The sequence below is a fragment of the Neomonachus schauinslandi genome, chromosome 7 (assembly GCF_002201575.2).
Source record: "Neomonachus schauinslandi chromosome 7, ASM220157v2, whole genome shotgun sequence".
Taxonomy (NCBI): Eukaryota; Metazoa; Chordata; class Mammalia; order Carnivora; family Phocidae; genus Neomonachus; species Neomonachus schauinslandi.
The window spans coordinates 118,678,761-118,822,939 of record NC_058409.1 but is presented as its reverse complement, the minus strand read 5'-3'; the positions used below and the strand labels follow the sequence as shown (position 1 = coordinate 118,822,939).

General features: G+C 39.2%; 2 protein-coding genes across 2 annotated transcripts in view; both read right to left on the bottom strand.

Annotated features, from left to right (window-relative positions):
* MROH2B (maestro heat like repeat family member 2B) overlaps positions 1-31,324 on the bottom strand; it is a 64,677-nt gene extending 33,353 nt beyond the window's left edge. The window contains exons 1-19 of the mRNA XM_021695299.1: positions 31,297-31,324; positions 29,734-29,795; positions 28,077-28,187; positions 26,611-26,770; positions 25,806-25,904; positions 22,969-23,123; positions 20,584-20,724; positions 20,112-20,204; positions 19,951-20,020; positions 18,161-18,274; positions 16,554-16,627; positions 14,031-14,153; positions 12,863-12,976; positions 11,216-11,372; positions 11,029-11,069; positions 10,252-10,393; positions 9,593-9,636; positions 7,240-7,347; positions 3,759-3,875 (exon numbers count right to left, since the gene is read on the bottom strand). Coding sequence (XP_021550974.1) covers positions 3,759-3,875; positions 7,240-7,347; positions 9,593-9,636; positions 10,252-10,393; positions 11,029-11,069; positions 11,216-11,372; positions 12,863-12,976; positions 14,031-14,153; positions 16,554-16,627; positions 18,161-18,274; positions 19,951-20,020; positions 20,112-20,204; positions 20,584-20,724; positions 22,969-23,123; positions 25,806-25,904; positions 26,611-26,770; positions 28,077-28,187; positions 29,734-29,795; positions 31,297-31,324 — 1,953 coding nt within the window. The remainder of the gene's footprint in view (positions 1-3,758; positions 3,876-7,239; positions 7,348-9,592; positions 9,637-10,251; positions 10,394-11,028; positions 11,070-11,215; positions 11,373-12,862; positions 12,977-14,030; positions 14,154-16,553; positions 16,628-18,160; positions 18,275-19,950; positions 20,021-20,111; positions 20,205-20,583; positions 20,725-22,968; positions 23,124-25,805; positions 25,905-26,610; positions 26,771-28,076; positions 28,188-29,733; positions 29,796-31,296) is intronic.
* A 42,355-nt stretch (positions 31,325-73,679) lies between these two features.
* C6 (complement C6) lies at positions 73,680-135,212 on the bottom strand. The gene is made up of 19 exons (XM_021696508.1): positions 135,097-135,212; positions 133,944-134,014; positions 130,383-130,545; positions 128,773-128,929; positions 127,468-127,612; positions 122,970-123,117; positions 118,922-119,060; positions 113,804-114,004; positions 108,535-108,775; positions 103,427-103,549; positions 96,541-96,707; positions 94,694-94,919; positions 93,614-93,785; positions 93,267-93,378; positions 89,792-89,924; positions 88,653-88,841; positions 82,547-82,637; positions 79,935-80,176; positions 73,680-74,743 (listed from the first exon to the last, which is right to left on the bottom strand). The coding sequence occupies exons 3-19, from the start codon at positions 130,523-130,525 to the stop codon at positions 74,568-74,570; spliced, it is 2,805 nt and encodes a 934-aa protein (XP_021552183.1). The 5' UTR covers positions 130,526-130,545; positions 133,944-134,014; positions 135,097-135,212; the 3' UTR covers positions 73,680-74,567.
* Between the last annotated feature and the right edge of the window lie 8,967 nt (positions 135,213-144,179).

Here is a 144,179-nt window from a genome sequence, read left to right as displayed (position 1 = left end):
TGGCACAAACATAGACAAATAGATCAATAGAACAGAATAGAGAGCCCAGAAATAAATCCATGATTATGTGGTCAATTAATCTTTTGACAAAGGAGGCGAGAATGGTGCTGGGTTGAAGATTATTTGACCATAGAGTTGAGGGTCCATATCTAGGCTCTCTGTTCTGTTCCATTGGTCTATATGTCTGTTTTTGTGCCAGTACCATGCTGTCTTAGTGATCACTGCTTTGTATGGTGACTAACATAACATAATTAAATTAAATTAAATTTAAAAAAAGAATGGTGCTGGGAAAACTAGACAGCTACATATAAAAGAATGAAACTGGACCACTTTCTTACACCACACACAAAAATAACCCAAAATGCATTAAGGACTTAAATGTGGGACTTGAAACTATAAAAATCGTAGAAAAGAGCAAAGGCAGTAATTTCTTGGACATTGGCCATAGCAACATTTTTTCTACATATGTCTCCTGAGGCAAGGGAAACAAATGCAAAAACAAACTATTAGGACTACATCAAAATAAAAAGCTTCTGCACAGCAAAGGAAACAATCAATAAAACTAAAAGACAACCTACAGAATGGGAGAAGATATTAGCAAATGACATAACTGATAAAGGGTGAGTTTCCAAAATATATAAGGAACTTACAGAACTCAACACCCAAAAAACAGATATCCAATTAAAAATGGGCAAAAGACATGAACAGACATTTCTCCAAAGGAGACATACAGATGGCCAACAGACACATCAAAAGATACACAACATCACTCATCAATCATCAGGGAAATGCAAATCAAAACTACAATGAGATATTACCTCACACCTGTCAAATAGCTAAAATCAAAACCACAAGAAACAAGTGTGGGCAAGGATGTGGAGAAAGGGGAACCCTCTTACACTGTTGGTGGGAATGCAAACTCGTGCAGGCACTCTGGAAAACAGTATGGAGGTTCCTCAAAAAGTTAAAAATAGAACTACCCTATGACCCAGCAATTTCAGTACTAGGTATTTACTCAAAGGATACAAAAATACAGATTTGAAGGGACACATGCACTCTGATGTTTATAGCAGCATTATCAACAGTAGCCAAATTATGGAAAGAGCCCAAATGTCTATTGACTGATGAATGGATAAAGAAGACGTGGTATACATATAATATTACTCAACCATCAGAAAGAATGAAATCTTGCCATTTGCAATGACGTGAATGGAACTAGAGAGTATTACGCTAAGTGAAATAAGTCAGTCAGAGAAAGACAAATACCCTATGATTTCACTCATATGTGGACCTTAAGAAACAAAACAGATGAACATATGGGAAGGAAAAAAAAAAGAGAGAAGGAAGCAAATCATAAGAGACTCTTAATGATAGAGAACAAACTGAGGGTTGATGGAGGGAGGTGGGTGGGGGATGGGCTAAATGGGTGATGGGTATTAAGGGGGGCACTTGTGATGAGTATTGGGTGTTATATGTAAGTGATGAATCACTAAATTCTATACCTGAAACCAATTTTACCATATATATTAACTAACTAGAATTTAAAAAATTGAAAAGGAAAAAAGAAAAAATAATATACTAATACTAAGTAAAAAGTAAGAAGTCAGAACTTCTGCTAAAATCCATCTATCAATGATATCAAAGATAACAAACAGTCCTTTTCTGAATACAGTTTCAAAGCAGCTACATTCCATTGCTCTTTTAGTAAAGAATCATTATCCAATTAGAGTTGGATACAGAAGTTGGTTCCTGGAAACTATTCACATTAACATCAAAGAGAACCCATGACTTGCTAAAAAATGTCTGGCAAGTCAAAACATTTCAACTCTTCCCAACTCCTCCCGCACCCATGTATATTCAGGTATAGAATTTGGGAAATATAAACCAAAGAACATTAATGAAATGACCAAAGTCATACAGAATCCTCCACCCAAACATAATGACTACTTAATATTTGGTATATTTCCTTCTAGTTTTTATAATTGTAAAAATTAGGATCACTCTCTTTATTCAGCTTTGTATCTTCATGTTTTTCACTTAATATTAAAAACACTTTTCCATGTTGCTAAATAGTTTTCAAAAACATGACTTCTAATGATGGTGTAGTATTTCATGGATGATACACCATACTCATTATAACCATTTCCCCACTGTCAAACATTTCCAATATAATAAATAATGTGATAAATAAATGTCTAAATCAATTAAAAAAAAAGGAAAACAGAACTACCCTACAATCCTGTAATTGTTCTACTGGAAATTTACCCAACGAATACAAAAACACTAATTTGAAAGGATATACGCACCATTATGTTTATAGCAGCATTATCTACAATAGCCAAATTGTGGAAGCAGCCCAAGTGTCCACTGGTGATGAATGGATAAAGAAGATGGGGTATATATATATATATATATATACATACATACATACATATATGTATGTATGTATGTATGTATATATATATATGTATATATATTATATATATAATGAAATATTACTCAGCCATAAAAAAGAATGAAATCTTGCCATTTACAACAACATGGAGGGAGCTAGAAAATACAATGCTAAGTGAAATAAGTCAGTCAGAGAAAGATAAATACCATACCGCTTCACTCATATGTAGAACTTAAGAAACAAAACAAATGAACAAATTAACCAAGGGACGAAAAAAAAAGAGGGAGAGAGAGAGACAAACCAAGAAACAGACTCTTAACTATAGAGAATAAACTAAAGGCTACCAGAGGGGAGGTTGGCCATCTATATGTCTTCTTTGGAAAAATGTCTATTCATGCCTTCTGCCCATTTTGTAACTGGATTATTTGTGTTTTGGGGTGTTGAGTTCTCTAAGTTCTTTATATATTTTGGATACTAAGCCTTTATCAGATATGTTATTTGCAAATATCTTCTCCCATTCTGTAGGTTGCCTTTTAGTTTTGTTGATTGTTCCCTTCACTGTGCAGAAGCTTTTTACTTTGATGAAGCCCCAATAGTTTATTTTTACATTTGTTTCCCTTGCCTCAGGAGACATATCTAGTAAGAAGCTGCTACGGTTGATGTCAAAGAGGTTACTGCCTGTGTTCTCTTCAAGAATTTTAATGGTTTCCTGTCTCATATTTAGGCCTTTAATCCATGTTGAATTTATTTGTGTACGGTGTAAGAAAGTGGTCCAGTTTTATTCTTTTGCATGTTTCTGTCCAGTTTTCCCAACACAATTTGTTGAAGAAAATGTCTTTTTTCCATTTGATATTTTTTTTCTTCTTTGTCGAAGATTAATAGACCATATAATTGTGGGTTCATTTCTGGGTTCTCTATTCTGTTCCTTAGATCTATGTGTCTATTTTTGTGCCAGTACCATACTGTCTTGATCACTGCAGCTTTATAATATAACTTGAAGTCCGGAATTGTGATGCCTCCAGCTTTGCTTTTCTTTTTCAAGATTGCTTTGGCTATTTGGGGTCTTTTGTGGTTCCATAAGTAAAGGGGTTTAAGAGTACACATCATGATGAGCACTACATTATACACTTGAAACTAATATAACACTGTATGTCAAGTATACTGGAATTAAAATAAAAAAAACTAAAGCATTGATATTTAAATAAGGAAGCATCATTTTCTGAAAAATTCTGTTGGATTATTATCAATGTATCCATGGATTCTTGGTAAGTAAGTAAGACACTGTCATAAGACCTGTCAGTGGCTTTCCAGATGGAATTAATTATCATCATCATAAGAGGAAATTGAGAGAAAGGGGTCCCACCTGTCGCTGATCTCCCAGTTGGTGGGGAGCAATCAGAAATTCCTTAATCTGTGAGCTTACAAAGTCTATATCTTGGCAGGATGCTAAGGTGGTTCCCAAGGCTTTCCAAAGGAATTTCTAGAAAACAAAAGATAAGCAACAGTATGTTAAATGTTGGAAAGAAAAACTCCAATGAAAAGTGGAAAGCATTAGAACAGTCATCCAAAGGAAGGAAATTTGGGTGATTTAATGACTACTTACTAAACATGTACTTCAAGTATTATCTCTTCCTGAAAGTGTTTTCTCCCCCTGCCTACCCTCCCCAGGCTCTGTCCTTACCTGTGCTTTTTTGTATTCCTCTATGCCTTGTGTCATGCCATTATAATACCTTTTACTTCATAGTAACGCTCAATTTTCTTATTTGTCTTTGTGCTCAGAATTTCAGTTCTCCGTAACAGAGGGTCTTATTGATTACTTTCAGCGTACAGTTCCTGGTAGCTAATAAATGCTCAATAAATGTTTTTAGAATACACATGTCAATGAAAATAAGGTTATTTGAAGATGATGTCATCAGATAGTCTCAATCTCTGAAGTATATTAACTTATTTTATAGTTTAGGAGATTTAACCTATAATAGTTTTGAGAATAATACTTTGTAAGTTCTACTATTATCTCTCTCTCAGGAGTAGAGTGCATTGTCCAGAAGTGCTATAGAATGGTGTCCAGGGTGAAGGAGAAAAGTCATACAGGAACTTTTACATACATGTTGTGTCTTTAGCAAGGGACTCTGAGTGAATTGGGGAGGAAAAACTTCCAATGAAAGAACACTGGCAAGAGAGTATGTGGGAAATCATTCCGTGGCTTCCACATCCCTTAGAGTTGGTGAGAATGTTGGATTCATTATGCTAGCCCTAACACAGATACTTCTGTAATGTCCAGATGGAGAAAAGGCAAGCAGGACAGACATGACTTCCTCTTCTCTTTCATTATGAGCTATACAAGATTTAGAAGTTAAAGCTGAGGGAGCAGGGTAGCCCAAGAGTGACTTCTGTTTGAACACCACAACACATGCCTGGATGTAAATATGTGTATGTATATGTGTGTATACACACACGTGTGTGTTACATATAGATAGATCTATATCTTGTGGAGGTAAGATACAAGGAAAATATTCACAAGAGAAGATACTTGCCATATGGCTAGAAAAATGAGGTCATGAAGTCCTAATTTGTTTTCTAAGACTCAAATCATTTGTAGCTATATAATATCAGATTGCCATCTCCTTATTTAAAATGTCCATCTTGTCACACACAGGAGAAAAAACTGGCCAGTTGCCGGTTTATTCCAAGCACTCTGCAGGGCTTGAAGGATTGTAGTGATTGAGTGATCATTATGGATCAGAAGGAATCTATGGCACAGGAGGAAAGGAAAAACTGCTAGCAACCGGAAGAGTTCAGTTAGTACACTCAGGAGAAATTGTACAGATCAGTCCAGCTAGGGGTGAGCGGGGTACCCGAGGTAACAGAACAGGAGAAACAACTGACCGAGGAAGAATCTGATGAGGCAGCACCCATTGCACCCTTGGGTTTCCGGGCAAAAGGCCCCCATGATAATGTAACTATGATGAGAAAAACTGTGTACCACACAGGAGTAAATATTAATTAGGCCTAAAGCTGCTAGAGTCCACTTAACCCCACCTTGGAGGAGGGACAAGGGAGAGCCTAGAAAAGTCCTGTGCTGCAGAAAAAAACCCCGATGTTATGAAGGGCACTTTTGTGTAATGGGTTGGCCTCCAGTGCCCCCAGTACTGTTGAGCTGTTGCCTCTTGGCTGATGTTGGTCAGATTCAGTGTCTTGTGCATTCCTCCTTTGAGACTTGGCAAGGAATCTTAGAAATCAGGAACCCTGAACTGGGAAAAAATGTGGCCAATTGCAAAAACAGCCAGAAACTTTCTATCTCACCTCTATCCATGCCTCCTTACTGTGAGAGTTTGCAGCCCCTTCTTTTACTATAGTCTATTTTGCCACTCCTCAAATCTGGGCTAGCCTGGTGACTTGCTTTGGCCCACAGAATGTGGCAGAAGTAATAGTGTGCCTCTGCTGAACCTAGACCTCAAGAGACCTTGTGTACTCCATTGCCACAACCATGAGAACAACCTTGGGCTGCCCTGCTGGGGGAGGAGAGACCACAAGGAACAGAAACAAGTTGTCCTAGTTGAGATTATAGCAGACCAGCAAATCCCAAGTATATGCCAGTGGGACTAGTTGAGCTCAAATGACTGCCCAGCTGAGTTCAGCCCACACTGTCAACCTGGAAAATTGTAAATGAAGCAGGTAGCTATTATTTTAAGCCACTAGGGGTAGTTTGCTATGCAGCTAAAACTAATTGGCACACTCTTACTTTCCTGTTGTTAAGTATAATGGTTGAGAGCCATTTAAGCAGCTCATGGCTTGAGTTGCTCTGCCCATCCATATCACCATACCTTGGACTCATCTCGTGAATCTGGAAGCTGTTGGATGGATGGTATTACATGAGATGCACAAGTCTAGTTTGTATATGTGAAGATGAGGCATTGCTCACCAAATCCTCTTGATGAGCGTGTCTGCAGGCTTGATAGACCAATTTGGAGAACCAGAACTCTACCAAATTAGGGAATCAATCAGTGAGAGGAATTTTGAATATTGAATAGGAGAGTTGAAAGTTGATAAAAAAAATAACTTGTTGGGACAGACACTTACTACTAGAACTGATGAGTTAGGAAACGTTTTTCCAGGAAAAAAATTAGAAATGTAACCATAATGATAACCTTGATCTACTTTTTATTGAGCACAAGTCTTGGGCCAGGCACTCTTTCACTAGGGACTTTATATACTTTATCTTATTGAACCCTTATATCACTACAATCCTCAGAGCTGGGTGTAATTTCCATTTTAGATGAATATACTGAGACTTCAGAGAGGTTAAGTAATTTTCCTACACTTACATATGTAGTAAGTAGCAGAAGCTGGATTCAAACCCCATTTAGAATGAATGGCTCCAACGCAGAGGGCTAGGTAGAAGCCATATGGGGATAAAGGAAGGAGAGAACTGGCTTTTGAGCATTCTTTTAGCTCTAAGTTTTTGTTACATTGTAGCAGATTGTTTCTTGTAGCCAGCCTCACAAAACTGGCCCAGTGGAAACCAAGATATAAATTGACATCAAACCAGTGCCGTGACAGGGACTACTATTTGCCTTCATTATCTATTTTTCTTCCTTCTCTAAAACAGAACGCCTGAATTTCAGCCGGGTATATGTCCATCTCAAAAGCACTAAACTACTCAGTTTTCCTTGCAGACAGGTGCCGCCCTATGAGTAATTTTTGGTCAAATGTGAGGTGAAGAGGAGGTAGCATTTTCCTAGCAATTTCTCCTTCTTTTTGGTGGTAGTACAGACAAATTGGAACTTGAGCAGCCATTTTAGGTCATAAGGTAGGATGTGAAGTCCCTTAGTTGAAAAACCAACCTTCTCAAGGGAGGTGTTGCTGTAACTGCCCATTTGCTCCTTGAAATCTCGACTCAGTTGAATGGTCCAGGCTATGTCATTGATCTTCCATAGAGATTCTTTGAGGAACTGTTGCAGGAAGTGGAAGTTAGATATGAATACAACTGTTTAGTGTGCTTTCTTAGTACTTTTTTGTTACCTTATTTTTTTTAAGTATAAATATATAATATATAATAAATGGAGTTATTCCTTTTCCCATTTAAAAAAACTGGTTATTTTGGAACCTTTCCTCTTATTTTATTAAAGTTTATTTATTTATTTATTTTTAGTAATCTCTACACCCAATGTGGGGCTCGAATTCACAACCCTGAGATCAAGAGTCACATTCTCCTCCAACTGAGCCAGCCAGTCTCCCTTCTCTTTGTTTACTTTAATAGCCATATGCTGTTATGTTCTGAATTCCCATTACGAACAAGTTACCCTGAAGGTGGAAGTAACTCCATGTAAGTGCCTTCCTTTTTCCTCTTAAATAAAAATTGCCCAAAGGCTTAACATAGAAACTAATCCATTTAGAAACTTAAATTGAAGTTAACACTTTTCAAGTTTTAAACAGATTTGGAAAAACTTCATTTGTCAATGTTAGTTTGTTTTATTACATACTAAAAGAAAAAGAAAGGGACATTTTTTGAATAAAGAAATAAAATGTCTTGAAGAACCAATTAAACGTACAAGTACATTTTGCTAACTTCAACTCTAGTAGCTAAACATTCCTGGTTTCACCAATTGTTCTGAGCCAGGGCCTCAGTCAGGCATCTGAACTTACTTCCTTCTTCACTGAACAATACAGAAAAAGGTGTTTTTGTCTTTTTGGAGGACAAAATCCATTGCAATTTCTTTTTTTTTTTTTTTTAAAGATTTTATTTATTTATTTGAGAGAGAGAATGAGATAGAGAGCATGAGAGGGGGGAGGGTCAGAGAGAGAAGCAGACTCCCCGCTGAGCAGGGAGCCCGACGTGGGACTCGATCCCGGGACTCCAGGATCATGACCTGAGCCGAAGGCAGTCGCTTAACCAACTGAGCCACCCAGGCGCCCTCCATTGCAATTTCTAAAGTCAATTATTTCTCCTGCATTTTCCCTACTTTAAGCTTAGAAAAGGACGTTTAATGTCAAAGCCCATGGAGATTTCTAGGTATTCTCTTAGTAAGAACTTGTTTGGTGAGTGGGCTCTTTGAAGAGAAGAAATTAAACAGTCTTGGAAGCCTGAGAGAAGGCAGCACATGCAAACAGTTTTGGGAGAAGGCTAAATGGAAGTATACTCAAGATTGGAAGAGGGAAAAGAACGTTCTCGAGGCTTCCCTCTGGAAAGAGAACCTTCCTTCATAGTAAGAACAGTTACTTTAAGATGGTAGCAGGGGAAAATAAGGTAGGAATTTCGAGGAAGAGAAGGCGGAAGATAAAAGCAGCATGAATACAGGAGGAGAGGTGGGTGCTAGAATTAAAGACCAGGAAAGTACAGCAGTTGCTTTCAAATCTCATCCTGGGTAAGAATCACTTGTGGGAGTCTTTAAAACATGCCAGTTCTCAGGCAGAATCTCTTAGAGATTCTGATTCTGGAAGGGGCAGGAATGGAACATGGAGGTGATGAGGACAGGTCACTAAAACTTGACATTTTTAAGAAGCCATAGTTAAATTCTATGTAAACGGCTTATGAACTGAGACCCTACTAGGTTAAAAGCTCCCTTCCTATGGGCTCCTTGACCTCCTGTAGGCTCCTGAAATAAAAATCCTCTCTGTAGAGCCAATGTCAGGCTCCTACATGCCAATTTACCATTTTGGGGATTTGGGACCTTTGCAACTGGTTGCAAACTGGTTGCAAAGGTCCAAAAAGTTTATGGATGACTTTTTTTTTTTCTGGAAAAATGGTATAATGTGGCCCTTTGGTTTTTACAAATCAGGAAAAAATACGGTGAGAAGCAGAAAGGTGAGGAAACAGAATTGTATTTAGAAGCACAGAAGTGGAAATGATGTCAATTTGTGTTTATTTAAATGGTAAAAGCATGCAATTATAAGGAAAGGAAAAAACTGGAAATTAGAGAAGATTTAAGAAAGACACAGAGAAAAATATTAGTAAATGAAATCTTCAATACTATCTTAAACTCTTAACCAGACTGAAGACTAAGGATTATTGTTCAAATTGTGGTGATGCAGAGACTGTAATTCTTGAGCGATCACTTCTAACATTCTAGTCCATTTCCTAAGGAAAGGAAATGTTGTTTACTGCCCCTGGGAATCTGGATCTTTTTTGTTAAGATGGGTGACTCTAGCTGATTTTATCACCCCATCATCAACGATTAGTCTAGAAGCTACCCTTACCTGAAGTAGCATGGCTTCCCATAGCACGATGCTAGTATTCTTTCCTAGAAATAGAAATTAAAAATAGAAAATAGAAATAGAAAATAAATCCAGGACCCTGTTTCTCCCTTGCCAGGTCCCCCGTGGATGCTGGAGCCCCACTTCAAGCTTTACAGAGGATGATTATAATAGAAAATAGAAATAGAAAATAAATTCAGGACCCTGTTTCTCCCTTGCCAGGTCCCCAGTGGATGCTGGAGCCCCACTTCAAGCTTTACAGAGGATGATTATTTCAGATGAAATTTACTATGTTGCCAACTTTAAGTGCTAGTCAGGCTGGCAAAAAGTCTTCAATCCATGATACAAATCTAGGCTTTTTGCTAAAAATAGTAGTGATTTTTTAGAATAATACCAAAAGGGAGTTTCTCTAAATATAAGAAAAAGACCAGAGCAAAAGTAAAAGTTTCTGCTAAGAATATTACCCACCAGATCCTCCTGTAATACAAGTATGTGGTAGAGAATTAGAACATAAGGAATCAAGGAAAAAATATAGTTGTCTACTTTGCACATCAAGTTCATTGTTTTAATTGCCTCAAATCAGCCTTAGGCAGAAAAGTGGTGTCTCATTTTCTTTATGTTCTTGCCTCCTTGGATAAAGACCCGCTTCTACTCCCTTGTACCTTCCAGAGGCTGCAGGAGCTCAGGAAAGCGTGTTTTCCACAGGTCTACCAATTTGGGGTGAATTATCTCAGGCAGCATCTTCAAAAGTCCTATTGCACCAGCCCCACATAATTTCCCTAAACTGGCAAGCACAGATAATACCTGAAAAATGGAAGATAAAAAGTTAATCAACTGCAGGGGTACTTAAAAGCCCCACCTGCCTTTTCCTTTTATCACTGTCCTGGATGCCCTTGATTCCTACATTAGATCATCTTTCAACCAATCATCAGTCTATTTCTTACTTATTTTAGAGCAAAGCTAACACTTAGACAATCCTCCCCAATTTTCATCTGGGGATAAAGGGGAAAACATATATAGAAACCATCAATCAAAAATAAATGGAAGGTACCAACACTTAGATATATTTATTAATTAAATAAGGGCGTGTGGAAATGGTATGATACATATGGGGGGAAAATGATGCATATGGGGGAAAGAGGAAAGAAGGAAATCTAAATAATAGATGTGGAATTTATTTGAATGGTACTTGGGGATCGAATTCAGTCTATTCTTATTTTAAAAATAATAAATTAAGTTTAACGAGCATTTCAGAGCGAGAAGATAATCTTGCCAGTAATCTTAATGAGTATCATTAGTGGAGCAGAACATTTATTATGCCATTTTAGTGTTTCTTTTGGTTTGGAGTTGCTGTGTAATTTTTATTAACATTTATTTAGAACTGAATGATCTATATTGACCTAAATTTATCCCACATTAGTTATTCATAACTCACTCACCAGAAGTCTGGCCAATAGCTGCTGTGGCGAAGGAAGTTTCACTGGAAAGAGAAAGTGATTTTCATTATTGCTGTGGGGGCTAGAGAAATTCAGACTGGGGTTGGGTATGTAATCAAAGCACTGTAGCCTTTCTGGAAATGAGCCTCTCATAAGAGAAGTGTTTTGCTTTGTTTTTGAATGCACACACCAGCTCCGGTAGAGACGACAAGTGCTGTTGACTCCTTGGTATCATTCTTCTTCCTCTCCTCCGCCATAAGCAAACGTCTGATGATATTAAACAGGTAATCCAGAGTACCTGTATATTCTGCAGGAACTACAAAAGTCAGGATTCTTGGCCATAACACCTGGGGAAAACAAAGCAAGATGCAGGGATTTTGGATTCATCCCTGATTTCTCCTTGGTTCTCACTGTGGGTTTCCCTCTGATTTAGAGCATGTTCTCTCACCTGTTATTTTTTTTCTCTTCAGGCCAAATAAAAATGAAACCATGAAATAAAATCTCTGCACTACACGTTCATTTTCAGGTGCCAGTTGCGGTGCTACGCAGGGTGTCTGCGTGGGTTTGCTGCTGGAATTTGGCGCAGGACAGTTCTTCCTTGTGAAGAAGTGTTCTAGGCAGTGCAGGAGGTCTAGCATCCCTGGGCTCCACTCACCAAGTGCTACCAAGCCCTTTGTCAGTGTGACAAGACAAAGTAAGTCATATATGTCCCCAAACCCCAAGACTGGAGAGAGAATGATTGGGAATGGATAGTGAATGGGCTGCTCCAGGTGTTGACCTTCTTGCTCCGGAGTTCTGGCACACTTGGTTTCTTTAGTCAGTCTGTTTCATATTCTCTGGAAAACTCCCTTGTCCTAATGGAAACCTAGGTGTCAACATGGACCCTTCCCTTTGTCTTGCCCTCCAGATTTAATCACCAAGCCCTGTCCTTTTTTTCATTATAAGGTCTTCCATGCCCCTCCATATTTCCTTGCTACTCTCCCTGACCCTGCTCCAGTACCTGTGAGTTACATCTGATCTCATGCTCACTCTCTTTGCTCTTAGTCTACCCCTATGTAAATCCACTGATCTCTTACAGTTATTGTTTTAAATATTTAGCACTTGCTTAACATTTTGAATGGCTCATCAATCACAAGGTAGGAATTTGGCGTTTCAGGCCCATCGGAGTCTGGCCCTAGACTTCTTTTCATCATCTATTTTTACATTGAAATGTTCCAACTTTAGGATGTATCAGAAATATTGGGATTTGTTTGCATACAGATTCATGGGCCCTATGCCCCGAATGCTGATTCAGTAGATGTGGGATGTGGCCTGGAGATCTGCGTTTTAAATAAATATCTTAGATAATCCAAGGACTGCTCCTTAAAATGCCATTCTAGATAAAGCCTCTGATCCACTTAAATTGGTCTATTGATTGTCTCTTGTCTGTGTCATGCATTTCTGGCCAGTTAATCCTTTCTCAGGTTATTTTGCTTAAGGAAAATACAGATTACAAGGCTCCTCCCATTAAGGTACAGATTATTTTTAAGCCTCAGGTGTGGCCTGAGACTGTGTACTTTCAACACCTTTCTAGATGAATGAGGAAAGTTTAGCATTCACTGAATTAGAATCTCCACTCACCACTTAATATATGTCTAGGTATGCTAAGGGAAGAAGAGACGTTTTTGAGGAACTACTCTGTGCTGGGCACTGAGCATTGCAATGTACTTCCTCTAATCAGAGCATCAAAATGCTGATGATGACACATGAAGGACAAGTTCATGTCTTTACTCCTAAATGGACAGAGCTTTAGAGGGATGATCAAAGTAACTGTCAGTGGTGATAAAAGACCCCTTACCTGGGGCATTCCAATGACCAGTGGGTCTAGAGTTTTTAAGACCTCGAGGCTTATTTCCCGGACAGATTTCTCTCCCCTTTCAATCTCATGGGAGTTAGGTTTCATCGGTTTTTCCTTCAAGAAAGATGAAACAGGTGACCTGTTAATAATCCTTCCTGTTGGTCCCCTCTGACCTTACTTGGATGTGTTCTCAGACTCTGGGGTGCAGGATGCAGTCACTCAACTTAAGGGGCTCATGGAACCCAGCAATTTTGTTCTCCAGTACTTAAGTTCTGTTTTAACGTGCTCCTTGGAGGAATTGGTTAGAAAAACACTGCTGGATAAAGCAGAAAAGCCAAAATTGTGAAGGTTCTTGAACTACAGATATTCCCTCTCTCCCTCAGGCCTTTGCTATTGTCTCAGGGGCAAGATTTTCAAAGACACTGCCTCTTAGCGGAGGGGACTGTAATTTCAGCTGTCATGGACTTGATAAGATAGACTGTTGAATCTCAGATCTGTACCTCTGAAACAAATAATGCAATATATGTTAAGAAAAAAAAAGAAGAAGAAGAAGGTAGCGGGAGGGGAAGAATGAAGCGGGGGAAATCGGAGGGGTAGACGAACCATGAGAGACGATGGACTCTGAAAAACAAACTGAGGGTTCTAGAGGGGAGGGGGGTGGGAGGATGGGTTAGCCTGGTGGTGGGTACTGAGGAGGGCACGTTCTGCCTGGAGCACTGGGTGTTATGCACAAACAATGAATCATGGAACACTTCATCTAAAACTAATGATGTAATGTATGGGGATTAACATAAGAATAAAAAAAATTTTTAAAAAGTTCTAAAAATACAAAAAAAAAAAAAGAACATACTTTTTAGGAAGTTAACCCCCATTTGGCAAATATGGATGTCTTTTGTTTCCTCTGAAGTAATCCACTTTCTCCACCCCTGTCTCAAGCCTTTGAGGACAGGTTGCCTCCTCAGGGAAAACCATGATTTCACCTACCTTGAATTTATCATAAGTTGTAAGGGATACCGTAAAAGAGAACTGAGAACGCTAGAGGCTGAAAAATTTATCAATAAAAGTGATAAGACTGAAATATAACTTCTAAATCAGTCATTGAATTGAGCCCTAGTTGAGTTAACTGCCCTTGTTACAGTGTAGCTTTCAAAACTGCACCTCTTCATACCAGGTTCTTGTTGGACATGGCAAACTGGAAGAAGATATAATCGATCAGTGGCCATCCATCCTGGGCTTCAATGAAGCATTTCTCACACATGGTTTGAATGAGGAGGAGAGTGGAATTCCTCACCTAGAATCAGAAAAATGCATTTGCAGCATTTTACTACGTTGGGTAGAACATTAATTTAGCTTCTTGTACTCTTTAACCTTCATGGATCGCTTAATGGGAACCTTTCCAAAAAGGAGTATCAATTGAATGATGCGACTATAAATAGATGGAGCAGGAAGCCAGCTATAGCTTATGATTTAAGGCTTACAGGAAAGGCTCTCTTTAACCAAAATCTTTCTCCTTTGCTCCCAAGACATACCCTCTATTACCGTAGATTATGAAATGTTGGTATTGTGGGCTAAAACACCACCTTGCTTTTAAAATCCTCAATGAAAGATAGCACGATGAACTACAGATCTACAATCCTTTATCTACAATTTCAAAACCTAAAAAACTCTGGACACTGGAATTTTGTTTCTTGAGTTTGGTGCTAACTCATTTGGTGGCAAAACACAACTCAACTGTTTTAAAACTGTAGTCTTTACTTATTCTATATAGTGTGGATCTGCATATATTTTCTTGCAGAGATATTAATGAGTTTGATTGTGGCTACTGTCACAGTAATGTTTTTCTAAAATCAGGAAGGTTGGGGCGCCTGGGTGGCTCAGTCATTAAGTGTCTGCCTTCAGCTCAGGTCACAATCCCGGGGTCCTGGGATCGAGCCCCGCATCAGGCTCCCTGCTCCGCGGGAAGCCTGCTTCTCCCTCTCCCACTCCCCCTGCTTGTGTTCCCTCTCTAGCTAGGTCTCTCTCTGTGAAATAAATAAATAAAATCCAAAAAAATAAAATAAAATCAGGAAGGTTGTGAATTCTGAAATATACCTGGCCCCAGGGATTAGAACAAGGGATTATGAACCTGTATTATAATTTTTAAATAATTAGGTTTGCGTATTGAATTGCTTCCCTGAAGGATAGAAAGCTCAGATCTAATTCTTTACTGAATGGGTCTTTTAATTGAGAGTTGGGAAGAAAGAGTCATTTTGAATAGGGAGGCAGGGCCACAAGGTAGCAATTAGCAATTAGCATAAATGCACCTGTAGTCTACCAAAATGAGGGGGAGAAAAAGTTATAAATTCTCTATTTTTGCCTGGGAAGCTGGACTTCCTTAAAGTTTCTGTCCTCTTTTATTCTACCCTAAACTCTTTTAGTCATATTTTGATTGGCTTGGCCACTTACTTTATCGATAATCACACCATTGTTTTTTAATTTTTTAAAATTTATGTTTTAGTTATTTATTTTTGTTTCAATTTTTAATTTAAATTCTAGTTAGTTAACATATAATGTAATATTAGTTTCAGGAGTAGAATTTAGTGATTCATCACTTACATATAATGCCCAGTGCTCATCACAAGTTCCCTCCTTAATGCCCATCACCCATTTAACCCATCCCCCACCCACCACCCCTCCAGCAGCCCTTCGTTTGTTCCTATCATTAAGAGTCTGTTTTATGGTTTGCCTCTCTCTCTTTTTTTCTTTTCCCTGTGTTCACCTGTTTTGTTTCTCAAATTCCACATATGAGTGAAATCATATGGTATTTGTCTTTCTCTGATGGATTTATTCCACTTAGCATAATTATTGTTATTTATTGCATAGCTTTTGTTATAGTCACTGCAGATGAAAGTCTACTAGGGGAATTTTCTTCTTTCCATTGGTTTCTGTATAGGGCTTTGATCCGAACAAAATGTAGTTTTAATAAAAAAAATATAGTAATTTCTATTTTTTAATTTGTTCCAGTACAAGTTATATATCTTATCTAATATGGAATACTTTAATCAAATAATCAGGAAATATTGTGCAATCTACTATGTGCAAAACTTGCTCTAGATGTTCCCTAGTTGGAAAATAGGATATCTAAGCTAAAACACAACAACAACAACAAACAGCCTTAGGGGTTATTATTTTTTGGAGGAAGATACATTATTTTTATAATTAACAATTTTTAAACCATTTGAAGAGCATAGCACTGTGATGCTCTGGGCAAAAATCTTTTTTTTTTCCTACTTAGAAGCCCTTGAACTGAATGTACTTTAGAACTTTACCTTGATATAGTTTATCTTTTGGGGAGAGATGGAATTGTATTAAAATTGGAATTTATCACTGAGCTCTTTATAAAGCAATCTTTTTTTTTTAAAGATTTTATTTATTTATTTGAGACAGAGAGAATGAGAGAGAGAGAGCATATGAGAGGGGGGAGGGTCAGAGGGAGAAGCAGGCTCCCCGCCGAGCAGGGAGCCCAATGCGGGACTCGATCCCGGGACTCCAGGATCCTGACCTGAGCCGAAGGCAGTCGCTTAACCAACTGAGCCACCCAGGCGCCCTCTTTATAAAGCAATCTTAAAGTAGATTCTTAAAGAATCAAAACCATTTCATTAATTCCTAAAACTACCATAAACAAAATTAAAGTCCCCATTATTTCTCTTACTTTTATATTGAGGTCACCCATGACAACTTTGACTGTTTTTTCAATTGAAGTAATGTGATCTCGCAACTTGGGCTCTGAAAGACAGGGAGAGAAATGAAGAGATCAGATTCAGTAGGAGTATAGTCTGTTCTAGGATTGATGAAAACCCATTAGAGTTATGGTATTTCAAAGTCTTTTGTCCATAACATTTCAGGCTATTCAATTTCCTCTTATCTTCTTCTCCATTTTTTTTTTTAAAGATTTTATTTATTCATTTGAGACACAGAGATACAGAGGGAGAGAGAGAGAAAGCATGAGCAGGGAGAGAGGCAGAAGCAGGCTCCTCACTGAGCCAGGAGCCCGATATGGGGCTCGATCCCAGGACCCTGGGATCATGACCTGAGCCGAAGGCAGACGCTTAACCATCTGAGCCACCCAGGCGCCCCCTTCTTCTCCATTTTTTAAAAGATTTTATTTATTTATTTGAGAGTGAGAGAGTGAATGAGAGAGAGAAAGCACGAGTGGCGGGGGAGGGAGGATGCAGAGGGAGAGGGAGAAGCAGACTCTCCCCTGAGCAGGGAGCCCAACACGGGCTTCATCCCAGAACCCTGGGATCATGACCTGAGCCGACGGCAGACCCTTAACCCCCTGAGGCACCCCTCTTCTTTTTCAATTTATGAGAGATGTTTATTGCTCTCTTTGCTCCATATTATATTTGATTTCACCTTGTTTAAAATGTTAGGTTCCAAAGTGGACTCAACACATCACGCCCAATGGATTAGCTTTAAATTCTGTGAGACTACTTCATATTTCTTGTCTTCTGATTCTTCAGTAAATCTCAGGGCTAACTGAATTTTTTGAAATATTATAATATAGGATAAAAATGAATTCTCATATTTTATTGAATTCAAGATGTCATCAATTTTATGAGATAACAGTATTTTATATTGTATCAAAAAAACCTTATAGTGGCTGATTATAATTAAAGATGCTATCAATTATGAGATAAATTCCAATATCATGAAAATATGTGCTTCTTGGAATTAATGAAATATATTCCATTAAATTCTGCTCTTTTCTAAATGTACTAATCTCTAGAATATTGTGCATTCCTCCCACCTATCCCCTATTTATTGGGCTACTTAGCCAGCTTACTAGATCTTCTAAATTTGATTTGCAAGTATTCTACTTCTTCTCAACTATGTATATCCATAAGTATCATGAAAGAAGAGAGGTAACTGAAAATGCCGTTTAAAAGTAGTAGATTATAGGGGCACCTGGGGCCTCAGTCAGTTAAGCAGCTGCCTTCAGCTCAGGTCATGATCTCAGAGTCCTGAGATCGAGTTCTGCATTGGATTCCCTGCTCAGTGGGGAGTCTGCTTCTCCCTCTCCGTCTACCCCTCCTGCCTGCTCTTGCTTTCACACCCTCTCTTTCTCTCTCTCTCTCAAATAAATAAATAAAATCTTTAAAAAAGTAGTAGATTGAAGATGACGAAGAAGACAGAGCTTTACTTGAATATGATCTTCTATAAACACCCCAAAGACATAGAATAAAGTTAGAGAATGCACAGGCTTTAGTTTGCTTCTTGGCACAAAATAAACCACTTTGGCTTCATTCCTTTGCTTACCCTCAGCATTGATAGCCGATCTTAACAAAGTCAAGATTCCCATTCGAGTGGTTTCATTATCACTTCTCATTTGTTCATCAAAAAATTCCATCAGGTCTGCAGGGTTGGAATGGGCTGCAGGTTTAAGACATACTGGAGTCATAAGAACTCATTTTCACCTTAGGTAAAATACTTGTGAATGGGAAAAGCAGAATTCCATGAAGATTGTCAAAGTCACTCTTTGGTTGGTAACTAGATTTTATTACATCGATGTATCTTTAGTATCATGGAATTAAGCAGTTTGGTCACTAAGAGAGATTTATATACCACATTTGTTCATACCTGTGAATATGACTTTATTTAGAAATTAGGTGTTTTTTTGTTTGTTTGTTTTTTACAGATGGAATCGAATTAAGGTAACATTATTAGGGTGGGCCCTAATTCAGTATGAGATGAGAAAAGGAGAGGAGATAAGGGGAGAATGCCTTATGAACATGGAGGCAGAGATTGGAATGATGCTTCCCCAGCTGTGGAGCTAGAGAGCTACAAGGGTAAGTCAGGGAGCAAGGCAGAAAGAGAAAAGGTGATTGGAGTAAAGCGGTTTGGGTTTGAAATTATTAGAGATAGAGTGAAGTAGTTAATTAGGTTGGGCATAGAACAGAGGAAAGAATAGAAACAGAGGGACCAGTTAGTGGAGAACTAGAAATAATAGAAAGGTAATGCAGTGAAGTAGTAGAAATGACATATTTGGGAGAGGGTGGAGGTATGGGATTGCTCTTGTCCTTACTTTTCAGGGTCTATGTTGGAACATAATTTATATACTGACTCTGAGAACGTGGTGCCTCCTCTACCACCTGCACCAGGTATTCTAACCAGACAACGGGTGGGACTGTGATGTAAGAGCAAGAAAGAAGGGGAAAGAGTGAAGGAGAGAGAGAGAGAAAAGGAGTAGATATTAAGAAATGACCAGGGAGAAAAAAGCATGACTTTGGGTTTGACACAGTCTCAAATAATCTCAAATACCAAGAAAAAAAGCATTTCCTATCCCTAGGATTACCAACTCACCTTGGTGTGCCTAGAAATAAATCCATCCATATGTGGCCAATTAATTTTTGACAGAGGAGCCAAAAATATATAATAGGGAAAGGATAGTCTCTTCAATAAATGGTGTTGAGAAAATGGACAGCCACATGCAAAAGAACGAAACCAGATCCCTACCTTATACCATATACAAAAATCAAATCAAAATAAAGACATGAATGTAAGACCTGAAACCATAAAACTCCTGGGAGAAAACATAGGCAGTGAGCTCCTTGACGTTGGTCTTGGCAATGATTTTGTTGGATCTGACAACAAGAGCAGAAGCAACAAAGGCCAAAATAAATAAGCGGTACTATATCAAACCAAAAATCTTCTGCTCAACAGAAAAAAACTACAAAACCATTAACAAAATGAAAAAGCAACAGATGGGATGGGAAAAATATTTGCCCACCATATATCTGATAAGGGGGTTAATTCCCAAAATATATCAGAAATTTTCTGGTTTTAAAACTGAACGTTCTACCCCTGCAAGTCCATTAATTCCAGGCAAACCAGGATGATTGGTTGCCCTACCTGTTGCGCTTCCCTTGGGAATGGGAGGATAGGGAGAGGCACAGGATACCATGAGTTGAAGGTATAGTGTGTGTGTGTGTGTGTGTGTGTGTGTGTGTGTGAAATAACTAATAGGATAGTTTGCACACCCTTCATCACTGTTGTCATCATCACTGGGAGACATTTTTATTAAAAACCCTCTGGACGCTGGATCCTACCTAGAATGAGGAAACAGCTTGAAGCTTCAATTTCATTTTCCTTTACTGGAGGCTCTGGAACTCTGCACACCTGAATGAGCAAGAAGAATCAGGTGGGAGATGTTAAAAACAGAAAACCGGTGGAGATGAAACAATCAGATCTGACAGCAGGGTTTTCTTACCTGGTGGAGTAAATTGATAAAGATGGTTTTTCTCAAGCCCTTTGGAAGGGCCGTGTCATAAAGGACCACCGCGGTCAGTATTTGTTTTAGACTCTAGAATGGAAGTTCTCAAAGGTTAGTTGGAGGCTGCCCGTGAAGCAGCAGCACAGGATGTGGAAGACAAATAATTACGTTTTTTGTGAGGAGAACAAATCCATAGCCTTCCTGCGGTTACCAGTTTTCTTTAGTGATTCTGGGCCCCCTGCCTTAGTCAGTGCCTCAGTAGTTTGAAAAGAAAATTCTTAACCCCTTTTTTGGAATTACATCCCCCAGCTGTGCCAACCTCTTCTCTACCTCATGTTTCTCAAAAAGTATTTAAGTTTAGATGCCCAAACCAGTATCTCAGTTCTTTAGGACCTCTGGAGACTTACTGTCTTCCAGGATGGTTGCAGACAGACTCTCTGAATCGGTTCCTTGAGGGTGTGGCTCTTACCTGAGTGACGTGAAAATCAATCTCTTTGTCTTTATACTGGTTCAGGAGCCAGGGTACCTGGTCCAGGGCATAGTCACAGAGGTCTTCCCGATGGAGCAGCAGGCTCACTGTGGGGCCGTGTGCCTTAACAATGGCCAAAGTCTGCAGAGGCAGCCAACAAATACCACTTCTAATACTTCACTGTGCTTTTTGTGCAGTTCTCAGAATACCTGGAGCTTTAGACACCCCAAACAACTTTCCTCACTGCTTCCAACCAAGAGAGAATTCTTTAAAAAATGTTTAGGTTAAGATCATTGCATGAGGCAGTTATACTTATGTTTGTATTTTCAGCTCTATCTACATTTATATCTATACTGATACTCATTTCAGTATTTGCCCCCTTCCTATTTCTTTAACCTTTCTCTACTAGTCGCTTTCTCTCAATATACTAATAAATTGAAAATTTCCCTCATGTTAAAAAAAATTCTTCGATTCTATATCACTTTGACCCCAATTCTGTTTGTTTCCTTTCTCCAAAAAAAGTAAATGGTGAATCACTAAATTCTCTTCATGAATTTAAATAAAAGCTTGAAATAAACAAAAAGCAAAGCTTTCTGAAAGAGAGGTCTACCTTTGCTATCTCCACTTCCCACCTCTCATTTACTCTTCAATCCACTCTGGCTTCTGTTGACATAAAAAATGAATAAGTATAAAATATAAATGTAGATAGGTTGATTGTAAAAATTTAGAAATCACAAAAGTTACAAAGAAGAAAACACAGTATTTGCATTGCTGACAGTATCTATAGATAATCACTGTTTGGTGTATTTTAATATTTTTTTAATTTATTTGACTTATTCTTTCCCATATTTCCTCTATATGTTTTAATTTTTAAAAAACTGATGCCATTCTTTAATATATAGTTCTACGTTCTGCTTTTTCTACCTAATATTATGTGATGAATTTTTTTTTTCCTGTCAGCTAAGTTTTGTTGTCTAGCAAACCATCTCAAAACTTAGTGGCTCAGAATAACAACCATTTATTTCACTCAACTGTGTGTCAGCTGGATGATTCTTCTAAGCAACTGGACATTTCCAAGCAATGGATGCCTTTCAAGATTATTCTTGGTTGAGCACTGTAACAATAGACTCCATAGATCTCCCTTTACTTCTTGAAAATTATTCTTTTCTTAGTTTCTAAGATCTCATTCTCCTTGCTCAGAACCCTTCCAAGGTTTCTTATTTCCTATTAAAAAAAGTCCAAACTCCTGTGTAGCATTCAAGGCTCTTAATTTGGCCAAGACCAAAACCTTTTCTGGTTTTATTTGTTTCTGCTTCTTTATATCTCCTTTCTCTTCTCCTCTTCCTTTTCTCCCACCGGACTCACTCAAGTGTGCATGTTATCTTGTCTCCAGCCTCTACTTCAGCAGCTTTTATTGCATCTTTAGGGAATGCCTCTTGCTTGGGTGAATGTCTTTATAGGTTGCAAGCTCAGTTTCAATGTCACAGCCTTTCCATTACACACCACAGGAGTTAAGTGCTTCTCTCTCTCTGTTCCCTCATTACTGTGTGCACCTTCTTGTCACTTGTCTAACTCTTTCTGTGGGAAACTAGGAAAGTACTTGTACTGAATTGTGTTTTTCAGGTGCTTTGAAGAAAAGACTTCTACAGGATATTTTAAAAGTTCCATGTTTGCTAATGATTTAACTACCTCAGCATGTTAAAAAAAAAATAAATGCTTTGGTAGCTTAAGCATAGAAAAGAAACTGAACTAGAGAGGGCTAAGAGTTACATCTTTTATAATATAGAAATAAAAGACCTAAATAGGATGTAATTTAGCCCCCATTTAAATATTATACCGATTAAGCAAGATAGGCATGGGATTCCATGTGCACACACTTTGTAATCTCTTCTGCACAAGGCATTATGATCTTTTGAAGCAGCCATGCACATCCTTTAGATGTTATTTTATTTCATTGTCATCTTCATAAACATGGGAAACTTTTGTGGGCTGTTGTTTTTTCTAATCAGTGACTCAACCCAAATATGGGTTATAAGACACAAAATAACAAATTTCTATATATTTTACTCATCTTCATTTAGTTATTGTTCTTTCCACACGCTGGAATGTCAGTTCCATGAGAATGGGGATTTTGGTCTGTTCAATCCTTGCTGTCTTCCCAGCATGGGGAACAGTGTCTGGCATGTCATGGGGACTCAATAAATATTAGTTCAAGAATGAATAAATAGTGATTTGAAATAGGAAAAACAAAAGCATTGATAAACCTGATAAAACACAATCATAGCTTTCCAAAACAACTGAGATTAATGATTATGTCAGAGAGTGGAGGAAGTTCAAGCAGCATGGAAGGAGAGCTAGCTTGGGCATGCTGAGGCCCCCACTCACTTGCATGGGCGAGGTAATGGGGGCCCACTTCTCCATTATATACCGGAACAGCATGAAGATCTTGTCAGATAGTCGGTTGGCATCCAATCTTGGATAGGGGAAGTCTCTCCAGTGGTTGACATACTTGTAAATGGCCTTGCTGAATTTCTCAAGGGCTGCATTTTAAAAACAACCACAGACTGAGAAAAATATAAAGATGGGAGGGACCATAAAATAATTTGAGACGAGTGTACTGATGATTAGCAAATGTGTGATAGTTTCTATAAAATGTTATGACGGTACCAAATAAACATATAAAAAGTATTCAGTCACGTTAGTGAAATGTAAATTAAAACCATAATGAGATAATACAACAAACCGTCTAGAACTGTTAAAATTTCAGACAATGTCAAACTTTGGTAAGACTAAGGTGCAGCTGGAGTTTTCATGTACTGCTGTGGGGAGCATGCATTGATACAAACACTTTAGAAAACTGATACTATTTACCAAAGTTGAATATGTGTTCTCTATGACCCAGAAATTCCACTCCTAAGTATGCAGCAGTTAGATACACAAATAGATAGGCACTAAAAAACTTGCACAAGAATGTTCATATTCACTTTCTTTTTGGGTCATAGCCTTAAACAGAAAACAGAAAATGTCTGTCAGCAGGTACAATGGACGAATTGTAGTATAGACATGTAATAGGATACAGAAGTGAACACGGACTGAGCTTCACACAACAACATGTATGAATCTCACAAATAGGTGAAACTAATCTATGGTGTTGGAAGTCAGGCTTGTGGTTATCCTTGGAAAGGATGGAGATGATGATGATTGGCCAGAAAGATGAGGTAGGATTCTGGGGTATTGGTAATGTCCCACTTCTTGACCTGGGTGGTGGTCAAATGAGAAAGTTCATTTTGTGACAACTCATCAACCTGTACACTTCTGATTTGTATGTTTTTCCATGGGTCTGTTTCAGTTCAACAAAATTAAAAAATGTTGGGCCTGCAAAAATATTTTGGACCACGAACCCATATATATTTGCATCAAATGCATTAAATAATATTATTTGTTCCTTCAGCCCTCATGTTTCACTAGATGATGAAGAAAATTCATAGTTCACTCCTCAATGATACTTCACATGCAAAGAATACTCTGGAAAGATCCCGAGTATCTTAGTGCTGGCCATGTATTGGCTCATTCACATTCCCTTTAGGCTGATAATCTCCTGCTATACTTTGTCATAATCTTGTGTGTGTGTGTGTGTTTGTCTTGCACTGGCCAAAAGCAACATGAGGGAAAGGATGTCTTATCTATTGATGGTATCTGAAGCAATGAGCACAATGTCTGCTTATTGGCTGATTGAGTCAATGAATAACTAGATGGACGGATGGACGACTATGTAATTTTATACTGTTCTTTAGTGGCAGTCAGGCAAAAGTTGCTTTAGGACCAAAGGGCACTAGATAACTTTATAACACAAAGACAGAGAATCCCTTATTCAATGCCATGATGATTTCTAATTTTATTTCCTTTCCCCTGTTGGATTGTTGATATTGCAGGTAGAAATGCTATTACAAGCACCAAAGTTTATTTGCAAGAACACAGTGTTAGCTGTGATAGTAAGTGGGGAAAATAAAAAGTATTGAAAAGTGGGCTGATCTAGTATAATTGCTCAAGTTCCTGAGCCAGACTCTCATAGTTCAAATCTTGGCTCTGCCACACACTAGCTATATGACTGCAGGCAAGCTGTTAACTTTCTAGGCCTCCATTTTCTCATCTGTAAAACGAAGGAAAAATGTTACTTACCAAATGGGGTTGCTGTGAGGTTAAAGGAAATGATAATCTTAAAATGCCCAAGGCAGTATTCAGGCACACAGTAAATTCTCAGTATATACCAGATACAGATATTGCTTCCATTGAGGACAGAAAAGAGAAAGTGACCAAAACAGAACAGAAAAGACTTGGTTGAGAGGTAAAGATGACATTCCTGACAGCATGGGCTTTTAAATATTACAAAATAGTAGTGTTGGGGGGTGTTGGGGTGGGGGAGAGGGATCCTAGCAATCACTTTATTTAATGTGTCTAGAGGTGAAAATGAGATGGAGAGAGGGCAGAATCACCTGATGGTGGATGATCACGGAGAAGAGTCGAGGTCTCCAGACTCATCCAAGAAGCCTCTCACTGTGCTGTATATGCTGTTTCCTGGAAATTCCAGGGCATTTTCTTCTCTGTAGACTCTTGATTACTCTAGATGTATTTCGGTTTGGGGGTAGAGGGAATTTGTGACCCATAGTTTGTTTACCTATTTTCCTTAATTTTATGATTGCTTGTACTTTGATTAGATTGATTACTTATCATTATTACAATATTGCATTATGAAGTGATGCCAACATTTAGCCTACTTCTAAGAGCTGGTGAGCTCCCAGAACCACTGTGGGGGAAGTGTGATCCAACTAAAGAAGGAGGCTCATAGACATGGAGGCTATTTAGGGTAATGGAAAGTGTACAGACCACAGTCACATAGACTTGAACACCACCTCTCCATTTCATTGACTGTCACCACTTTAAGGAAATTGCTTAATTTCCATGACCCTCAGTTTCTTATCTGTAAAATGGGGGGAGGGAGGTAATAGTACTTACCTTGCTTTGAGGATTGAGACAGAGAGAATTATAATTGCTTTGAGGACTGAGAGAGATAAGTCCCTGCAGAGAAACTTCCATGTGGTAGGCACTCAATAAATGGTAGTTATTATTATTAGAAAGAACAGAACTAGAGTAAAAGGAAAAATAGAACATTTGCACAATTCATAGTCTGGTCTTAACAAAGAGGAAACCATAGGGATACCCACCAATACAGAAAACTCTCTTCATCCTCTCCTCTTCGGCCAGCCTGAGCATGGTTTGCATGGTTAGCAGGGTCATCATCATGAAGGGAATACTCTGGGACACTGCCAAGAGGGGCACAAGAGAAGAAAAGCATTATCCTCACACTGGGGAGTTCTGCTCTTCTCTGCGTCAGCAAGAAGCATGTCAAGGCTGTGTCGGGGAGACAGAGGAGGTGCAGCAGGAAGATACTCTCCTCTATCCCTCTTTTGCCATAATGCCCAGCTGTAGTTTGAGAATCAAGGAGTGGTTGGTTTAAAATAAGGTGATAGCTGCAAAGTCACCCATACCTGTTGTTTGTAGCAATTGCCTATTTGGATAATTGTTTGATTAATGTCCATCTCTCTCACCAGAACTTGGCTGCATCCCCAGGGCTTAGCCCAGGTAATAGATGCTCAATAAAAATCAATCAATCAATAAATATCTGTTAAATAAACTGTAGAAAAACAATCATAACAAACTCTTACTTCATGTAAGTGTTCAGTCGTTTGCAGAACATGCCTTGTGGAAAAAGGGCTTTTGCAAACACAAAGCCAGATGGAAGGGTCAGTGAGGGTGGGAGAGTCCAGCCAAATCCAGAGCAGCATGGACTAATGGCAGGTCAGCAGGCTCATCTACGCTCAGAAAGGACTGCCTAAATCCCACTATCGATACTCTTTAGTAGGGTGGAAGGGAAGTATGGTCTCCTTTCTGCTGTCTGCACCATCTGGTTTTAGACGGTGAGTCAGGGTGGATGTTTCCCAGGCAAATGTGGAGATGCTCTCTCCATACCGTAGCTGGCTGCCAGTTCAGCCAGAGCAAGCACGACGAATTCATCTGGTAGTTCCAGGATCCTGAAGTTACTTTGTACTTCATACATCACAGAGTTGAAATCATGTGCAGCAAGAGACACCAAAACCTCACCAGCCAGCATCCTGGTTTCCCTGAGGATCTGAGGAAGAAACAACAATAACAATTAGAGGAAGAACAGGGGGAGTTTTCAGAGAGGTAATGGTCTAGATAATATTCTAAGTTCCCCTGGCTTTGGAATAGAGAGAGACCAAGCTGTTACAAGCCCAGGGGGGAAAAGCCTCTAGAGTGGGGGTCAGTAACTGCTAAGCAGAGGTAACTTTAATGAACTGTAAAACCAGGTTTTAATAAGGTTCTTGTAAACTTGAGGTTAATACACATTTTCTTGCTAATTGATTAAGCACTATGAACAGAGGATCTATGTTTTATGTGTAAGTGATGAATCACTGTGGTTGAAAGACTGAAGAGAATGGTGAAAGGGAAATGGGACCAGGAGTCTAGACTTTTGGGTTTTAATATTGTCCTGATCTAGTTATCTTTGATACTGGAGATATTTGGAGGGGCTTCTGCTTTTGGTCATGCTGAACTAGGTAAATTTGATCAACTCTCCTGCTGAGGAAAATAAAAAGACCTGGACAAGGTATTAGAAAATATACTCATAAAAACATCACAATATAGGGTGGAATGAATTACTAAGTTGAGATCTGGAAAAGATTGGGAATCCAGAGAGGTAAGTCCTATATTTGAGGCTGCTTTGCAGTATTTTGGGAGAATAGACAGAATTTAGGACCAACAAATGGTGACACTCTGGTCGTCTGACTTCTTATCTTTTGGCCTAAGACTCCAAAAGGCTGCATTTAAATGAAAGGTGCACTTGGCCCTCCATGGACTGTAGTCCAACTTGGAATCACAGAAGTGCCCCCACCCCCCCCAGATCTCAAGTCCTGAAATTAATCATAGATTGTTAGTACCCTTGGCAGGTAAAAATCCTTTCTGGAAGAAAACACCTTAAAACTCAAATTATTTCTACAAATAATTTTTTCAGATACAGTGCCTAGCATAGGTAGCTAAGTAGGCACATGAAGAGATAATAATTCATATGGAAAGCAAGAAAACTGGGTTCTAGTTACTTGTTCTGTCAATAGATAGCTGTGTTATTTTAAAAAAAATCTCTTCAAGCATCAACATGTTCATCTAAAAGTGGAATGGATAATATTATCTCTAAAGTCTTTTTTTTTTTTAGCTTTGCCTCAGTTTCCTTATCTGTGAAGGGATAAATAATTGGTACTGTAATAATATCCAAGTTATCATGAAGGAACAAATGAAAGTGATTTGCAATTCAGGCAGCAATGTAGGAAAAGCTTAAAAATGTCTACATAGTTGCATTTGGGTCACTTAAAGACCAGTTACAACCCTGACACTGATTCATCATTAAGAATCAAACTTACATTGTTGTCTCTCATGTCCTTAGAGGCATAATAAATCAACCGTTGGACGATTGCATCATCCAAGATGTCACTATTCTGAATAACAGAAGTGAGATGACTATAAATGTCTTCCTGTGAACATACAAGTTTATACGCAGAATTTGAGTTGCAAAACTAAGGAATCAAAGTGCAAATGATTAACACCTTCAAATTGAGCAATGTATTTCTACTTCACAATGGATTTTACACATCTTTTTTAAAATTTTAAATTCAATCAGCCGGCTTATATAACATGATTAGTTTCATATGTAGTGTTCAATAATTTATCAGTTTCATATTATAACACCCAGTGCTCATCACATCACATGCCATCCTTATTGGGGGATTTTATATATCTTAATTGGGGCTTCCTGAACATAATATGCAAACTTAGGAGACAAAAGCTTATATATAAAGCAAAGTTCTTTCTGAAAACTATTTTAACCTGACTACATTACTATGACAAAATCTAATTGAAGGTGGAGGCAGGCTACCTAACATATCAAAGTCTTGAAAGACACTGGAGTAGGGCACTCAGGGGAATGGAAATGCTCATTACCCAAACCATTGCTCCTACCACCGGGAAGTGACTATGGTATTAAGAAACTCACTGTGATTCCCAAAGAGGCTGATAAGCTGCAAAACTGGATCCTAAGGGAGATTTATAAGTCCTTAGCTTTATTCATGCCTTATAGAAAGAAAGTTCTGAATTCTTTTGGACAGAGCTGCAGCCTTGGAATCATGGGGCTTGACCAGGTGCTGTGTGAGAGAGCTCTTCTCAATCTCTTAGGTGGCTACATGGTCTCTGATAGATGAGAGACTGGGGTCCTGAAATGCCCAGCAGCCTCAAGCATGTTGCCTTCAAGGTACCGTGCCCATGTTGAAGGTGGGAAGTAACTCCCTCTACATAAAGGTTTCTAAACTGCAGTCAGGGTTGAGAACCACTAGATTAGGAGATAAAGGTGTAGACCCCGTCCTTCACAGGGAGGCTGCATTGGATCATGCCTAGGAGCATTGTTTTGGAGTCAGACAGGCTTGTGTTCTGGTCATGTACCTGCTCTGGGTCTCCCTCCTCTTAGCTGTGAAATGGAAACGGCCATGCCTACCTCATAAAGTTGTGAAGGGTGAATATAATACAAGTCACCATGTTTGGAAAGCATCTTGGATGCTGCTTCCTAGATAAGTGTCCCTGGAGGTAACTGCTGTTATTTTACAAAAGGTTGCTGGAGCCAGAAAAGCCTTCGCATCCCAGAAAAATAAATCTCCAATTGTGGAATAGCATCACAGATGAGTAGGGGAGACCTTTGGGGATTTTTATAGGAACTCTCAGCTTCTACAGGAGGAGACTCTCATCTGCATGGTTGTAAGTCTGGCCTCCCCCTCTTTCCACATCTGCCTATATAGAAAGGGGGTTCTTTAGCTAGCTTCCAGAATTGGATACTCTGATTCCTCAAATGCCAAATATTATTTAAACATTACAATGACTTTCCTTATAACTCTACTTCTTGAAAGATTGAATGTTGTGTATGAAGCCAGAGAGAAAAGAAAAAGTCAAGGGAAAGAAGAAGGTATATGAAATGTTGCAATAATTGCACTAGGAAAAGTAAATGCAAAAGAGATTTTTCTCTATTTTCCTTACCTTACTAATATTATCTTCCATGTTCAGCATGCCTAGAGTGAGGTTAATATCTCCAAAAGTCTCTAAAATGTACAGAAAAAAAAGAATTAAGTCTCTGCTGGAATGTTCTTCTATTAATTCTTATGCAAGAGTTATAGAAATTTTATTTCTCTTGACTTCTCTCTCTCTTTCCTTTGCCCCTGATCCCTTTTCTTCTTGACTGTCAGCTCTTTGATGACAGGAGCTGTGTTTTATTCATATTTCATTTACTTGACATACTTGCAAATAACAGATACTTAGTATTTTTTTCAAAACCTGAATTAAAGGTGAAGGGGAAGATAAAAGATGCTACATTCTGGGGCACCTGGGTGGCTCAGTCGGTAAAGCGTCTGCCTTCGGCTCAGGTCATGACTCTGGGGTCCTGGGATGGAGCCCCACATCGGGCTCCCTGCTCAGGAGGGAGTCCGTTTCTCTCTCTACCCCTGCCCCCCCCCCCCCAACTTGTGCTCTTTCTCTCTCTCAAACAAATAAATCTTTTAAAAAAAGATGCTACATTCCTATTTATCCCTCTTGTCATGTAGGTATCACCCTATATATCCTCTCTATCAAGGCACAGCTCTCAGATACCATGAGTTGAAACCCTTCCACCCTACTTGAGCACAAGAAGGCAATGGTGTGATATAGCGGTTTACTTTCATTTCCCTCTCAGCACCTCCTCCATGTCCTTTTCCACACTCTGTCTACCTCTGTTTCCTCTGTCTAACCTTCCGGCCCCAAGTTCATGGAACCTTCGTTTTCTGATAATGATCTAAATTAGTTTGACTTGCACTTTCCAGACATATCTATATTTGAATAAAGCTCATCGGAAAACTGAAAAAAAATATGTGATTCAAAAGAATAGAGCAATTCAGACCACATGGCAAATTGGTCAGAGAGAAACCTTTGGAGGTGAGTCTCCAAATCAAGCCACAGACCCCTTTAGCACACTCTTTTTTGGCAAAGCAGTTAGGCAACCATGCTTGAAAATTAGGGGAAAATATTTCCAAAGGACTCTTCCAGTATTTAAGGTTAAATAAAAGACTGTCCTTCTTTGTGTTGTAGGCACTTTCTCCTCAGGTAGACTATATATATATTTTTAAAGATTTTATTTATTTATTTACTTGAGAGAGAGAGAGAGAAACAGCATGAGAGGGGAGAGGGTCAGAGGGAGAAGCAGGCTCCCCGCTGAGCCGGAAGCCCGATGTGGGACTCGATCCCAGGACTCCGGGATCCTGACCTGAGCCGAAGGCAGTCGCTTAACCAACTGAGCCACCCAGGCGCCCTAGACTATATATTTTTTAAAGAAGGTAAGGCACCATCATCTCTCAGGCTCCTAGTCTATCATCCCCCCTTTACAATCAATGTGGTTTATTATTTTGGAATAAAAGGAGAGTAGAGAGAAATAATCTTACTTTAGTGTACTTTTCATAACACTTTTAAGTTGTACAGACCCTCCACAATGACTCACACCATCCCCCATCCCACATAAACTTATGATCGCACAGACACAAGACACTTAGCTCCTCAGGATCCCATGATGCTCACCTACAGTTTCCTCCATGTCCTGAGTCATGTCTTAGCTGTTTCAGGCTCTCTAAGAGACAGCACCTAAGTATCAGAAATAGTAAGGCTAAAAAATTGAACAAGCAAGTTGGCAAGTTTCTCACAAAAGTTTCACATAAGGTTCTCTAAAGGAAAGTCCCTCCTCCACTTGATTGGCACAATGATCTGGAAGCTTCCAGCAATGGGCTGCTACTGAGGAGGATGATGCTGTATTCTACCACTATGACATTTTCTTGCTTCTGAGCTCCTGTTGACCAACAAAATGGCTGCATCTCACCAAATATTGTCCCTTGGATGGAGACCAGAGTGTCTGGGAAGGAAGAAATTAGAGACTGGGACTCAAAGCATTTTTGTAGACCAAAGGAGTTCCTCTTCCTAAACTTGGGTCCATTGATCACAAATTTGGGAATGGTTTTCAGTGGTCACTTTACTGGCCTGGTGTTGGTAAAGCCTTTATGGTGATCTTGTTGATTGTTCTACTTGGTGAAAGTCAGTCACACAAACTGGGCATGCTCAGTGGACCGGAATGCCCACCAGGGGCAGTTGAATGGAATGTCCAACTGACAGCAGCCAAGCAAAAGCCTTCTCTGCCTCCCCTTCCTGTTCCCCACTCCCCCTCCACCATTCACTCAGTCTGGGTCTTGCCCTCACTCCAAGGTCAGGCTTTTTTCTTTGATTCCATTCTCTCTTCCTGTTTTCAAATTATTTTTTATCACACCTCTTGGCTATAATGCTTTCAGCTTTACTAGTACAGACCTAAATCTGGTCCCAATGCCCCCAACCCTAAATCTATATGACCACAATTTTCAATGTATGCCCAGACTGACTGGATATTAATGAGGCAGGTGTTAGGGAAGAGGGTGCTAGGAGTCTATAGGTCTGGATGTGAATGGGGCCATGAGAAGGGGCTCATGACAATTCTCATCTTTGACTGCTTCTCCAGTCATTTTCCCTTCATTGGTGAAGTTTATTTCAGATTCATAGGTCAAATCCTTCCAACTAAATCTTTGAATTCATCATTCTTTTTCCAGACAGATTATTTTGCATTGTGTTTCTTATAGAGGACGTCAGCAGGCTTCTGGTTAAGAATATTTTGAGCTTCCCAAGTCAGCATCACTATTTCCCAGATTGTGTCCATAAGTGCTTGGTAAAGGGAATCACCTGTCCTGGTGTCCTTATTTAAAATGTTCATCCCCAGGTCCACCTCAGGCCTCGTAAATTAGAATGAGGGGCAGAAATCTGTATTTTTAATGAGCACCCCTAGTGATTCTTGGGCTTTACTCAAGTTTGAGAAATAAAGTCTGAGAAACACTGTCTGAGCTCATTGCCCCATTACCCACTAGGGGATAATTGAAAATTTAGCAGTTATTTGAAGGGTGTTCATTGTGGTTGGGCAAGAAGAGCAGCTGCTCATCTCCAGTGCCATGACTTGCTCACCCTTGTAAAATAGGGTGAGAATTGGTGGGTCCAAGAGGTACTGAGGCAGCCTGAAATGCTTAACATCTTGTAGGGAAAAATGACATTGCAAATTACATGCTCTTAGAATCTTAAAGAACAGTGTGCAATAGAATCAATAATAAGAAAGCTAGCTATTTAGATAATTGCTATAATCAATTTCTTACTCTTTTTGTGAATGGTAACAAATGATTTTTCTAAATGTCTGTATATCAAGGTTTCCTTGATTTCATAGAGATTAGGGAGGTTAGGAGATGATTGATTTATATTGACTTTGTAATTTATTGGGGCAATGAAAACACATCTTTTTGCCAAATATTCTTTCAGATAAAGCAAATCCACCCATCGATCTCTCTTTTTATAAAGCAATATTGCAGATAGATTTTAAAAAGTCAAACTTCAAAACAACAAATTTGCTATCATTTTTATTCCATTTTCCTGGGGACATCTTATTTCATTTCCCCATTATTTCCTATTTTTCTCTCTACACTAGGTTAACACAATATGGGTTTGATGTCTCCTAAACCCTAGGAGCACTGATTCTCAAAGTTAATAGGATGGCATGTGCTAACTAATGGAATATTGTTTCTAGATATCTGTTCGCAAGGGAGTTCAAGTTCAGCTTGCTAAAGAACTGAAGAGTCTCCCTGGGTGTATGGTAACCATTCCCTTTCAATCTAACTTGACAAGTGATACTACCTAATCCCAGAACTACTGTGCTCCCAAGTGAGGTGTTATCAGATAGGAACATTAATAAGGCAGTAAAGGCAAAATATAAAGCTAGGGGGCAATAGCTATCTATCAATGTAATATCAAAATTTATAGAAATACATTTTTGTGGTTTTAGTGGTTTTAGAGTACAATTCCTTTGAATTTTGACATGAATCCTTTTATTCTTTAAATGAAGTATTAGATTCATAAAATATATTTAAAATGAAATTAGGCCCTGCTTTTTTTTTCAGTCTTTTAAGACATAAGCCTAATCCCTTACACTCTGGTGTATAAAAGGCAAGTAATAGTTGATGATAATTTTTTTTAAAGATTTTTATTTACTTATTGAGAGAGAGAGAGAGAATGATAGAGAGAGAGCATGTGAGGAAGGAGGGTCAGAGGGAGAAGCAGACTCCCCGCTGAGCAGGGAGCCCGATGCGGGACTCGATCCAGGGACTCCAGGATCATGACCTGAGCCGAAGGCAGTCGCTTAACCAACTGAGCCACCCAGGCGCCCTGGTAGATGATAATTTTACACAGAGCTAATATTCCTGTGCTGTTAGTGGCCTCTTATTTCCTCCCTTCCCTCACTTCCCCTCCTTTCTCCTTCCTGTCCACTCTCTCCTGTCCTCTTCTCTCCTCTCCTTTTCTCTGGTGTCTCTTCCCTTCTTTGCTTTCTCTACTTGTAGTAATTTTACTAAGCATGCTGCATTTTTAAATTGAGAATATGGTTTTAAAGTCATCCCTTCAAGGGGCACCTGGGTAGCTCAGTCAGTTAAGCATCTGCATTTGGCTCAGGTCATGATCTCTGGGTCCTGGGATCAGCTCCTGCTCAGCGGGGAGCCTGCTTCTCCCTCTCCCACTCTCCCTGCTTGTGTTCCCTCTCTTGCTCTCTCTCTCTCTGTGTCAAATAAATAAATAAAATCTTTTTAAAAAATAAAAAAAATAAAGTCATCCCTTCTGGAATTCAGAAGGAGTTTAAGAATTTAAGGTAGAGAGGGAATTTTCAGATAGATTTATAAAAGGGTTTCATTCTAAAGTGATAGATAATTGAAGCCCTTGCAGACAAGTAATTTTCCAGCAAAGTGTTTCCCAAATACCTCTCATGTTAGGCATTTCTAGCTTTGTTACCAACAGGGGTCGGGAGAAGAATACAGACTGGCATCATAATTTGAGTAGTGAGAGAAAAAACAGGAGCCCTTGACCTCTGAAGACCTTCCCTAGTGGTCTTGCATCCCGGGAATTAGCTTTCTGTGTTCTGGAGCTCATTCAGCCTTTCTCAGAGCTTTTGGAAGGTCTAGGTTTTAACTGTCAGTTACCTCTTAGATGCTCAGGTCATGTTACTATGAAAGTCATCTTTTTGATTGAGGAATTCAGCTTTAATGGCTGCTAGGTAATACGAAGTAGGATACATTCATTCTCTCAGCTTTTCATAATAAATTACTTGGGCCCCATAAGTGCCTAAAGAAATAAATTTTAGAAGAAATAGCCATCTGTATTATATTTTTAAGGATTAAAAGACAATTTTATTACCTCTAGGTGATTATCTTACATTTAGAAAGAAAAATTTTTTACTTTTTTTTTTTAAAGAAAGAAAGGTTTCTCTGTTGTCTTTTGATTACTCTTATGATATTAAAAATGCATTTCTAACTCATGATTTTGGTGGTTTCGATGGCCTCTAGATGTGCCATAAAAATATGAGTATTTTCATGTTAATCTTAGAAATTTTTAGAATCCTCCATGTTCAATGAGTTTTATAAAAACTGATTAAATGAAATTGTTCGAAAGCATTTTAGTCAAGAAGTGTTGGTAAAATATTAGGTGAAGTTTCAAATAATAATATTTCCGGTTACCGTAGCACTCAAATATGAACTGGGATTTTTGTTGGGAAGGAGGCAAATCATAAGACCATAATTTGGATCAAGGATTGAAAAACAAAACATGACTTTGATGATTGGTCCTAGTGTTAATGTATGTGATCCTTCATCTGCTTCCATAGTGTACAGAGGAGAGCACAGAAGTTCAAGAAGATGAAACTGGAGCCCATGCCAACATTTTGTGCTTACTACAGCAGAAAAGTAGATATAAATACTAGAGATGTTTAGCAATAAAGTTACTTCCTCTAAGCCTCAGTTCCGTCTTGCCTTCTGTAAAATGGTTAGTTGCACAGGGACATGAGAAGGAAGGTGTTGTACCAAGTTTTCACTAAATTATTGTTATCTGTTGTTTTGTTTGTATTGCTCTTGTTCTTTTTTTTTTTTTAAAGATTTTATTTATTTATTTGAGAGAGAGAGAATGAGAGAGAGCACATGAGAGGGGGGAGGGTCAGAGGGAGAAGCAGACCCCCCGCCGAGCAGGGAGCCCGACGGGGGACTCGATCCAGGGACTCCAGGATCATGACCTGAGCCGAAGGCAGTCGCTTAACCAACTGAGCCACCCAGGTGCCCTATTGCTCTTGTTCTTGTTGCATTTACAGCTTAACCAAAAAATAGACTAACTAGACCAAATTATTCCAGCAGCATCCTGTCTATCATGGTCTTAAGAGCGTGGTTTCTGGGGCACGTGGGTGGCTCAGTCGGTTAAGCATCTGACTTCGGCTCACATCATGATCCTGGGGTCTTGGGATTGAGCCTGCATCGGGCTCCCTGCTCAGCGGGGAGCCTGCTTCTCCCTCTCCCTCTGCTGCTTCCCCTGCTAGTGTTCTCTCTCTTAAATAAATGAAAAAATCTTAAAAAAAAAAAAAAGATCATGGTTTCTGATTTTAAGAGAAAGTGTTCTTCCAGGACTCTTTTTTTTTTAAGATTTTATTTATTTATTTGAGAGAGAGATTGATTGAGAGAGAGGGAGAGAGAGAAAGAAAAGGAGAGGCAGAAGGACAAGCTGAGTCCCCACTGTGTAGGGAGCTGGTCTCGGGTCTCCACCCCAGGACCCTGAGATCATGACCTGGAAGGCAGATGCTTAACCTACTGAGCCACCCAGGCGCCCCCTTCCAAGACTCTTTATGAAATAGTCATACTGATGATAATCTAATTGTTAGTTACTCAATTGTTAATTACCCACATGTTAATTACTTCTTAAGCATTTTCTCTCTTTTGTATTATATTTCATAAAATGATATTCTCTAAATCCTCTCTGCTTCTTGGTAGTATATTAATTTTGTAAAAGCAAATATACTGATTGTGTTCTTTGCTGTTCACAACCTAAAGTATGTATTTTCTAAGTCTGTTTCTATTTATTGATTCTTTCTATTCCTCTCATTGGTTGTTTTCCTGCTTCTTTGAATTTTTTTTCATTGGATGTCAGACATTGTAAATTATGTTTTGTTGGGTGTTGAATATTTTTGAGCTTTGTTCTGTGACACAGCTAAGTTACTGGGGAACAGCTCGATTCTTTCCAAGCTTTCTCTTATGTCTTGTGAAGTATAAGGACCAGACAACCTTAATGAAGGGCTACTTGGGTCCTACTACTGAGGTGAAGTTCTTCTGAGTACCATCTTCTGTCCCATGAGTTTTGGCGTTTTCTGCTCTGGCTGGTTGAAAATATTGATTATTCCTAGGCCTGGGTAGGCTTTGGGGATCATTACTTTTGTTCTTTTGCATGGTTTTGTTCCCCAGTCTCTGTTCTCCCCACATGTGTGCCTTATTCAGCGCTCAGCTGCAGACTGGAGGGGTATACTCTGCAGATCCCCAGAGCTTTTTCTATTGGCAGCTGCCGCCCCCATCCCCCGCCCTCCCGCCACCACTGCCAACCCCTCCGTGGTCTGCCATAATGACTCTATCCACGTTGCCCTGCCTGGACTCCTAGCTCTGCATCTAGAAGCTTTCTCCAGGAACTAAGGCTGGGCAATCACTGGAACTAACTTCATATTTTCCCCCTCTCTTAGAGACCAATGTGCTTCATGAACTGGTGTTCAGTGTCTGAAATCTGTTGTGTCTTATATTATGTCTGTTCTTTTACTTATTTGAGGTGGAAATGTAAATCCAATCCCTGTCACTTCATCTTTGCCAGGAGCAAAAGTCTGCCAACATTCTTACATATATTTATGTTATTTCTGTATTGTGAATGGCTGCCAGGCACTTGCTCCCAGGAACGCAAGTGTGTAAGTTAGGAATATGTTTCCTTGCAAAACAAACAAATAAACCAACAAAACAGAAACCCAGAAAACCCTCTTAACCTTAGCTTAAATATACAACATTCTGTTGTTCGTATATGGAAATCCATCTGGAGACAGGAAGCCAGAACTAAAGCAGCTGTTCAGCAATGTTCTGGGTCTAGGTTCTTTCTTTTTCCTGCTATACTATCTGTAGCATGTGTTTTTGATCTCTGAGTTGCAAGATGGCCTTGCTATACCTCTAGACCTCATGTTTGCATTCCAGGAACAAAGAAGGTAGGAGAGTACAAAGCTTTCTCAATATAAGACTTCACATTTTAAATTTGAGAAGAGAAGGCATTCACAGTGACTCCCATTCACATTTTTTTAAATTATGTTATATTAATCACCATACATACATCATTAGTTTTTGATGTGGTGTTCCATGATTCATTGTTTGCGTCTAACACCCAGTGGTCCATTCAGTACATGCCCTCTTTAATACCCATCACCAGGCTAACCCATCCCCCCACCCCCCTCCCCTCTAGAACCCTCAGTTTGTTTCTCAGAGCCCATCGTCTCTCATGGTTCATCTCCCCCTCTGATCTCCCCCCCTTCATTCTTCCCCTCCTGCTATCTTCTTCTTCTTCTTTTTTTAACATATAATGTATTATTTGTTTCAGAGGTACAGATCTGTGATTCAACAGTCTTACACAATTCACAGCCCAAAGAAGACATCCCATTCACATTTTTATTGGCAAGAATTTGGCCATTCTTCACTGCAGTGGAGTCTGGGAAGTTATGTATTTTAGCTTCCATGCCTCTCAATAGAGGAAGACAGGGAAGAAAAGGGTTATGAGGATCTTTTGGATAGATAGTCCAGAGTGTCTGCCAGAACAAAAATCAACAACAACAAAAAATATGTTTCCAATATTTAAGGGTAGACGATATTGCCATAAACCCCAATATGACTAGAGATCTGTGGGAGCCAGACAGAGCCATTTATTTCCTATGTTTGATAACATTTTCCTTCTGTGTTTGTGAGCTGGCTTTATGTAAATCATAAATAGTGAATAAAAGTGAAGGCAAGATGATAAAATTAGTTTAGGGTATAACAGATACATTCAAATGGAGACTATACCTCATATTATTGTCCTCATTTGTTTGGTTTAGTCCATTTGTCCTTGTTAATTATTTAATTTAATTTATTTCAGAAACTCGAAATCATTAATTTTTCCACTCTCACTGACTTAGGCTTTTGTGCCTCTTGAGCACACATGAAGAGATAAACGTGCGCACACATGCACGCACACACACATGAATTTTAATACTGTTGAGATGAAATTTATGGTAATACAGTTTCTTTGTTTAAAAAATTCCAGTGTAATGATATACAAGGAGAATTGCAATTAGATTATATGATGAAACAGATGTTTTGGCCTGAACCCAAGATCTCAAGAGGTAGACTCTGAGCGTAATTAATAATCTTTAATGTGTTCTTTAAAGGGCTGGGCATGGTTAGCTTCAAGGCTTTTGTTTTTCTATTTGAGAGTTGAATTGCTTAGAGAGAAATAGGAAAATCTGATAGCTGGTAGTTGAAGAAGGACTTCGCAGAGAAAAAAGAAATGTCTAAATAGATTTGTTTTTATTTTAAAAATATAGAAAGTATCAGACATTTGTAAAAGTAGAAATGATTGTATAATGATGCTCATGTATGTTTTCATCAGTGATTTAAATATCAAGTCGGGGCGCCTGGGTGGCTCCGTCGTTAAGCGTCTGCCTTCGGCTCAGGTCATGATCCCAGGGTCCTGGGATCAAGTCCCACATCGGGCTCCCTGCTCAGCAGGAGGCCTGCTTCTCCCTCTCCCACTCCCCCTGCTTGTGTTCCTGCTCTCGCTGTGTCTCTCTCTGTCAAATAAATAAATAAAATCTTAAAAAAAAAAAAAATAAATAAATAAATAAATATCAAGTCAGACTTCATCTTCTTTCCTCTATATCCTCTTCTGTTTCACCATTCATGGATTGTTTAGAAGCAAATCCCAGACATTGCATGATTTCATTCACAAATATTTTAGAATTCTTTTCTAAAAACTAAAGATTCAAGAGTCTTTAAAGAAAAATAGCACAATACCATCATTATACTTAAAAAATTAACAATAATTTCCTGATATCATCAAATATTCAGAGTTTAATTTCCTCATAGTATCATTTTATTTTTTGAGTTCATTTGCTTTAGTATGAACCAGTTATGGTCTATCCATTGTAATTAGTTGATATCCTCTTAAGTTTCTTTTAATCTCCAGGTTTTAATTGGGATTTTATAAATTTGATTTCTGTGTAAAGAATGATGTATCCTAACTAAATCTTTTCTGTATCCTAACTGAACAGTCAATAAAATCTGTATAGTTGACTCATGCTATCTGGAATAGATTTGCTTTTGGTGCAATGAAATAAATGTTAAATATGGTCTTTTGTTCTGACATGGGTGTGTGTGTGTGTGTGGTGGGGTGGGGCGCTTCCCCACACCAGCAAACGGTTCTTGGCCACTAGCAGAGTCCGAGAATTCAACTCAATTCTAACACTATCTACCCAGACATAGCATCTGATTTCACAGGTAAAGGGCTCAGTCCCAGAAGACCCTGCTCCCTGACCCCCAACTTCAGAGGTCAGTCACAAGCTGGAGTTATATCACCTGCACTTCTGACCAACTGGCTACAGATCTGCTCTAGATCGGAGGTTTCCACAAGCTCTTCTCAGGTTCCATTAATTTCCTAGAGTGGTTCACAGAACTCAGAGAAATATTTTACTTACTAGATCACTGGTTTCTTATAAAAAGCTATAACTCAGGAACAGCCAGATGGAAGAGATGCGTAGGGCAGGGCATGGGGAAAGGGCCCAGAACTTCCACGTTGTCTTCAGGCACACCATTCCCCCGGCATCTCCGTGTGTGCCCCAACCCAGAAGCTCTCCCAGCCCTGGCTTTTTAGGTTTCTATGAGTTTTCATTATATCGGCATGGTTGATTAAATCATTTATCACTGGTGATTGGACTCAATCTCCAGCCCCTCTCCCTTCTCTGGAAGTCTTGGAGCTGGGATAGAGAATTCCAACACTCTAATCACATGGTTGACTGTACTGGCAACCAGCCCCCCCACCCCAAGTCACCTCATTAACATAGCAAAATCACCTTTATGACTCTCAACACCTAGGAAATTCCAAGGGTTTTGGGAGCTGTGAACTAAGAACGATGGATGAAGACCAGATGTATATGACAAATATATTTTGGTCATCCAAATGGTCATGCAATCATTATATTGCATATGGTTTTAAGGTTAACACAAAGCAAAATCTACTATCTACCATGGCTTAACAACATGTGGGCTCTATTAGAGTAATTAAATTTACCCCTATTTACAAAATATTGATGTAGTAGAAAAAATGGTACTAAGGAAAAGATAAGAAAGTATGGTTAAAAACAGCAATTCCATACCATTTCAGCTATAAACACTTGCCTTAGAAAGGCAAACTTACACACGATAAGGAAAAATATTTTAAAGAGCGTGTGTGTGCATATCATATTTGCATTATATATTGGCAAATCTCATTTACAAGTTATAGTATTTAGACAGATTTGTGGTTCTGAAGTTGGCACTTAAATATTTCCGTTGCCTGTCAGGAAGTGTCACTTTTTAAGATTTATTAAATGAGTACCATATGCACACTTGGACAGTTTTATTTTAGTGATTGAATTAACAATTTTCTCAAGGGCCATTTTGTCTCAATTTGTGCCGACTGCACTGTTTTCGGTACAGCTTTCTCCGCTGCAGGAGGAGTATCAGGCTTGTCTGAACAGTTTTCTAATGCCTGTGAAACATCCCTCTTTCCTTTGGAAAGTGGTGGAGTAATATGGATGGATGACAGAATCTTCTAGTTGGAGACGCTGTCAAGTGGTCCTATAGGCTGATATGTGCTCTACTATAGACTCCCCCACCCCCCTCCTCACCCTCCTTCCAGTTCTTAGCAGGTGGCAACCTGACCTCTGCTGGAAAACTTCCAGGGGCAGGGGCTCTACCGCTTTCACATAGACTCTTCCATTCTGACACAATTCAAATTGTTAGAAGTTAGGTAATTAGGTAATTGATGGAATTAGTGCCCTTATAAAAGAGACTCCAGAGAGTTCTCTCTTCCTACTTCTGCCATGTGAGCATATAAGAAGTTAGCTGTCTGCAACCTGGAAGAGGGTCTTCACCAAAACCTGATCGTGCTGGCACCTTGATGTCGGATTTCCCAGCTTCCAGAATTGTGAGAAATAAAATTTCTTCTGTCTATAAGCCACCCAGTCTATTGTACTTTGCGAGAGCAGCCCAAACTAAGACAGTGAGTAAAAGAATGTTTTCCCCCAGAAATGGAGACTAAGGAACTGATCTCTGGGGAGTAGCACTAGAATTTTCACTCAATTCCAAGTTCCCATTTTCTGGGTAAGGGAAGTTTTCAATGTATATTTTGCTTCATCATATTGAGAGGACGTGGAGAGTCAGTTTCTCGGGATGGAACAGACAAGGGCAAGAAAGATCAAGCAGGGGTTGAAATCTGTAGCCGGACTCTAGATTATTCTGTCCTTACTGACATTGAGGAACCAGCTATTTGAGCATTGATCCTCAATAAGTCTAGAGATTTTTCTGTAAGTACCCATCACATAGTGCTCTCTCTTGACTACACCACTGAAAGGGTTTTTGTTAAGTGCTCAGTCAAAATAAAAACACACCCTTTATGGTACTCCTAATGAGTCTAAGAATCATATCAATCAAGGCCATTCAGAGAGATTCAGAAAAATTCTTGGCAATCATATCTTTCTTTTCCAAGAGCTTATTAATTATATATTTACTAATCCACCTTAAAAATTTGGGGGGGTATTAAATTATAGTTCTCAGGATCCACCTGAAAATTAAGACTTTTTCTCTCTGCAATATTTGTGTTGTTTTGCATTTCTCTCATTCTTTCAAAATTCTTAAATACTGAGGGTAAGTTCAGAACCACAACTGCAATTTCTTCCAGCGCACTGATGTGAGTCATTCTGCCTTATCCCTTTTGCTTGATAACCTTGAACCTTCCACCAGCAGTTGGATGACTTTCCTGTATCTGCTTCCTTCCTTCCAGCATAGCCCTGAAAGTTCTGTGTTCTTTCATGCGTGCATGCCTTATCACCTTCAAGTTCTGAATATTTCTACACAATGTTTGGGGTCCCTTGCTTCTTCTCTTCTTTGTTTTCTCCTTTATTACATGAACCATGTACATGAACTTTCTAGTTCCCAAATAAGGAGGAAAAAATCCCACCAAAGGGAGAATTTAAATGTCGCTTTCTCTCCTTTATGCTAATTCTTCCTTTTGCACCCCTAATAAAAACCTCAAACAGTAAATGTTCACAGGTAGTACAAGGGGAGGAAAGTATTTATTGGGTATGTGCTCAATAAAATTTAAGACACTGTATCTTATTGCTTTTCATTATTTTAGTATCTAATCCTTCAACAGAACTATAAGGTGAGCATTACTATTCTCATTTCACAAATAAGGAAACTGAGCCTCATAGAAGATATGATGAAAGGGATGTGGAAAGAAAGTTAGTTTTTATATACAAACTTGGTTCTTCTTGTCTAGTTTAAGTCATGTGGTTTAAGTAGATGAAATTTCTCTATACTACTTGCCTCCACATTTCCCATTTGGAACCAATCCTAATTTCTATCCTCCTGTGTTCTACCCAAGTGCATAAATAGTTCGTTTCAGTTCGAACTTGAATTTTCTCTCTTCAGTCCAAATTTACTCATGTTGTATTTCATTCTCTAAGGTATCACATCCATTTGGCGAGAACAAAATGGAATATTCTGATAACCTTCTCCCTGGGCCTACCCTTGAGGTTCAGTTGTTATCAATACTGGGTAGATCTGTGTATTGCCAGAGGGACTTTTGGAGACCCAATACTCAATCTAAAATAACAACATTGCAAGTCAAACTTCTTGATCATGATAAACTAGGTTATATTGAGATTAGAGGGAGGAATATAGTTAAGAACACAACAAGATCTTCAGAGTCTTTAAGACATCTCACATCCTGTGTGTTCAGGAGACATTCCTGTTCTCTCACCTTTGGCTTATAGAGTGTTGTCATCTTCGAAATGTTTTCATATACTCCATCTTATCAAAGCCCCACAAGGTAAAGGAGGCCAGCTATTCTTAACTCTATTTTACTGTTGATGAGACCATGTCTTCCACAGACCTAACAACTTCATCTCCTGACTTCAGGAATAATCCCCTTTGCTCTTTTTCTTATTAAAACCAGCAGGTGCTCGTGCATTAGAAAATGGAATTATTGAGTATTTTAAAAATTGCGTTATTTTTGCTGAACACTGAGGAGTAGAACAAGAACAGGGTACTTCTGGGGGCTTGAAGGCAGAGATGAGAGTTGAGTGAGTGCTATCCTGGAGTATCTGGATGTGGTGGAAGAGGCAGCCGTGAGCCAAGGGGGCAATTAGGAGGCAGGGGATCTTGAGTGGGACTTTGTAAAATGAGTAGTCACAAGATAGTAACAATAAAATTTAAAAAATCTGTGTGTATAATGAAACTAGAAACCACAGCTCTCTAAAAAATCATGGATAATAGATAATCCAGAGGTGTTACTTTATTTTGTACCTTAATCTCCTGTCAGGGAAAACCTGACTCTTTTCATTTAGACCTAGCAGCTTGGCAAAACAATGACAATTTTCCAGTATCCTCCTCAATTTCTGCTGAGCCCTGACTGTTGGGATGTTTGTAGTGAGGTCAATTATCATTTTGGCAACTCAACAAGACTTCCACGAGAGAAGCTGAGAGTATGGTTTGAGACAAACACATCCCTGAGCTGTTTTCTATTAGTCACACAGGCTACGTGGATTCTTTGGTCGAAAACTAGAAAATTAATTGCTCTATCAACAGAGCGCTCTGAGAGGTGTCACTGTGGTGTCTGGAAGCTAATAAGCTACCTTTCTGGGTAGCATATTTGTGGGGAATCCCTTAGGTCTCTCCTCAAAATGAAAGGTACACAAAGAGAAATGGAGTTGGTACAAGAATGTGAAAGGAGAAGTTTCCTGTGTTCCCCAAGGGCTTGTTTATCTTCATGTCCCCATGGCCAGGGTACTGCCCCACACTCTGTGTCAACTTTGATTGCTCTTCCATCCATTTGTAATTGTGCTTCTATTTGTGTGTTTGCATGACTGATGTCTATCTTCTCTTCACGAAGACAAGGACCATGCGTGCTTCGCTATCCATTTCCATCCTCCATGCTTAGCCAAGTGCCTTGCCATGGCCCCTCACTAGATAACCACTAACCACTTAATGAATAAATACGGGTCATCTGCCTGAGTATCATGTGTGAAGTTCACCCCCTTTCATTTCAAAATGAAGTTTACCCAATACTAATCATGTGGTAAGCAAGGAAAAGGCTAGATCAAATCCTTTGGCCATTTCAGGCAGTCTAAAATTATGGTCTTGTTTTAAATTTTTTTCTCTAAATATCTTTCTTCAATATTTACTGAATAGAAGTAAGGGTGGGAGTGGTTTTTATTAAAGAAGTGTACGTAGAGACAGATTTACGTATAAACTCACATGCACTGACTACAGTGGATCAATTTTTTAAAACTTGTCAAAGTGTTTCCCTTCTAGTTCCATATTACAGAGACTCTGAGTTGTCTCTTCAATTCATCTCTTCTTCTGGAGTATATAGCAATAGGTGTTTAAAGAATACATTCACCAGGGGCGCGTGGGTGGCTCAGTCAGTTAAGCATCTGCCTTCCGCACAGGTCATGATCCCAGGGTCCTGGGATTGAGTCCCACACTGGGCTCCCTGCTCAGCGGGGAGTCTGCTTCTCCCTCTCCCTTTGCCTGTCTCTCCCCCTGCTTGTGCTCTCTCTCTGTCAAATAAATAAATAAAAAAACCTAAAAAAAAAAAAAAAAACATTCCCCAGCTTTCTTTGCCACTAAGGAATCACGTGACAATGCTCTGGACAGTAGGATGTGAGCAGAGGGGCTGATAAAGGAAATTTTCAACTTTTAATGTCTGTGGGCCCTGCTCCTAGGCTCCCAAGGAAGCTATACTTTTACCAAGGTCAGAGTGACTTATCGAACTTCAAAGTAGGGGCTCTATTCCTGCCCTCACTCAGCACACATTGCACATCTGCTTTGTTAGCAAATGAACTAAAAGAAACATTTCAGATTAAAGATAAAAGTCTCCCTAAGTTCTGTTCTCATACCTCTGAAGCCTGCGACCTGGCACATACTAAAAGCATAAGATAAAGTCTGTAATTTTCTAAAATGTCCTTAGTAGTGGTGATTCTAACTCTTGATGTAGCAAAAAACCTATACAACTCTGTATTGGACATTCCTTCTCTGGAGCTCTGGAGCACTATCTGTGAAGACGGTATATCCTCGGCAGCTGTCCTCGCTTGGGCTCATCCTTCTTCTACTTTTTTTTTTTTTTTTCTTTAGAAATTCTAAAAGGTTTGTTTATTTTGCAGCGACAGTGCTCTGTACAACTTCTTGGTCATGCCTTTAGAAGGAAAGGAGGCTGACCTCTGTTTTCGTTCTCCTCCCTGGAAGCTGGAATGTGGGGATGGTGGTGACTCACGTTTGTCTTGAGAAGAAGGGATCTAGGGACTGTAGAAGAGCCTGTCACAGATATTGGTGAGCCTTTGTACCAACCAGGACAGCCAAACAAAACCTATACGGACAGAAATAAACTCTGGGCATAACATCTTTACTTATCCAGATTTAACAATCTGGATCAACTTGTTGCTAAATGAGACTGCTCCTGTTTGGTGCAGACAACCCAAAAGTTAAGCCAGTGCTGGGAGTAGGGTTTTCAAATTTCTCCTCAAGGGTGCTATCTATTTTTGTTTGTTTGTTTTAAAGATTTTATTATTTATTTGACAGAGAGAGACACAGCGAGAGAGGGAACACAAGCAGGGGGAGTGGGAGAGGGAGAAGCAGGCTTCCTGCGGAGCAGGGAGCCCAATGTGGAGCTCGATCCCAGGACCCTGGGATCATGACCTAAGCCAAAGGCAGAACCTTAACAACTGAGCCACCCAGGCGCCCCGATGCTATCTATTCTTGTAGGGTTTATATATGGAATGAGATGTGGAAATGTGAGTTCGCTTATCCTAATGATGACTCAGCAGACTTTATAGATTGACCTTTCCATAATCTGACTCTGGACAAGAGGTTTTTTTCTAAGAAGAAGAGATTTGATATAAATGGCAGATTATTATCAAGTGAAAAATTAGGTTTTTTACCCTGTGATAGATGATATTAGACGTCGTCATCATGGGGAACAGGAAATTCAAATGGAAGCACACTCACTATGAATGCCCCTCAAAAAATGCCCAGTAATGAAGGTTGTAACCTACAGACCTGTGAGCCAAACTTAGTTATCAGAGGGTTTTGTGCTTTCTTTTTTTCTTTTTCTTTTTAAGATTTTATTTATTTGTCAGAGAGTGCGAGCGCAAGCAGGAGGAGCGTCAGGCAGAGGGAGAAGCAGGCTCTCCGCTGAGCAAGGAACCTGACGCGGGACTCGATCCCAGGACCCTGGGATCATGACCTGTGCTGAAGGCAGACGCTTAACCGACTGAGCCACCCAGGCGTCCCCGTGCTTTAATTTTTTCTTTAAATTTATGGCCAAATGTCTTATTCAGATTTCAGATACAATAATGCTATATAAAATACAACTCCAGAAATCTCTGGGGCATGCAACAACAAACATCTATTTTTCTTGCTCATGGATCTGCAGGTCAGCTGGGGTGGCTCTGCTTCAGGCTGCAGGTCAGGGTTGGGGTCTGCTCTGTGTATCTGTCATTTGGGGATCGGAGGTTTTAGTGACACATTGAAAGGTCTGGTTAGACATGAAATACAACCATCACTTATTGAAGCAAGTCACGTAGCCAAGCCCTTCCTTCGTGGGGTGGGGGATGGTATTCTGCCTCAATGCTGCAGGTATGTAATTCAGAACAATAATGAAATCTCTGTCACAGCAGGATTTAAAAAGGGAGATTTCATATAAAGTTGGGAAATTTTACATAAGAATCTGGATTCTCAAATCTTAAAAACTAGAAGACTTATCACCTCTGAACCTATATTCCCTTACTGGAAAACTGTTAGGTGGATCTGAGGACAGCTTTCTTTCTTCAGACGGGATATGCTCTTTCAGTTAGCTAGATTCTCCATTCCCCATGGTCACCATTTGTCAGCCCTCTTTCCTCAGCCTTACCCCTCTGACCTTTGGAGACAGTTCACTTTACGACTTGTTGCTTAGCAGATGGGTCAAAATGCACAAATATACCTCAAAACCCAACTGGAAAGTGTTGAGGTAACTTTTTTTTTAAAGTGCAAATAAATTTCCAGGAGAGAACTGTGGGGCAGAGATCATTTTTGGCTGGTGGCAAGTCATTAGGATAGAAAGAAAAGTTTATGGAGCTTTTTATTGAAGAGCAAGAATTGGAGCTGAGCCTCTCAGCATGGGTAAAAGTTTGTTATATAGTAAACAAGTCTTATTCAAACAAGTGGACTGCAGGCTCTAAAGAATGGGTGAGACAGAAACATGTTCTGAGTGTTAGAACAAGGTCATAACAAGCAACACGAGAAGATGAACTTACAACTGATCAGTTTATTTTCATGCCGTCCTTTTTTCCTCTTGTAAATGAGCATTAAGTTCTTTGGGGGAAGAGAGATTCTCTATGAAATTGTAGGAATAAAAGATAAAAACTAGTCAAACTTTATCTGTTATGTTTTTTTTGCATCTATCAGTTATTTATTTATTTTTTTAAAGATTTTATTTATTTGACAGAGAGAGACACAGCGAGAGAAGGAACACAAGCAGGGGGAGCGGGAGAGGGAGAAGCAGGCTTCCCTCGGAGCAGGGAGCCCAATGCGGGGCTCGATCCCAGGACCCTGAGACCATGACCTGAGCCGAAGGCAGCTGCTTAACGACTGAGCCACCCAGGCGCCCCTGCATCCATCAGTTATTTTAAAGTGTAATTTTCATAGGTCGAAATTTTTATATGTCATCTCCTTTCAGAGTGACAGCTTGCCCCTGTCTCTTAAAAGCACGTCCCCTTTGTCACTGGAATGTGATTACCTCCTCTGAAGTCAACCAGCTGGTGATCCGGGCACTTAAATGCTACTTCAGTGTGTACTGTGGCTGATATTTTAATATTTCAAGAGCTCTTACAGAATATTTCTAGGATTACTTCTTTGACCAAAAGGTTTTCCTTCATTGTGCATAGAAGCAATATTCAGTCTTTTGTAGGTTTCACAACTGTAGGATTGAAAAGAAAAACACAACCCGATTCCTGTTCCGTGCTGGGACAGGGTATGGGGTGGGTGTAGATCGGTCAGCTACTGCCACAAAACTGTTGTGTAACAAATCATCCCATAGCTCAGTGGTTTAAAACAACAGGTTTACTTGCATAGATCTGAGAATTGGCTAAGGGTAGCTGAACTCGGCAGGGAGTGACTGGACTTGGCAGGGCATTCTGCTGTTCTTGGCTATATTCACTCATGTGCCTGTAATTTGCTGGGTTCAGCTGATCCCGGTGGGGTGGATTTGTTTTGTGGGTTTCTCCCTCCTCCCCTGGGCCAGCGAGTCCTTCTCATGGTGCTGGGAAGGTGAAAGAGGCCAAGCTCAATCAAGTAAATGCTTTCAAGCAAATGCTTTCCACCCCCTGCTTGTATTCTATTAATATCCCATTGGCCAAAGCAAGTCACATGGGTTGAGACTGGACTTGAGATATGGGGGTTACGTTGCCTACAGCCAGAGAACTCTAGAAGGTTACATGGCAAAGGGTGTGTATGCAGGAAGCAGTGACAAATTGGGGACCTTAATGCAATCTACCACTAAAAGCTCGATCATACTCTCATTCAACATGTGCACTACAAAAATGAATGGTTTTGAAATTTAAACAGATTTGGATTCACATCTTGGCTCTGCTCTTTATTTTCTCAGTTTTGTCAACTCTAAAATGGGGATAGTAGGGGCACCTGGGTGGCTGAATCTGTTAAGTGTCTGCCTTTGGCTCAGGTCATGATCTCGGGGTCCTGGGATTGAGCCCCACATGTGCTCCCTGCTCAGCAGGGAGTCTGCTTCTCCCTCTGCCTCTGCCCCTCCCCCCCAACTCTTGCTCTCTCTCTCAAATGAATAAGTAAAATATTAAAAAAATAAATAAAATGGGGATAGTAACAATACCTACTTCCTGTGTTGCAGAAAGTACTTGGAACCTGGTGGGCACTTAATGAATGTTAGTCCCTTTCTCTTCAAACATGCTTTCTTTCAAATATCTTTTCATTTTGCTTTATGTGGCTGTGATTTATCAGAAGCATTTTGGAATCTCTATCTTTAAAGAAACCCTCACTTGATATTGTTTGGTGGCATAAATCAAATACCTTTTAATCCTGCACGAGGGATAGAGATGAACATATTCCACCCTCATCATACCTCCCCAGGAAGAGTTCCTTCAATTATTTTTCAAAGCCTGCACATTGAAACTCTCCTGGCACGAACATTTTTGTCAGAACAAGGGTCTAAACTGGGTTAAGATGGATTTGTGATTTCTAATAAAAGTCGCATAACTCTAAAAATAAACATGAATTACAGACACACTACAGTGTTCTCTGAGCCTACAGCAGATTGAAGTCTAAAATAACAGAGATGCTGCATGCTGAGAGTGCATGAGGTGATATGTTTGAAACCAAATTGACATCACAGAACTGGATGGAAACAAATTTGTTGTCATGGCAGAATTGTCAAGGCTGTATCAAATTCCCCTCAAACAAACAAACAAACAAAATACCAGAAGGAAGACTTTCAGTGCTAAAGAATATAGGCTTTGGCTAGGAAAGGATGCCAGTTTGTGTTGTTGAGGCAGAATGGAAGGATGAGCCCAAATGGAAGTTCTACTCAAACTGAAAAAAATAACTCTGGGAATATATCTCCTCTCTACCAGGATCATCAGCCCATTTATCACATTTTCCTTTCTTCAGGCTCTGAAATATTTATTTCCTCCAAGCTGAGTAGAACTGATACAAGCACTTTTATTATATTAGAGATGAAAATTATCCATGACATTTTGTTTAATCTCATCAGCCATTGGAGTATATTTATGAGTATGGAATGGAGGTCACCTGACTCTAAGCAGATTATAGCTGTTATCTGGTTAAAGTCAGAATGAGCTCTTCACGGCTTTTTTTTTGGTAATATCAAAATTAAGCACAAAGATGAGAGTAGAATTTCAGCAACATCCACTAAAAGGGATTAGTATTTATTAATGTGCATATACAATATTATATAAAATTGAAAGCTGTGGAATAAGGAGAGTGCATGTGCATCCACAGGCCTGTTTTAGTCTTAGCCATATAAATTAATAACTAATTGGTTTTGGACAAGTTACTAATGAGAATATCTGTCCTACCCTTTCTACAGAGTTGTTTTGAGTATTAAAGGAAACAATACATGAGAAAGTTCTTTTAAAATGTTCAAGTGAAGTACCTATGTCTTTTAGCTGCCATGAAAACGCTCATTCTGGTGTGCTCTTATATTTTTAGGACTTTCGGGTCTTTGGGGTTCCTTGTTTATTTTTTTCAAGTCAACTCAATTTAAAAAGTTACCAAGATTAAACAGTGTATACTGAGGGCTTTAGCATTATTCATCCTTGCGTGACCTAGTCCTGATTTCATAAATAAACAATAAAACAAAGTTCTCATCACAGTGATATTTATAAAATAAAAATATTTTCAAAATATATATTTTTTAAACCCCAATTTTGGGAGGGGCACCTGGGTGGCTCACTCGGCTAAGCATCCAACTCTTGATTTTCACTCAGGTCATGATCTTGGGGTGGTGAGATAGAGCCCCACATCGGGCTCCTGGCTCAGTAGGGAGTCTGCTTGAGATTCTCTCTCTCTTCCTCTGCCCCTGCCCCTGCTCACTCTCTCTCTCTCTCAGATAAATAAAAGCTTAAAAAAAAAAACAGGTTTTTCAATAAGGAGATAATTGAATAAATTATGGCATAATCACAACATGGACATTATAATAATTTAAAAAACTAATGACATGGCATAATAGAAGTATTTAACTGGTGTGGCACAAGTGCTAATATGTACAATTGGATGCACTAAGCTAGCGTAGAGTTTCTGGAAGCCTCTTTTAGTGTCATGCATATTCCTCTAGTTTCTGAAATGTGAGGGAGTCTAAGGGCCCCAGGGGTGGAAGCCAAGGCAAATTCAGGAGGGATATATGGAAGGCTTGGGGCAGCAACCATTTCTTTTTTTTTTTTTTTATTCTTATGTTAATCCCCATACATTACATCATTAGTTTTAGATGAAGTGTTCCATGGTTCATTGTTTGTGCATAACACCCAGTGCTCCATGCAGAACGTGCCCTCCTCAGTACCCACCACCAGGCTAACCCATCCTCCCACCCCCCTCCCCTCTAGAACCCTGTTTGTTTTTCAGAGTCCATCGTCTCTCATGGGGGCAGCAACCATTTCTAACCACCATGGAAATATTTCAATATTTTAGTAACTGAAGTGTTTGGACTGTACTTTCTGGCTTAATATTAGCCCATATGTGAACTCAAAAGGATAGAATGTAAAAGTGTATGTATAGTATTATTGTATTAAATGGTATTTATATATAGGAAAAACACTGAATATGATGTAATTATATTTTCTTCTTTAGTTTTGTCATATTATCCAAATTTTCTACAATGAATTTTTTTTTTTGGCAATCTGGCTATTTTCATTTTTTTGCTATGACAAGCTAGATATGACATGAACTTTTCCCATGTCCTCATGTAAAATGTGCAAGAATTTCTCCCAGTTATACTCTTAGATGTAGAATTGCTAGATAGTAGGGTATCTGGCTGCTCAACTATACAATATAATTCCACAGTATTTCCCCAAGTCTCTTAATTATACCCCATCAGCTGCATATAAATGATCCCATTGACAGCTATTCCCTTAAAGTCGGTATTGTCAGATTTAATTTTTCCTAACAATATGAGGTACGTTTGTTTTTCATTGTGCTCTTGATTTGCATTTTCTCATACATTTATGAATGCCCCTTTCTGTAACCTTACACAGGCAGATGTGGAAAGAGGGGGAGGCCAGACTTACAACCATGCAGATGAGAGTCTCCTCCTGTAGAAGCTGAGAGTTCCTACGAAAATCCCCAAAGGTCTCCCCTACTCATCTGTGATGCTATTCCACAATTAGAGATTTATTTCTCTGGGTTGTGAAGGCTTTTCTGGCCACAACAACCTTTTGTAAAATAACAGCAGCTACCTCCAAGGGACACTTATCTAGGAAGCAGCATCCAAGATGCTTTCCAAACATGGTGACTTGTATTATAGTCACCCCTCACAACTTTATGAGGGAGGCATGGCCGTTTCCATTTCACAGCTAAGAGGAGGGAGACCCAGAGCAGGTACATGACCAGAACACAAGCCTGTCTGACTCCAAAACAATGCTCCTAGGCATGATCCAATGCAGCCTCCCTGTGAAGGACGGGGTCTACACCTTTATCTCCTAATCTGGGGGTTCTCAACCTGACTACGTGTTAGAAACCTTTATGTAGAGGGAGTTACTTCCCACCTTCAACATGGGCACGGTACCTTGAAGGCAACATGCTTGAGGCTGTTGGGCATTTCAAGACCCCAGTCTCTCATCTATCAGAGGCCATGTAGCCACCTAAGAGATTGAGAAGAGCTCTCTCACACAGCACCTGGTCAAGCCCCATGATTCCGAGGCTGTAGTCCTGTCCAAAAGGAAATGTTAGATGGGGCGGGGGGGGGGGCGGTTTAAGTGACAGTTAAGGTCTGAATCCCCACCAGCCCCTATTCTATGTAAGATTCACCTTCCTGCCTCTCTCCTTCTTCCCCCCTCTTTCTCTTCCTCCTCCTCCCTTCCTTTGCTTTCTCCTCCTCTCACGTTGTCCAACCCCATTACATTTAAACGTTCCTTTCTATCTTCCATAAAAAAATAAAAAAGTGTTGTCACCTTGAAACCCCAAAGGAAAATAAAAGATCTGGAGCTCTCTAATTTCCTTTTGGTGTTTATATTTTTTATTGAAGTTTTCAAATATACACACAAAGAAGAGAATATGTAATAAGAAACACACACATACCCTGTGAGTCTATCAATCAGCTTCAGTTCTTGTGTTTTTTGTTTTTTTTTAAGTAATCTCTACAGCCAACATGGGGCTCGAACCTTAAAACCCCGGGATCAAGAGTCGCACGCTCTACCTACTGAGCCAGCCAGATACCCCTAGCTTTGGTTCTTACCAACATTCTGGCATTCTAATTTCATCAAGCCCTCTCCACATATAACATTTGATTTTACTTTTTTTGTTTGAATATTTAAGGAAAATCACAGATATCATATCATTTCAGCTGTAAATATTTTAGTTTGTATCCAAAGTCTTCTAAAAAGTTTTCAAGCGTTATTCCTTAGGGTATTTGATCTAGTGGTTGGAATGTGAGATAACAGAAGCAAGAACTCAGTGGTTTAGGAGAGCTTTCTCAAACATGGAATTTAACACCCTGGCAAGAACCCCCGGGCAATTTAACTGCTGTGGTGGTGGTTAGAAGCCCACACTGAATGAAACTGAAATGCTTGAGTTGCTGAGGCAGTTTTTAGAGAAAGCAAAAAGGTTGAGGGAAGTGAACATCTCAGAATAGATATATTATGTGAGGTCAGTAGACCCACTGGAATATTGTATTATGTGGGACACCCCATTCATTAAGACCACCAGTTATGGCCAAGAAGGGCAGCCATTGAGAGTGCTGTTTACAGCCACCATCAGAAGAGGGCAAGAATAGAGGAGCAAGAGGCTGGGGACAGTTGCCCAATAAAATGTCATCATGATCCCTTGCTCAGCCAATTTTTCCTTGCTGAACCAATTTTTAGATCCGGAACTCAATGAGTCACAGGGGGCCAGGTCAAAAGGAAGGACCTTACAATGCCACAGCAAATATATACTGTAAAAATACCTCCAGTCCTTCCCTAGTGGGACTGAGAGCCGTTCACCTGGGTTACTATGCACTGGGGAAATAAGAATGTCAAAATATTTTGAGGATTATGGGACACAAAGTCCGAGTTGACATAGAGCCTCACTGGAGCCCCTCTGTGAGAGTGGAGACACAGGAGCTAGGTAATAACTGAGTCCTGGCCCAAGCCTGCCCCACAGCGGGTCTTTTCCTTGTCACTGGGTATATAATTGGAGTTGACACACTTGGCAGATGGAGTAATCCTCACATTGAGTTCTTGGCCTATGGGTTAAGAGCTACAATGATGGGGAAGGACAAATGTAAGACTCGAAACTGTGTTAAATTGCAGACAAGATATTATATATAAGACAATCCTGGGGAATGGGGTATAGATATTAGTGTCAAACTTAAAGATCTAAATATCCATGGGTAGTGGTTCCTATCATATCCCTCTAATTAGTCAACCTGGCCCTTGTAGAAACGTGATGGATGCTAGTCAATGTAGACTTGTTCACTCTCATCCAGGGAGCAGTTCCTGTTGCAGCTGCCAACCAGATGTGGTATCTTTGGGAGAGCAGAGTAATAATGTCTCAGGTATATACTGTGTGGCCTTTTATTTGGCAAATGCGTTCTCTTCCATTCTCAGTAAAATAGAAATAATTTGCATCCATGTGGACAGCAGTTCATTCCAAGTTTTGGCCCAGGACCATGTTAACTCTCCTGTCTTCCATCATCACCTACGTCAGAGATCTTGACCACCTGGATCATGTGGATATCACCAGAACACCACACTAATCCATGACACTGATGATATGCTGCTTGGGCAGGATGCGCAAGAGGTAACTGCCCTGTGAGAGACCCAGGTTCTCCAGCAGGTGAGAGAGAAATATATGTTTGCAGGGATCAGACACCTCAGTAAAGTCTGTAGAGGATGTAGTCAGGGATATGTCAGAATATCCCAAAGTAAAAGACACATTGCTGCACAATGCCTGATGGTCCTCCTCAGCTTCGGGAGGCAGTGTGTTTGATACCTCGGAATTGTGCTTCAGCCCATATACGGTAACATGGAAGGCTATCAACTTGGACACAAACAACCTTGCCCCTTGGGCCAAATGATCCAGCCAACACCATGTCCTTGAAATGTATGTCTGAAGTGAAAAAAGATTCATTATGGAGTTTGCAAGCCTCAGTGGAAGAATTACAATGCAGGCCTTTGGTGTGCTGGAGCAAGACTGAGCCACTTGCGTTGGAGAATTATACACTTTTTGAGAAAAAGCTCCTGGAGAGTGACTGAGTCCTGGTGGAAGACTTGACCATGGGTACCAAGTGACTGTGCACCCCTCATTTCCTACTATGATCCGGGTTCTGTGAGATCTGCTGCATCTAAAGCCAGAAGGGCCAGAAGTCGGTCAGAAGATGGAAATGGTACATGGAGCATTGAGACTGTAGAGCTCAAAGTGAGACATCCAGGATAGATTAGGTGGGGTGATTTTATTCTGTGGGGGCAGGAGAAATACAGGCAGGATGCAAGGGATCCACCTGGGTCTGGTTTTTATTCCCTTACCCATTATAGTTGTGAGTAGACAAATGCAGCAACACTGTCCTTAAGTCCATAGAGTGTAATGTAAATTAATACATTTACCTGTTGAGGAGGGTCTGATTACCAGGGTCTCAGGCCTCTCAGGAATGGGTAATATTAGCAAGTGAGCACTAAAACCTGCATATGATCGCTGAGGGGGAGGGGAATTGAAAATGTATGGTGAGAGGGCAACTGGCTGGCTCCATTAAGCCTGACTCTTGATCTCAGCTCAGGTCTTGATATTGGGGTTGTGAGTTTAAGCCCCACGTTTGGCTCCATGCTAGGTGAATGGATGGTGAAGGAGGAAGGAGGAAGGCAATGAGCACAAGTTGTGGCCCCAGATTAATGGTAAGGACAGAGGCTGCCTGGTCCTCCTTCATGTTTACCTCAGGAATAAAGGCCCACAGGAGCTGCTCTTTGAACACGTGGGGAGATGTGGATTGATACACGACGAACGGTGGACTGTGGCATCTCAGAGGTAAGTTGCTCAGATCTTTCTTTACGAGAGAAGCTGCTGCAAGGAGCATAGTTAGCAGACAACCCCCAACTGTTTTGGGATGGGTCACTGCATTTAGCCTAAGGTCGTTCTTTGGCTGGGCCACTCCCAGCCACAGGTACTCGAGGAAGGGGTACAAAGAGCCAAGCCTCTTTTGTCCACGGTGTGACTAGGGGAATGGGCAGTGTGCTCTGGGCCCCACCTCAGCCCGGCTCAGACCTTTTCAGAGCCGCTTTGCAGTCGGAGGGTCTTCCTGTGCATCCTCCTTCCTTTGGGGTATGTCTTCACAAGTGTGAAGGCTTTAAAATTTATCTTGTGATTAGCCTTCTAGTTGTCCTTGTCTTTATTCTTGATTCGTTTTTGCTCCTTTTGACTGCCTCTATATTATATCTTTAATCATTGCACCTCCATTACCTTGTTAGTTATATGCTTTTTTTTTACTATTAATTAGTCAGTATAGATTTAGAGGTTACAATCTGTATCCTTAAATCGTTAAAAGTATAATATAAATTAATACCTTTACCACTCTCTGGACACTGCAAGGACCTTAGGACATTTTAACCTCATTTATCCTCCTCTCAAATTATGTAATGGTGTTTTCATATATTTTCTCTCCGTTTTTCTTCATATTTTATTTTAATCCTCACGCAAATGATTATGTGGTCCATATTCATTCACCCACATATTAGCCTTGCCACCTCAATCATGTTCTTTCTAGCTAAAGAAAACATTTGTTGTTTCTTTCAAGGCACATCTGCTAATGCTGAATTCTTGGAAAATATTTTTATATCACCTTCATTTTCAGAAGATATTTTTGCTGTAGAATTCTAGATTAGCAGGTGTTTTCTTCCTGTCCTTTCAGAATATAATTCCTATAACATTGGCTTCCCTTATTTCTGTTTAGGAGTCAACTCGAAGGTTAATTGTTGCTCCTGAAGGTTTTTTTTTTTTTTTCTTCTTAACAGCATTTAAGATTTTTTTCTGTCTCTGATTTTTAGTCTCTTGACCATGATGGACCTCCATGTGGTCTAATTCAGCATTATTCTTAGGGTGTAGCTCTTAAAAGCTCAACCAAAATCTGGGATATTTATCAGGGCCCCTCTTTTCGTGTGGTCTCGGAACTCAACTTGTGGTAACCTCCCTAACTGCTATAAGGTTTTGCTCAGCTTCTCAACCTGTCAGCTGTCATTTTCAGAGCTGGCCAGTACCTCAAAAAGAGGAGCTCACTTCTCTGTGCCTCTCTCCTCTGCCTGGATTTGGGTACCATAGATCCTCATTCCCTTTCGGAGCTCCCTGATGCTTTTATACAAATTTTGTGAACAAATCATCCAGATGTCCTAACTGTTATCAGTTGGAAGTTTCGTCTGAAAAAAACCCCACTGCCATTGCCGGAAGCAGAGCTCCCACGAGAGACCCTCAGAGTAGTGTGCGGAGCTGTGGAAATATCACTCTTAAAAGCTTCTAGGTATGGGCTTGTTTTGGTTTGTTCTGTTGTGGATGACAAGTTTTCTTTCTGAAAATTCCCATCTTCCTTTAACTCAGGAAAATCATTAGCCAGGTTCTCCATTCTTTAATTTTAGAACAATTATTAGGTATATGTTGGAGCTTCTCATCTATTTTTTTAAAAGATTTTATTTATTTATTTTTTCTATGGAGATTTTAAAGTCCTTAGAAGAATGTTTTAATATTTGATATTATTTTGGATAATATCAAAGTGATATCTCCTGTTTGTGAGCTTTATGATATTTATTTTTCTCACGTGTGCTTTTTATTTCATTTTATTTTTTACCAAGGATGTATTTACGTTGACATTTAATCACCCCAATCTACCCAATTTACCTTAGAGTCTCCTTGGTGTTGTACATTCTATGGGTTTGGACAAATGTGTGATGGCACGTACCCATCATTATAATACCATACAGAGTATTTTTACTTCTCTAAAAATGTGCTCTTCCTGTTCATCTGCCTTCCCACTTCCCCCATCCCAGCAGCCACTGATCCTTTTATTGTCTCTATAGTTTTGTCCTTTCCAGAATGTCATGTTGTTGGAAAATATACAGTGTGGAGTCTTTTCAGATTGGCTTCTTTCACCTCTTTCACTTCTTTTATTTGTCAATTTGCCTACTGAAGGACATCTCAGTTGCTTCCAAGTTTTGGCAATTATGCATAAAGCTGCTATAAACACCTGTGTGCAGAATTTTGCATGGACATAAGTTTTTAACTCCTTTGAGTAAATACCAAGGAGTGAGATTGCTGGATTGTGGATAGGAAGCATATGTCTAGCTTTGTAATAAACTGACAAACCATCTTTCCAAGTGGCTTTGCTAATTTGTATTCCCACCAGCAGTGAATGAGAGTTCCTCTTGCTCTATATCCTTTCCAGCATTTGGTGTCATCAGTGTTCTGGATTTTGGCCATTCTAATAGGTATGTAGTGGTATCTTGTTTTAATTTGCATTTCCTTGATGATATATTATGTGGAGCATCTTTTCATATGCTTATTTGTCATCTGCATATCTTCTTTTTTTTTTTTTTTGCTAGATTTTCCAGATTTTTTTTTAAAGATTTATTTATTTGACAGAGAGAGATGCAGCGAGGGAGGGAACACAAGCAGGGGGAGTGGGAGAGGGAGAAGCAGGCTCCCCACCGAGCAGGGAGCCCGATGCGGGGCTCGATCCCAGGACCCTGGGACCATGACCTGAGCCAAAGGCAGACGCTTAACGACTGAGCCACCCAGGCGCCCCTAGTTTTTCCAGATTTTTATTTAAATTCATGTTAATTAACATATAGCATAGTATTGGTTTCAGGAGTAGAATTTAGTGATTCATCACTTACATACAGCACCCAGTGCTCATCACAAGCGCCCTTCTTAATGCCCATCACCTATTTAGCCCATCCTCTGCCTACCTCCCCTCCATCAATCCTCAGTTTGTTCTCTCTAGTTAAGGGTCTCTTATGGTTTGCCTCCCTCTCTGTTTTTATCTTATTTTATTTTTCCTTCCCTTCCTCTGTGTTCATCTGTTTTGTTTCTTAAATTCCACATATGAGTGAAATCATACGGTATTTGTCTTTCTCTGACTTATTTCACTTAGCATAATACCCTCTAGTTCCATCCATGTCATTGCAAATGGCAAGATTTCATTCTTTTTGATGGTTAAGTAATATTCCAGTGTGTGTGTGTGTGTGTGTGTGTGTACCACATCTTCTTTATTCATTCATCAATTGGTGGACATTTGGGCTCTTTCCATAATTTGGCTATTGTTGATAATGCTGTTATAAACATTGGGGTGCATGTGCCCCTTCGAATCAGTATTTTTGTATCCTTCGGATAAATCCCTCATAATGTAATTGCTGGGTCATAGGGTCATATTTTTAACTTTTTGAGGATCCTCTGTACTGTTTTCCAGAGTGGCTACGCCAGTTTGCATTCCCAGTCAACAGTGTAAGATAGTTCCCCTTTCTCCATATCCTCTCATGTGCTTTGGAAATTTTTATTTGAAAGTTTCTCTTGTGTAGGATTTATGTGTATGGGTGCATGCATTTGTATGTGTTTTCTTTCTCTTTTGCTATACACATGTCTCTGTGTTAGTATTTTACAGTTGGCTTTACCCAGTATGCTGGAGTCCTCATTGTGGAACCAGACCTTATCTTGGTAACATGGATCTATTATACTGGGACAATATCAAAGATTTATTTTCTAAACCAGCAGGTTAGCTTGACCCAAGTCTGGGATCTCAAATGCAGTTGCTCTCTCTAGATAGGATGAGCTTTTTATTTTTATTTTTTTAAAGATTTTATTTATTTATTTGACAGAGAGAGACACAGCGAGAGAGGGAACACAAGCAGGAGGGAGTGGGAGAGGGAGAAGCAGGCCTCCTGCTGAGCAGGGAGCCCGATGTGGGGTTCGATCCCAGGACCCTGGGATCATGACCTGAGCCGAAGGCAGACGCTTAACGACTGAGCCACCCGGGCACCCCTAGGATGAGCTTTTTAAAAAAAGATTTTCCTCATGGCAAGACATCTCTGCTCATCTCTGTATTCATTTAGACCCTAGTTGTCTAAAATATATGTAGCATTATAGTTTTTAATCAGCCACCTAGAAATTGATCTAGATGTTTGTTCTGATTTTATCCTGAAGCTCAGTAGGTCTTCGGTCCTAACCCAAATTTAATTATCTTTTTGGTTCATAAATATCTGGTTAAGACCACTTTAAGTACAAATATAACTTTAAAAATATATGCAAATAATTTGTTTATCACTGTTATGCATTTATACTGAAGTTTTTTATTTAATGGGTAATCTTATAATACTACTTTGATTAGAATGAAGTGTTATTATTATCAATGGTAACACTAGTAACTGCAGAAATGGAGTAATGATTACAGTGTTGGCTCACCATTAAGCTTGCCATCACCTAAAAGCCTCAGATTTTTTCATATGAACTGTTGCAAAGTCAGTAATTGATTTTCTACATGCACAACAATATTTTTGATGTCCATTTTTTTGTAAGCAGATGGAAGAAAACAGTCATGTTCATGTGAACTCATTAAAGCTATTGTTTATAACAAAATGGGGGGGGGATAGATTAACCAAATTGTCCACTTTTATTAAGAAGTGGGGAAGTAAATTAAGTCACAACAGACACCTTGAGAGCCAAAAGTGAATAAATAAATAAAATGTTATGAAAACCATAGATACAAAAATGATAGTAAAAATTCTGAGATGTTAACTTAATGACTGTCATGTGGGTCATATGCTTTCAAGATATTGCATTGTTATTTAATTATTTTGTTTTGTGGGTTACGTAATGGATGGATTTTTATCCTTTCATTAAATACATTTTCAAAAATTAAGCATATAAAAGACATCGGGCATTTTGTCAAAAGCACACTACATTGATATCCTGCCAAATTTGATTCTATATTAATGCATTTATAAATTACAAAACTGGCAAGAAACATTTAAGCTGAATGGCTTCCCAGCTGAAACATAAACAAAATAAATATTTTCTTTAAGCTTTAAGCAATTTCAGGAAAACAGATACAAAATAGTTCTTTCTACGCAACAGTTTTTTCCCATGGGTTTTTTGTTGAATACCCACATATTCATACATCACTGGCAGCTTCTACTTTGTGATCATCCTTTTCTTCCTCTTTCTGTTGTCTGTTTCTTAGGTGATGAGGTTAAGGGTTCCTGTCATGTATCTCAAGGGAACAATAAATGTATCAGCCAAGATAATCCAATTAATTTATTTGGATTTTAGTTGTAAAAGGTTGAATTAACCATAATTTCCAGATCACAGTACATTATCATCATTGGTTTAGGCATGGCCTTCCTGTTTTGTTTTGTTTTTAAAGAGAGTGCACATGTGAGTAGGGGGGGAGGTGAGTGTGAGGGAGGGGCAGAGGGAGAGGGAGAGAAGGAGACAGAGAATCTCAAGCAGGCTCCATGCCCAGCTCGGAGCCTGACCCGGGGCTCCGTCTCATGACCCTGAGATCACAACCCTGAGATCATGACCTGCGCTGAAATCAGGAGTCGGGAGCTCAATCGTCTGAGCCCGCCAGGAGTCCCTAAGCATGGCCTTCTTTTAGCCCCCCCCCCCTTTTTTTTCTTGTTTATGGAATAAAATTTTCATTTCTATTTCACATACAAATATTTTTGGGATTAGAATGTCATTTCCACTAAGTGGCTGAACAACAGTAGAGTCCTTGAACTGGCTTACTTCTCTTTTGGTTATGCTCAAAGGCCAAATAAGGTATGTTAAAGAACAAAATTTCAACAAGTATATTTAAAGATCTAATTGGCTTTATTCAAAGATTCATGGATCAGGCAGCATCCCGTCTGACAAATAAAAAGGTTGTGCAAAATGGAAGGCTTTTATAGGCAGAAGTGGTACAGGATGAGAGAGTTATTAGCAAAAGAAAAATGACTCTATTTGGGGCCTGTTATTTCTTTTTAATGGATGTTAGCAAACATATTTGCATCTCATTAGCAGGAGTTGGTACACTGCATATAAATGTGTTCTAATTGGCAGGCAAGCGATTAAAAATATTTTAAAAATCAACTCTGAATACCTTTAGGGTTGATGAACCCTGTGAGTGCATCAAAAGAGCCCTTCTTCCCATTCTCTGTGATCATAAAGCTTGAGCTTCACCCATCTTTCGCTTCCTGGCTTTGAAGGCATTTGCATTTGCTGCCCATGTTTAAAGCCTCAAAATTAGTATTTGACTGCTCCTGAAAATTGGACTCCTAAACACAAATATGTCTATGTAACGTCTGTGTGATTCAGACAGATGTAATACTATTGACAAGAATTCCTAAAGGAAAGTTAACTTAGTATGGTAGAGTACTGGAATGAGCATCAGGAGACTTGGATTCTAGTCCTTGTTTTGCTACTAATGAGTTGGTAACCTCAGGAAAGCCTCTTAACTTCAGTGAGACTTCCCTCAACTCCCTAACCCATTCTGCTATCATTCTACCCAATTTTGCTCAAGTCAGAACCTGAGGACCATCTTTGGTGTCTTTCTCTGATCAATTACATTCAAACTATCAGCAAGTCCTAATGATTCTACCTCCAAGTCCTAATGATTCTACCTCCAAGTCCTAATGATTCTACCTTGAATCTAGCTACTTCTCTCCATATTTTCTACCAAAATCCCAGTCTGTGCTTTGAGAGAGGAAGTGGCCATGTGCCTGAGGCCATTCACTTCTCCAATTTTATCACCAGCATCCTGCACAACCCAAAGATCCCACGGATTTCTCTTTCCCGCAGTAGTGGTCCCTGCCTGTGTCTAGCCCCGACTCTTGGCCTCTCTCTAGCTGATGTGCAAGATCAGCATGTGCTCCCAGGAACAGAGGCAGAAGCTTAGCTCACCTCTGTAAGATTTCCTTCTCTGAAACATTATCCTCTTTGGTCCTTGTTATTTCTACAGTCCTTTTATGCCTCAATATATGATTTTTAAATGTGTTCGGTTTTTCTTTTGGTTTTCAGCAGCGTCTTGGTCTCCAACCTCCTTGAAAGTAGAAGTCAAACGAGCCTCCTTTTTTGGAGAAGCTCCAGACTCTTTCTCAGCTCACCTCCAGGCTCTCAGCTCACCTCTTTACACGGGCGTTCACACTGTCTGTTCTTTTCTCCCTAAGACTTCACGTGTCCTTGGCTTCTTACAGCTTCTCAGTTCTCGTCGCAGTCTGTAATAACTTATTTATTAGTAATTCATAATTTAGCTTTTGTCCCTTTCATGATAATCTATGCTCCGTGAGAATCAGAATCATGTTTGTCCCTAATAATGCTTTTAGTAAGCTCTCAATTGAATGAATAAATAAGTACTGAAATGAATTAGTGAATGAATAATTCAAAAAAGAAAACTGGGCTTTGTTCTCTTAGGGAAATTATTTACTTAGTTTTTTTTTGTCCTTGGTAGATGACTCCCAAATTTATGCCTCTAATCCAATATTTTCTTTATCTCTCTTATGCTTTTATTTTAAACAATTAAATGTATTTTGATCACTCGCTGTGCAAATAGCTCTGTGCCAATTATTTTGAGGTATATTAAGGTTTTTGACATAGCCCCTTTCCTCATGTATATTGTGATCAATTTTAGTAGACATAATTAGTAAAGCTTATAATATCCTTTAGATAAGATGCTTAAGCATACAGTAAATGCTTAGTAAATGTCAAATATATTATTATTACCTCTGCTGCTGTTGTTATTTAAACAAGCACCCCGGGTCAGGAATACCTAAAGTGCCTTCTGGGAACTGATTTTGGCTGGTTTTCATGGGACAAAGAGCCTATGACAGATGTGATGAACTTTGTCACTAATTTCATTGCTTGATTTAGCCTACTTTTTTTAGTTGTTGTAGCAGGACTTTGTGGATGAAGGAAGCAACTTGTTGATTTACACTCTGGTGCCAGCTCCTCATCTTCTAGAAACCACAATGAATAATTGACAGACACTTAGCGTGGCGCTCTGTGAGCCAATTTTGGTACAGGTGGTGGCGGCACCATCTCGGGGATCTTGGGATCCACTGCCCACCCTTTCCCGTGGCACGTTCTTCTCTCTCTCACGCCAGTCTGTCAGGACTCTTGTTTTTCTCTCTTTATTTTTCCCCCGTTTCTCACTGTTCAAGAGCAGCAAACAGTCTCGATATAATGGGTAGGAGTGAAACACTTCACTTAACCAGTAGCTGTGGATTTCCGCAATTCCTGAGCTTGCAGCTAACGTGCGGTCGACCAAGCTGGAGGGCGTGGGCACCGTGTCTAAAGGAGCAAATGTGCAGGAGACGTGCAGGTGGCCATGTGGTCTGATTGTAGGGCATGGGCCTGGGAATGGTACGGAGGCTTTCAAGCCCATAGAAGCAAAGCGGTGACGGACAGGGTCCGGACTAGGGCCAGTGTTCAAGGACTCAGAGCGAGCACTATGATTCCTGATTTCAATTGCTTGCCTCAGCTCCGATCTGAAACTGTTCACCTGATTGGGTTTTTATTGAGTGTGTGCTACCATCTAAGTTTTGGAGATTCTAGTTTAGCAGGTCTGGTTGGAACTTAGGAATTAATATTTTATTTTATTAAATGTTTTAAAGTTTGAGTATAGATGACACACAAAGTTATATTAGTTTCAGGTATGTAACAGTGATTTAACATTTCTCTACATTATGCTGTGCTCAGCACAAGCGTACCTATTACAATATCTGGGAATCAATATTTTTAAAAAGATATCCAAAAGATTTTGATGATTCCCACATTTGGGAATCACTACCAGGGAATCTCTTATTGTTTCAACAATGTCTCCACTATCTGAAGGAGGTGTCATTACTTTATTCCTTTATGCTTCCGTGTGTATTTCCTGAGAACAGAGACATTCCCTCCCATAACTACTTTGGTTGTCGATCGCTGCATAACAAACCAGCCCCAACTTCATGGTATAAAATAACTGCCACTGTGTCTTGCTTACGGCTTCTGTGGGTCAGGAATTTGGAGTGAGAACAATGGAGATGGCTTGCCTCTGTTTTATGCTGTCTGAAGCCTCAAGTGGGAAGATTCAACATTCTTTATTCATGTCTGGTGTCTGGACTGGGATATATCAAATCTGGGCTCAGTTGTAACTGTTGCCCAGGGTCCCTCTACGTGGACTCTCCACGTGTCATGGGTTTCCTCACAGGATGGTGGCCTTAGCGTCATCGGCTTCTATCACGGCAGGTCAGGGCACTAAGAGGAACTGTTTTTGTGAATCAAGTAAAAGCTTCAAGCTTTCTTTTAAGGCAGTCTCAGAAGGCACATAATGTCACTTTTGCTCTACTTCATTAGTGGAAGCAGTCAGAAGCCTGCCAGAATTCAGGGGTATGAAATTAGAACCGACATCCCAATGGAAGAATGTCAGATAAGATGCAGCCATCTTTATAATTTCCACAATAACCAGAGTATAATTAGAAAATCAACAAATCTAGCATCGATACAGCTCAGCCTGCTCCTGGGTTCTTAAGTTAGTCTGGCCAGGTGTGACATCTGTCTGCCTTTTACAAGGTGTATGAAATTTGGCAAGTAACTCTGGTCTCTGATCCTTAATTTCCTCATCTCTAAATGAGGCCAATAACACTTATGTCTCTTAGAGTTTCTGGGAAGACTAAATAAAAATAGGTTGATGAGTCTGGCACCCAGTAGTGGCTTAATAAGCTTTAGGTCTGCCTTTCCCCTCAGAGAATTAAACATGACATCAGGTGCTCAATAGGTCTACAATTAATTATTGTTAACTTGGGCAGCTTTAGAGGTGATTTTGGCTTTTTAAGAAATAATGACGAGATTCATTATGAACTTAAATTGTCGCCTTACTAGGTTCCATTTCTGAAGGTTCATCTTTCCTTTGTTAGATGCACACTAAGTATATTCAACTAAGAGAGGATACATTCCTTTTTAAAAAAACAAACAAATTTTAATCATTTTAAAAAAAACCCTATGCTACCAATCTATCAATATCACTAAAGTACAAGCCTCAAGAACATGATTAATTTCTGAATCAGGATACCTTTGGCTAAAGGTAGCAGAAAACCCAACTCAAGTCACAAAACAGCTTAAACAGTAGAGAAAATTTATTGTTTTATAACAAGAAGACCAGAAGCATGGACACTCCTTAGTTAGGTAATTCAATGGCTCAATGATTTCACAAAGGATCCACAAATGGTTCTTTCTATGTCTCTACTGGCGCCTCTTCCGTATGTTGGCCGAGACTACAAATGAAAATCCACTCATGGTGCCCAGATGGCTACAGTAGTTCCAAGCATCATGTTCAGACATGGTAACCTTCAGAAGAGACCATTTCTTCCTGTGAGCTCCTGAAGTGTGGGCCACTCCTTCTCTGAAACCCTGTGGAAGATGCTCCTTCATCAGCCTTGCATCACCTGCACGTGTCTAAACCACACGGGATGGGAAAGCGAGCCCCAGTGACAGACTTACATCAAGTGTGGTATACTTTTTGGGTCTGGTGTTAGGACTAGAACCAGCCTTTTCTGAAATACTGGCTGTTGGCAGGGGGCTGAGTAGATTTTTGTGGGGAGAGGGACAATAAATAATACCTGCTACTATATACTAGTTAGATTTTAAGATATGTCCAAGCATTGGAAATTGGAATGAAGGATCCATTTTTGTATATCTGCATCATTAGTAAATGCTCGAGGTTATTTAGCATGCAGTTTTGATAAGCAATTGGTGTGAAATATAATAGGAATGATTTGGTAATCAAGAAATATAAAGCAGATTTAATTAACTTTGAATAGCTCTTTAAAATAGTAAATGTTTCAAAAAACTAATTACCATTTCGAAGATTCTAAAAAATTTCCCCAAATATAGTAAGGAGTTTCTTATAAGAGTATTCACCATTTTTGCATTTATATTTCTTTTTATTCCTAGCAGGTAAACTCTCTATGGAAGAATGGATTTTCTTTGTAACTTTTTCTCCTAATCAATTTCTCTATAAAATGATGGATGCAATTAAGAATGTATTTAAGAACTAAATATCATCACTGCCCTTTCCTAATTTTAGTTTGTTTCTGTATTTTTCCCCAAGCAAAATAGCAATAATAGGCTATGTTCAAAGCCATAGTAATCCCTACTTGCCCAGCTATTTACTACTAATTACCATAGTTATTTCTATTTGCCTTCTATGGCACATAGAAAACTGAATGTTCTGGAATGCAATTTAGGGGGTGAAAGAGATCAGCTTCTAATGTCCTCATGTCATTTGTTACAGTTAACATCAGACAGGTAAGCTAGGTAATGAAGTAACAAACACCCCTCACTCTCCAATCTCAGGTAAGTTTATATTTTGCTCATGCCACATACCCATAGAAGTTTGATGAAGTATAGAAGACGCTGCTCATGTTAATGACTCAAGCACTCAGGCTGATGGAGCAGCCACCATTTCAAATGTGCTACAGGGAAAGGGGAGCTCTCGGGGGGGGAATGACAGCAATTACATGTTTTGTCCGGAAGCTACACATGGCACCAACTATATAGCACCCCAACCCATGGGGATCGGGTAGTATGATCCTACCATGTCCCTAGGGAGATGGAGAGCCTGCAACACTGGCGAGCAGTAATTCTGAAAACTGCAAAGATGGACCAGTGTGTATCACTGCCTTTCACAAGAAGGGAAGACACACCCCAAGGCAACAATTAGTTTTCAGTTATAAACAAAATGGAAATGCTTCAGTTAGGGTGGTACTCTATATCCTGGCCTTGTTACCAATACAGCTTCATGAAAGACAACAAATTCTGGTCTTGGGGCTTTACCCTCATGTTAAGGATAACATTTTTAGGTTTTCCAAATCTCTACTATGTCACTGCATACTAGGAGGGTGGATCAAGTGAGTAATCCGTGGAGTCTACTTCTGGCTACCCAGTCTAATTTCCTCTTCACATTCTATTCCTGGGTCTTCTGTACACAATGCTTTGATATCGTAGATTGTTGGGTTTTCAACTACAAACACCAGGCCATCTCCATTTATTTGGCATGAAGTGTGATTCATTCTAAAGAGAACCAAAACCTTTATCACTGATGTTGATTATCATAGTCATGCCTGCATGAGCACAGTGAACAAGCACCTATCATGAGCTTAGTCAGATATGGAGTCTGAATACTCCAGCCATTTCTCTTTTCTGAGCACTCTAAGGAAGCCAGTGGCTCCTTTGTAAATCAGGCTTCATGGCAAGATTGGCAACAGAAGAAATGACTCATATGATAAGAAATAAAGGGTGAAGTTCAGCCACTCTTTTCCATTGGTGTTTAATAATAATAATAATAATAATATCACCCAAGTAGTTAAACACACGTTTCATTCTGGACTCTTTAATAGTTGTTTTGTGTGTGTGTGTGTGTGTAAACTACAGTGAGTTGTCTGTTATTGTCCCTATTTTCACATGAACATACTGAGTCTCAGAGGTTTGTCCAAGTTCAAGTGGCTACTCGGTGTCTCCAACTGTTATCAGACTTTGAAAAGTTAGGCCTGACTTTATTTTATTAACTTTCCAGTTTTTTTAAATTCCATGAAGATGTTATCTGTACCTGTAACTTTTTAGTACTAACTCATTGCTTTCTATTTTGTATAATACTGGTGTAAGTACACCTTTAAAATCTTCCCGGTCTACCGTAAGTACCTCCAAAAATCTCTGCATGATTGCTGACCTAAGTCTCAGGAGTAGAAAATGTTTGTGAGTGAATGAACGAATGAATGAATGAATGCGTGTGAGGCTCACATGTCTAGTTGAAAGCCAACAACCGCCTCCTATGGGCAAGTCCAGACGCGTGGCGCTGGCTCAAACTCCAAAGCCCGTTTGCCACCAGTATGTCTATACAAACAGAATTAACTATCTTTTCACCTAAGTAGAAGAGAAAATTTTTAGAAAGACTTTCATGCCCAATTATAAAAGAAAATACATGCTGGTTGTAGAAGATCTAGAAAATGCAGAAAAATATAAATAAGAAAATAAAAATAACTCCATATTCTAGAGGTTTGTTTTCCCAATCACTGTTTTTAAAGACATTTATACACACACAATTTATATAGCTGGAATCATATGTAGTATTGTAGCCCTGTTTGTCACTTTCCAGTATGTCCTTTAAGATCTTTTTCAAAAGATACTTGTCTGTGGTCTCAGGCTGTTCCATCCTATGGAGGGGCCATAATTTATTATTAGACATTTAGGCGCTGTCATTTTTTGCTATTATAAATAATGTTGTTATGAACATCTTCCTATATAAATCTTTGTGAGCACGGCCATCTGTCCGTTGGAGTCCCTTGATTGGTGACACATACCTGTGCTAACTGACATTCGACACGGGGAACTGAAGCTGTGCTCTATAACCTGTCAAGAAGACAAATAGGGTAACAGTGGCCTGTCTCACTTTTATAAAATGACATGGATACAACTATAATTTTGCAGGCCATTTGTTTGGTTAGAAGCTTGATGCCTCATTGATTCCATACGCAATGTATTCCAAAAGAATGAAGGTGACCTTAGAGACAGCCAGCCATTTAGAATCCAATTAATCAAGCTTCAGGATATTTGGTGCCCAACACCAACCAGAGACATCATGATCCATCAGATGCTTGTGACTCAGAATTAGAATTTAGAAAGGGCTGTGGATTAGGTCTAGCTTGTGGGTGCTCTTCTGGAAAGAACAGAAGAGCTCAGTCTTTAAAACTAAAGGAATGTCCATTGCGGGAGGCTTTTGTAAAAAAGAGGAAAAACAGTAACATATTCTCAAATTTAGTGAACTTTACTGAAGACTGTCAAAAGGGGAAATCTTTAGTTAAGCTTGAATGTCACCCCACCAGAAGACTGGAGTTTTAAAATCACAGTCTTAGAATTCTGCTTCCAGGACATCTGAGAGATATAGCATGTCAATTTATAAAGTTCTTTAAACTGGGGTTTTATTTATTTTGTCAATTTCTTGCAGAATCAACAAAAATTAAAATCCAAATATATAAAAAAAAGGACCCAGTTAGGTTTCCAGTTATAGAAGCTACAAGCATGAATGCTTAGTATTCATCTCCAATAGTCTAAGAGGATAAGCTTTTACCTTTGATCAGGAATTTATTTAATCTCCTAGGACAGTGTTGGACATTCTAGGTCCAAATTCCAGGTATTTTAATATGCTTCAGTTTTGCTCTCTGCTTCATGATGACAATTTAATCTCCAGCTCTTAACATTGTACTAAATTGCTATATTAATATTAATATCAGAGTGTGAAAAATTCAACTGGTAAATGGTATGCAAATTAGCCTAATGCAAACTTTAGTGCACTCAAAAAATCCTTTGAAATAAGGTAACTAAAGTGGTAAAAAGATCAACTAATCATCATTAAAGGGAAGATTGTTACAAGTAAAAGTAACATACTTCAAAGCATACATGACTGATTTTAATCAAGCTGGTACAAACCTTTGATTATATTGTGGGGTGTAAACAGGAAACATTCCACCCCAGTCACGGTGCTATGGGTTGAATTGTATCTGCCAAAAAAAAAAAGATATGTAGAAATCCGAGCCTCTGGTAGCTGCGAATATGACCATATTTAGAGAAATATGGTCTTTGCAGATGTAATCCGATGAAGATGAGTTTGTTAGAGTGGGCTTCACCCAGCATGATTGCTGTCCTCAGAAGACAATACAAATTTGGGCAGATGGAAATGCACAGAAGGAAGGCAATGAAGACAGCCTTGTCCTGATGGAGGCAGGAACTGGAGTGATGTGCCTTCAAGCCAAGGAACACCAAGGATTTCTGGCAAACACCAACAGCCAGAAGAGGCAAGGAAGAATTCTCTCCTCTGGGTTTCAGAGGGAACATGGCCCTACTGACACAGTGATTTCAGATTTCTGGCCTCTGGAACTGTGAGACAACTTATTTCTCTTGTTTTATGTCACCCAGTTTGTGGTACTTTGTTACGGCAGCCCTAGCAGACTAATATTCCTAGCTCTCACTTTGCTCTGCCAAATTCCATTTTTCTTTTTCTCTTGCCTTAATTAAATCTGGGAAAGATCACATAGATTTCTGGTCAGTTTCTCTTTTTAAAAGTTAGTCCAGTTTAAGTCTCCAATCTCCTATCCAACTGACATCTCGCCTCCTTCCCTGTCTCCAGTCAGCCAGGCTCACGCATCAGAGGGCTTGGGGGGGGGGAAGGCAGGCGGGTTGCTCTGGCACCTTTCCAAGCCCTCCTAGAGGTGATGGGGAGAGGCAGGTCTCATTCTGGGACATGCCCTCCATTTGCTGGGGCTGGGTCTCTGGTGCTGGAAGCAAGGAAGTGGACTAGGATAAATGGCAAGGGTTGTTTGCTATAACAGTCAATGATGGGGTGTCACCTTTGACTCGTTCTTTCTGTGTTAAGGCGACCTCTATGTTTCCTTCGTTTGGTGTTTTGCTTTACTCCTACCTGCTCAGGTCCCCAGAACTTCCCATGAGCTAGAGTCCACCGTGTCTCCTTTTGGTGCTTTCCACAGAATCGTGTCCAAGATGCAGGATGGCCTCAGAGTGACTGTCTTTCCTCTTCTCTGTGTCCTTCCTGAGGATCCACGAGAACCACCAACATCCTCTAATCTCTATGTCTTGGGACTCCGATGGAGAAACCTAGTCATGCCCTCTGTGAAAATGGTGAGGGCCTCTATCAACAACACCCTGCCTTCAGCACCCTCTAGGCAGGAAGTGGTCTCATGCTCAGGAAGGGAGAACCCTCCACACCCACCCTCATCAGGATGCACACCTCCTAGAGACTCCTGCAACCTGCTCACAGGCGTCAGCTCGAAGACTGCACAAGCATCCCACCAGCCAGCCGGGGGCAGCACCCGTATACTTGTTGCTGGTACCCCACACCCTACAGAAGATTCTCCCGGGGCTTCAGTTGCCTGGCTTTGGTGGATACTTTCTGCATCCTCCTCCTTCTCACTGAGGGGAGGGAAAGGACTTAGGCGGAGAATAGGACTCTCTCTATGAACACTGAACACTTGGCTGTGGATTCCCATGGCCTCCCTCCCTCTTCCCCTGGCCCCCCAGAAAGATGTGGGGCAGGTGTGAGATCTGGGGAGAGAAGCTCCAACTCAGTCCTGAGGAAAGATGCGTGATTCAGTTGAGGACATGGGAGTACTGAATGCCTCTTTGCTCTCAGATTTGAATTACTAACATCTCAAAACCTTAACCAGCCAATCTCCAAGCCTGTGAGTGGAAGGAGATTTCCTTCCTCTAAAACTCAATGGAATCCCACTTAGTAGAAGGGGGCCGTGACGCACAGCCACCTGCAGCACCCTCATCAGGTGTGGACACATTAAATGTCACTCCTCCTCCATCTCATTCATCATAACATGTTAGCAAAATCTAAAACATCTTGCAATATCAAAGGAGAAGTAAGAGGAAGGAAAAAAACCTAGGAACAGAAACATTTTCCTGGTGTAACAGCAATTGAGTAGGAATTTTTATTTTCCCAGGAGTCAGTAACCCATCTTTTCCAGTCATGCCATCCCCTCCCATCTCACAAAAGTGGTGCCATCTTGTCAGCATCATGCCTGCAGCACTCCCAAGACAAAGAGTGAGGACAAAGAGGCACGGCCCCCTTCCACTAGGTGGGAATCCCATTGAGTTTTAGAGGAAGGAAATCTCCTTCCACTCACAGGCTTGGAGATTGGCTGGCTAAGGTTTTGAGATCAGTTAGTGAATCAAACAGAATGAGCTGTTGGATGACTCCATTTCTAAACTCTTTTCAAAATGTGACACTCCTGATGATCAGTACTACCTGGAAAGTTGTTAGAAATTCTCAGGCCCCGCCCCAGACCTACCAAACCAGAAACTGGGGGCAGCTTGCAGGCATGTGTATTAATTAGCAAGCACTCCAGGTGAGTCTGATGTACATCAGTATTGAGAACTGCTGTTCCAGAGATGCTCCTCTTCACCGATAAAATGGCACCCTAGCCTCTCTAAGAAATGAGTGTCTACTTGGTATGGCCTAACACAGAAGACATAATTTAATTTAAACATTATTCCTTCACAATTTTCTGATGATTTTATTTTCCATCCATCACATACTTCAGCTCAAAAGCTTTGGGATGCGCTTTAGCTGAGGCAAGGAGAATCTTTTTTCCTAAGAGTATGGAACTCCAGCAGTTTAGTAACTGCCTTAAGGGAAGCAATTTCCACTTGTTTCCAATCATCCTTGCTGTGATGTTTATTACTATGAAGGGTTTCCTGGCATAAGATGACGGGACTCACCTCTCCTTGCCTTATTTTCTCCATAGCAATTATCATCATCAAACATACTATATATTTTATATGCTTATTTTATTTTTTGAATGTCTTCCTCCACGTGAATTTGGGCTTCATGAAGGCAAAGGATTTTGTCTTTTTACTCACTGCTAATTCCCCAGCATCTTAAACAGTACTTGGCACATTGTAGACATTCAGAATTATCTGTTGAATGAGTGCATGAAGAAAGGATGGGTTTCAAGAATGTGTTTTACAAGTCGTTGTAGGTTTCTGTTTATTGATTAATTGAAGACAGTTATGGTTTTTGTTCTTAATTCTATTTGTGAGAATGCTTAATATTATAGACTTCATAAGGTCCTCAGAAGCCCCATCATTTTAGAGCAATGTGAACAGAAGAATTTACTGGATTGATGTGAAAGAGTTATTACCTGGGTGTACACTACAGAACCTCATGGGTTGGAACTGGATAGGAAAGGCTAAGGCAGGAGAGGCAGGGTGAATAATTATATGAAAGTAACACAAAAGAATTCATGTCTAACCTCTGGGCACACCAGTCTGCTGTTTATAGGAGGATGCCCTTTTGTAGGAATTATTTTTGGACAGTAAATCTGTTTATCAGTAATTGTTTTAGGCTGAACACCTGCCAGGATACAGTATTTCCACTTTCCTGCTGGCACATCGTATAGCTCCTACTTCACAGATGCTCGCTGTTTTCTCACTCGATCCCATTTTGATGCAGTAGAGTTGGCTTCTACCCTTGGAGCACTGGGGAGGCAACAGGCAGACACATTTGGAAACAGAGGCTGAAACGAGAGGGAGGCAGTGTGACTCACCACAGTATCTCGGGGTTTGATTTTACCTAGTTTGTCCCCAGAGCAGCAGGCACTTTGGTGGCAATGTATTAGAAAGCTGGAAAAAAGGCAATGACCCAAAAGATCCAACTGTGGTCGAATGGAGTCATCTGGATGGAAGATACTAGAATGCACTGGTAAGCCAGTAAGATTCAGCAGTTGGGCTGTCTCTGACACCTCCCTCTTACTCACTGCCCGCATCCAATCAGTCACTATGTTCCGTCAATCCATTTCTGCAATGTCTTCTGTCTGTCCTTGCTGTTATTTCTCATTGGCACCACCCGAGAACATTTAGTTACCTTCTGTTGAGAAGATGCTATGAAGCCACATAATAAGCCAAGTGCTTTACGTGCTTTATTTCATTTAATCCTCATAACAAACATACAAACTCTATGTTATCATGCTCATTCTACACATGCGCTTATTAGTGAGCTTTAGTGATTGGCTCATGGTTCCACAATTAGTAAGTGGTAGAGGCAGGTTTTAGATCATAAATGACTCGTAGGCCTTAATTCTTTAACATAACTCTACACCACAGTTACTGATTTCTTTCTAGAATATTTCTGGGTGGGTGATTCTTTTATGAGGCCTGGTTTCAAAACCACCCAGTCACTTCATAATTCATATAAATCTTGCATTCATGATATCATTTTAAAATGATTACTTGAGATAAACTTACCAAAGCCAAGAATATTAAATAAATTTTGAGTAAAGGGATATGGGCTCATTTATACACATACATATTTTAATCAAAGGTCAAGGTCCTCTACAGTTTGACCTCAAAATCCCTTTGCAATGTTGTCTTTGTCTGCTTTGTCTGCTTTCTCCATTCCAGGTAGAGTAAGTCCCTCTCTGATTCCCAAACAAGACCTCAAGGATGTTCTAGTTTTTGTCCTCTTGCCCATGCTATCCCCTTCTTTTGCTACGCTGATGTGCTCCCTCCTACCTTCCCCCACATATCCAGTTTCTATAGGTCTTACGTCCTCCATGAAGCATTTCATAGGAACTTATCCCCATACCAACTAAACTTTAAATAAAGTTTTAATTAAACTTTAATAGTGTAAATTTGTTAGTACTATATCTGACGTTTTTATACTTTCTTGTTAGTTAGCTTTTCATATATGTCTTTCTCTCAAGACAGTTATAAGTGGTTTGTTTGAGAGCTCATTCATCTCTATGTCCCATTTACCTCTTAAAGAGGTGCTCAATTAATTCAGCTTCATCAATTGATTTTTTAAAAAGATTTTATTTATTTGAGAGAGAGAGAGAATGAAAGAGAGAGAGAGCATGAGAGGAGGGAGGGTCAGAGGGAAAAGCAGACTCCCCGTTGAGGAGGGAGCCTGATGTGGGACTTGATCCTGGGACTCCAGGATCATGACCTGAGCCAAAGGCAGTTGCTTAACCAACTGAGCCACCCACGCACCTCATCAGTTGATTTCAATTCTGAATTTGGGATATAGGTGTAAGTATTCAAAAAGAAATGTATTGATAGATCTGGGATAATTCTTGTTGCCAAAATATCTGTGTCAGACTGAGAATCAGCAATGATGTCATTAAGAAGTAGCTTCTTTAGGCAGATATCAGTTCTTTCCCATGTGTCTCAACCAATGGGAGAAAATAGGGAAAAGAAGTGGGGAGATACTCATAGGCATGTAGACTTCCTGTCTTTGGTAGAAAACATTTCATGAAAGAGCATGCATTCCCTTGTAAGCCCTCTGTCAACAGCTAGAGAAGATGCTAGTTGTGGAAGGTCTTGCTCATTGTTGTAAACAACAGGGTTTAGTGAAGGACACAAGATTGTTCCACCTCTGGAGAGGATGTCCACTCCCTGGGCTTTTGGAAAGGCCATGGTCACCATTCTTTTAGGATGGTTATGGCTTAAATGCTCTTAGCAAGATTATTTTTAGACTACCAGCACCAAAAGGCCCTTCCCACCACCTCTACTAATGCATCCTTCAGCACTCAATTCTCATGCTACCATCCTTATGAAACCCTTCCAGGCCAGAAGATTTTTATCTCTCTTACAGTTCTTATTACATACTGGCTTGTATTAAAGTTATTCATGCAATTATCATGCAAAGTTACTCCTTCAGTTACTATGAACAATTTGAAGGTACAAATCTCCTTTATCTTCAGAGTCCTCATCATACCTTGTACAGTGACTTCCACATCTTGGATACTAAATGGATGTGTGCTGAATAAATTTCCCCCTTCTATTAGTTGACGGTGGATATTTTTGAAATTTAGGCAAAGCATTCGGTGTCCATAAAAATAGGCTCCTTAAGAAGCCATTCGTGTTCTAACTTTTGAAAAGTGAACTTAATGTTATTTTGAAGTTCCATTTTAAACTTTCTCTTATTTCATTTTAGATAGAGAAGGAAAAGAGTAGCAAAGTACACAATGTAATCAAGAACACAGTTTAAAAACAAACTGAGGGTTCTGGGGGGGTGGGTGGGAGAATGGGTTAGCCTGGTGATGGGTATTGAGGTGGGCACATTCTGCATGGAGCACTGGGTGTTATGCACAAACAATGAATCATGGAACACTTCATCTAAAACTAATGATGTAATGTATGGGGGTTAACATAAGAATAATAATAAAAAAAAAAGAACACGGTTTAACCAAGGTGACCTTCAATTCAGCTCAAAATTAATAATATCCCAACTTGCCATGAGTGGGTTGGGTACAAAATTCATTTTTAGCTTTCTCTTTCTTCATAAATGCTGTGATTTGTACACTGATGCTCTTCTATAGTGCTACTGAACAGACTTCTCTGTGACATTGACTTTTGCTCACCAATTAGAGAAGACTGGCCCAGGCAGACCATACCTTTAGGGGGAAAAATGCTTTCAGTATTCTGATTGTGTGCAGGATCAAAGAATCTTTTAAATGACTTAAATCTCTTATTACAAAATGTTCACATATTAGTTTGACTACCCCAAGACATTCTGCTAACTTGAGCAATATTGATTAAATATTCAAACTTTTCAGTGTTCTTTTTTAAGACAAATTTAGACTCCTGGAGACTGTAGGATTTAGATATATGTACAGCAAAGAGCTAATAGTAAAGGCAGATTTTGATGAAATTGTAAGCTAGAAATTATTTGCTACTCAGACAGATCTGAAAAGAATAACTTGTGGAAAAATAGCGAAAAAAATTCTTTGCTATAGAAGGTTCCATGAAGATCTTTTCTCCATGATAAATATGGAAGGATGGAAACTAACACTAAATACATCCCCAAATACCTGATCTACCTATTATAGCACAGACAGGGACCATTTTATCCTGTTTCCTTTTATCTTCTGTGTGCATTTTTGACAATAATGTTCCTACACTACAATTTTCAAAGAAAAAGTTTATATTTTAAATACAAAATGATATTCCATAATACTTTCAGCTCTTTTCTACCACAAATATTTCTTTTTCTTTTTTTAAAATTTTATTTATTTATTTGAGAGAGAGAATGAGATAGAGAGAGCATGAGAGGGGGGAGGGTCAGAGGGAGAAGCAGACTCCCCACTGAGCAGGGAGCCCAATGCGGGACTCGATCCCGAGACTCCAGGATCAGGACCTGAGCTGAAGGCAGTCGCTTAACCAACTGAGCCACCCAGGCGCCCCCCACAAATATTATTTCTAAGAGACATGTCAGTTGGGTAATGGTGTTGGTCCGGCAACGAAAAATGAGTAGTAGAGTTTAGCTATAAGATGATTTGATACTGATCAGAATTGGGCAACTTACAGAAAATAGAAATGTAATGCCACTTCCTGAGTATCAAATTGACAGAGAAATAAAGGAGTAATTACTCCAAGCATTGGTGAAAGTATGGAAGGCAGTTTTAATTATACATTGTAGATAGGAAATATAATATGGTAAAAACATTTCTGGAAAGCAAGTTGATACACAGTACCAACAACGACTTTATATTTGGAAATAATATTTACCTAGAAATTTCATTTTCTAAGGTATATCCTAAGGAAATAATCTTAGATTAAAGATTTATGTGTGATAGATTTGTCTATTACAGCACTGTTTGTAATAGCAAAATATTGGGAAAAATCTAAACACTTAACAGAAGATTAGTGAAATAAATTACAGAATGTCCAATAGGCTTTGGCAGACATTGAAAATTATGTAGCAGAGTAATATATAATGACATGAAAATAGTTTCATGATATATTAAGTGAAAACAGCAATATGTAAAATAAGATGTAAAGGATGATACTTTTTAAAAAAAAAAATTGTAATATATTCAGGGCCACCCCTGAGATATATAAGACCCTGGGAATTTTTTTTTTTAATGAGATACCTCTCTATATAAACACGTACAGTCACTCTGAATTAGAGTGTCAGCACCATACTAGCAGTCCAATCTCAAGCAATCTTGGCAAAGAATACCCTGCTGGCTGGTGGCTCACCAGGCTGCTTTCTGGGAATGAGGGTCTGGCTCTGAGCCATGGATGACTCTACAGGCATGAGACCCGGAGCTCTTTGGAGCAGTTTGTTGACCCCATGCATGGTGAAAGAGAAGGAGTATAAGGTCAGAGAATGTTCCACAAGGGAGAAACAGTGCCTGAGCCCATGAGAAACCCCAGTCTGGGCTCAGAGTATCCTACCTGATTAACACTGCCAGCCTTGGCTAGTCCCAGGCACTGCAAGAGGACTTAAAAAATTTTGAAGAAGATGCTTCTAGCAATTAGTATCCATGGGGAATTCAGTTTAGGCTCAGGGCACTCTAGCTACATTGTCCTAGCCAGTCCCAAATGCCAGAGGAAAACTTAGACAATTCTGATGAAGGCCCTCCAAAGCTGGGGGTGGGGAATGGTGCCTGAAGTATGAGACTGGGACAGGTGATTTTCTACTGGAGTCTAAGGCTAGTACTGATTGTATATGCATTGAAAAATAATTAGGAAGATTCACCCTAAAATTATGAAAGTAGTTATTTCTAACAGTGGGTGGGTTATGTTTTTTCCTTTCTATTTAAATAACTTTATAAAATTTTTTACGATGTAAAGGAATTATTTTTGATTAAGGTTTTTGTTTTATTTTGTTTTTAGAAAGAGTATAAATGCAAATAAGATGAACTAGCTGCGATGAAGGTTATGTGTGAGCATTTCTAGTACGTGGTCACCACTGGAGCTTACCTGAACATTTTTCCCAGTCGTAGCAGGTATCATAGCCACAGGATTCTTTCTTTGTGCTATTGGATGAAAGTTTTCTCCTCTCAAGACCCCATTCTAGCTGTGGACCATCTTGGCAGGAGCCAATATGTAGAAAATGGAGTTGCTGATTATTTAAACATTTCTCTGCCAAAAACTTACAAGCAGATGAAGTAAAGTAATGGCTGGTGTCTGTATCAAACACACAGAGATCTTCTGAATAATGGCTGCCCAAGAGAGGAAAGCAAATATTTATATATGAAGACTAGAAAAAAAGAGATGGCAGGCAGTCAATATAATATGTAAACTTACCACCCAGTTTTCTTCCCCTGCTCCCCCCTGCCCCCAGCTTCTCTTCTTTCAGTTCTTCATCTCATTTTACATGCTCTGCAGTTCATGTTTCTAAAATTTCATCTTAATCTTGGTCTTTCCCAATTGTCTTTGAATCAAAGTCTGAATTCTAAAATTCTGGTAATCAAGATCCTCCACAATTTGACTCCAATTAACTTTCCTTTCTAGAATTATTTCCCTTTCCTTCCTAATCTCTATCACCTGACAATTGTATTGATAATTTTTGAAAATTATAAGATTACTTCTCCTTTGCTGGCATCCCATGCTCTACTCAATCATCTTTGCATTGTCTTTCTTCTCTGCCTATGTGTGTCCAGTTCAATTCCTGGCTACACTTTGAAGCTAACCCCTGGTCAAACTGGTCCATGTAGTCTGTACTGCCTCAGAACTCTGTAATACTCAGTAATCGCAACACTAGAGTCTTATATCATTACATAGCTTTGCAAATGTACTGTGATTGAGTGCATGAGCTTTTATGTCATTCCCTGGGTAACTTGCTTAATCTCCCTAAGTAGATGATGGGTCCTGCTCCCAAGAGGTAACCAGTGGCCACAGTCCTTCTTTTGCTGAGAGGATAAAAGGTCCTTGATTATTCTAAATTTGAGTTTCTTCTCAGATGTCAGTTTTAGAGTTCACAATCAGGGCATCAGTGTGTAAATTTATCTCCAGGAAGTAAAGGCCTCTCTCTATGTGCAGAGAACTTAAGCTGTGGGGCCAGTTGCTTCTCACAAACACCTTCAATGCTGTGTAAAGGAGAACTGAGGACTACAGAAAGAGGCTAGAGAGGTAGGGAAGAGCTGAAACTCAGTTCCAGAGGACAGTCTGCATTCTCACAATTTGGTATTGCAAAGATAAAGGTTCCCTCTGCATTAAATGGGCACTATGAGTGTTGCACGTATTCCCCAGAAGGCCTGGATGAGGAGACTCCAGCAGCAAGAAGTTTCATGGAGGACCACTTCTGGTGAAGACTGAGGGGTGTAGAGAGGACCACCTTTGTGCTGAATTATATTTGTGGAATTATACAGAAAAATACCCTAGAGTTTTCCTAAATAAGTAAGAAGTCCCTATAAGTGTTTGTTCACCTGCAGCACGGAGGAACATGAGAGCTACTCAGTGTTAAAAGTGAAGGGTAACAACTGGGCACAGTCTGTTGTCTTCCTATCCCAATGTTCAGTCTTTCTCCTCCTCAGTCAGAGGACTCTAACTTTATTCATAGGGCCTATGCATCCAGCCAAAGAACTGCACTTCATAGCCTCCCTTGAAAGTACATGTGGCCTTATGGATAAGCAAAGGTTAATGAGATGGAAGTGAGTGAAGGGTCTTACAAGAATTCGCCTTAAAAAGAGGGAAAATGTCCATTGTTGATCTTCTCCCTTCCTGCTCCTGCAGAGCGATCTCGGACCATGAAATAACTTTAAGGACGGTAGAACAAGAGCAGGACTGAGCCTCAGTCCTACCTGCAATGAGAGAGTTGCCATACTAGCCCTAGATTGCCTACCTCTGCATTTATTTTGTGAGATAGAGAAACAAAATTTTATTTTCAGCTAACACTGTTTTGAATTAAATTCAATTGCAAGTAGCCCTTAAATTAAGAATCACCCTTGACTGTCCTCAGTTTGTTCACATAAAGAAAATGCAGTTAGGGGCGCCTGGCTGGCTCTGTCAGAAGAACATGTGACTCTTGATCTCGGGGTTGTGAGTTTGATCCCCACACTGGGTGTAGAGATTACTTAAAAAAATATAAGGCAGTTATAACAACAAAAAGGAGATAGCTGTCTAGTCATGGCAGTCACAGGGGGATGTATCATTTTCATTCTTCATTCTCTCTACCCCAGCATGAAAAAATAAACTGACAAAGGGGTATGTATATGTGTGAAGTCTGTGCTCATACTACTGTCTCTATTCTAAGCTTTTGGAGTCATAACCTTGCCCTGTGTGTAGGGGGAAGAGGAAGGCTTTGAGATAATTGAGTCTGAAACCCATTATGGACAGGAATAGGTCTTCATGAACAAAACTGAAAGTTTAATAAACAAATGCCATGCAAACTTAGGGAATGGGGCTGAGAGATAATTAAGAAAGCTTGCTACCCTGTGGGGAAGAAATCAACACAGCACAGGGGGTATTAGTTATGTGAAAAATTAATATGTTTCGTGTTTGTGCTTCAAGAAGCTCAGCTCCTCTATCAAGCTGGTTACACTAGACTGGTTTTCCCATTTTCCAAATACAGTCCATAGAGTATCTCTCACCTACAGTCTTCTTCTGGAGACATGCAAATGCATTCAGATCCCAACTGTTTTTGTCCTGGTTGACAACGGCCCTTTAATTTTGTCAAAACATCTGAAACAAAAGAAAAGGGGTAAAGAAGAGTGCACAGCATGTATTCCAAGTGGCAAGTTTGGACTTAGGAGGAAAGGCAGTGGTGAAAAGTTCTCACTTATCACCTGCAGTCCGGGCATTCATTTTGCCTTTTCCAAATATGCTGTCATGAAATATTCCATCTGAAAAGTCCTTTCTAGCTCTCATGAGCTGTCATTTTCCAACCTAAAATTGCTGTTAAGTTCAGAGAACTGAAGAGAATGGAATTGGTGAAATTTCTGTTCATTTGTTCTTCAAATATTTACTGGGCGACTAAGATACTCTCAGCACTGTGTTAGGTTCTGGAAATAGTGGATTGAGTAAAATTTCACCCAGATTCTATGCTCACAGAGCTTAGAGTTTTGTGAGGGCAGAGTGACATTAATCAAACACACGCATACAAATAGAATTGCTCATGTTATTCGTGCTATTAGAGAGAAAGCATATAATCAAGAAAACTGACGTCGTGAGGAAGGCTAGGACTGGGAAAATGGAAAGAAGAAAGGGAAAATGTTTGCAGCAGAGGAACCATCAGGCGTGGAAGTTCAAAAGAGAGGCAGCATGTGATTTTCCTGGAACTGCAAGAAGGCCCGTGTGGTTTAAGTGCAGAAAAACAAGAGCATGGAACAAGATGAGGCCAGAGAGGTGAGTGTGTGTCAGGCTGTGTGGGGGCTTACAGCGCTTTTGAAAGATTTTTGCCTTTATTTTATAAACAATGAAAAGTCTTCAGTGGGTTTTAAACTGGGGGTCATAGGACAAAATCAGGTCTGGATTCTGAAAAAGAAATTAATTCTGGCTTCTGTGTGGAGAACGGATTTGCTGAAGAGGCACGGTGGCCAAGAAGGCTACGGGTAGACAATCTATGAGATGATTATAGTAGTTCAGGTGAGAGAGGATGGTAATTTGGACCAAAATGTTGAGTTGGAAATGGAGAGAAGTAGATAAGTCTGTGACATATTTAGCAGGTTAAATGGATGGAATTGCATATTGTGGGTAAGCGGTGAGAGCTGCAAAGTATGATTCTTAGGTTTCTGGCTTGCATTAGACAATAGACTTTGGTGCCTTAACTGAAATAGAAACTATTATAAGATGCTTAGTTTTAGGGAGGCAAGGGTAATGACTCAAGAGTTCTTCTCTGCATATGTTAAATTTATGGTATCTTTAATTTCTTTTTTAAAAAAGATTTTAATTAATTAATTAATTTGAGAGACAGAGTGCACAAACAGGGGGAGCAGCAGGTAGAGGGAGAAGTAGGCTCTTTGCTATGAAAGGAGCCCGATGCGGGACTCGATCCCAGGACCCCAGGATCATGACCTGAGCTGAAGGCAGAGCTTAACTGACTGAGCCACCCAGGCATTCCTAAATTTATGGTATCTTTAAGACACTCAAACAAACTAGATCAAAACAGATACATAAAAATGTGGCTATTTGGGTTTAAGCTCAGCGGAGAAGTCTGTGCTAATGAATTAAATTTGTTATTATTCTTTGGGGACTCCTTGAAGCCATGGGTGTGGGTGAGATTCCCCAGCAGGAAAATGTAGCATAAGGTGAGGGGACAGATATGAGCCTGAAGAACTCCAACATTTAACATCCAAGCACAGGCAGGAGGCTGCCAAAAACAGAGAGCAACAGCCAGAGAGGTGGAAGCTAAACAAGATGATGTTGTATACTGGGAGCCACAGAAAGAATAGGAAGAGGAAGGTCAACACTGTTGGGTGTTCCTAAGAGGTCAAAGGAGATGAGGATAAAATAATATCCATTACTTTTAGCAGTACAGATGTCAGTGACGATGGTGAAAATTGTTCTTTTGGGGTAATGCCTCGAAAGTCAGATTTTCTTACAAGAAGAATCCATGGAGTAATGCAACTCCTAAATGGAGCTGTTTATCCCTGCATGATATTCTAGGCACTAGTATGTTATGGTGGGAAAAAAAACATAGAAAGAATGAAAACAAGAGTGGTCCCTTGTTTTGCATGAATGTAAAGGACACTGTGAAAACAGACATCAATCAAATAATCATAGTAATTTTTTTTTTTTTTAAGATTTTATTTATTTGACAGAGAGAGACACAGCGAGAGAGGGAACACAAGCAGGGGGAGTGGGAGAGGGAGAAGCAGGCTTCTTGCTGAGCAGGGAGCCCGATGCGGGGCTCGATCCCAGGACCCTGGATCATGACCTGAGCCGAAGGCAGATGCTTAACGACTGAGCCACCCAGGCGCCCCGATAGTAATGGTTTTATACATAAAGGCCGTGATAGGTATTTTGAAGAAAGGGAACATGGTTCCAGAGACCATATAACAAAAGACCCCAACTGAGAAATACGAGGAAAGATCCACGAGGAAGTGAGGCTTGATCTAAGACAAGCAACTCAATAGTGTGTATGTGAGCAACGGAGATTAAAGTAGAGGGAGTAACACTTGGGTATATTATATGGATGGGGAAGTCTTGGTTGTCTTGGCTTACATGAAGATCCATCCAGAGGACGTTTAGACTGGTTGAACTGGACCTAGAGCTGACTTCCTGAGCCTATTGCATGAAACAAACTTCCCAGGACTGAATCTGACTAATCCACAGAATCACAATGGGCTTCCGGAAGCAAGTAATCATCGAAGGATGGCAGTAGGCAGCTATAGCTAGATATTCTGCCACGTTAAATGGCTGAACAGGAGGCCAAGCTCACGGTTGCTCCTTTTAGCCTACCAGGCAGAAGGTTTGATGAGGGAAGGAGGTTTATGTTAGAGGCAAAAATAACGATTTTAAAAATTGGCACGTTTTCTTCATAGCAATGAATTCCATAGCATTTCCTACTCTCATTCTCTGTCAGGAAACTTATTCCTTCTGGTGAAGTCTGGCCCATAACTTTCCTGAACATGGAGACCTACAGCTGCTGGGAAGGCCTCAGATACTAAGCTTTTCCATTGACATGGGATTATTTTTCTTTGTTGTAGAGCTATACCTCTTTGCGCTTCGGAAATAAATCCACACTTAGGTCAGGGAAGGACCCCCGAGCTGTACATTGTTTCCAAAGAGAACCAACTTTCAAACCCTTGGCACTACTGATCGGAAGTTGTCAATGATCACATGCAAGGAGTCTGCCCCCTCAGTGTGTCAGGCGGAAGTCAGAACTGGCTGTCAGCTGCCCATACCACCCGGCACAGTTAGTGAAGGACATGGAAATGAGAACATTGTGATCTCTGGAGTACTGAGGTCGAGGGGATCTTCGGGAGGTGTCAATTTCTCGGGAGGAGGAAAAAGTAACCGTGGAGGCATGCACCATCTCATCTCCTCAGGAAGCCAGACCTTTTTCATGTTGAAATAATTAAAAATCTTTTCCTAACTAAGGATGGCCTGAAAGCCTCTTTGTCTGTCTCACAGCTCCCACACACTGAGAGGAAAGAGTGGTCAGTTTTATTGATGATTTTCTCTCTCTTTCTGACTCCCCTCATTGATCTTTTTGCCAATGTTGTTGGAGAGAAAATATATGAGATAGGATGTTTATTTACTCTATCTGGATATAGAACATCTCATTCTCTTTCAGATTGGATTATAATTTCAATTTCTTCTCCAAACAAAATCATGGGTGTGTGTGTGTGTGTGTGTGTGTGTGTGTGTGTGTGTGTGTGTGGACAGTGCTGTTATTTGTATAGAGAAGATACTACCTAAGATGCCCAGAGGATTTTAACTGTGTGAAGCCTGTGGTTCCCGCCCCGATCAGGAGTCAAGTGAAATCCAGCCACAATATCAACTTGAAGTTCTCACAAATTTCCATGATACCTCTTTATCAAGAGTTTTAAGGTTATTTTAATAGGTTAAAATTTTCCCCTTTTCTTCATGCATTATGATAGCCTAGAAGAGGGTATGGAAGGCCAGATGGCAGTGAACTTGGGGAAGGAGTACAGCTGTTGCTCAATGTTCTCGTTGACCCAAACTGCCCGACCTTGGGTTTAACTTAGGCTCTCTATACCTTCTGCTTTTGCAGAAGCAAAATGGGCCTAATCATATCTGATCTCAGACACATCTCCCAGGATTCTCTCAATAAAAATGAGACCTGCCTTGAAAAAGCATGCTGAAAAAGTTGGAAGATATGAATTAGTGGAAGCCCTTAACTGTCTTCCAAGTTACTGACTCGCCAGACTGTTTTCTCCAGCCTCTCTATGGCAATTGCCTGATGTTGACCCTCCAGGTTTGTGGGCTCCTCTGGTTAGAGTAGGCAGTGAGACAGTAATGAGCAGGACAGGGATGGAGCAGAAAGGCACCTGTTAGGCATCAAAGGGGAGTGAGGTGTTGTTGTTGCGGTGAGGAAATCCTAGGGCAACAGCAAGCTGAGGCTATGTGGTATCTTCAGATGACTTTTCTCTCATTATACCATTTACACTGTAGTTTTGAAAGATCTTGGCCCCTAAAATCACCGTGACAGTTCTGATCAATCCAAATAAGGAAAGGAAAGGGGTGGTACCTGCATTCCTGGAAAAAGCAGGCTGCCACCCAGAAAGATCCCACCTACCGCAATGAATATTTCTCCTCCAATTACTCAAAATACAATACAAGTTTGTAAACAGAAGAAATCCAGGGCAGTTGCTCGCTGGAGTCTGCCCGTTCTTCCTCTGAGAATGGACTTTCGCTTTAATAAGCTTGCCCACACCGCTCATCTGCTCTGTCTGGTCTGTCCTTGAATTCTTTCTTGTGATGAGACCAAGAGACCAAGAAGAGACCAAGAGGCTCTTGCAGTCTCTTTTGGCAACACTCTCTTTTACAGCCTCACGTTTCTGCCCCCACCAGCAGAGCTACAGGTTTATCAGTGCGTGTGTCTCCTAATCTACATACGCCGGTTGTTACTGTAACTGTATAAATTGATTAACTACAGCAAGTGATAAAATAAAGGAGGAAAGAAGGAGTTGTTTTTATAGAAAGTTGAGAATTTTGAACAATTAAAAGTGATTTGCAAAAATTTTGCTTTAACTGGGGATAAGACTACTGTAAAAGATTATGAAATATATATTATATATATAATATATATATATATAAATTTAAAAGCCTTCTCTAGTCAACTTGTTTCAAAAGTGCCTTTAAGTTTTTACCTCTCTTCAAAACAATGGTTCTCAACTCTGCATGCATTCTGGTTAGCTAGAAGAGATTTTAAACAAACACCAAATACCAGGCCCTCCCCAGCTCAATGACATCAGAATTGCGGGATGGGACCTAAGCAGAGGTGATTTTTAAAAGAAGTGCCCCACCTGGAGTTAAAATATTGTTTTAGAGGAACTGATATGGGATAACATAGATGATGAATTATGCATTTGTTTTATTTGAGGAAGAAGTCTTGGAACTCAAACAGAAGACTCTTTAGAAAATAAGAGCTTGGTCCTACATTGGAAAATGAGTGAATAATCGTGCATTTCTATATTTTAAGTTAAAACAAAATGCTTAGGTAATTAAAAACTAGTATGCATTACTCTTTTTATGGCTCTCCACTTTAACCACATTTTCAGTTTACCATTAATTCTGATTTTATTAGGGCGCCTGGGTGACTCAGTCAGTTAAGCGCCTGCCTTTGGCTCAGGTCATGATCCCAGGGTCCTGGAATGAAGCCCTACGTGGGGCTCCCTGCTCAGTGGAAGTCTACTTCTCCCTCTCTCTCTGCCTGCCGCTCCCCTTGCTTGTGCTCGCTCTCTCTTTTTCTCTATCAAATAAATAAATAAGACCTTTTAAAAAAATTCTCATTTTGTTAGATGTTAAATTCAAATATTGAAGCATCTATTAGAAAAGAAAATTGACCTCACTCTCTAAAGTTTGAAGATATCTACCTGACCAATAACTTCTTATTTGCTGTCTGACCTCATCATGACACAGGTTGAAATATAAAACCCAGCCCGTAGTGGAATCTTCTGCTTTCTCCTCCCAAAACACACTCAGGAAATAGCACCACTGTGGATGCTATGCCACCAATCTTGGGGGGCACCTTCTTAGCAGACCCCAGAATCCTGAGCTGCTACTCACCTTTCTCACAGGTGAGTGAGTTTGAAATGGGCGGTGTCCAGGAGTCCTCACTGCATGTGTACCTTGATGGCCCAGCAACAGCAAAGCCTTTGGGGCAGGTTAGCTCAATGGATTCACCAATTCCATATAATCTCTGAAATGGTGAGATCGTTAGAACTTCCTGCACAACCGGCTTGAGGCACTGGGTCTCTGGAGGCAGAGAAACATTTTGGATTTGCTTAGTGGAGCAGAATACTCAACATATATAAGCAGACTTTAGGCAGCCCAAGAGGTGATTTTAATGCGACTTACTGCATGGGTGAAGCTTTAATGCCATGTTTTGATCAGAAAACTGGGGGTGTGGGGATAGAGTATCCCAGGCTTCCCCTGAGAGACTCCTCCACTGTGACACTCCCTTTAGTTCCATTATCTGAGGTTCCCTTGCTAAGGAAGTCACTCCAGAAACTTCCCACTTTCATTACATTATTGGGACTTTTTCCTTTCAAGACATATTTTTTCCCCTCTTCTCCCCAGCGTGTGTTCCCAAGAGCAAGCCACCACAATGTGGATGACCAGAGGCAGACGTCCTAATTGACACTGGTCTCAACTCTGCTTCATGGGGCTCCCTAATAACTCTTTGGGGTCCCTACTTGAGCCTTCTGGGAATCTTATTTTGACTTTACTGTAGCCTACAAATGGATCTTTGTGGAGCCTACAAACTTCTCCTCTCTTCCTCAGTAAAGGATGTGAACACGCTCTAAGGAGAAAACTGCATTTCACATAAAATCCCATTTCTGATACATAAAGAGTGTAAGTATCATTTTCCTGGGACTCAACAATTTGCATGAATTTGGACATCATGCAAGGCAGAGGTCTGAGGTTCGATGTAGTTAGCTGACTTTTGGGATTTCTTTGTAAGCACATGCTTTGTAGTCCTGCGTCTATGAAGCTAAGATACAGGGGCATGAGAACTGAAATAGGAAGACATTTTGGAATTGAATTTTACCAGATGAATCCTGTTTTCTGCTTTGCTAGACCTTTTCCCCAGAGTTACGAAAAAACCATACAAAGTAGTGATCTGAGGGTGGGATTTTGCTCTAGTTATATGGGGCACATTCATTCTTTAGAGCAGTCATGCAAAAAGTCTGCCGGTGTCTCACGTTGGCATTCCATATCTCCTCGCCTCCAGGTCCTGTCTGGTAAACATCTGAAGTACTGGTATCCAATAGTTGTGAATCCAGTAAAGCATGAGATTTCAACTTCTTCCCCAACTGAGTACAGTTTCTTCTCATTCTAGAATTAAAACAGAAACCAACAAATTATCGATGCCACAAACGATATCTCTAAACACCTCGGGGTAGTCCTGGATTCTTCCCATTCCTTCACTCCTGGATCTACTCAGTCACAGGGCTCCTCTCAATTTCTACTTCTAAACATCACTCAAAATTCTCTCTTTTCCTTTGCCATCATCACTGCCTTTGTTCATGGCATTTAGGATCTCTTACAAGCACAACTTTCTAACTGGGCCCTCTTCTAATCCACCTTCCATATTGCTGCTCTAAATTGATTAAGATTTTTTGTTTGTTTGTTCTTGTTTTTGCTTAGAAACTTCCTCCCCACTGGATATGGCATGGCCTATTACTGCAAAAATTAAAAACCTCTAAACTTACCCTATAGTGGTTATAAACTGATGAAATAGTGTATTCTATATATGCAGAAAATACAGGGATTTGCTGTGGTGGCTAATTGACTACAAATCATTTAAAAGTGTTACTCAAACTATGGACTCTGAGAAACAAACTGAGGGTTCTAGAGGGGAGGGGGGTGGGGGGATGGGTTAGCCCGGTGATAGGTATTAAAGAGGGCAGGTATTGAATGGATGTTATACGCAAACAATGAATCATGGAACACTACATCAAAAACTAATGATGTAATGTATGGTAATTAACATAATATAATAAAATTTAAAAAAAATGTTACTCAATTCCTAGTAACCCAGGGGTCATTATATATTTTCCCAGTTATGTGTAATTAAAGTACAACTACTGTCATGTAGGAGTTCACTAAAATCTTCAAGATAAAATGGGTTTCACACTTCTTAGTGTGGAGTATTAGATTTAACCCATTTTACCATCCTCACCTCTCACCATTTGCTCCCGTAAAACCTACCCCTCACAGAACAAAACCATCTGCCATTCTTTGAACGTAATATTCTCACTCATGCCACCATGTCTTTATCGGGTTGTTCCCTCTATGCTCCACACCTTCTGTCTTCCCTTCTCTCAGGACCCAACTCAAATAGAATTTCCTCTGTGAGAATCTTCACTTTCCCAGCTTCCTGAGATGCACCATTCTCTCAGTTCTGGGGGAAACTGGTACAAAGCCCTATTTTTATAATGTGTGCTACCCTGCAGTTTCATTACCGACACATGAGTGGCACCACCACTAGCAGATTTCTGCCTCACACATCTTTACAAAGGCTTAATAACTCTGTTGAAAGAATGCAAAACACGATCCTTCTTAGGGGGCAGTAATATAACAGTCTTTTTCCTTACTGAGTGGAAGAAAATTGCAAAGAATTGACTAGGAAGTTATTCTCTGTGAACCGAAATCACAAATTTTGAGGGAGGTGAAAAAAAAAAAAACTCGATTGTCAACTTTTGTTATTACTTGGCCACACAGTACAGCTTGTCTCCTGGAAGATGATTAATTTCCTGACTACAGAAAGATTATTCTACGATTGGTTATTACGGCTGTGGCTTTGTTTCTAAGGGAAATGGACTAATGAGTAGCATTAACGATTTGGATGTTTTATTCAAAGGCTGCACATTTCTTCTTGCATTCCTCCCCAAATAAATGATGTTCCTAAGCTTCTGCTTCTATTTATCTTATGAGGCTGTAACCTGTAAGTGCACGTTGCAACCATCACGCTTCCACCAACACATCTGCTAGACTGACCGAGCAAGGAAACTTTACCTAAAGTCACTGTTGCTTGCCAACAGGGATGGACAAGTACCTTCCTGGGCAATGACACGGTTGCTCTAGCCTAGAATGAGGCATAGCTGCCTCGGTCTGGGAACAAGGGGTATTTTGCTACTTGCAATCCCAGAAGGTGCTCATTAGGAAAAATCCAAGTTGTATCACTTGTGAGTAAAAACTACTGTCAGTAGAGATTAGGTCTTTAATAAAGAAGCAAAAGAGAACAAAAAGTAAACTTATTCATAGGAAGGGAAACAGATCATCTAATTTTATAAAAAAGAGTCATTCGAATAATGAATCACTGCTTAAACCCTTTGTGTGCTTTTAAAATTAGAATGTTGATCATTTTAACAGTTTTTGTGAAACTGCCGGCAAAAACAGGTTAAAAAATTACCTGGACCTGACCAAATGTGATTTTGAGGATTATGCTCTAGGCCAGGGACTAGCACAGCTCCTCTATAAGGGGCCTCCGTAGCCCAGAGCTGCGACCCCTCACCTCCGCCACCATAGATAATACGTAAGTAAATGAGTGTGATTGTATTCCAATGAGACTTTGTTAAAAAAAGAAGGAAAGAAAGGAAAACAGATGGCAGGCCAGATTTGGCCTGTGGGCCATAGTTTGCTGACCCCTGTTCTAAAGGACTCTTTCCCACAGTGCGGCTCTGGACCGAGCAGCAACAGTATGACCTGGGAACGCGTTAGATAAGGCAGTTTCCGGACCCTGCCCAGGACTTGTTGGATCAGAAACTCCTGGCATGAGACCCAGCAATCCGTGTTTTAACAAGCCCTCCAGTGCACTGTAGAGTTTGGGAATCTCTGTTCTAAGGACTAAATGACATTACCTCACTCCAAAATATTTCCTCCCCTTAAAATCTTTAGGCAGAAGACGAATACGGAAGGGACATTAGCCCGGACTATGCTCCATAGATATTAATTTGCTGGCATTGGAGAATTGAGGGTTATTGATCTTTGATCATAAATATGATACAGTTGAAAAAGATTAATTTAAAGGCTTCACTGAGTTAAAGAACGCTAAAAAAAATGTTTTTTTAAAGGTAAAATTGATTAGAAGCCTGCCTTCTGTGATCAATTTTAAATATTATATGTCTCTAATTTATATCTAAAACCACTGACCTGTCTGACAAACATATTTAGTTATTGTAAATCATAGAAACCTTGTGGCTCAATGAAAAAAGATAAAATTAAAAGGTATTAAAACCACACTGACTGCTTAAGAATTCTACAGGTTTCTAACCTAAGGCATTACAGACTCCACACCTCCTGTGACTAGGTTGCTTCTCTGAAAACATGCTCAGACTCAGAAATAAACCGTCAGATCTTCAGATTCTCACAAGTCATCCGAAACTATATTGTGGCCAAGCTCCACTTTCCACTCACATAAGTGGACCCTTAGCTTAGGAACCGGTAGCGCCAAGAAATGCAGGCAACCTGCTGTCTTTGGTCTAACAACCAGGTGTGAAGACCTCTCCAGGGAATTCAAGACAGAGGCATGGTAGAGTGTTTTTAAGTATTAATTTTTAAGTCAACGGAAGATGATTAAACTGGGAAAACAATAACCTTAAATAAGAGAAAATGCATACTTTTAAAATTCTATCTTTTGGATTCCAAACTTGAAGTGAAGGTCAGGATGCCTACCCGGATAAATCCATTTTCCGGAGGAACTGGCCGAGGACACCCGGAATCTGATTCTGTCTCAGGGAGGTCTATTTCTCTCACTTCTTCATCATCACTGACACATGGCTGTCCACTAAAAGGGAAAAGTAAATATGTGTGTATAATGTAACAAATGTGTGTGTGTGTGTATATACAAACCATTTACATGTGTATGTGTATGCATATATATACAAGTGAGAAAACATTAGAGAGGAATGGGTAGCACCAGATCCACCAATACCCCACTAATATACTGTGTTGGAATAGGTAAAATTCTGATTCTTTACTCAGCAGTAAGAAAATAAACATTCCCCATCAGGCATCCCTACTCGTTCTCCATGATTGAAAACGTGCAGTGCTCCTCTTGCCGCTTCTCACCCTCACAGGGTTTCCCTCCTTGCTGGGGGGCAGGGTTGTTGCATTCTCGGGTTCTGGATCTCCTATAAGTAACATCACACGTGCTCCAGGAAGACCAGCAGCTCCAGCTCCCATCCACCGCATCTGGAACACAGGAAGCATCCCCGCCCATCCCGGTGCAGCTGAGAGAGTGTGGGGGCGGGGGAGGGGGGGTGAAGCCAGGCCAACTTGGTCTCCTTGCTTTTTAGCTTTGTGATTCTTTGAGGAATATCACAGGGCTATTGTGAGGATTAAAAGAAATTAACTGTGACAAGGGCCTGACACCTTGCCTGATTTCCCTTTCCTGTTCCCACAGCCTGAATAAAATGGCAACAATTATGAATCATTTTCAACTATCAGCAACGTATCACACACACATATATAAATATGCATGCACATATGTATAAAGACGAACTTCTTCTGAATATATATATCAAATTACTTTCTTAAATGTAATAGAATACATTCTTACCCCCAGGACACATCCCCTTTCTGAGCAGGATTACAGGTAGCCATGAAGATTACTTAACCCCGTATGAAAACTTTGGTGGGGGCTTAACTTATCTCCAATTACAAAGAGATCGTCATTCTACATTATACTACAGAAGAGACTTATAACAAGAGTATCACATACTTTATTTTATAGTATGGTTTATTATTTTATTTATTTTATGTTACAGGCATTGTGTTGCCTAGTCTCTCTCTCTCTATATATATATCTATATCTATATATAAAAACTTCAGGTACATACTGGCATTGTCCCCATTTGATGGATGAACGGATTGAGGCATAGAGGGGTTGGGTGACTTTCCCAGGGTTACACAGCTGGTGGGTTACAGCGGAGCCTCACTCTCACCAGGGCTGTTTGACTTTAGAGTCTAATTTTTCACAGGCTTCTTTTCCTTGTGAGTTTGCATAAGGTGGAAAATAAAACTTTTGTTTTCCTCGACCAACCTAGAACACCTTCTGGAGGGGAAAAGGGGCCTCCCCACAGGAAGTCACGGATACTCACTGGATTTATAGTCCGGCGAGCGTCTCTCACAGTTGTCTCCGTAGGTGCCGCTCTGGCAAACACACAGACACTCGGTCCCCGAGAGCGTGGCGCGGCCATTATTAGGGCACGGAGCGCACCGGCAAGGGTCAAACCTGGCCGCGTAGTCTTGAAAAGCTTTCCTGAGGTTGCTCCGTCTTGTCACCGCACAGGGGATGTTTCTCACCAAGTCCGTGATGGGAGCAAGCTAAGAGCAGATGGTAGAGAGGAGGTGTGGGCCACCACATCCCTTGGGCATTTGTTGCCATCACTGCTCAAATCTCATGGACGGAGAGGAAAGGTCTGGAAAATCCCACACTTCAAAGGGATTATTGTACAATATAGCATATTTGCCTATTGAGCCAGCGGAGAAAAACCCTCTGCATGAGGGCAGGGAGTTTCTTTTCTTTCCCTTCTAGAGAGGGCAGAGCAGCTATCTGCAGGATTAGCTGGCTTCTCTTGTCCCTAATGTGATGTCTCTGGAGCTTACCTTCCCTGGAATTCTGGCAGGAAGGAAGCCTCACGGGAGGTGTCGCTAACTTGGACTTACATCACGTTATTCAGTAAGCATCAAATGCATGCCTCAAGTCACTGAGAGGGGTGACCAGGAATCAGGCGGCTCATGCACGCTCTGCCAAAACCTCATTAGGTTTGATTCAAGCAGAAAAATCCAGAGAGGGCGAAGAGAGGCTTTCTGTGTTCTTTTTTTCCAGGAACAGGATTGGCTTTTGGTGAGACCAGATGAGAAAATACGGAGCAGGAGAGATGAACTTGCCCGTAGGATGAATGGAAGAATTACAGTAACACATAATGGAGCTAACGCAAAATCAGAGCTCATTTTATTAACATTTTAAAACCTCAAAGGAATGACTATGTAGTGAAGTGTATGAGTCACAGGTGTCCAGATGGGTGGCCAGATCTCATTTTCCCATCATAGCCTGTAGAGCTCAATGTATCTTCATGTTGCATGTAAATTATTCTACTTCATAATGATTGAACTCCTTTATCTTCATTTAAATGAAATGAGCAGAATAGCTTTTTTGAAGGCCTTAAAAATGTGCTTATGTTTTAGTCGAAACTGGTTCTAAATGGCATATGACAGATATGTGGGCAAAGTATTCCATAAATAATAAAAATCACCTTTTTATGTAATCACAACAAATATAGGACAGGTAATTTTAATCAATGGTGATAGAAACAGAGAGCCAAATGGGTCTAAGATCCCATTTATCCCACAGAGCTATAAATGAAGATTTAGGCATGCTCATGAAATAAAAAGTTGTAAGAAAAGTACACAAATCAGATTTATTGTATAGTTGGGGAGCTGAAGAGCACTACTTAAGGCAAGTTTGAAGAATTGTATTTACTAAATTCCCCTTCCTGAGGGTGCCTGTGTGGCTCAGTCGGTTGAGCATCTGTCTTTGGCTCAGGTCAGGATGCCAGGGTTCTGGGATCGAGTCCCGCATCGGGCTCCCCGCTAGGTGGAGAGCCTGCTTCTCCCTCTCCCTCTGCCTGCCACTCCCCCTGCTTGTGCTCTCTCTCTCTCTCTGTCAAATAAATAAATAAAATCTTAAAAAAAAAATTCTCCTTCCTGGTATTTTATGTATGCTAAGATTTCTAAATACTGTACCAGAGGATGCTCATTTGAATAGCAAATGCAATCGATGTGTAATTTAACATTTTTAAAAAGGTACATTGTGCATGCACACTAAAGAAAGACTTTTCCTTTATCATCTGCGAGGAAACCGGAAAAGGAATTGCATGGTGCGCAATTTGGGCTGCTAGAAAACCACTTTAGCTCTCTTACCCATAATATTTCTAACTCTTACCTCAAAGTCAATCACAGCAGGATTCTCCTTTACTGATTCTAACCACTCGGAAAATTCCTTCTCCGCAGGACCAGAGTTCCCCTTCTCCCACACCAAGGCGGCGGCGTACTTACTCCTCCCGCCTCGAGTCAGGGATATGGATTTCTCTGCTCCCTGCAAAACCGAACCTGCAAGGTATTTCAAGAAAATGACTCCTTTAGCTTTACTGCACATTCAAACTTTAAAGAAAAGCCTATTCGCACAGGAGGAGAAGTAGATGGTAGTCATGTAGCTCCATTAAATAAGTTAGTGAAAAGCAAGAGAACACTCCTCCTCATCCCTACAGGGAGTTTAGTAATAGAAATGATAACAGTGTTAGCAGTTACCTTTTTTTAAGCAACTTGTATATGCTAGGCACTTTGCACTGATTGCCTTAAGTTATTCTCACAACAATCTTGAGAAGTAGGTATTGTAAACACGGGCACTGAAGCTAGAGGTAATTTAGCCTGGAACACATGCACAGTTAACTGGGGGTGTGGTGGGGGAGCAGCCTGGGGTGTAAATGCAGGCCAAGTCCAGGCTACTCAGCTCCCTGCTCTTGGATGCCAAAGCTCCCACTTTTGATGTATATCAGCATATGTCTTGGGCCTTCAGAATAACACAGATCACCTGGTTTCTGATAACTAATCAGTTGACTGCCAGGCTGGAGATTTCCATTTAGAGCAGAAAGTTGATAGAATGCTTTTAAGCTTAAAGACAGGTGCAAAAGCACAACTAACCAAAGAGAAAGAAAAAGTTAAACCTCAGGTTAAGAGTTGGCACAATGTTTCTTTAGAAGCAATGACATTTAACGTACACAGCACAGATCTTTTATACAAAATTTCAAAAAAAAAATTCCTATGAACTAATGATGTCTTTAACTAGTAAGGGTAGAAGCTGAGTAATAGGAACATAGTGAGAAATAAAAGCAAATGAAGAGGAGGCTAGTGATATGGGTGAGAGTTAATGGCATTAATTTGGTGTTTATTCTGCAGTACGGACTAGCCATGCCTCCACTGTTTAGAAATTCTATAGTAAGAGTCTAGAATGATCAGCACAATGGGTGAAATACTCTCTCTGTGAAGAAAGTAGTATAATCCCGTTCAAAGTGAGGTTGCGTAAGATAACACAGAGGGGTATAAGAAAACATTTTAGAGGTTTTTGTATTTATTTATCATGTAAAAAAGGAGAGAAATTAGTGTTTGCCAATATATCATGTACCAATGGTCAGTAGCTCTGACATGCTATTCACATTTGGCTTGATACCATGTATTTCATGAATGGGTTGACACGTACGAGTTAATATGATAAGCATGGGATCCTGAAAAAGGAGTGAGCAGTAAGTCCGTTTACCGCTGGAACAGAACTCTTTTTTTTTTTTTTTAATTTTATTATGTTATGTTAGTCACCATACAATACATCATTGGTTTTTGATGTGGTGATCCATGATCCATTGTTTTCGTATAACACCCAGTGCTCCATGCAGTACATGCCCTCCTTAATACCCATCACCGGGCTAACCAATCCCCCCTGCCCCCTCCCCTCTAAAACCCTGTTTGTTTCTCAGAGTCCATAGTCTCTCATGGTTCATCTCTCCCTCCCGATTTCCCTCCCTTCATTTTTCCCTTCCTTCTCCTAATGTCCTCCATGCTATTCCTTATGTTCCACAAATAAGTGAAACCATATGATAATTGACTTTCTCTGCTTGACTTATTTCACTTAGCATAATCTCCTCATACAGCAATTCAGTAATGTGGCAGGATACAAAATCAATGCACAGAAATCAGTTGCTTTCTTATACACTAATAATGCAACTGTAGAAAGAGAAATTAGAGAAACAATTCCATTTACAATAGCACCAAAAACCATAAGATACCTTGGAATAAACCTAACCAAAGAGGTAAAGGATCTATACTCTAGGAACTACAAAACACTCATGAAAGAAATTGAAGAAGACACAAAAAGATGGAAAAACATTCCATGCTCATGGATTGGAAGAATAAACATTGTTAAAATGTCTATGCTACCCAGAGCAATCTATACCTTCAATGCCATCCCGACCAAAATTCCAATGACATTTTTTAAAGTGCTGGAACAAACAATCCTAAAATTTATATGGAATCAGAAAAGACCCCGAATCGCCAAGGAAATGTTGAAAAAGAAAAACAAAGCTGGGGGCATCATGTTACCTGATTTCAAGCTATATTACAAAGCTGTGATCGCCAAGACAGCATGGTCCTGGCACAAAAACAGACATATAGACCAATGGAACAGAACAGAGAACCCAGGTATGGACCCTCAACTCTGTGGTCAAATAATCTTTGACAAAGCAGGAGAAAACATGCAATGGAAAAAAGACAGTTTCTTCAATAAATGGTGCTGGGAAAATTGGACAGCCACATACAGAAGAATGAAACTCGACCATTCTCTAACACCATTCACAAAGATAAACTCAAAGTGGATGAACAACCTCAATGTGAGACAGGAATCCATCAAAATCCTAGAGGAGAACATAGGCAGTAACCTCTTTGACATCGCCCACAGCAACTTCTTTCAAGATACATCTCCAAAAGCGAGTGAAGCAAAAGCAAAAATGACCTTTTGGGACTTCATCAAGATAAAAAGCTTCTGCACAGCAAAGGAAACAGTGAACAAAACAAAGAGGCAACCCACAGAATGGGAGAAGATATTTGCAAATGACACTACAGATAAAGGGCTGGTACCCAAGATCTATAAAGAACTTCTCAAACTCAACACCCAAAAAACAAATAATCAAGTGGAACAGAACTAACTCTTGCAAGTGAACAAGTGGTTTAAAAAGATTCCAGGAAGGGGCGCCTGGGTGGCTCAGTTTGTTAAGCGACTGCCTTCGGCTCAGGTCATGATCCTGGAGTCCCGGGATCGAGTCCCGCATCAAGCTCCCTGCTCGGCAGGGAGTCTGCTTCTCCCTCTGACCCTCCCTCTCATGTTCTCTGTCTCTCATTCTCTCTGTCTCAAATAAATAAATAAAATCTTTAAAAAAAAAAAAGATTCCAGGAAGAAAATGCATATTGAAGATGATACCAATAGTGCAAACATAAGCAAAACCAACTAGTAGAAGGAAGAACAGATGTTTCTACTTCTTACACAAGCTTCTCGTAAGCCACAACGTGAGACTGACACCAAAGCTGCCCAAAACATATCAAAAATTTCAAGGAGTTTTTAATGAAATATTAATTTTTCATTATAATATGAGCAAGACAATGAAAAATTCTGTTTATTTCATATAGGCTATCTTTCAAAATTTTCTCTTTTCCACATTTGTATATATTTTTGTGCATAATATATTTTTAGAATACTACATTTATAAAGTTCATTAGTATTTTTTTAGTAAGTATATTAGGGATATATAGTAAAAAAGTTTTAATGATATCATTATAGATTTTAAAAGTTTGGAGTCCAGTGATTTAATCAAATGAGCTCAGGATAAGACATAGACAAATTATGTTTTTGTGTGTGTTTTACTCTTAAATGTGCTTTGATTTTAGGCAAATTTTCATCATGATTAATAAACATTTGTTGAGAATCTGCTATATGCCAGGTTGAAGACTGAGAGAAATGTAAAATATGCCTTTTGTATTTGAAGGACTTAGACTCTCAATAAGGAGACAAAATAGGTACATAACTAATATTAGCAAAACTATAGAGAAATAAGAAAGGAAGGAAAGAAAGAAGGAAGGAAGGAAGATAAGAAGGGTGGGTAGGGAAGGGAAAGAAATGTGCACAAAAAGACCAACAAAACAGTTTGGCTTAGTGTTACAGAGTGGTACAGCAATTCAGGATTCCTGAGTTAGGTCCATGGAAGAATTCTGCGATCTTAGGCACTTAGGGAGGGACTATGAAAAGACTCTGAGGCAAAGCTAAGATATGGTAGGGGACAATGCCTTCCCAGAATGGGCAAAGACCTGGAATGAGGTGCCATGTTCTGGAGACAGTGCCCATGGACATCTGCTTGAGTTGAAGTTGAAGGTTCAGGTAGGCAAAGAGCACAAAACAGAGAGGATCTGGATGGAAAGTCAAGGAGATTGGACTTCATTCTCTGGGTTTAGAAATGACTACATTCCTTAGAACATTTCATTTTGAGTTGGAGAGTTCACACAATTTAGGAGTATTAGCAATGTGTCACCTGGGTAGCAATGGATAATTGATAAACCAGTGTGGAGACCATTGTAATAGTTTCTGATTTTGCAGTGTCCTCACTTTACTCCTACAAGCTGAAAACTGTGGGTCCATATTTGACATTTTCTCATCTCTTTGTTGGATGAATTTTGTAATTGATAATTGAGCAGGTTTTTTTTTCAGTAAGTACTCAAGAATGTATATTCTCAGAATTCTCTCATGTTTTGAGATGTCTTCCTGTGACCTTTATATAGGAAATTACTTTTTTTTCTCTCTCAGAAACTTGTGGACTTTATTGTCTTATAGCATTGAATTTAGTTATGGAGAAGTCTAAGGACAGACACATTTTGTCGTTTTTGTTGTTCTGTGGGAGACTTGTTCTTTCAGTCAAGATAATTGAAGAATTCATTTTTAAAATCTTTGTATTTAGTAAATTAATTAGGTTTTGTCTTGAAGTTATATATCTGAACAATATTTCCGATGCATATAATCAAAACAAATTTGTTCCTTTATTTTAGGGATATATTCATACATAGTTGTGTTTTTTTTTTTTCTTAACAGTTTTCCTCTTTGATTTTTTGGGGATCTCTATTTCAGGAACACAAATTCCCACAGATTAAGTTATATTTGTCATTCCATTTCCATTAGATTTTCCTTAATAACTGTTAATACCTAAATTTTTCTCTGCATATTATCAATTACTTTAAATCCTTCATATATGTGATTAACTTTCTTGGTTTTATTTTCAGGCAATTATACTTTGTTCTTGCAGCATCTAATTTATTTAGAACTATAATGGTGATATTTTTCAATGTTTGTTTGTCTTTGTACCTTGCTTTGAAATTTGCCTTTTCAATTAATTCTCAAAATCTTTTTGTCTCTGAGCACTTGATTTATTGAATTCACATTGTTGTTTAATTTATTGCATGAAAAACTGATATAGGGCTGGGTGATAGACATTGGGGAGGGTATGTGCTATGGTGAGCTCGTGAATTGCATAAGGCTGTTGAATCACAGACCTGTACCTCTGAAACAAAGAATACATTATATGTTAAAAAAAGAAGAAGAAGATAGCAAGAAGGGAAAAATGAAGGGGGGAAATCGGAGGGGGAGACGAACCATGAGAGACTATGGACTCTGAGAAACAAACTGAGGGTTCTAGAGGGGAGGGGGGTGGGGGGGATAGGTTAGCCTGGTGATGGGTATTAAAGAGGGCACGTACTGCATGGAGCACTGGGTGTTATACGCAAACAATGAACCATGGAACACTACATCAAAAACTAATGATATAATGTATGGTGATTAACATAACATAATAAAATAAAGAAAAAAAGAATCTATATCCATTCTTTGGTTTTATATTACTAGATTATTCATCTGTTTTGCATGTTCTTTTTTTCCTTTTTTCTTTTTCTTTTTTTGCTATAATATGAACGCATAGTTGTCAAACCAATGCTTATTTTGCTTATGCTTAACATGGGCATATACATGTAGATCATCTATATGGTCTGATATTCAAAATTATCTGTTTATTGTTATAGTAAATATTTTTATCTGTTCCTTGTCTGTCTCCCTACGAGAATATAAGCTTCATATTTTAGGAGTTTCTGTGATTCTGCACAACCCATCGTTGTTAGCAGGATGAGTAGCCATCAGTCAGGCAAAATCAGGGAACAAGAGAACTTTACACAGAGGAAGGAGTTGTTTATAATGGCAAGGCACAAGAGAAAGCATGACTTATTTAGGAGACTATATAGTTTAGCTAGGCAGAGAGGGAGAGAGAGAGAGGCAGGAATTTATCTTTAAGGTTTGTGAAACCATGACATGTTTAAGGCATGAGAACTGCATGATAAGGTTTGCCTTGGAAAAGTTTCCCGTCACAGGAAATGTGTAGAATAGATTGGCAGAAGGCATCAGGAGAGGCAAGGGGACCAGTTAGGAGGCTCCCACGGTAATCCGGGGTGGAATAATGAACAGAGTGCATGCCCATGGAAATGAAGAGATGGGGGTAACTGGGAGAAATATCAAGGATGTAGAGTGATTACTTATTGGATATGGAGGCTAGAAAGAGGGTGAAATTAAGCCAACACTCAGGTTTCTGGTGTGGTTGCTGGAGCCTTATTTACATATTTTTCTTAGACACTTTTTTTTTTTTTAAGATTTTATTTATTTATTTGACAGAGAGAGACAGTGAGAGAGGGAACAGAAGCAGGCGGAGTGGGAGAGGGAGAAGCAGGCTTCCCACTGAGCAGGGAGCCCGATGCGGGGCTCGATCCCAGGACCTGAGCCGAAGGCAGACACTTAACGACTGAGCCACCCAGGCGCCCCTTCTCTGAGACTCTTATCAATCTGTATTTTTAATGGTTGTTTATATGTGTAGTTTGTAAGCTCCTTGATAGGAAGGCCTGCTTGACACCCATCTTTACATTACAATGTCTAATGTTGAGTTCGGTCCATGGGAAGAATCGATAAATGTTAAACAACCTAAGTATAAGATCAAGAAAACCTTAACTATTTCCCTTGCAAGTAGTGCTAATGATATTTTATTTTCACCCTCCCCCCCCCCGCCCCGCCCCACACACAGAGGGCTCTGAGGTAGAGAAATGAAATAAAGGAAAGTTAAAAATAGCACAGTCAAGTGTCCTATGGTACTCCAATCACAGCCACCTGTGGACAGGGTAAGCTGCTAGGAGAGAGTAAGTACTCTTACCTTCGTATTTCTCAGACATCTTGTTAGTGGTACACCGGTGTTCCACTTTTGTTTTCTTAAAACCAAACGTGCGTTTCTTTGTTTCAATCCGGACACAGTTTCGGATTTCTTCCTCTGTTAAACCTAGGAAATGGAGTACAGACAAAACATCCCGAGAATGCACCACTGACAATTCAGAGAAGAGGGGCGTGAGGCTCTGGGCACTGGGGAGCTACAGATACTCTGTATCAGCTTCTATCTTCTGCAGTTCCTGTAAGCTGGAATGATTAACATTGAGGTTAACAATGTTGTTAACATGACCTTCGGCTCAGGTCATGATCCCAGGGTCCTGGGATCGAGCCCCGCATCACATCAGGCTCCCTGCTCAGCAGGAAGCCTGCTTCTCCCTCTCCCACTCCGCCTGCTTGTGTTCCCTCTCTCGCTGTCTCTCTCTGTCAAATAAATAAATAAAATCTTAAAAAAAAAAAAAGTCTAAGAGAAGTATGTAAATAAGGCTCCTGTGTTAACAATGAGGTGAAAACCCTCCAGATTCAGTGCTTCACAGGCCCTGCGATGATCCTGAACAGAGGAAGTATTTAAGAGTCCCTGCTGTCTCTCCCTTCAGCCCTGGCCCTAAGAGGCAAATATAAGGTGGCTGTTTCCCATCCCACGGGGCTCATGTGGGCCTCTCCCTGTTGCCTACACACAAGGAGCCTCAAAGCTTGCCTGTCCTACTGGCCACAGCCACTCTATCACCCTGCAAATGAAGAGATGAACACATGTTCTGTGTGGTGCCCCTGTCAGGCCTTCTTTCCGGGCCACAGCTGATTCTGTGAGGCCTGAGTCCACCTCATTTATTCCCCGGTCATCACTTAAAATGGAAATCTTGTTGCTCAGCCCTCCTTCCCCGAACACTCATCCTCATACTTGTCTCCCCTGACTCAGCTGCTCATTCCACCTGTACCTCCAAAACCCTTTTATTTTCTCTCAGAAATTCTGACTTGCTGACCTATGAACTCTTCTCAGTGTCCTCACTGACTATTCTCTTCCTTATCTTCATTCAAGCCTGTACTCCTTGTTTCTCCTGTTGTCTGCGAGGGAGGTGGATACTGCTTCATTCCCAGCCCCGGAGAGCTGGCGTTGATATCCTCCTAGGTTCCCAGTGCTGCCACAGGATGGGAAGTCTTGTCAAAACCCTGGTGCTCCAAGGCTCAGGCCATTCGGTTCTAATGTCTTTAGTCCTCATTGTTCTTGCTTTTTACCAAACCTCCAAGCATCATTTGTTGAAGAATTTGGCCTCTGAGTAGCTCTTTCCCACTCCCACCCTTGCCTGTATTCTCAATGACTTCAAAATCGAGGCGACACAGTGCAGGGAAACAGGTCTGGCTATTTGTAGGCTGAGTTGGTGTCGCCTATCCGGGGTAATTTGAAGAGAATCAATGTTTCCTTTTTCTTAACAGCTTCCTAGGCCTCCTGACCTGCTACCTCAAACACCAAAATTAGAATCCAGATTTTGGTTTTTGTTTTTAATGGAATTTATTTAAATAGAAGTATAGTTGACACAAGAGTTCAGTTTTTTGATTGTTACTTAAAAACTGCCTTGCAAAACACAAGCACACAAGAGATAGAGCTGTATCAGCGTCTAAAGTAACCTTAAAGCAAAGTAGTTCATCAAATCCTGATATTTAGGGGTGTAGATTACAATCAGCAGAGGAGTGTTTTTAGAGCTTGAGGCACAGTTTGGGTGTGATGTTGAAATTGAATTCTAAAGGCACATTTCACTGAGAAATGAGGCCAAGTAGAAGGGGATGGGGTCTGCCTACTTCATGGTATTTTCAATAGTTTGACACATTTGAAGAGATGCAGTATAACTTGGCAGTGAAAAATTCTTAGTTTAAAGCCCTCATATTTACAAGTTTACCATGCATTTGTAACTCTAACCAAAAAAAAAAAAAAAGAAAGAAAAGAAAAGGTCTGGTTTTCTTTTTTGGGGAGGCTGAATAAATGAGTCATTTTCTTCTGGTAATGTTCTACCAAGTAGGTCAGTCCACTGTTTAGGCCAGTTTAGGAATTTAAGGCATCGTTCCCATCCTTTTTAAATTTTTTCATTAGGTTTTTATTATTTATAAATGAAAATTAAATTTTATGTGTCCAATTTATTAACTATAACATAATTAATTGACTATCAACTTAGTTAATTTCATTTTCTGAGGGCTAACGGAGAATCTTGGAAGATTTGAATGATGAATCCCTCTTATGAGCCACAGTGCCAGTCACGCAGTGATTAAAATATCAAGGCTTTATCGGTGAATTTCTGTATAAGTCTTTCTTCCCCTGCATTTCCTGTAGCTTGCTCTCTGACCTCTACCCAGTTGCTGGATGCTGCAGCACTTGGCCTCTCAAACCTGAGTGTCCCTCTGATGTAGCACAGGGACAAGTATTTCAGAAATGTCCTCAGCTACTCTGATGGGGCGAAGGTCAACAGCGTTAGTCAAAAATGTCATACAGATAAATGGTGGGGCCTGTAATTGTTCTCTAGTTTAGAGTAAGAAATGACTTCTCAACAAAAGGAGTTTAAAATTACCATCTTGCATATTACGATATTTTAATTGTTTAATGTTTTTGCTGTATTTCTGAAATTCTTTTCACCTAGCACACTGAAGCAATGTCAACTTTTATTCAAGCTTTTAAATTGATTATGGGACATTGAACAATAGAGGAATAAATGAAGGATGCAAATAAAAAGCAATTTAATTTTGTTTTCCTCTTCTTGAGGGAGAAAAGGTACTATGAAATAGTCAGGTCATGTTTTTGAAATTAATGACAAGGGATACAATTCTTATTGAATAAAGCAAATAAAACCTAAGCCTATACTCTAGTTCTATCTTACGGTTAAACAAAGAAAGAAGAAATGGAAAAGAGAGAGGAGGAGGCCAGAATATATATTCACCTAGAGACTGGGCAAAAACAGGTAAGCATACCCACCAGAGAATTCCATTTTATTAAGATTTGTTTCTGTCTGGGTGTGCTTCATCTTAACCACAATTAAAACTGTGTACCAGTATTATTATTGTGACACAGAGAAATATATATGTGCATATATATATATATGTATATATATACTTATCGAATATAAGAACATGTATTACATATACAAATATTAAATATAGAAATACATTTAATTGAATATACATATATACACTACAAAGTGTATATAAGTGTTTTATATATATATATGTATATGTATGTGTGTATATGAGTATGTAGGTATCTATGGTCATATATTTCCAATTTCCTATCACATCTCAAACTCCCTTCTTTTCCTTATTATGTGCACCTGTTTCTACCTCTATTTACAGAGAAAGAGATGGAAGGTGAGAATATTTCAACAGGAAAGGATAGCTCCTCACTTCATTTTGGTTATGGGTCTTTAACTATTAAAATCCTGGATGGCTGATTAAAGATTCACATAGTTCTTTAACTGACCTGATCGCTAAGCCTTTAGAGGCTTTGCTCTGAATGCATGATGAGTATAGCTGATCAAGTGAGAAACTATTCTCTGGGCTACAGCAGCAAGTGACCAAAATAATTTCATCCCAGGGGTGAGATGAAAACAATCAAGGGTTTTCCCCCCAACCATTTTTGCTCAGCATTAATGTGGTATTCTCATGGCAGAAGATACTAAATTCATCATACAAACATTGCTCCAGTGGAACATTAGGGTTAGGCAATGTGGAAAGCCCAGCACAGCATAAATCTTTTGGATTTCAGTAACTCTGTCAGGTAAAAATTTTTTAGGCTCTCTTACTGAAAGTCCTTCTCAAAGACACTTATCCCATCTTCTCTCTTAGGAAAGTAGACCATGAGGGATATCTAGTCACTTAAAATTTGGAATAACTGAGGGCAGCCACATGAAACATTAGTATTTGCCATCACGAGATGTAAGAAAGGGATTGACACTCTCTTGACCCCAGGGTGGGACTGATGTTGTCTTTTTAAATAAATTCCTGATCTCTCTCTCTCTTTTTAAAAGATTTATTTATTTATCTGAGAGAGAAAGAAAGCACGGGGAGGGCCAGAGGGAGAGAAAGAGAATCTTGAAGCAGACTCCAGGCTGAGTGTGGAGCCGGTCGCAGGGCTCGATCCCAGGACCCTGAGATCATGACCTGAACCCAAACCACGAGTCAGCCAGTCGACCAACTGTACCACCCAGGCACCCCCTGATTTCTATTGTGTAAAAGTCACATGATCAAGAATTCTTATTTATCTGGGGTAATTGGTCAGTTGAGTTCTGGTTACCATACAGTTTCCTAAGCATGTCCTTAAGAGACACATGATAGAATCATCACAAGGGCCCTGCGTCATTTCACAAAGGAGTCTGAAAACAAATTTATCTAAAGGTGCTTAAGCTGTATTAATAATTAGAATTGGCAATTTAAGGTAACAGTTAAGAAACCAAGATTTATTTATAAACCAAGGCTTATATTGTTATTTCACATGTAAGCAGAAAAATATCCCTGATTATATCCCAAAGCATAAAGTTGCAAACTTTCCTCAAAAACTTTCTCATCTGGCTTCAAGTTTTATCACCAGTAGGTACATATCTAGCCCACATTAACTTTGTCCCTGGTCAAATCCTTAATTGTTCTTTTATCTTACGCCCTTGGCTTTTACTGAAAAATCATTAAAAGACTGCTAGTGAATTTCCTATAATTATTTTTCTATAAAATTATTATCTCCTATAAAAATGCTATAAGTAAATTGTCTTTTAGAGTTTAATTCCAGGACAAATTTCATTTTTTCTTGAGATAATAGCATGCATCTCTCTTTTAGGTTACTACTACTGTGTAGCTTATGATGTTCCCAGGTGTCAGGAAATTCAGAAACAAACCTAATGTCCAATCAAAGAGGTCAAGTATATTTATTTTTCCGTCTTTTTTGTTCTAATTTTCTATTTTTATTTTATTTGCTTGAGTGTATACCTTTTGGTTGTTCTTCATATCATTTTGGAAATAAAGCAGAGTCTAAAAGTCGATAAGGAGGAATTAAAATAATAGAGTAAGAGAAAAACGAATTGCAGGCAATCGAATCAAGTTGATAAAAAAAAGGGAGGGCTGCAAAAAGCTTACCTGAGTTCCTGAGTTCCTCGACGCTAAACTGGTAGAGGAGGTCATACACGCCACCCAGGGAGCCAGAGGTGAAATAGTGAGTCCCAAAGTCATCGAATATCCGGCTATACAAAGCAAAGTTGTATTCTAGAGGCAGGTGGTTAAGTGCTTTCAAAAAGACATCAGAAAGCTGCAGATCTTTAGTTTTCATTGTGAAGTTTAAGACTTTTATCACTTTATGGATCCTAGTAAAACTAGAATCCTAAATGGAAGAGGAGAAAAGAGGAAAAAAAGAAAAGAAAAGAAAACCCAAGATGATTAAAAGTAATGAAGGTTTGAAGTGTCAAGCTTTTAAATGTCATCTATTGATCACCAGCTTCATCCTAACCATAGCGTGCTAACAACTTTAACTCTCCGTGGCATGCTCTCACACACAAAATTAGAATTTTTGTTGTATTTCCCAGGACTTTTTCCTGAGACGTTCACAGTGCTGAACAGATAAGATTATCTCAGGAACGTGAACTGTGTGGCCGAGGCCTAGGTTTTGTAGACAGATGACCAAAAAGAGATCAATGATTGGAAAAGTAAATCTTTCACTCTTGAGTGTCAATCATGATTGTGTCCCTACTGAGTGTTTATTTCGAAAGCCTTGCTAATGCAAAACATTGAAAAAGGATTGCACAAATTTTTAATTGAAAGCTATGCAACTGAGATTCAAGTCACAGCTTTGTCCCAAACTGGGAAAAGGCATTTATATTTCTGAGGCCTGAAGTGTCTGTGAAATGTCATCTGGGGCACAGGTGAGGGCTGTGCAGTGGGTGACACACCACACCGCTTTTCAACTCCAAAATGTTATGATTCAAAATTACTTAGGGTTAAAATTAAACATTATTTATATTCTCTCTCCTCTACCCATAAATAGGAATATCTGTGTGAGGGTTTTTGGGTTTTCTTTTTTTTTTTTTAATCATTTCTTGTTCTGTCAGGTTAATTTATGATTTGGTGGTTGGTATTATACCCAAATCTCATTCCATTAAATTGTCCTTCTATATATCCACTGAGTTTTATGAGTATACCCACATATACTGTCCTTTTAAAAAAATTTATATCCTTTATCTACCTCTCAATTTTAGCAAATTGTAGTGTTTGAGTAATAGCAGAGAGAGGAGCATATTTTAGCAAAAGAATTTTATCGTAGCTGTAAATTATTAAATAGCTATTTTCCTGTGTGCTATAATTACAGCATAAAATGGCTGCTAACACAAAAGACAAGAAATAATCACAAGGATTGAAAAGAGTCACCATTCACACTTCTCCTTCTCTCTTCCTTTCTCTCTCCCCTACCTTTTCCCACCCCTGTCCCCTTCTTGCCTTTAACACATTTATTGCTCAGCTACCTCAGATGCTGTGGAAACAGACGTGAACAAGGTAGACAAAGTTCATCCCTCTGAGGAGCTTACATTTTCAGTGTCCGTTAATTCTTTTTCAAGTTTAATACTTGAATTTTTAGAACCATGGCTTTGGAAAGATGGATGGATATTCTACTTTTAGTAAGAAGCACACTCACTTCCAGAGTATCTGAAATGCCTGTTTGGACACGGGCATTGAAATGGATGGCTCAAAATTTCCAGGTTGTTTACAAACTAAATTGTAAAAAATACAAGTAAAACCTTGCTAACTCAACTCAGCACATGTACACACACTGATCAAGTGCATGATGGCTAAAACTGGCTATTTTAGACTAAAAATGACATGACAGTAGGTTTTTAACCATGTATGATCTGTTTCAACATTCTGTGAGATTTTGCTTTATTTTCACCACCTTTTTCTGGGTTCAACGTCATAAAGTAATTCAGAAAAGCATTGAATCTTACCAAGAAAACTGGTATTTTGACTTTGAAATAGATTATCTGCCCAAAAAATGTTTAGTCAGATCTGAAATTGACATAATAAATAAATAAAGCATTAAGCTCCACTGAAGGACTTGGATTGATTTTCAAGTGTGGGGTGCCTTGTTTTCACTATTTGAAGACTAAGAAAGGTTGCAGCAGCATTTTTTACTTAACCTGAGATTTCCTTATTCTGTGGAGATCTGATCAAAAATGTTGGAGATCTGATCAAAAATGTTGAGGATCAACCTGATGAAGTTGACAATTTTGTAAGTAAAAAAATGGTTGTATATCAGCAGTTTCATAAGTTCCAACAGATACTGTGAATAGCCTAAAATGTTTCCACTTTGGGGCAGACTATTAGAGGGTCAAATAACAGCTGTTTATCCACAGATAAGGGTTTTACGAGTGATCTCTAGCATGTCTGAAATATTTATAAACCATTTTGTGAAGCAAATCTTAACATTGAAACTGATGCATATATCTATGTCTCTTTGAACATCTCCATTTCCCTGCTCATTATAGACTATATTTTTAAACAGTTGTTTCCAATCCTGAATGTGACATTAGAGAAAGCTGGGGGACTTAAAAAAAAAAACCAGAATCACATGCCCAACCACAGATATTCAGAATCAGTAAGTGAAGAGAAGGGCCATGGGATGTATATGTTTACTTCCTAGTAATTCTGATTCCAACTTGTTTTAAGCATATAATTTGCAGGGCGGGGGGGGGGGAAATGGGCTAAATGGGTGATGGGCATTAAGGAGGGCATATGTTGTGATGAGCATTGGATATTATATGTAAGTGATGACTCACTATATTCTACTCTCAAAGCCAATACTATACTATATGTTAACTAACTTGAATTTAAACGAAATCTTGGAAGAGAAAAAATACAATTTACATTACTCAACCATAAAAAGAATGAAATCTTGCCATTTGCAATGACATGGAAGGAACTAGAAGAGTATAATGCTAAGTGAAATAAGTCAGTCAGAGAAAGACAAATACCATATGATTTCACTCATATGTGAAATTTAAGAAATGAAACAAATGAGCAAAGGGAAAAAAGAGACAAATTAAAAATCGGACTCTTAATTATAGAGAACAAACTTATGGTCGTGGGGGATGGGATGGGTAGGCAGGGGCGATGGGTGAAATGGGTGACAGGGATGAAGGAGGGCACTTGTGATGAGCACCGGGTAATGTATGGAAATGTTGAATCACTATATTGTACACCTGAAACAAATATAACAGTGTATGTTAACTAACCGGAATTAAAATAAAAACTTAAAAGGAAAAAATATAATTTGGTAAGTTTGAGCAACACTATGCTACCTATAGCCCATTCTAAAGCGCACTAATAATTTATGTTATAAAAGGAATCTATTTTATTCTCTCTTCTTTTATGTGTTCATATCACCAGAGCTTTACTCTTTTCACAGTTTGTTGAAATTATGGATAAATGAATGAATGAATAAACAGATAGCTTGAAGTGTAATGTAGTAGATACGAACAGTGGGCAAAAATCAGACAAACTGATTTCAATGCCCAACTCTGGCATTTACTCACTGTAAGATCACAGGAACCACCTAGCTTCATGGACTTTAGTGTAGTACTTGACACATGGTAGATACCAGATAAATATTACTTGCATTAAAAATAAATGTATGGGCTTCAATTTACTCATCTGTAAAATGTTATTAAAAATATCTACTCTGATTCCCTCTTAGCGGTCTTTTGAAGATATATGAAATGCCTAGGAAAATTATCGATAAAGTGCTATAAAATCTCTTATTTATGTAAGTGTATGAATGGGTGAATAAATAAAAATATGAGAGGCACTATGGTAAAGGCAGGAAGAACCACAAAATGGTGCCCTCCAGCTGCTGGTCCCATCTGCTCCAGTGTTGGCAACTCTCTTCACCTCTCCCCTCAGGTTCTATGATTCAGGGCTCAGTCTGTCCATTCATCTCTTTGGAAAAAACAAATAGTACACAGTGGTGGTTGTAGTGAGGAATAGATACTATTTTAAAAGAGATTTGTAAATGTCTAAAAATGTCTAATAGAAATCTATCCCCTTAATTGGAAAACATGTCCAGGAGTTTTCATATACGAATAATAAAAGAAAAAGGAACAGAAGAAGAAAGGTTAATGGATAAAGATGTATCTTTACATATTGAAAGAATTTCACTGGATCCTGGCAAGATTAATGGAAGAAGTCTAATACTTGGATACAACCTAAATTCTAAACAATAACAATAAAGTTATAAATTTCCAGACAGAGAAAATAAAAGAAAGAAAATCAGCTCTGCATGTGATTTTTCCTATGCAACAATGAAAAGTAGAAGATAGTGGAATAACATCCATCAACTACCAAGAAAAGAAGACTATGATCCAATATTCCTATATTTGGCCAAGATATTCCTTTATTGCTCAGGGAAAACGTAGGCATTTTAGATATATAAGGATTTAGGGAGTAAATGTATACACACACACACACATACACATATAATATATAAAATATAACACAAATGTAAAATATAGACTATGAACTTGGAATTTATAAGTGTTATATGAGGAATCTTTAAACAGAGAAGACAAGAGTCAGAATAAAATACAAACTAATATGTGTAATATAAAAATGAACACAAAAGAATCCTAAGGAAGGGAACACAAAGGTTTTGAACTATCTCAGTAAAACTGAGGTTTTGGAGGCCTGTAATGATAGTGGTGGGGGGCCAGAAAGGTAGATACGTTCTCAAGGAGATAGTAGGGGTGAGGTATAGAGAAGTAAAACATCTTTTGGGGCCTATAGATATTAGCCCCCATCATGTGATAGAAGAAAAACATAGGTTTAATTATGCTTGTTAATTAAAGAAAGATAACCACAAGCAGAATTTAAAAGTTTAGTAGCACTTCCAAAATGACCAAAAGGACAAAAAGCAGTAAACAGAAATGTGACAAAGACAGCAAAAGTAAAGAAATAGGAAACAGCAAGAAAATAAAATAAGAAAAATTAAAAATGGAAGAAATATGATCAAGTATTTCAGTGGGTATATTAAATCAAAAAAGGCAAAATTTCCCTAGCAAAGGCCTGTCAGATTATGTTTAAAAAGCAAAGGTCTGTTACATGTGGTTTATAAAAAATACACCTAAAACAGTAAGACAAAGAAAACTTAAAGAGAACACAACCATAAATACAGCCAAATATATGCATCATTATATATATTACCTCTATAACTTCTGAAATTGGATATAACAAGGTCAATCTATTTAAATTTGTGTTAGAAATCCTACTGATTTGATGTAAAAAAACTCTCCCCTTCTCATTGCATGATTGCTGGACTTGGCATTAATTTTTCAAAAAGAATAAACAGATTGGGAACCATTTTGATTACCTTTCTGTGGGAGGCTTCAATGGCTTGTTTGAAGGCACGGTTATGGGTGGTGCTTTGAGTTTTCCTTGAGGAATAAAAAATTGGTATACGAAAACTGCTGTGCCCTTCCCTCGAAAATAAATCTTGTTGATTGTCTTTCTCTGTAAGACGAATTAAGTCCTTGTAGAAATCTGTTTCCAAATCATCTTCTTCAGTTTTTACCTGGAGAAAAATCCATATGAAATAAGACATAACTTAGGAAATATTAGAGCTACTTGTTAAGATCTAATGCAATGATCCTTCATGCCTTTATGCATTCAATAAATATTTGTTGAAGACCCATTTTGCTAGGTATAAAGGAAAAAATTAGTCCCTGTCCTCAGGGAGTCAATAGCTTAGCTAGGGAGAAAAACAATCACCGACATTTAATTCAATGTGGGAAGTGTTGTGCTGCTAATGGGATTGGCATAAATAACCAGTAAAACCCAGAGGCCACTCCAGGTGAAGTCTTCATCAAGGAAACGACTCCTAAACTGAGACTGAACAGGGTCATAAGCAACAAGGGCTATTTTTAGTCTGCTTGTGAATTTGACGTTCTTTGCAACTAATTGAAGGTATCTTCCAGAAAACTGAGGCCTATAAAAGGGGAGGACAGATCCTGTCCTAGCCTGCCCTGGTTCCATTCCCACCCACTTAGCCTCCTCTAGATATTGGACATCGGCACTCTACTGGCTATGTCTGTGGGACAGACAAATAATCGATTGGTTCTGCCTGGCAAGTGGTTATCAGCCTTCACTGAAGGGGCCTGGGAAGAGGAGAAAAACAACCAGTGGAACTTGACTTGAACTAGGAGTGGAGTAGGATAAGTACAAGTTAAATCCCTGTTATGGTTATGCTGGTAAAAAGAGACAATGGATGAATTAAAAAAAAAAGAAGTTGCAAAGTAAATTTATTGAAGAGTACTTTATGTTAAAGATGCTTGTCTGGTTTGCAATGGGGAAATTTCTTGTTTTAAAATATTCAGTATTAAAATGCACTGTGAGGCAAACTGCATGCCACAGTCAAATAGCTTGTACGATCAGTGAAGGAAAGACAAAATAACCCAGCTGCAGAAGAGTCTTGCTCAACAGTAAGATACAGTCAAAAGTTCAGTGTTACTTTCAGATACTACAGTGCTAGTTAGCATTTAAAGGGCCCACAAACGAAGCTCCTCGGTTAGCAATGAAGCAATAGGATCATATTTAAGTATAGCTGCTGACATTTCGTTACCATTTCTCTAAAAAGCTCAAACTACAAATATTTTGTTTTATGAATTAGCTCTCACACAAGAAAAGCTGTGTCAGCTTAAAGGAAAAAAAATATTAGCATGGAAGGAAGAGGGCTCAGGTATCCTGGGCAGAAGCTCAGAGAAAATCTGCCCATGTATATTCACTTGGTGGAGGAACAGGTTTATGGGTGAGCAGGGCTGAAAAATTAGACTGAACTGGGAAACTGGGCGGGGCCTTGCATGCCCTGAGAAGGTATTTGGATTGACATCTAAAGGAAGATTTTGCATGTAATAGGTTCCTTAAAAATACTAATTGAATGAAAAATCGAGAGTGTTGCCATCATTTTTGTGTTTTGCAAAGATCAGGTTAACTAGAGTTAATAAAGTGGAGGCGAGGAGAGCGGTTACAAAAACTGTTGCAATAAGCCACATGAGACAGAATAATGGCCAGGTCCAGGGGAGTGGTGGTTGGATAGAGAGAAACCAGGGCATTTGAAAGATATTTAGGAAGTAAGTTCACAGAAGTTGTTGGCTGAGCAGATATGGGGAAGGGAGAGGGAGGGAGAGAGGGAAAGAGAGAGATGATGGGAATGCTGCTCCATGATAGAAAGCCAAGGCAACTTTTGAAAGTATAGATTTTCCCAGGAAGAGATAACCAAACTCTGGGGAAACGGTTTTAATCCTCATTTACATATCATTACATACATCGCTGAGCCCATCCATCCTCACTGTCTGTAGATCCAGTGGGCTGATGACCTATGACTCGATGTGCGTTGACACTTTTACTTTTGGAGTTTAAAGAAAGGAGATGGGTTTGTAGAAAGGAGCAGAGGCGAGATAGAGGGACTGGGGGGTTGGAGAGGACTGGGTGGCACCTGGTTTCCTGTGCTCTGTGGGTTAGAGACACTACCTGAAGTTGTGGATTTCACAAGGGATTTGGGGAGGATTTGAGGGATTGCAGAGCTATGAAGGTTTTCATAGCTTTGGGTTGCAGCAAGAGGCCATGTCTAGGTAGGTCAGTGTCTTGCTAAGAATCAAAGTCTAGTGGTAACCACACTCTGCACTTTGCGGCTGACAGCAAATGCTTAGCACACAGCCAGAAGCAAAGCAGCACCACCTAGAAAAAGAGAGGCGTATTCCTGAGTAAGTGGTACAACTCTGGGGGCTGATGCAGGAATCATATGGTGATTGAGCTCTGCAGTTAGCAGCTGGGGGATCCCTGAGGGGCGGAATTCTTCCTATGGTCTTCTAATCTGACTTCCTATCCAGTGCCTTCCTTCCCTTCCCTTCCTTTCAAGAGCCTCTCATCTTTTTGTACCAGCCAGCCCATTATTTCATCTGCCTTAATGAACTGCAATACTATAGGAGAAGGGAAGTCAGATGCCTGCTGAATTTCTCCTCCTCTGTTGTTTTCATTAAGGTACAGCTTAGATTTGCATGGCTGCCTGCTAACAGCATGAACAAAATAATATGGAGATCAGTGAAAAGTCAACCAGTCTCTTGTGACCTTGGATCTGGTTATTCACCTTCCTCAGCACTTGAATATTACCTAAAACTCAACAACATATAGTTAGAGATCAACTCAGGCAGCTTCTTACGGTTCGACAAATTTTGATCAACATTGATAATGAAAGGGGTCTCTTTTATTCTGAATGAGGATTTTTGGGCTGTATTTCCTGATCTACCTAGCCACCCAGACTTGGGTTACCAAGTTATGTGGGTGGATCCAGTGGTCTGCTAGTAAATGTTTACAAACCAATCTCTGGGAGGGGGATAACCTGTGATTTACTATAGCACTTGCCCTTGGTTATGGTGTATCTATTCCTACCATAGCTGATTCAAGCTACTTGTGTGGCGCCTTTTAATTCAAACTTGGAAAGAGATGTATGGTAGCAAATTTTTACAAAGCATTTTCATAACATAGATACAATAGATGTAAGTAACCTCAAGTGTATAGATGGGAAAATGTAGCAAAATAACGGAGAATTGATAATTTTGAATAATTATCACCTATGTTTTTAGTATTTTTACTTAGTTAAAAGATTATATATTTAATATTTAGTAATGGCTATATTTATAAACTGGCTCGCAAAGTTCCTGAAAATTTAACAAGTGACTCTTGTAAGCTGGAAGAGCGAGCTCTAGCACCCCATTGGTGAATCTCGCAGGTAATACCTTTTAAACGACAGTTTAGGAAAGGCACGTGGGGCACGTGGGGCACGGTTGTTAATGTCTTTCTTGCTATTACTGTCAAGGTCTTATCTAGCTCAAGCAGCCCTGCAGCAGGAGCCAGGAGTTCTAATTCTGATGTGCCATTTACTTGTTGCGTAACTCCGAGAAAGTTGTCTAACTTGGATCTTCCTTTGGTACGATGGATATAAACAATCTTCTATTTTTTTGGGAAGGTTGTTATGGGAAGTGAGTAAAACAATATAAGCAAGTACTTTCAAAACTGTTAAGTATAAAATGTTTAGATAACAAATTTGCCCAAATTTGCCCTCATCCCATGAGCTGAGTTTAAGATGTTAAAGTTGTAAAACTATGTGAAATAGATGCTTGCGGAGAATATAGGCAGTATTTGGCGGGTTGGGGGGGGGGGGGGGATTACTGTATTTTAAAATAAGTGTATGGGTTGGTTGTTTAGGCGCTAGAAGATATCCTCCAACATAACTGTATTATATGTAAATGTTTGGGTGTTAGCTCTGTCTCCAAAGTTTATTCAATACATCTCAAGAGTAATGCTATTATTGGCAAAATTACTATTTCTTTGGAACAATGTAATACTGAGTTCCTATTTAGCATACCAATGAGACCTTTTCCACCTCCCTTGGTGGTGGTGGGCCCTCTGGAATTAGCATCTGGATCTGTGGGGAGCTAGTGGGGAGTTTCTTTACTTGGTCAGAGGTCAGTTATTACCCTTGTCACTTCTATCTGCAACACCTCCCAGAAGGTGTTTGAATTTGGCAGTTGGGCCCCAAGGGCATTCCCTATGCCCATTAATACATATTAGATGGCTTTAAATTGAGATGATCAAATTGGAAAACTGATTATATTTATATATATGTAAAAGGTTTTCTAAAGGAAGGATTGAATGACTTCTGCTGAAGTTATACTATTAATAAAGCAGTCTCAGAAATCATTGGACTCCCTGAAATTCTCTCTAGCATGTCAAATTTGTATGCCTGGATGTTACTATTAAAATCCTGTCTTTCCTGTTTCTCTTATCATAAATGGAAAGAAATCGATTGTTTACTTTAGTTGATCAATTTTGGAGCACTTATCGTGTGTAAGGCACTGGGCTAGATTTTGGGAGTATGTAGTATATCACTCATTACACTTAGGAAAACAAACAGAAAACCAAATCAACTAATAAAATAGGAAGAAAGGTAAGAAGTACTACCCCTGTAACCCTTAGCTTCATCTTGATGTTTTAAGAAGCTCTTTTATGTCTAACTGTTTAAGAAGCTCTTTTACGTCTACCTATTGTGGTTACCTGAGAGAACTAGCTATGGTAGGAGGATATTTGGAATCAAGCAAACTATTTATCTGTGTGGGAGAAGGTACAGCTAAATGTTCACTGGAGAAAGCATGGACTCTGGAGTTTGGGAAACCTGACCTTGAATCTCTAATCCCTGATTTACAAGCTGTTCGACTATGGGCAAATTGGTTACATTTGTTTTTTCATCTGTAAAGGGATGATAATAACACTGACCTCACTGGTTGTGGAAGGATTAAACAACAACCCATAATAGGTGATTTAAAATGCTCATTACCTTTGTATTCTGTCCCTTCATTCATCAATAATTTTTCATTGGAAATTTAGTGTATAATCACTATCAGCATTGGAGGGCAGCCAGGATAGGCTGTCATACCTCAAAGTTGACATTCTCCAAATTGGCTGGAACACGGTATGGATTACTTGCTTTACTGCTTTTGACAGTTTTACATATTCCTCCAGTGAAAGAGTTATCAAGGATCTCTCCTCTGGGCTCTCCTGCTAGAAAATGATACCTGCAAACAAAGTAATTTTCAAGAATTCAGTAGATGTAGAGTAATCTTTAAAATTTACCATACTTATATGAAAGAAACTCCTGTCTTAGACATTTTTGACTCATGACAAATGACTTGAAGAAAAGCCCATTTTTTTCTAGTTTATGGTGAGGCAGCCGGAAAGGGCTGGAAGTCAAAAGTCAGCCCCTCTGGCTCTGTTAGATTCTCCGTATTCCACTCACTTAATTGTTCTGGGTTTTCAGCATGAAATAAAATTTAGGTTTATTTTTATTTCATGACTTACCACACCAGTACAAACTTTGGAAGCAAATTATAAAATAAATTATTACATAATTGGTGCTATTCTGGGTTCACTTCCTTCAGTGTGCTACAGTAAAGGAATTCTTATAGAGAGCTAATAATTAAATAGTAATAGCAGTATTTTAATAAAATTGTAATGATACTGTTTTTATTAATAACTAATATTTAAATTTATTTAACAAATGCTTACATACTGTTTACTATGTGTATTTTTATATAAATATTTAATATATGTATATTTATATACATTACATATGTATAATATACATATTTAGTATCTGTATATATATAGTAAATATACATATATATTTATACATATATGCATATGTCACATTTATACATATACATATATCAAGCTGTCTGATCTATATTTAATGTTACTATTATAGTTATTTAATATTTATGATAACCATGTGATACAGTTATAGATACAATTATTTCACCTATTTTACAAATGATGAAACTGAAGGACATTAGCTTAGCACAAGTCAAATATTGAAGAAATTATGGAAATTAAGAAATTGTTTTGTGGTAGATGAAAAACTTCTCCAAGATGCTCCAATAGATTTCTAAATTCTTATAGATATGAATATGTATTCTGTGAAAAAAGTTTTGTGGAAAGTTTGATAATGCTGGCTTATATATGATAAGATAATAGAAAATATATATAATGGTCTGTGCTCCCCAGCTCCTGGCACAGAGCTCCTAAAACCCTTGTAGCTGCCTAAGTGATAAGAGCACTAAGGACATCTTTTGTTACAATATTTGGTCTTTGACCCTAGTTTCTGACACAGAGCTCCTAAATCCCTTGGAATTTCCTGGGTGATAGGAGTGTCTTTTGTTCGAATGAGTTGACTCTTGGTAGGCTCCTGTGTGGGGGCTGGTCATCAGAAAGACCAACCCATGTTTAGAAGCTTAGAATATTCAGCCTTATCTCCCATCTCCAGAGAAGGGAGAGGGGCTGGAAATGGAATCAATGATCAATCATGCCTACATGATGGAGCCTCCATAAAAATCATACAACCGTGGGGTTCAGATTGCTTCTGAGTTGGTAAACACATGGAATGGTGTGCCTGGGGGTGGGCATGGAAGCTCCACGCCCCTTCCCACATACCTTGCCTTACTTAATCTCTCCCATCTGGAAGTTCATCTGTATTCTTTTTTACATCATTTTATAATAAACTGGTAAACAGTATTTAAAAAAAGAAAGAAATAACAAAATGGAGTCACTTGGGCTAAGCTTCATGTCAGCAAGCCTAATGCCTCACCTAATTGCAGTTCTTAATTGCCTCTTCCAAGAATGTGACCTTTAAACAGCCATGTAGAATTATCTGGTCAGCACTAGTGAGGTAATCTGCCTGATCAACCCCTGCCTTCCCTCAAAGGAAGGTGACCTTGCCTGACAGAATCCACTCTTCGCAGAAATTTCCTTGCTCTGCTTCATTCTGCCCATAAAAGTCTTCCATTTTGTATAGCGCCTCGGAGCTCTTTTCTATCTGCCTGATTCACGAATCATTGAATAAAGCCAATTAGATCTTCATTTACTCCGTTGAATTTTGTTTTTTAACAACAGTAAGTAAATTTTACTGAGTTCTGTGAGCCGTTCTATCAAATAAAGCAAAGAGGAGGGGGTCTTGAAAACCTCCTAGGTGTCAGAATCACAGGTGACAATTTGGACTTGTGATTAGCATCAGAGGAGGGCTGGTCTTGTGGGACCGAGCCCTTAACCTGTGGCATCTGACACTACCTTTAGGTAGAAAGTGTCAGAATTGAGTCCAACTGTAGGACACCCAGTTGGTGTCACAGAGATTGACTTGGGGGACTCCCCCCCCACTTCTGGTGTCAGAGCATTGTGAGAAGGGTGGTCATGTGAGAGGAAAAGAGGTACCTAGGAGGAGAACTGGTATGTGAATTATACCTCAATAAAGCTTTTTTTTTTTTTTTTAAGGCCTGATTCCTGTGGGTTTTGTAACATGGATCTCATACTCAAGTAGCTGCAAGCACAATTTGATGTTTGTTCTCATCCATATTTGAATTTTTATCAATGGATAGTTGACGGAGAAAGTATGAGGAATTGGTCTGGGAAAAAACGTTCCAGACTACTTATGGGAGCCTGACAAACACAGGTGTTTTAAGACTCATTCATTTTTGTTTTCCGAGTTGAGAGGGATCAATGAGGTAAAAAACTGTTGACCTTGTACTGTCTTATACAATGTACTTATGAGTTTGTCACAAACAAGAAAGGGCTTGAGAAAAAATGGCTCCCAGGTCATGAGGAATCTCTGAAGGTAGCAGGAAGCCCGAAGATAGTTTTCTAGAGGTGGTTCTATCAGGGCATGCCTGAGGAGTCTTAGGAGTTAAGTCAACTATGTTGCAATTTTCGGCTTTGTTCTTTCTCCTCCCCTCCTTGGTATTTAAGTTGACCTTAAATATTTTGCTCTTTCAAATACATCATGGTCTTTCATATTTTAAGTTTTTAAAGTGGTTTTTTAAATCTAATTTGGCTTTATGTGTCATATTTTATAACTTTAAAAATTCCATTAAAAATTACACACACACACACACACATTTTTGTACCTTGGTTGAGCCTGAGAAAAAACAAAGAGCATGCTATTATTGCCTGATTCTTGCTTTAGGTTTAAGACCTGGTGACTGGCGCTGGCAATGTAGGAATGTTGGTATGTCTTGTTAAATTCTTCCTTGGAGAGATGCACTTAAAAAGAGGGACAGCAAACCAGAAGGCTACCTTTTTTGGGTAGAAATGTGCTAGAGAAGGGGCAGAGATTCTAAGGCCAGCAGATTAGAAAGGGATTCCAGTAAGCAGCTCTTAAAATTCTCAGTCCCTGGAGAGGCGGGGAGAGGACTGGCTGTCCCCGAGCCAGCAGGTTTTGCTCATTTCTGAGAAACCTTGGGATAACAGCTCTGGTTGGCACAGGGCCACATGGTCCTTCTGCCAAAGTACACATAGCATGTGGTCCTCCCCATCTGTAACTCTAGAGTCTAGATCAACTGAACAAGAGGTGAATTTGTAATGTCACCCCTCATCAATCAGAACCTTAGGAAATGTGATTATCCAGTGGGAATTTTGGGCTGAGGTTTTCTTCCAGGGAAAGGAAAAGAAGGAAACCATTTCTGCACATTGATAAGATGATATTGAAGCACTCTCACAGAAATCAACTCGAATTAGGAATTCTTAGGACAGAACTTCAAATTGGTTTGTAGTCATCCAACATATAGATGAGGAAACTGTGCTTTTCTGATTGGTTACTCACCCATTCAAGACCTAGCCCCAGGAATGAATCCACCCTGGCACCCGTTTGCCTGATTCACCCCAGAGCTGTCAGAAGGATAGATGAGAATGGAAACAAACCATGTTTATGAAACACCCCTAGCATTGCCTGGTACAGACTGAGGGTGAAAATGGGAGTGAGGATCATGGCCACACACTGCCTGAGCAGAGCAGCCACGTGTGGGAGACAGGGCTGGTGGGAGTAATAAGAGGGTAATGGGGAAGGTGGACAATCATGTGTCTCATCGCTTCACTGCTGCTTCCAGCTCATTCCTCCTGAGATGCCTTTACTCCCGCAAACGATGAAGAGCACTACTTACCCAGCGCCCATCAGCTGTACGCTGGGGATGGGAATATGCTGCTTCTTCCCCAGGCACACTGCTTTCGTTCTTCCACAGTTCCTTTCATCCGAATTGTCCCCACAGTCATTTTCTCCGTTGCATTCTAACTTGCTGGCAATGCAGCGGCCTGGTCAAGAAAAGTGAACGACATTAACAACACATGATTGTTTGAGAAGATATTTAAGATTTGAAACGAGTGAGTGCTTTAAATTTCAAGGGAGAGTGGTGAGGGAAAGTTTTCATTATTTTTGATACAGATTTAGGAAATACGGAAATGGATGCCAAACTGATATTTTCCCCTTATTTTTGTAGGATTACAAGAATCATTGTAGAATTATTTAGTCACCATTGGGCTGATTGTCTTAAATAAGAGAGGTAATTCTAGAATCCCATTCCCATTCCAGTGAGCTCGCTGCAGAAATCATGTTCTGTAGGAGAAAATCAACAGTAGGTTCAGACTTTTGTTTTGATTCAGAACAACAAACTCAAGGTCACTGTTTTTATTTTTTTTAAAAACCCTATAATTTAATATCCACATACATACACACACACACACACGTACAGATGATTCTGTCATTGTATCTCTAAAATTTTCAGTTAAGTAAAAGGAGCCAGACACCTAAGAGTAATGCTATGTGATTTTTTTTTTATCTTACGTTTAAGAACATAAAATTTATTATATCTAGTTATTTTTTGAACAAGTTAAAAAGACAATTTTTTTTTAACCACTAGGTACTAGTGTTAGGTAGCAGGTTAAGTGAGTGAATTTACAAAATAGTGCCAACCCGTTACTTGGATAATTCCCTTCCTTTTTAAATTTGCTGAATTTCATAAGGATCCTTAGAATCAATGGAAATCGATATATTACAGAAATCGAGATGACTTACGTACAATGACAGCCCCTCTCCTGTCCCCCAGCCTCTCGTCTGTAATCAGAGATGCTGGCATCTGTACAATGATGTACAGGTCTCACTGACAAGGAGATTGAATTAAATGTTTTACTCAAGATTATCTGGTTAAGTACTTTAAGTTGTGGTCAGCATCTCACTGCAGCTATGCAGAACTATTTTGACTAACTGAAATGCTTGGGGATATTGGGTATTCTGTTGAATTACATTTTTTTAATTAATAGCAAGTTTCCCAGAAAGCAGTTAGTTTCAACTCTTTTGGTAAATAATCTTCAATAAGAAGGTAGAGAAAAATGAAAGTAATTAAGGCTCCTTCTTTGATTATTCAAAATGTTGTATTGTATCTGGACCATGATTATAAAGAATTACAGTTATGAGCACCATAATCAAACAAGACTGAATATATTGAGGGAATTGGATGTCTGTGAGTCCAAAGATATAACCTGAAAGATGCTCTGTTTTTAAAATAGCACATCTCTAGTGTTTTGTTTGCTTTTTTCGGGGCAGAAAAGAATGTGTAATTTAGTTTGAAATATAGATGCTTTTTCCATTGGAAAAAAAGAACAAATATTACATTTTTAAAAAGTTTTGAAACTCGCACTTATAAATTGGAGCAAATATAAGTTTTGATACAGTTACACTAAAAAAAAAAAAAAGGAAATCCCATTTTATTAGGCAGAGGTAGGGACATATGTGCAGGGTATAGTTCTCATTAGCCTAGCTTTGTGAGCAAGGTACCAGATACGTTTGAATATAAGAAATTCTATGCATTTAGTACTTCTGGGGATATTGAAGAGGACCTATTAGCAAAGGGAGGGATGAAAGCAAGAGGACATCTTCTGAGTGATGTTTAGGAATGTGTGGCAGGAGTGATATAGGTCCGATAGGACACAGCTGAGAATGGTTCCAGGCCACAGAAACTCAATGGAATAGGAAACACAAGGGGAGAGATGTTGCAAGCTATAAATATATCCCATACCAAAGAAGGAACAGGAAAGGTGAAGGGCAGTTTGGATAGTGGAGGATTTACAGAAGTCAGCATGCTTTAGCCAATGCATGCATCTATATATGTATATCTGGAGCTATGTATCATTTAGAAATTGTACATGTTTTTCCTATTTACTTGAGCTGATTTATGTTACTGCAATAGTTTAGTATATGTATAACGAGCCACAAATTCTCTAGTCTTTATGCTTAAAACTAGGACTTTGAGAGAGGAATTGGCATAGTGCATGTGGGGATTATTAGCCTTATGGATAATTCTCAAAGATCCATGTATGCGGGCACCTGGGTGGCTCAGTTGGTTAAGCGACTGCCTTTGGCTCAGGTCATGATCCTGGAGTCCTGGGATCGAGTCCCACATCGGGCTCCCTGCTCAGCAAGGGGTCTGCTTCGCCCTCTGCCCTCTTCCCTCTCGTGCTCTCTGTCTCTCATTCTCTCTCTCTCAAATAAATAAATAAAATCTTTAAAAAAAAAAAAGATCCATGTATGCATTAAAATCATATATTTAGTTTCGGGGGAACTAGAACAGCAATCATGAAGGAGGAAAGGGAAGAGGGAAACTCTCTTTAGGATAAATGGTTCTTTGTTAATTGAGGGCCAAACATCCTACTGAGTCAAATAATGGTCCATCCAACCTTTAATTCCTTTTGAGAGTGGCATTAATGGGTGATTTTAGAAGAGCATAGTAGTATATAATCTTCAGTATTTAACAATAATATTTAACAATCGGTAGGCCATGGCACCACCTGATCAAAATGGATACCAACCACATCTGTGCCAGGGATCGGCCACTTAGTGCCTGGATCATGGGAAGATCTGGGGATTCCTGGTGAAGGGATCTGGTCACTAGGAGAGCTCAGGGTAGCAGGTGCTTACCAAACATTGCATATACGTTTCAATAGTCAGGTGTTTTTTTTTTAATCACTTGCTGTGGATATATTGCTGATGAACTAGAGATCACCTGTCCTTACACCACTAGCTTTCCTGAAATTGCTCATTATGGATCAGTGGGCCATGGATGTATCTAAAGCCTTCTAAAGCCTTCTCAAACTTGTGAATATTTTTGGCCAAAGAAAACCCTTCTGTAGTAAATTTCACAGATTTAACATCCATTGTATAAAGGAGTTCTTTCTGGTAATTGGTTCCAAAACTGTTCTTCAAGCTTCAAATAGTTGCCCCTCAATTCTAAACCTTTATCTTAATATTCTGGATTTAATGCCTACATCTGTATTCTACTCAGCCATTGCCAGCAAGATTGTTTTCATATTCTCTCTTTTGTCAGCTTGTGATATGACCTTATGCATGTAGCCATGAAGTATATCTCCCTACCCATATGCCACCATATTGCAGGTGTGGGGGCCATCAAGGGAAAATCCTGACACCAGCATTCCTATCCGACTTTCAGAAAAGGTCAGCAAAGCTGAAGACAGGAAGCAAGGACCAAGAGGAGAGAAACATTAGATCTAAAGTCTGGGGTCAATTTTCTATGGAATTTGAGATCTACTATTTAGCTATAAATACTCTACTTTTCATTGTATTCCAGAGTACACAAAAATGATATGGATTTTATTCATCTGAAATTCCAATTTTAACATCAAGTTGACTATTTAGAGAAGAGGTCAGTGAACTGTGGCTGAAGGCAGGAAGCAGGGTCCAAACTCACCTGCTGCCTGTCTTCATAAGTAAAATTTGGTTGGAACACAGCCATGCCCCCTTCTTGATATACCACGTATGGCAGCTGTGATGCTGTAGAGCCAAAGTTGAGTAGTTGCAACAAAGAACATATGGCCAAAAAGCCTAAAATATTTATTGTCTGGACCTTTACTGAAAAAGTGTGCAGAAATCAGATTTAGAGAGTTCAAAATGGTGGTGTTGAAGAGCTATTAATTAGCAAGAGCATACATATGACTAAGTACTATATTCAAGTATATTCATTCTTAATCTAATGAAACTTAAATATCTGAATGAGTAATGGACTTGAAGGGAGCGTTGCTACTGTTTAAAGCATTTTCAGTCTTCCCTTTGGAATTACCTTTGGAACCATTCAACGGACCACCCAAGAAAATCTGTCACATTATCTCTAGTCATCTCCCTGACATAATATCTTAATCTTAATCTTAATATACTTAATATAATTAATATACTTAATATACTTAATATACTTATCTTAATAAACTACACTGAAGATCTTTTAAATCTGTCACTCCCTTTCAGCTGCTGGTTCTGATTGTAGATTTGTACTTATTAATAGCCAATGCTTATGGGTATCTGCCTTGTCTTCCTTTTCCTCCTGCTTTGTCTTCATCCTTCTTTATCACAGTGTAAGGACCTGGGCACCAGTACTTGAAGAGTAAATGGATCAGGTACATGGTCAAGATGATCATAGCTTCAAAGCTATAATTTCATACATGAATGGCTTGACAGTTGGTACCATAACACCCCTGTCTCCCCATACTTAACATATGATGGGACTTCTCTGTCATGGCTTTTACTAGTAGTCAACTGGAATGACTTTATTTAGTCAAGTCATTTTTAGTGGAGACTGAACATCTTCTAGTGTACATTACCACTGTCACAGCGGAACTTATTCTTGCAGTCAACCTCTTCAATTTTGCAGAGCTTAGATGGAATGCATGGTTGAAAGGTCACCAGGGGCTCAGTACATGGTTGTCCTCCAAACTGACTGGGGCGCAAGATGGATCTAACCTTAAACTGAAAGGAAAGGAGAGAAAGGTGAGGAACTTGGAGGCAGGGTCAAAGCCAAAATGTATCTAAGAAAACTGGGCTTCTTAATCACTGCAGTGATTCTTCCTCCAGTGATGTTTCCTAAATTAACTAATGAATTTTCCAATTCCATTACTGTGTGCCCTTAGAGAAGTCAGCACCTCTCTGGGCCTCAGTTTTCCAAACTATAAAATGAGAAAGCAGGACAATGGATTTCTAAAACTTCCAATTCTGAAACCATATGAAAATAAATCAAATGCACAAATATTTACTGAGTATCTTGATGCAGTAAATCTTCCAGGTAGTAACAATAGCACTTTTAAAGATTTATTTATTTATTTTAGAGAGAGAGAAGGATAGGAATAGGACAGGATCAAAAAGTACTGACTTTGAAGTCAGAAAAATCCAAGTTAAAAATATAGCGCCTCTATTCATCAGAGGTATATTCTTGGGAAAATTACTTACTCCCCAATAAGCTATAACTTCCTCATCTGTAAACAGGGTAGGAAAACACACTCTGATGTGAAGTTTGAGTAAGATGATGTAAGTAAAGGGGCTAGAGCAGTTTTCCTCAGAGAGTGGATGCTCCATAAATAAGTTCCTTTTTTTCCCCTAGTGTGTGAATGCTCAGCACTGCTGTAACTGGGGGTTATGTGGGCCAATGCCCTTACAGGAATGAGCTAAAGTGGGTAAATACTACAGCTTGGAACAATAAACAAATCGAGGGACTTTCCTGTGGGGAGAGGGAAATTAGAGGTAGGGCCCAGAGTCAGTCTTTTGATTAACGTCCCTCCTTTCTGTCTGATTTTAAACCTTGGACTGAAATCCCCATTTTCTAGCATCTGTTTTTACTTTCTGAGCTCTCAAAGGGAACTTTCTGAGCTCTCAGAGGCAATGGAATTTGGAGCTCAGTAAGTACAATGTAAGTATTAAGGCAGAAGTTCCTTTTGGTGCTCATATGATAGTAAAACATGTAAATGAGTCCTCCTCCCCCTGCCCTCGCAAAAAAAAAAAAAAAAATTGCTAAATGGAATTTTCCCTCAGTGGAAGCTGGGATGGTTTATTTTCAGAAATTGAGCATTTCTGCTAAGTTAGCCAAGTCTTTCATTGTGATTCAGATTTCCTGAAGATGCCCATGGGTCACCTACCTGTTTTTCAACACAAGGGTCACAGTCTGACCATGGTCCATAATCTCCCAGGAGGCAGTTGATAGGACAGCGTTGCCAGTTACATTCCCTGGTCTCCGGCTTGTTGCAAAGCTGGTCACAAAAGTTATCCAGATAGTACTGATCAACCACTATTTTTCTGTAATAGTGAGGAGAAAGCTGTTTAGAATGAATATATTCACTGTGGTTCCAGCCCCATAAGAAAAATATCATTGAACATGAATCACAATGAATAAAAGGAAAGATTTTCATGGAAAATCAGGACGTTGGCATCTGTGCAGTTCTTACCACTTAATGGAAGTCGGGACTGGATTCGTAATTTGTGGGGCCCAGGGCAAAATGAAAACGAGGGGCCCCTTATTAAAAAATTATTAAGAATTTTAAGACACTAATGGCAGAACATTAAGCCAAGCAAGCATGGAATCCTTCTCAGTGTGGTCCTGTGTGACTGCGTAGGTCACACATCCATGAAGCTGGCCCTCAGGGAATTCCTGGAGGGGACTAGATGGAAAAGAGAGGAAAAAAGAAAGTTCCTGCAAATTCCTTAAAATATGACAACATAATTTGATAAGTATCATGATTGAGACAGAGTCAGAGTGCTGTGGGGCCAAAGATTCAAAGGGAAAATAATAGATACATCTTGAAAAATTAATGTGACTCCCCCAGGCATCAAAGGGAAGGGCATGTGGAAGGAAAGGCATATGCCAAGATTAGAGGCGGAGGAGCATGACATGTCCCTGGTGGAGCTTGTGGGATGGGCTTGGGCGGTGCTGGCTGAGAGGGACCGTGTGGATTGTTGTGCTTTATTTGGTAGGCAGTGGAGAGCTACGGAGGGACTCTTGAGTGAAGGAGTCTGAAAAGCTTTAACATCCTTGGTGGATGGTTTATTGAGGAAGTCAGTTGGTGATTTTAATGAGACTCACACTGCGCATGTAAAAATCGTTTTCTAACATAGGTCTCTAAAAAGCTATAATAATTAAAACACATTAAATATATGCCTTTCTTCCCAAGTTATGTGAGCATCTCCATGGAACAGAAACATCTAACAGATTTAAAGAAACTGTGGGGGATAGGTAGTCTGAATCGGTGAGAAGACTGAATTATTAAATGTTATCAAGTAAACACAGTTTTCTTGCCTTCTCGTACTTGCCAACGATCAAGCTAATAGCTAATAGTGCTTCTCAATTGAGGTCCTGTTAGACTCAGTTTAATGAGTAGAAAATTCTCTATAATTAACTCACTAACTGTAGGCAAGCAGAGTTACACACTGATTGAAAAAAGGCTTGAGAAGTGATTCTTAGTAAGTTAAATAGTCAACAGAAGATATTGCACATATTCTTATTTAAATTTCTTTGACACTCCTTGATTTTACGGAGAGAACAAATGTAGACTTCATTTCAACCTTACGTGGAAAAGACTGCAAATTACAGCCAAATCAAATTCTATGATTTCTTACTTTGAGATACACACACACACACACACACACACATATATTTCCCCTCGCACCTCATTGCTTAGTGTGGCATTTTTTATATTGCTAAGTCTGTGAGGTTTCCCATGGCACAAAGACAAGCTACATAGCTCACACCCACCTCTGTCTGCTCTGAGTTCCAGAATTGCAGCTTTTTGAGCAGGTAGACCACTGACCCCATGGGTAATGATCACAGAAACAGGGTTGGCACTTGTCAATCAGAGCACTCAGGAGGATGAAATACAAGATGGAGCGTCTGGCCATGCCTTGAAAGCCTCTAAGCCCTGAAGAGGAAAGTTACACCCATCAAATGCTTGTTGGGAGTAAAACTTTACAAGTCATTCTCAGTTACAAAATCAGATATGATGTTAGGAATCATTTGCATCTCCCTGCCTTCCTTAAGGCTAGTTAACACCTATAAATTTACATCCTCATGACTACAAATCCTACTTTTAAATATTTTTAGAGTGGATATTCCTAGTTACAACTTCCAGTTCTAGTACGTTTCTCCCAACTGTTGGTGATAGGCTATAAGGCAAAGTACTGTCGTATACATTTGTAGAATATTTCATTCCAAAATGGAAATTCTTAAATAATCTCATACTTTTCTTTTTTTAAAAAAAGATTTATTTATTTGAGAGAGAGAGAGAGCATGCAAGTGGGGTGAGGAGCACAGAGGGAGGGAGAGGGACAAGCAGACTCCATGCTGACATGGAGCCCATCGCCAGGCTCCACGTGAGGCTCCATGTGGGGCTTGACCTCATGACCTGAGATCATGACCTGAGCCAAAATCTAGAGTTGGATGCTCAACTGACTGAGACACCCAGACACCCTAATCTTACACTTTTCAAAACAACTGCTCATTTTGTGTGGGCAATACATTCAATTACATGGCATTTTTTCATAGTTTTCAGGGACTGGGGAAGGAATTTCGAGTATTTTTCTGGAAGCTCTATTTAGTTTCCTGGTATCCTGGAAGCCTGCTAAAGAGAGAGTTCAATGCCCAACTATCTCCACCTATGGAGTCATAGAAGTTAGAGCTGAAATGAATCTTTGAAGTCTCCAAGTTAAACCCCCTCATTTTATGGATGAGGAAACTGGGGCTTAAGGAGGGGCAGTAATGTTGAGACTGCATGACAACTAAGTGCCCAGGACTCCTCATTCTTGGATGAGGTGCATCCCTTCATTGAATTTCTGATCACACTAATGATTGTGTTGCTGGAGTATCTAGATGCTTTGAACTCTACCACCCAGGCCACAAGAGCGCTTATCCAGATGTAGCTGAATGCCAGAGAAAACTTTGACCAGTGACTCACCTCTGTGTGCTGTGGAGCCTTGAGGATCTGTGAGTTGTTGAAAGGAATTTGCAAAACAACCTCTGCCCACAGTGTTGCTATTTTGATCTTTATATCTCTAACAAAACATGCAACATGATTAAATATATAGAGAAAATGATGCTGTAATAAATATAGTAACTTTCATTTAAAGAGATAAAGTGCCATTCACTTAATTTTTTTTTTTTTAAGATTTATTTACTTATTTTAGAGTGGCGGGAGGGGCTGAGGGAGAGGGACAAGCAGACACGGGGCTGGATCCCACAACCCTGAGATCATGACCTGAGCTGAAACCAAGAGTTGGACACTTAACTGACCGAGCCACCCAGAAGGCCTGCCATTCACTTAATTTCTGTGCCTCAGTTTCATTATCTATAAAACAGCAATTACACTCTACCCTCTTCGTAAGACTTTTGTTAGGATTCAGTAAGAAAATTCATGCAAAGTGCTTAGAACAATCCTTGGCATGGAATCATCACTCAATAAAAATTAGTTTTACAAGTTAGTAATAACATTTAAGAGTGTTACAAATTTAATTGTAGCTTTTGCTCATGCATTTTTCAAAATTAGGGGCTCCTCAATTGAAGCAAGGATCATGTGAAAGCCAAAAATATGTTTTGGTATTAAATAAGGCTATTCACGTTCAAAACGATTTAGAAATATGGCTTTAGTTACTTTTCATCTTACAATTAAAATCAGATCTCTGACCATTTTATTTGAAATTGCAGTTTCCCACCAGTGTTTCCTATGCCCCTTTACTGCTTTATTTTTCTTTGTTATACATCCCCTCTTGATATATAAATTATTACTTAAGTTTACATAAGTATCTCCTCTTCCCTCTTTCCTTCTTTATTAGAATGTAAACATGGTGGTGCTTGATCTCTTTTGTCTGTTTTATTCATTTCAGCATTTAGAAGAATGAGAGCAAGCATAACATATAATGAATAAATTTGAATTGAGTCTAGGAAATAGTTTAGAAATGGATTTTCATGAAATATGAGTATCATAATTTGAGTCCATAATTACAGCCACTTTTGTAATACTATTCTTAAAATTTCTGCCAAATTAAGGATATTTCATAGACTTTAGAAATGAACTTGTCTGTTTAATTGTCTTCCATTGTTTTAGCAAGACTGATAGTTTGTAGCGTAACTGCTTTATCTCAGCTTTGTTGTAATAGTTGATTGAAATAAAAAACTACACCTTTTGAGATTCAGATTTCTTTTTAAAACACTTGTAATTTAGTTAGTCCACCTCTTATTTCTTTGATAACGTTTATTAAGTTCTAAACTGTATCAAGATACACAAAGAAGAAAATTAAGATGACTTATAATGTAATCAACCAGAAAATTTCTGCTGACATTCAAAAGAAGTAAAAATAACACATGCCTATATTTGAAAATTTTAAACAGAACAGAAAGAAAAATATAAGGCTGGAGTTCTCTTCTACCTGTAACCAGAACCTCTTCCCACACATAATCACATAATCAGCATAATACACTTTGAAGATGTTTCTGTATCGACAGATGCATATCTACTTCATCCTTTTAATGCCTGTATTGTTTTGTACCATATGGATGTATTACATTGGATTTAACTATTATCCTAATTTAAACATTTAGTATACACACACACTGCAATAAACATCTTTGTATTGTATCTTAGTATACTTTCGTTGTATATCCATGGGATCGGTGGGTGTGTTCCTAGCAGTAGATGGCTTAGTCAAATGACATGAAATTTAAAATACTAATAGGTATTGCCAAATTGCCCTACTGAAATATGGCTCCCTCAAATGTTTCAGAGGGTACGTTTCTGATTATATTTTAATGTGGTCATTTTATGTTTCATATTTGTGGTAAAAAAAAAATACTTCAGCAAAAAAAAAAAAAGTCTTCATTCAAACCAAGAGTATGAGATCAGATACAAAAATTGTTTCTCTAATATGCTCAAACTTGACAGCATTTCTTCTTAATAAATCAGTAAAATTTTTGAACTTCCCTACAAACTCAGAGAAAAATGCTAGAATCAAAGCAACCAAAATCATTGACATATGACTGAATGTCCTTCAATTTAAAATGGAATTGACATACATTTGAGTATCCATTGTGTACTGCTAGGCATTGAGTGAGATACAAAGAATAGAATCCATTATCATTGTCTGGGAAGGGTAGACAGAAACTGAAGATTCTTCCCATGTTTTTTTATCCAAGCTTTTTTTGTGCAACTCATAGATAAGCTGCTACTTATCTATAAGCTGCTACTGCCCCGGGTTATTTGAATCATAAAAATTAAAAGATCCCCGCTGCACTTGCCTGCTGATTTTTGTTCACTGGTAAGTAACTCACCTTTCCTGGTTTTCCTGAGCAGCACAGAACCATAGGACAGTGAGACAAAGAGTGTCCAGACAGAATTTAGCCTGTAATCAGACAGAATAGTGTGTCTTTAACATCAGACCCAAACTCCAGATCGGGTGGTATTTCACTGGCTTCAGGGCTGGTTCAGGAGCTGAGGCTCCTGAACAATGTGAAGTTTCCCTGGTAACCAGCCACTAGACCAACCACCTCCCTACCCTCCAGCCCCCCAAATTGGGATCTTCTCATATAAGTACTGCTTCAACAAGGAAGCCTACACAGGAGAGGGTGTTGTTCTTGTTGTTGTTCATTTATTTTTCTTATTAGATTTTGAGGAGATCGCTTTCTTCCAGAATAGTTCCTTCAATTGTAGAAAAAACAAATTCTTAAAGTATTTTGCTGAATCAGCATGTAGATGATTGGGGGAAGTTGAATTACAAGAGATTACCAGTTCTCAGTTTTCAGCAAACAGTATCTGTTTCCACTTCCAAGAGCTTGAAAAGCATAGGTGGACTTTATTCCAGCTAACAGCAAAAACCTCAAGAACAGAACCCTTATAAAATTATTCTGATTTCTTCTCTGGCTATTCTTCTCCACCTATTCTGAGGCGATTTGGAAAATGCTATAAATTAAGATGGTAATGTCAAAGCTTCTTATTTGAGGAGATGCTAATAAAAGAACTAATTGGTATTATCTCCTTTTATAACATTTGATTGTTATGAGGAAAAATCATTTTATGTTAAAAGGATAATTTTCGATCAAATAGTTATTTCTCTAATTTTGTTATTACCATAACCCTGCTATAATATCAAATGTTTCCTTATTTATTAATTTTTAACATCTCTAGGCTTTTTGGAAATATCTACAATGACATGTGGGCATTTTACCCATTACCATACAATTTTCATAGAAACATGGAACAAAATAGGAAGAATCTTCGGCCGGGGTGCCATCATGGAAGAGAAGCGATTGTGTAGCTCTCTTGCACTCTAAAAATCAGTAATCCCACCGAACCACTGAAGATGGCTTTGTGAGCATTTAGAGAATTCTAGTGTAGAGGGAAGTCCACCTCATGCTGATCTGTCACCTTCTGATATACTTGCCTCACAGGAACCATCCGTCTGTAAGGCAGTTCGGAGTAGCTTACCCGACAGTTCAGAGGATGCTCTCGTTTGCCTCCAGCTGCAGGTTCTTCCTTTCCATCTCCTTGTACATTTCTTCAGTCTCTTTATTTCATATTTTTTTCTTCTACGCATGCCCCAGAGTCTCAAGAAATGATATTTACCTTTGCTAGGACAGGCTGGGGCGTCCAGGCACATGACTCATCTTCTGGTTAAAGGGTATGTTTGCTTTACTTTTTAACTCTAGTTTAACTCAGAAAAACTTGATCTCAACAAGGTAGTTCCCTGGAAGGATAGTTCTTTAAGAAACATGAACATTTCGTTCTTTTGAGATTTAAGCAAAATAGTTATTTCTTATTTTAAAAGAAAGGCAAATAAATGGCTATAATCTGAGTTATGTATTTTCATGCACGAAAGGGTAAGTTTGTTGGAAACATGATCCACAACTTTGAAATATTAAGATTATGAATGAAATCATTATATCAGTCACCTTTAAACAGAATCTTTGCTGCAAGTGGCTGAAAAAGCAATGGGTCCCTCCTCACAATGAAAACGGTTTACATGGTAATCCAAACAAGCTTTCCCCTTCCTATTGCTAACTAACACACAGCCCTACCCCAGAGATCTAACAATACCTAGAGTGTTGTCAAAATAAACACTCTGTGGAAACTCTGAATTTTGCAAATGATTACTTCAATCAGCAGTAACCCTGAAACTCTGAGTGAGATATTACACAGGGTCCTGAATTTTCAATGATTTTCCCATTGTAATAGGTATTGCTCTTGAAAAGAAAAGAAATCTCTGACTCCATTTTAAAAAAACCATATAGAATAAATTGCTTAAAATTGCCTTCCCCTTTAGGAATGCATCCAGTTAATTAAAATATGTATTGATTCTTTTTTTTTTTTTGAGAGAGAGAGAAGGAGAAAGAGAGGGGGTGGGGGGCAGAGGGGGAGAGAGAGAGAATCTTAAGCAGGTTCTATGCCCAATGTGGGCCCTGAGATCATGATCTGAGCCAAAGTCAAGAGTCGGACACTTAACCGACTGAGCCACCCAAATGCCCCAAAAGATGTATTGATTCTTATTTTTTTCTGATTATAGAATATTTACTGAGGAAGATTTAGAAAATAAGGAAAAGTGTGAAGAGGAAGATTAAAATCATTTTTAATAACCATACAAAAGTCACTCCAATATTTGGAGTAAATACTCCCAGTCATATATATATGTATGTGTGTTGTCTCTCTATGTAAGTACATTCATGCACAAGAACATACATACATATATAATTTTGTAAGTGACAGCACATATTTTTTAAAGATTTAAATGTACTGAAGAGATCACATTCCACAGTTTATAGAACCTTACCATCATTGGTCTGTGCAAGATCTTTTACTTATTTCATGATTTCCCCCCATGATCTTGTTTCTTTTCCCAGATTAGTTACCTGTGTTAATGTATTTGGTGGTGGTTCTTATATACGATTATTTAGATATATGTGTATCCTTCAAAAACACAAAGTCTTATTTTCCATGTATATTTTTGTATTTTATAGAAATGGTACTTAGCTAAAAGTTTTATTTGATTTCTTACTTTTTTCATTCAACATTATACTTAGGAGCCTCATTCAAGATAAATCCACTGGAGCATAGACATTCATTGTATCAACCACATTTTACTTATCCACTCTCTTAGTGCCTACTTTTGTTGACTTTGACTCTCTGCAACTATAAGCACAAGGTACTTTTCATTGTGAATCTGGGAGAAAATTCCTAGAAGCTCCCAGGTACTCTTCAGAAAAACTATACACATTAACACTCTTAGTAGTATAGTCCAAGAGAGCAAAAATAAATATTCCTCAAACAACTTATATTTTCACCATGTAGTGGGAAATGATTATCTGAGCAGGTCTAAAGATTCTTTGAAGTACAGCGGGGAGACCACTGCTCCAAGGTAACATGCTTTAACATGCATGCTAATAACTTACCCAAGACCAGAGTAAGTCAGAACCAGAGTACGTGTACCTGGTGCATAGTCTGTTTTTTTCTCCTGTGCTGTGTTGAGACTTTAACGATTGAGATTTCAGGCTAAGAAGGAAAACAGAGTGGTGTGCCGTAGACCTCTGTTGAAGACACTTTGGGAGTGTGGTACAGGAGTTTCACCTTCAGTATCTGAGAAGATAAATAGAAGAAAAAAATATATGGTGACTGGGCAAGAAAATACACCATTTTAGTGTATACACTTCTTTTTCTAGTTCGTTCTTTGAGGCCCTAAAATTAAATACGTTTTTCCTATGGTCATGGTATTTGGAGCAAAGAGCAAATTCTAGCACTCCTAACCTAGAGAGATAAAAGTCAGAAGCCAATAGGATGAGCCTAAGTAGGTTTGTTAAGTAACGTGGGCTATGAGGAGGACAGAGAAATGAGAAGGTCATGTGCCATGGTGCAGGAAAAACACAGGTGGTGAGAGTTAAATGTGGCATGGAGGAATTCTTGAGATGGAATGCAAATGTCTGTGATTCAAATCCTAGAACTGACCTGGCATCAACCGAGAAACTAGTATCTTTTCAATGATGTATATGGGTTCTCCATCTTGAGTCTCTATGGATGGCTAAATGACACATCCCACTCGAGGGTTTTTTCTAGAGCGGTGATTGGCAAACTACAGCCAGGGGGCAAATCTAGCTTGCTACCTGTTTTGCAAATAAAGTTTTATTGGAATAAAAATCACACAATTAGTCATTGTCTACAGCTTCTTTTGCACTACAACAGTAGAGGTGAGTTGTTGCAAAAGAGACTATGTAGCCTGCAAAGCCTAAAGTATTTACTATGTGGCCCTTTACAGAAAAAAGTCTTCTGAACCCTGAAACCCAGAGGGAGAGCTTTCTGGTCTGATCAGTGCAACAACAGCGTCCAATTGGCTTTGAGAAGTAGAAGTAGAAATAGTTTTTTTTTTAACTCATGAATGGGTGATTGTTCTAGCGCTACGAACTGGATGTGTGCAGTGATGCTCAGGTATGTCTCTGTGCGAGAATACGAGTGCTCTCTAAATGATACTTGGACACATGCTGCTGAGAAACAAAGCATACTATGAAATTCGCCAGCCGAACTGTTTCAGCCACTGCAGGCCTTCTAAAGTGTTGGCTGGTGACACAGAATATCTTTTTCAATTAAATGCTCTATATCTGTATAAAGCAGAAAGTTGCTTGTGAGCTTAAATGTGTAGACTGACCAGCAGAAAAAGCCTCTATTGTAGAGGAACAGAAGAGTGTAGAGGAAATTAGAGCCAGGACATGGAAAGTTAAAATGGAGTAATTATAATTTTTCCACAAGGAGAATATGTATTCTGTTAAAAATCTTTATTCCTTTCTTAATGATGATAGATTCACAGCCAAATGATATTTTCTGCCAAGAAAATAACCCCAAAACATAAGATAATGAACAGTGGAAGCTGCTGACTATCTGAGGGCTTTTTCATATGCTAAGTACTCACATGCCAACTTCTCATTACAGGAAAAATACTATAATTTCTCATTAGAGCCAAGGCTAATGACCCCATCTATTTTCCCGGCCCTTTCGAGTGTACTTTGTCAGTCAATGTGTGAGTAGGTCAAGTAAAATTACAAATTGAATTATTTCACTCAGAGAATCAGAGATCAAAACTCTCAAATGGAGGAAAGAGAAGTTTGCTTTGGACCTCAGGCTACCACCTTCTTTTTGTCTTTTCCTTTACTACTAAAATTATTTCAGGGATAGTCTAAATAGACTATATTTAATTTCTTAATGGCTATTCTTCATTAACATCACTCTTTGCAATCGGAGTTACAAATACAACAGCCTACACCAGTTGTTCTCTCAGTGACCACCAGGAACTTCCTAACTGTCAAACTGAAGGACCACCTGCTTCAATCTGCTATTGGCTTCTGGGATATCTTACAATCCATGTTTTTCTCAGGAAATTCCTCTCTTTCTTCCTATGATTCTCTTCTTACTCCTCTCTGGAATTCTATCCTCAGCCTCTTTTCTTTCATCAGATTTTTCTGATGAAAGGGCTTATCCTTTACCTTTTTGTCGATTGCTTCCTAGCCCACCGGTCTCTGTACACTTGACCCTTGAACAACATGGGAATTAGGTGTGCAGATCTCCCATGCAGTCAAAAGTCCATGTATAACTTCTGAGTCCCTAAGCTTAACTACTAAGAGCCTACTGTTGACTGGAAGCCTTACTGATAACACCAAAACTCAATGAACACGTATTTTGTATGTTATATGTATTATATACTGTATTCTTACAATGAAGTAAGCTAGAGAAAAAATGTTATCAACAAAATCATAAGGAAGAGAAAGTACATTTGCAGTACGGTACTGTAAAAAATCCGCATATAATGGACCCATGCAGTTCAAACCCATGCTGTTTAAGGGTTAACTATACTCACATGTTCACTAATAGTATCCAAAATCCAAATAGAACAGCACATCATAGCAACGGCATCCTTTCGCCCCTACTTCCTGTATTCTACTAGATGCTAAATCCCATGCTGTGCTCTCTGAAGTATCACTTGTCTATGCACTGTCATCTTTTCTATCTCTTCCCCATGTCTGTAGCTATAGCTCCACTTGTAGCCCCGAGGAACTCACAACTAGAAGACCCCTTCAGTGGCTTAAGTGGTGCTATCATTCCTCCTAAACTACTCTTCCTGGTTAGTCAGTCTAGAGCTCACCTCTCAGTGGCACAACTCTACTCAAAATGTCAATGCTGCTCTTTTCTGAAGACCACCGAATTAGGAACAGAGTCCTAGTGCCTAATATTTGAAACTCTGAACAATTTGATTCCATATTACCCCTTTAGACTTACTTTCTCTCCTTCCTTTTGCATACTCCATTAGCCAGTCAAATTGGACAATTTGCTCAAAATAGGCTATAGCATCTCCTGACATTGTTCTTCTTTCTTGAAACTTTTTCTTCCCCGATTTCGTATTCTGAAATATTGTGTATTATGTATCTGTTCTTCAAGGCCCATTCCAAATGTATTTCCTTCTTAAACCTTTCTGTACTTCATAAACACTTTCAGTCTTATGATCAGAAACTACATGATTCCTCCATCCTTTAAGCTTACATAGCTCTTTTTTTACCTCTTGTATGGAAGGTATTATTGCCAGGCATTATGATAATTCGTTTGCTGTATTACCACCTACTCTCTCTTACTCCATATGATATGTTCCAATTTCCTTAATAACAGGGCCTGAATAATATATTCAGTTTATAACTGAGTAAAAACGAAGTTAAATAAATTTTGATTGAATTGAGTTGTCTACACACAATGAATTTGCAAGAAAATTGCTGAATTTTACATTATGTCTATACATACATGCCCTTAGCTAAAATTCCACTATGCAGGTTCTCATTGATCTGGCTTAAGAGGCAACAATCTTTTTTATAGCAGAAGGCTTCAAAAATTGTTTTTACTTACATACTTACTGACTTGTTGAGCAATGCATAATGATGATATTAAATTGAATAAACCCTTTGGCGATTCTTTGGAATGCAAAGAAAATGAACTGCTATTTAGACTCTTAATTGAAAACTGGCTTAATATAGATAGGAATAGAAATATAGTTTGAGATAAAACAAGTCAAACCTCTGCAAGTATTTTTGCCCCTCCTAGGGTTATAGAGAAATCTGGATTCAATTTTAATTCAGGGTTTTGGGGGAAAAGGCAAGAAAAAAAGGTGACTGAGGTCAAAGGAGTCTTGTCCGAACTCTTGAATTGGCTTCCCAGTTTGCTCTGTGACCTACAGTTGTCCCATGCATCTTGAACACTCTTACCAAGTTTTCTGTCTTTATCTGTTCTGGCTGCTGAAACAAAAATGCCATGGACTGAGTGGCTATCAACAACAGAGATTTATTACTCACAGTTGCGGAGGCTGGGAAGTCCAAGGTCAGGGTGCTGGCAGATGTGCAGTCTGGCGAGGGCCCACTTCCTGGTTCATAGATGGCCGTCTTCATGTTATAATTTCACATGGCAGAAGGAGCAAGAGAGCTTGCCCTTTTAAGGCACTAATCCCATTCATCGGGCTCCATTCTTACAGCCTAATCATCACCCAAATCCCCACCTCCAAATACCATCACACTGGGGATTAGGTTTCAACATATGAATTTGGGTGGATGTAAACATTCACTCTAAAGCTCCACCATGATGAAACTAACAATTTAGTATTTGGGTAGCATTTTATGGCTTGCAAAGCACTTCTCAGAGTGCCATAGGAGCAGTGATATCTATTCACCCATTCTGATCAATACATAAATATTCTCCTAGCACCTGTTATACACCAGCCATTATGTTGGGACTTACAGAGAAAAAGATGAATAAGTTTGGTTAGTTTTTCAAGAACTTTAGTTAAAAGATATTAATAGTTGGATGGAAAAAACGAATATGAGAAGTACTGAAAATTATAAGGAGCTTATCCTAGAAATCATAACCTCTCTTGTGCATGCAACCACTTATTCTCTTTTCTTTAGCTCACATTTATTATAATTACCATTATCATTATTTAAAGCCTTTTGTTCACTCGTTCAGCAAAAATTTACTGTTAAGGCACTCTTCTAGGTGCTGGACAGGGAAAAAAATCCTGCCTTCATGGAATTTATAATCTATTGGGCAGAAGAGAGAGAAAACAAACTAAATGAGCAAATAATGTAGGTTTTTTTAAGCAGCATTTCTTTAATATTTATTAAAATATTACATCCTTCTAAAAATGCAGGTCCTTCTGTCCCTATGCTTTCTTAGAGGAAATCTGCCCAGCCCTGTCTCAGAAAATCTAATCCTGTAGGACTTGCTGCTGGTCTCATGATTCTGCCTCTTGGGCAAGGCTGATGGGCCAGGATGGGGCAGGAGTCAATTGGATTTTATGTGCCCAGGTTACCGATGGGAACTCCAGTGAGACATAATGTGAACCTTACTTCAGCCATATGCGAGGAGAAGCAGAGAACACCTCTATGCAGGGGGACAGAAGAATGAAGTGGGGACTTGAAGAAGTGTGCCCAGAGAGTATAAATGTTGTCCCTGCTGAGGTTTAGCTACACTTCCTTCCCTTGAATTCCATAAGGTACACCTGCTCCCTTTCCATAGCCCCTAGCAGCCATTTTTCTACTCTCTGCTTCTAAGAGTTTGACTTTTTCTTTTTACTCCACATAAGTGATACCATGCAGTATTTGTCTTTATCTGGCTTATTTCACTTAGCATAATGCCATCAAGTTTCATCCACGTTGTCACAAATGACAGGATTTCCTTCTTTCTCATGGCTGAATAGTATTTCATCACACACACAGACAGACCCCACTTTATTCATTTATCTGTTGATGGACACAAGTTGTTTCCATATGTTCGCTATTGTGAATAATGCTGCAAAGAATATGGGGGTGGAAATATCTCTTCAAGATTCTGTTTTCGTTTCCTTTGGATATATAACCAATAGTGGAATTACTGGATCATATGGTAGTTCTATTTTTAATTTTTTGAGGAAACTCCATACTGTTCTCCACTCTCGTTTACATTCCCACCAACAGTGCATGAGGCCTCCCTCTTCTCCACATCTTTGCCAACACTTGCCATCTCTCATCTATTTGATAATAGCCATTCTGACAGGTGTGAGCTCATTGTGGTTTGGATTTGCATTTCCCTGATGTTGAGTGATGCTGAGCACCTTTTCATGTGTCTCTTGGCCATTTGTACAGCCCTCATTTTTATGCAGGTAAAGTATCGTTAGTAAAGGAGAACCTAAGTCTCTGGGTACATTAGCAATTAGCCAAGTTGATGCAACAAATAAATGGTAAAAGGGGAATTAGAGGTCTTCTGCTCTCCAGTGGAACTTGTTTCACTTTGTTTTTTATTAGCTTTCAGTACTCCCATGACACCCCAAACCATTCTGTTATACTTATTTTACTTTAATAGACTTGCTAATGTTTTGAGTGTCATCAGAAAAAAAGCCTTTTTATAAACTAGATCTAAAAAAAGAACAAGGATCTAATAAGCATTCTTGGCAGTTTAATTTTAATATTTAAAATATTTTATTTTATTAATGTAATCTATTTATATTGTTAAAAAAAAACAGGATTCAAAGTTTTAAGGCAGCAAAACAATGCTACTACTTTACTCTTTCCTACTTCCTTGTCTTCTCTCCAGGACCAGTCACTTTCAAATTAGAGCTGGTTTGTTTTTCTTTTCTCTTCTTCTCTTTTTTGTTTTTTATCTTTGTATTTCTTAGTACTTGTACCCATATAACTCCATTTATCCCAGTCCCAGGTCTCTTTGTTACAGTTTTCATGTAAACTCCGTAATACACTGTTATAATTTTTGCTGTAAACTATGCATTCATAAGAGGGATAACATTGCCCTCAAGAGGATGAAAATTGATTGTTGGTGGGGGTGGTGAAAAATTCTTAGATATTACAATAGTCTGTAGCCCTGTAAAGGTTAACCCCACCCAATAGAACCTTATTCCTTAGAATTTAACTTCTCTCATTGGGTTTTTTGGGAATCATGTAAGCAGCACTGACATCAAGTTTATGGAAGAGATACAGAATGTATACAAGATCAGTGCTAAAATCCATGGTGAGCAGGTGACTTCTTTTCTTTGTTTGCTCTGCCTTGAGGCATATTGCAAGAGGAGGCATAATCATGAGATGTTGTTTATGTGTGATCCTCAGTGTTTTTATGTGTGACTTAGGCCTTGAGAATGAAATAAAAATAGTTTATACTTTTTATTCAATTCTATAAGTTATTCAGTCTATTAAGTGCTGAAAAGAAAAAAATGTTGACAATATCCAAATGCATATCTAGCAGTTATTTAAAAGTTATTTTCTCATATCAAGCAAAAGCTAAAAGTTGAGTTCACTAAAAATAATTTTTAAGCAATTTAATTTTTAAACTACAGCCAACTCTTGAACACCATAGGTTTGAACTACATGAGTCCACTTATATGCAAATTTTTTTTGATAAGTACAGTACAGTACTACAAATGTATTTTCTCTTCCTTATGATTTTCTTAATAACATTTCCTCTTCTCTAGTTTACTTTATTGTAAGAATATAGCATATAATACATATACAAAATAT

Excerpts from the sequence above, each read along its gene's own strand:
- C6 (XM_021696508.1), bottom strand. The coding sequence starts at position 130,525 with ATGGCCAGACGCTCCATCTTGTATTTCATCCTCCTGAGTGCTCTGATT. Across the intron at positions 103,550-108,534 it reads CGAGGAACTCAGGAACTCAG|GTTTAACAGAGGAAGAAATC; the intron begins GTAAGCTTTTTG and ends TCCATTTCCTAG. Across the intron at positions 96,708-103,426 it reads GATGTCTGAGAAATACGAAG|GTTCGGTTTTGCAGGGAGCA; the intron begins GTAAGAGTACTT and ends AATACCTTGCAG.